The sequence below is a fragment of the Talpa occidentalis genome, unplaced genomic scaffold (assembly GCF_014898055.3).
Source record: "Talpa occidentalis isolate TD23 unplaced genomic scaffold, MPIMG_talOcc4v2.1 talOcc4.13, whole genome shotgun sequence".
Classification (NCBI taxonomy): Eukaryota; Metazoa; Chordata; class Mammalia; order Eulipotyphla; family Talpidae; genus Talpa; species Talpa occidentalis.
In genome coordinates this window covers 58704176-58823201 of record NW_023601322.1, presented here as the reverse complement: position 1 = coordinate 58823201, position 119026 = coordinate 58704176, and the positions used below count along the sequence as shown (strand labels likewise).

General features: G+C 54.0%; 3 protein-coding genes across 4 annotated transcripts; 2 read left to right on the top strand and 1 right to left on the bottom strand.

The window, feature by feature from the left end:
• The first annotated feature begins 8047 nt into the window (after window positions 1-8047).
• CDX1 (caudal type homeobox 1) lies at window positions 8048-21476 on the top strand. The gene is given in 4 exon segments (XM_037508948.2): window positions 8048-8213; window positions 8216-8485; window positions 19924-20069; window positions 20587-21476. Coding segments are annotated over 4 exon segments (792 nt in total). The 3' UTR covers window positions 20797-21476.
• A 5239-nt stretch (window positions 21477-26715) lies between these two features.
• On the top strand, window positions 26716-45013 carry SLC6A7 (solute carrier family 6 member 7). Its single transcript, XM_037508947.2, has 14 exons — window positions 26716-26827; window positions 31224-31407; window positions 33052-33183; window positions 33346-33580; window positions 35046-35184; window positions 36572-36706; window positions 37407-37510; window positions 37832-37956; window positions 38610-38722; window positions 39033-39164; window positions 39576-39675; window positions 39877-39977; window positions 40534-40701; window positions 43294-45013. Exons 1-14 carry the CDS (start codon window positions 26795-26797, stop codon window positions 43501-43503), a joined length of 1911 nt encoding a protein of 636 aa, XP_037364844.1. The 5' UTR covers window positions 26716-26794; the 3' UTR covers window positions 43504-45013.
• A 9790-nt stretch (window positions 45014-54803) lies between these two features.
• Window positions 54804-113536, bottom strand: CAMK2A (calcium/calmodulin dependent protein kinase II alpha). Of its 2 annotated transcripts, XM_054694264.1 has the most exons (18): window positions 113475-113536; window positions 98439-98533; window positions 91557-91616; window positions 84895-84949; window positions 83992-84057; window positions 83810-83882; window positions 80583-80685; window positions 79258-79341; window positions 79044-79138; window positions 77831-77953; window positions 77371-77454; window positions 75876-75918; window positions 73503-73543; window positions 68999-69031; window positions 67982-68030; window positions 61106-61181; window positions 58581-58675; window positions 54804-55036 (listed from the first exon to the last, which is right to left on the bottom strand). In XM_054694264.1, the coding sequence occupies exons 1-18, from the start codon at window positions 113534-113536 to the stop codon at window positions 54804-54806; spliced, it is 1470 nt and encodes a 489-aa protein (XP_054550239.1). The 2 variants fall into 2 exon arrangements, with proteins under 2 accessions (XP_054550239.1, XP_037364843.2); XM_037508946.2 differs by lacking the exon at window positions 68999-69031.
• Window positions 113537-119026: the final 5490 nt, after the last annotated feature.

The window sequence follows — 119026 nt, the reverse complement described above, 5'->3', positions numbered from 1 at the left end:
GCCCAACTTTACAATGCCCCTCCTAGCCTCTGTCCTAGCAGTTCACCTTCAAAGACTTGGCCCAACTGCAGGGACCAGGATGAGTTCAGGCCTGCACAGAGGCAATGCCACCCCTAGCGCCCAGAAATGCCACCCCTAGCTCCCAGGAGACCTAGTGTGGGCTTGAATATGTATCTTGTCTTCTCTGAGCCTCGGTTTCCCCATCTATACATAATGGCCTGTCTCCAAGTTCCTTCGAGCAGGGCTTTAATGGGGGAGTGGAGGTTGGTGGGCCCCAGGGCAAGGGGACAGCTGGGGGCCAGAAAGGCAGCACCAAGGGGAGGGGGCGGCGAGTGGTGGCTCCCTCAGGGAAGCTGGCAGGCGCTGGTTTCCGGCCAGCCCATCTGGAATCACTTAGCCCCTACCACCATTAACCCTTGGCTGGCATCAGGGCTGTTAGGCCTTCTCTCAGCTGAGATGCGGTGGGGACACAGGGAGTGCCAGCCCTCACCCATGGCTGGACAGCGGAGACAGGAAGGTCATGACTGAGTGGAGCAGATTTGGAGCCAGAGGCAGGACAGAGTTCAGTTCCGAGCTTCTGCAGTTCCAAGCTGCATGACCTTGGGCAAGTCACTTAAACTCCTGAGTCTGTTTCCCTCTCTAGAAAATGGAGCCAATCAGAGGAATGAGTCTTCAGACTGTTGGATTTGTGGTGTATTTACAGGGCTTAGAACAGTGTCTAGAAATGTTACTGTTGAAATGGGAATTCCTTCCATTTGCAGCCCCCTTCTCTGAGCCTCAGTTTCCCTTGTGTACTCTGAAGGGATGGACAGAGCAGGGAGTGTGGAAAGTCAGGCTGAATGGGGTGGGGTGCAGAGGAAGAGATGGGGTGCAGTACCTTTGCAGGGAGGTATGTTCAGGGATTAAACCCCTGAGCCAAGACGTGGGCAGTCCCAGCTCAGCTCTGCCACTTCCTGCCAGTGGGACCCACTTTCTGAATTGAGTCTCTGAGTTTTCAGCTATAAAGTGGACATATATGTCCCGCCTCACAGTTGTTGAGAGGCCTAAGTGCACAGAAGGCATTTTGTGCAAGGACTGGAGGAGAGTGAAAAAGCCACAAAAGGTGGCTCCTTCTCAGGTGTGGTGCCTGCTGCTGGCACAGAAGTGACACGGAAGTTCCCACCCCCACCAGGGCCGGAGGGGAGCTCTTCCAGCTGAGCCCCAGTGTGGAAAGCCACTCTCCAAAAGTTTGTCCTGCATAAGGCCTGGCTGGAGCCAGGCTGCTCTCTGGACTCTCAGGCCCAAGCTCTTCCCTGAAGGAGGGAGCCAGGCTGACTGACCAGCCCCCGACCCCCACCCACGCACTCATCAGGCCGGAAGCCACAGCTCTCTGTGGGGCTGGGGGAGGGGAGCCCGGAAAGGGTGACTGAGTGGGAGAAATCCCAGTAGGCCGGCTCAACACTCACTCACAGAGCCAGCGGCCACCACATCTGGCTCTCCCACGCTCCCAGGGCTGCCCCCCTTCCCAGGCCTTCCAAGCCTGGGGCGAGGAAGTAGCACACGTGTCCCAAGCATCCAGCTCAGTCCTCTGGGATGTCAGAACCTGAAGAATTCTAAGAGAGTGTCCAGTGGAAAGGCATGCAAATTAAGGCTCAGAGAGCAAGGGGGACTTCCCACAATTGGCAGATAGAGAAAGGAGACCCCCCAGCTCATGTCCTTCTTCCTTGTACACTTTCAGCAGGTAGATTCTTGGACCAGACACTGGGGAACTAGAAGAAGAGCATGGTGGGACATATCCCAGCCTGCCCCCACCACCCCGCCCCACCCGGAAACAGCCGAGTGGGTGGGCAGAGAGGCCAGCAGGACTGGAGCAAGGACTGGAGCAAAGTGAAAAAGCCACAAAAGGTGGTTCCTTCTCAGGTGTGGCCACATTCCCACCCTAAGTCCCTAGGACTGTGCTTACTGTGTCAGCCACCAAGACCTGACAGGGTCCCCTGGAGATTAGGGCTTCAAGGCCCTGCCCACCTTGGCCTCTCCCGGCCCAGAGCTGGACTAGTCTCAGTGCCTCAGGGTCACAGGGGACAAGGATGTGTGATCCACACAGATGGATTAAAGGTCATCAGAACAGCAGGACCCTGAGAGGTCTCACTGGATACGCTGGGTCCCAAGGCCCAGAGAGGACCAGGACCTGTTTGAAAGCACACAGCAGGTCCAGAATGGGGCTGCTCACTCTGACTCCCAGACTGTCTTGTCCGTACTGCCATTTATCCATGCAGCAGATGCTAATTGAGCACTTACTGTGTGTCCTGCCCTCATAGAACTAACATGGAAACCATGAATTCATGATATCATGCTATGATAAGGTTAATGGAGATAGAGAGCATATTGGGCTGGGCGGGTAGAACTACTTGTTTAGGGAGATTGAGCTTTCTTGGGGGAAGAAACATTTCAACTGAGACCTGAAGTTAAGAGGCCACACACAGTGCAGGGGCAGGAACAGTGTTCTAGACAGAAGGAACAGCATGTACAAAGGCAGGGAAAGAGCCCAAAAGAGCTTGGTGTATTTGAACAGGAAGAAAAGAATGGTTAAGGCACAGAGAGAGTATGGTGGGGTGTAGGCTGGAGAGGGTGTAAGGGCTTTGCGGGTCCTAGGGGGATCTTGCTTCTATCCTGAGAGTCAGGAGGGACAACTGCAGGATTTTAAGCAGGAAGCTGCTGCAGTTTGGTCACTGCAGTGCGTTCTGGAGGAATGGACTAACAGGGACAAGAGGTGGGGCAACGGTTCATGTGAAGGTTGTTGTGATCCCCAAAGGCTGCCTGCCCTGCCCTGACTCTGTCCATCCGAGAGGCCGAAGGAATGCACCCAAGAGGGAGGTGGGGCTTCTCGGCCAGTCCACGCTTGACATCTGACTCACGGTGCCACCATGTTTGCTTCCCTTGGCCTCTGGATCTCCTGTGCTCAAAGGGTCAGGCACAGTGCTCTTTCGCAGGAGGACATTCTGTCCCTGGGGCCTCTGTTTCCCCACAGGGAATGGGGTTCATGGTGTGGGGCAGACTAGGAAGTCAGGGAGACTTGCAGTAGTACCCCATAGGGCCAGCAGGTGGCGCCCCTAGCTTCTGGAGGAAGCAGGAGGCGACAAGGGGCTCAGAGGGGGAGGGAATTGGAAGCAAAGACGCCCACAGGGGCACCAGCACCCACTCAGGGGGCTCCCATCTACCCCTTGGAGGTGGGCAGGATAGGAATTACCATCCCTGTTTCAAAGGTGGAAGCCGGGCCTCTGAAGACAAGACAAGCTTCCCTTCCAAGGTCACGGAAGGAGATTGAGGCTTAGGGTGCATCTAGGGAGAGGCATGAGGCTAGAGGGGGATCCTGTGGACCCAGTTTCTCCTCTCAAAGTCAACCGAGTCCCACAGAAAGCTGTTCCCTGAAACTGTTCCCATCCAGCACCATAAACCTGACTTAAAAACTAAGTTATCACCACGATCTTTATGAGGCCATTGCTTTTGCACCCCACCCATGGAGGCCCTGGTGAGGTGTGTGAGAGCAGCCCAAAGGGAGGGCTTCCAGAGGCAAGAGTGACCCGCCCAGGGAGCCAGAGGGAAGGAGAGGTCCAATAAACAGCCGCTCCCAGAGATAAGGGCTGTCAGAGGAAGACTACTGCCAAGTGGCTGGGGCCTTCTCCCCCTTTCACATGCCCGTCACTGTCTGAGACAACCAATTCCCAGTGGGCACTTGAGGACACTGAGGCCCAGAGAGGCAAGGGGTCAAGGTCACATGGGAGTAAAGACCATGTGGGGATGGTCTTTATGATTTCAGCCAGCCTGGGACTTTTAACCAAGGCTCCAGTATCTTCAGGAGTGGACAACTGGGGTGTCACATCAGGGTGGTTAGGTCTCTGTTTAGGGGTCCACATAAGGGTGAGGGCCAGGGGAGAGAATGGTCTCTTTTGCATGGAGAGGCCAAAGGAGAAAGAGGAACCAGGTGTTTGTTTAAACAAAACCCCCAGATAGGGGAAGGGGTGGGGGAAGAGATACCCAGGTCATCCTGCAGGAGAGGAAAGAACTTCCAGTGAACTTGGTGCCGTGGCCTCAGGCAAGTGACTTCAATTCTCTGAGTTCCACCTGCTTCATCTGCGAAATGGGCTCATCCTCACTGTGGCTGAAGTGGAGTAATACATGCAAACAACCTGGCATGCGGCCTGCACTTAGCAAATAAATGGCATGACTGCTGTTGTTATTACCCCAATGCAAGTGTAGGGTCAACCCTGCAATCTCAGAGAGAGGCACCTTCAGGGCACTGGCTACAAGTCGGAAGACCTAGGTCTAAGGCCAGTACAGCACCAAGTGGCTGAGGGAACTTTCCATAGATTTCTGGGCCTCTCTTTCCCTATCTGTAAAACAGGTGAGTTGGTGCTTCATAGGTATTTGTGGTCAGCTATGATGTCCCTGCTCGCCTACCCTGGTGGACCTGGGGACATTTGGAGGATCAGCAGGGCTGGACTGAGGACCTCTTGAGCATTCTGGCTGCTCAGTGAGAAGAGCCAGTGGAAACCCAGCTTCTGTGCCCAGCCCGGTGCCCGTGTGACCTTGGTAAGGCACCTGGCCCTTCCTATGCTCCCTTTCCTCATCCAGCAAATGAGGTCAGCTGCCCCCACCCTTTCCAATAACCAGGATTCAGAAAGTGGGTCCAGAGGGGTGTGGAGTCCACATAAATGGGAGAATTAGCCTGTCCAACCCTCTACCCTGGCAAGGACAATATCGAGGGGACCAAGTGAAGAGCTGAAATGGCTTCCCAGGCCTCTGCTCTCTCCCTAATGAGGGAAATGGTCTCTGCTCGCCTGGAAAGTCCTCCATCTCTCAGCCACCACCCAAGTCCTGGACACTGTTTCCTCACTCCTAGGCCCTGGCCAAGCTCTCTACTTCTCTCAGCCGAGCCGTCCCTCTGGCTCATCCACACACCTGTTAGGACATCCCCTCACACCCTCCCCACTGTTCCAAACCCCTGATAACATTTACTCCCACACTTTATGGGCCTGCCCCATCCACACTGCTCCCCCACCGCGGGGGTTTCCCAGTCCCAGAGGACCACAGGGCTCCAGCCTATGCACTGACCCCCTCTGCCCACTGCGCCTTCCCTGCTCCCCAGGGGTCCTTTGTCACTTCCTCTGGCAACGCTTCCATGTCTCCTCCCTCTGGTTCAAATCTCCTGATTCCCAGGTCTCACACAGATGTCCTTTTTACCTTCTTGTGTGTGATTATTTGATTTGTAACTGCTCCCCCTACCTCCCCCCACACCCCCTAGGTTGTTAGAACTCCAAGGGCAGGGTCCCACCAGTAGCTCACAGGATCAGCCCAAAGGAGGAAACTTAAGACACATTTGTCAAGTGATTGAGCAGAGGAGCAAACAGATGCCTAGACAGTCCAACCTGAAGGCCTCCATTGGGTCTGACTTCGCATATTCTAGGCATTAGAGAGCGCCAGGCTTCCCACCCCAAAGATAGGTGTCCTCTCCGAGCTCCCCTCACGGGACCTCTAGCGCCCACTTGCATGCTTCCTGTGGTGGTGAGCTCCTCGCCTCCTTCATGACGGCCCATCTCACGATGGAGGGCCCTTGAGAGAGAGAGAGAGCTGTGTTGCAGGTGGGTTGGCTTCTCTATCTGTGCCTGCAGCTTTCTCTCTCAGGTCCCAGTCCCTGACCCTCTCAAACCAGACCTGCAAGCCCACTCCAGGGCACCTCTCCTTCCTGAGCAGCTCTGGGAGAGAAGAGCCCAGTCCCCCCAGGGGCGTCCTCTCCCCTCTCAGGATACTTCATTTTCCACCCACCCCTTGAAAGACTGGTTCTGAGCCCAAGGCATCAGACAACTTCTGTGCAAAATATCTCCCACAGTCGGCTTCCTGACAGGGGAAGGGGGCCTTCCCTGCCAAGGCAGCCATGTGCATATCCATGTCTGGAGACCACCCAGGCGGCAGCCGTCCCCTCTCCCACCTCCTTCCGCTGCCTAGTCCCAAGCACAGTCCCTTTCCTTTCTGGGCCTCAGTGCTTCCATGTGTAAAATGGAAAGCGCTCCCCTTGGGGGGTGGAGATCTTAAAATGCCTACTGTTAAATCACCCATCAGATTCCAAGTGGGACCAGCTTCACCTGTGCACACACCAGGCCAGTGTTTGGAAGAGCTGCATGCTTGGATGGGTGTTCTGCTGTCACCATCTCAAAATCCTTAATGTTTTTGAACAAGGCATCTCACATTGTCATTTAGCACTGGGTCCTGCACATTATATCTAGATCCCAGCACATCTGTGTAATGCTGAGATACCTTCCTGATGCCAAAGCCCAGGCAAGTGCACCTGCTGAGTTCACACAGCTGCTGGGGTGCCCCATGGCACAGACCACCCGGGTGTGATGGTAGTGCTCTCCTTGAGACACTGAGCTCTGGGAGGGCAGGGATCAAGCCCTTCTGGGGCCTGCAAATCTGACTTGTACCCAGCTCAGGGGTGGTATACAGGAAGCACTAAATCATTAGGCAACAGGTGAATGGATGAAGCAGAGGGGTAGCTGTGGGAAGACCTGCCCCAGATAATGGGTAACTCTAGGGAGGTTTGATAGAAAAGACCCTGATTCAGCCTAGCTTCTGGAGGCCACATGCCCCTGCATGCTTACAGGACTGCCAAGAAATGTCAGAGGATCAAACCCCTATTCTCTGATAGGGGCTTCTTTGCAGCTCCTTGGCACTGAACCAACGCCCTGTGGGATGGGAGCCGAATGGGCTACTGACCCAGAGTCCTGTCCTTCATGAATTCTTCCCAAACCCCTCAACTTTTTTTCCCTCTCCCAGTTCACTGCTAAACCCTCAAACTGTCTGCTCCCTCCCTCTAACTCCTGTGACTTAGATAGCTATAACGTGTCTGCCAGTCTTTGCCGGGGAGGTGCATTAAAAATTCCAAGGGGCTCCAGCTATAATAAAGAGACCGGAGGTTTTGGGTCCTGATTCACCCAAAGGAACTACTAAAAAGACATTTTTTGATCCACTAGAATACTTTGAGTATGAACTGCACGTTAGATAATATCCAGGAATTTGTGTTCATTTTGTTAGATGTGATAATGGTACATTATGTAAGAAAATAGGTGCTTTAGAGATGCATGGTGAGGTAAGTGGCGTAAAATGACACGATGTTTGAAATTTGTTTTAGACTACTTTAGCAAAATAAGGAAATAAGTGCGACAAAATCTTCACAATGGTTGAAATTGGGGGATGGATATAGCAATACATAGCGGTTCACTGGCAATTCTACTTTTAAGTATGTTTGAAATTTCTCTTTAACATAAAGGGAAGCCAAGGGCTGTCAAGAGCATTGTGAAAATTTTTCTAGGATGTCCTGAACATTGTCCCTACTCACCCACCTCTTCAGAGCTAACTCCTGGATTGTCTGTGGACTGCTGTGATTGCATATGTGCATTTTCCAGGAAAAAACACCCACAGCTTCCATCCAAGACTCTGAGGGGTCGTGACCCACACCCGGCCACCCCCCTCTTTCCTGGTAAAAGATTTAGGGCCTGCTACCTTACCGAGGGGAAACCTGTTTGAAGTCGGCGGGTTGCTCCCCTTCCCTCCAGCTGACCACAAGGGCGAGTGTTACAGGCCTGTGCGCCGGCCCTGGCTCACCTTTTCTCTACCTGTGCAATGTGCTGGCGGCGCAGGCAGCCGCGCGAGGACAAGGTGTTTGGGCCGCTGGGCCTCTAGGCCGCGGTCTGTTCGAAGATCGCCGGGACACGCCCCGAGCGCCCCCACCTCCTCCCGGCCCCCGTCCGTCCACCTCCCGCTTGGGGCGGCAATTTGTCTCCTTTTGAACCCCCCGCCCCGGACGGGATTCCCCCTTTGATTCGCAGCCGGGAGGCTCCCCCAGCTTTGAAATGCAAAGCCGCCTGGGCTGGGGCCGCCGGGCCCGTAGCTATAAAAGGCCTGGGTGGGGCGGGCGGCGGCCGGCCAGCGAGTTCAGGTGAGCTGCGGCTCGTCGGGGCGGCCGGCGGAGGCGGCTCCAGGGCCCAGCATGCGCGGGGGCCCCGGGGCCACCATGTACGTGGGCTATGTGCTGGACAAGGATTCACCCGTGTACCCCAGTCCCTCCAGGCCCTCGAGTCTCGGGCTGGGTCCGCAAGCCTACGGTCCCCCGCCCCCCGTGGCCCCGCAGTACCCCGACTTCACCGGCTACTCGCACGTGGAACCGGCCCCCGCGCCCCCGCGGCCTGGAGCGCACCCTTCCCGGCGCCCAAGGACGACTGGGCAGTTTCCTATGGCCCGGGCCCCGCGGCCCCCGCCGCCAGCCCAGCACCGCTGGCGTTCGGGCCACCTCCGGACTTCAGCCCGATGCCCGCGCCCCCAGGGCCTGGCCCGGGCCTCCTAGTACAGCCTCTTGGCAGCCCGGGTGCACCGGCCTCGCCCGGAGCGCAAAGGCGGACGCCTTACGAGTGGATGCGGCGCAGCGTGGCGGCGGGAGGTGGCGGTGGCAGCGGTAAGGACCCCTCCCTCGCCCTGTGCCTCCAACGGTTGCGCCCCTGGGCACCAGCAGGTGCTGGGGAGAGACTGGCAGCCCCCTGTCACGTTTCTGCCCTGGCCTGGTCTGGTTTCCAGGAAGGTGGTCCTCCCACCCTCTCACCTGGGGACTATGCTCAGCCTCTCCATGCTGAACCCCAGCCTTCCATACCCTTAGTAAACCTGTCTTGATACAGACAGGGAAACTGAGGTCTCTAGAAGTGAAGAAATGAGCTTTGGGTTGTGGGTCAGGGCCCGCAGACTTTTATCCCTAGTGATCATCTATTCCTTTCACCCTATCCCAACCCCAAGCAGAAGCTGCAGACTGCCCCCACCCCACCCCAAGGACCCACGAGTGGATTGTGTGAACATGGGCAGGTCACTTTCCTCTCCAGTCTCAGTTTCTAGCTGTGCAGTGGACCGATCAGTCGTGGGTCATAGCCTTTGAACTAAAAAAGAGCCCCCTTTGGTTAAATTGGGAGGGGTCCCCACTAACCATTCCAGGGCCTTCCCTGAACTCTTGACCCCGGGGGAGGGGAAGCAAGAGCAGTTGGGAAGGTGGCTACTGTTTGGCTCCTGAGCCTGTGAATCTCCTGCCCCAGGCAGGCCTCTCTGATCCACCCTCTTCAAAGGCAGGGGAGGGGGCAGGACAAAGGCCCCGCTTTAATGAGGGGCGGCCTGACCTCCTTCATAGCACCCCCCCCCACCTTTGTCATGTAACATTGGCTGCGCCTTGGCTCTGTAGTGACTCCTGTTGGCCGGGAAGTGAATACCACGACCCATTGTCCTGGCTGTGTCCAGCTTGTCCTGACAAAGGCCACCTGGTCTTGGGGGGCGGGAAGTTGACCTGCCCATCCTTTGATGTCCAGCTCCTCCTCCTCTTCCTCCAGCTGAGAGCAGCCTGGGACTTCCCCCACCTCCTCTCTAGCTGTGCTCACCCAGGGCAGATGCTGGGGAGGGGTGATCAGTAGCTACAGATGTAGCTGAAATGTACCATTTTCTGGGGAGTCCCAGAGACAACCCTTCTGGGTGCCTCAGAGGACCGGGCTTACGCTCCAGGTCTGCCACTCATTTCTGAAACCTTGGCTAAAAATATTAACAGCAAACATTTATGGAACTTACTAATAGACCAGGCACTGACCTAAGGCCCTGCCTGTATTAACTCATTTAATTCTGACAACATTGTGGTAGGTACTATTATCACCTCCTGATTTAAGAGGAAGAAACTATGGCTTAGAGGGGTTCAACACTAGTACAAAGCCACAGAAGCACTGACAGGGGACTGGGGGAGGGGGGAGGGTTGTTGATTTGAACCAAGGCTGGTTGGCCTCAAGCCTATGCTAACCTTTTGAACAACTGCTTTTCTTAAACTGATCCTTCCCTGGGCCTTGGTTTTACTGTCTGTGAAACGAGAGAGAAGGGTCTGGTGCCTTTGAGTTACAAAAGGCCCCCTTTAAAAAAACTGGTGGAAAGTACAAGTCTACCTAAAGTGTTACCTAATTGGGCAGACAATTTTGGGGGTTCTCAGGGTCCCCACTTTATCCATAAGTCCTGGTTGAGAAGCCTGCATTAGATTCTAAGAGAGGGGCTGTCTGGGGCCACAGTCCCTGGAGTTCTGTCTGGGAGGTCCTGGGGAGGGAAGCTGCTTTCTTCTCCACTACTTCAATCCTTGCTTCCTGCTGAGCAGGCTACTAGGAGATGGCTGGAGGGTGGGAGGGGGGGTTCCCTGGGGAGGGCCTTGGAGAGAGGCCATCTCCTTGTTGGAGAGAGTGGGCCCATCAGGGTCCAAGGAGTGGCAGGTGGCCCTGGGGAGCCCCCAGGCTATGTGTTTTCAGGTAGGTCACCTCTGTGGGCACCGGAGCTGCCAAACCAGCTCAGCTCTGGGCTTGAAGGGCTTTTGGAGACTGTTGTCCCCAGGCATATAGGGAGGGGGCCTAGGAGTAACTCTTCTCCAAAACAAAAACCTTTCCCCTTTTTCTCCCAGGAAATAGGAGGAAAGGGTAAGGGAGTTTGGGGAGTTCCTCAGGCTCCAGGAATGTGGCTGCCCCAGGACACAGAAGCCTTGGTCTTGGAAGCCCGAACCTTGGCCCTCCCCTACTTGTCCTCAGTTTCTTCTCTGAGCAATGAAGATACAGGGTCTTGGTCCTCCCAGGTGGCACAGGCTGTTGATTGCAGCGCTGTGAAGCTGTCCACAGCCTCTGCAGTGCAGGTTCTATCCCTGCCGGCCATGGAGATACCCACATGGCGTGGCAGACCTCTCCTGTCTCACCTGCTGCTCCCCTCAGCAGTGTATTTCAGTCAATCTGCCTGTTCTGTTTCCCACTCTGTCTCTGGTGAATCCTCTTACCTTCCCGCACATCTGGCCTGTACCCTGGTTCTTCTATGCATGCATGAATGAATAAATCTAAAAAAAAAAAAAAAAAAGATACAGGGTCTTCCGGGGGCATTTCCTGTGCACTGCTGTTTTCTGAGACAGAAGAAGAATGATCAGTACACCCCCAAATGTCACTGGCCATAGGCCCAGCTACCCTTTGTGGCCAGTCCCTTCTTTCCCTCTTCTGATCCTCCAGCAGTCTGGACTATCTACATTGGGTAGTTAGAGAACAGACATTCAGATGGGGATTGAAGTCCAGACCCCATAAGGAATGTTGCAGTTTCATACAAGCAGAGGTGGGCCTGGGATAAATGCTGAATAAGTCAGTTTAAAATTTTCCAGTGGTTTCCTATCACATTTAGGGCAACATCTACTCTCCTTTCTGAGCTGGACAAGACTGCCAATCAGCCCCGGCCAGCCCTCACCTCTCTCTGCTCCTCGCTCCTTCCCTGCCAGTTCCTCAGAACTGCCACCCCTGGTAGGTCTTATGCATATGCTGTTCCTTCTTCCCAGAATACGCCTTCCCTGACTTTTGTAGGCCTCCTTCTCACCTTTTTAATCTTAATTTAATGGTCACCTCTTCAGAGAAGTTCTCCATGATTTCTCAAAGTAGGTTCCCCACATACCCACCAATTTCTGCCATCTTTCTTTCAGAGAGTTATCCTCCATCTCAATCTACTCGCATACTTACTTGTGTGTTGTCTGTTCCCCAACCAGCATACCATTTCTGTGGTATTCAGAACCCTCTTGAGAACGGGTTCCAACCCATGACTGGAACCATCCTCCATCAGTTTGCCTAGATACAGAGATGCTTACTGGGAACAGTTCAGAGCCAGGCTCGGGATTGCATTTCTGTTAGAAGCTACATAGCCTCAGTAGATTAACTTGGATCTTTTCTCTGAGCCTCAATTGCTTCCAGTATAACTTTAGGTTCATAGGATTGCACATTGAAGCAACCGTGCCTAGAAAGCACAGCCCTGAGCCAGGCACACAGTAGGTACTTTGTGCCTATGACCCTCATGCCTCTGACCAACTCTGCCAGTCCCCAGCATGCACTGGGGCACACCTCATACTCCCTGTCTTTCCATCTGGCTCCCTCAACCTGAGCTGTCTCCCCACCCCCTTTATTTTCCTCAGTTTAAATGCATTAAATTACTTTCTTTAAGACCACCTCCTCTAGGAAGGCCTCCTTGATCTCCTCCCTTCCAGACACTATATGAGACCCTTGTTTAAATAATAGTTACCATGGACTGCTATCTGCCATCTGTTATCTGCCCTAAAGGACCAGTGCTAACCAGTGCCATCCTTTCTACCATGACTTGTTCATTGCAGGTGCTCACGCAGAAACTGATAACCATGGCACTGGCCAGGTGCCAGGCACTCAGAACTTTGTATGGGTGATCTCACTAAGCCTCATGATGCTAAGAGGTATGAGGCTCTATTATTTGCCTTCTTTTGCTAATCAAGTTAATGAGGTTTAGAGAGGGTAAGGGATTTACCTAGCCTCACACAGCTGGGACATGACAGCACAGGGTTCATACCCAGACAGCAAGCCTAACAAATAAAGCAATGTGCTTGGACCTGAGCCTGAGTTCCAGCCCAGGTGGAAGAAAACGAGGCCATTGCTGGGAGGTTGGGCGAGGTGGGGGGGGGGCGGGGGGGACGGGAGGTGGGCCCAGCAGGGGCTGAGCTGCTTAATATTGGTTGTCAAGGCAGAAGCTACGTTTGACACCTCCTTTCTCAGATGTAGCTGGGAAGGGGAATGACCCAGTTAGAAGGTGGCGGAAGGCTTTTTTTGGTTGGGTGTTCTCTCCCCCCTGCTTTTGCAGTTATTGCTGCTGAGGGCTTGGGGGATGATTCTGAGGTCCAAAATGGCTTTGTTAGCAGCAGGGTCTGCCTGTCAGTGGGAAGCTGTCTTAATAGGCTGGCCTCTCAAATTTCTGTCCTGAAACTCCTGAGATTTGGCAACAACACTTACTCTGGAGTCAATGCCATCACGGTAAACCCTCCAGCTTGCTGGGGGCACCCCAAATATAGATTCCTCTACATCCACACTGAAGCACTTGTGTTAGCCGAGACTGACATGCCTAGATCACCCCCTCCAGGGATTTCCCATGGCTTGAAATCAAGTCCAAACCCCTCATCCCAAGCTTGGAGCTCTGCTGGCTTCTCTAGTCTTACCTCTCTCTCTATCTCATTCATTCATTCAGACAGGCAGACAGGCAGGCAGACAGGCAGGCAGGCAGCAACACTCTCTGAGTGTCTCTTCTGTGTGAACATTCTTCTAGGTGCTGAGAATTCCAGTCAGAACAAGGCAGATGGGGCCCCTGGCGAGTCGGAGCTGTCTGTCACGACTCTACTCTCTGCCTTGGGACCTTTGCTCATGCTTTTTTTCTCTTTCTAGAATATTTCCCCCCATTTGTGATGTAGAAGCCTCATTTTCAACCTCAGGTCTTGGTGTAACTTTCCCCTCTTCCGGGAGATGGCCCCTAATCTGAAGAAGGATTCCACCTCCCTACCTTAGCCCTGCCCTCAGCTGCACACTTGCCTCCCTTCATATTAACCAGTTTGTAATGATCTCAGTTGTTTGTTCCTTTTCAAACCCCCCCCAACCATGAAAGAGGGAATGAACTAGTCGACAAATAAAGGCTATTAATCAAATATTAATACCAGAGAAATGACAACATGCACTAGCGCTATTGAACGCTCAGCATGTGCTCAGCACTTTTTTCTCAAATATACAAATTTCTGACTCCAAAGCAGCAGTTTTCCACTAGATTAGTGGCTTTGAAGGAGGCTGTGGAAGCAGTGGGGCTGGACAGATGTCCTTGGCGGGCTCACGGACTGGATGTGGGAAGCAAGGGAGACAGGACTGGGCGGTGCCATGTGGACTTCTGGCCCGAGTGGCTGGAAGATGGAGGGCTGCTCACGGGATGCGGAAGATCAAGGGGTAGTAAGCCTGTGTGGGTCAGGCCCTATGTGGCCAGGTGAGCAAGCTGGCATGGTCCCACTGGAAAAGGGATGGAGTACAAACTCCCTCGCTGTAACTTCACCCCAAAGTGAGATGTCAGGACACGTGCTTGTGGATTATTAGGCTGGGACCTCTTGTCCAGACTAGAGGAGCTTTACCAGGGACCCAGAAACTCCACCAGGAAACAGCTTCAAGACCTCAAGTCATGAACCCTGGGAGAAGACTCAAAGGAATGCAGTGGCTGTTTGCAAGTCTTAGAGGGGCTGTTCTGGGTCAAGGGCACCCATTATTTTTGGTGAAAAAAGCTAGGAAGAATATCAACAGGTGGTAGGTGCAGTTAGAGGCACTCTGCAGATAGTGCCAGCACAGTCTGCTCAGGGCTCCTCTGCAGGTATGGGATCTGGCTTCGTTGGGGGTTTTGTCTAGAACTTTCTGTGATGATGGCTTGCTCTGTACCAGTACTGCCTGTGTCTAGCAGTCACTTGAAATATGGCCAGAGTGACTGGTGAACTGAATTTTCATTTTGTTTTTTTAAGAGAACAGGTTTATTAGGAAAAGGAGAAAGAAAAAGAGAGGCACAGGCAGAGTCACAGGCAGGCAGGAGAGCTGCTGAACTGAATTTTTAATTTTATTTAATTTCAATTTAAATAGCCACATGTGGCTAATAGCTGTCCTAGGGGATGGCCCTGGAAAAGCCTTCTCAAGAGTTCCTAGTATGTTCATCCAATCTGGATGGGGGCCCCCTTCTCCTGCCTCTTGTCTCTGCAGTCATCTTACCTTCTTCCTCATCATCATCATCATCACAGCCAGCTTTTACTAATAATGACCTGTGAAATAGATGATCACATTTAATCTCTGCAACTCTGTTTATAAGGGAGGTATTCATGTCCTCATTTTATACATTAAGTGGGGTTCAGAGGGGTTCTGTGACTTGCCTCAGTCCCCACTGAGGGCATGGGGCCAGGAACCCATCTGTCTGTCTGACTAAAGCATCTGTCCTCTATGCTACCTCTCAGAGCCAGGCCAGGTTGGGGAGTGTCAAAAGAAGGAGCAGGCAGGGATGTCGCAGAGGTGGCCTGGGAGGAGGAAGGTACAGTGACGATGGGGGGTCTGTGATCAGAAAGAGGGTGCCAGTGCCGGTGGGGAGAGATCTGCTAAGGTTGCAGGATCCTGCGAGGGGCTGGCCAAGCCATCCTTCTCTAACCCACCCTCATGCCAGCCTTACCTTGGCTGCAGAACCAAAGTGAGGGGCTGTGATAGCAGCCTGTGACAGGCGGTCAGCCACAACAAGGACCCAACTAGGGGCCCAATAGTGAGCTTCTGGCTCAGGAAGGACATCTGTCTGGCGTCCATCGGGCCAGGTCGGACTGCTGAGCCCTAGGCCTGGTGTACAGATGGGGAAACAGGCCCACACTGAGCATCACATGCCCAGCTGATGACCAGGCCTGATTGCCCCACTCCAGGCCAGTGTGTCCTTTACCCTGTGACTCCCCCACCAAGCAACATTCCTCCCTCTCCCAAGGGATCCCTCCAACATCTGCTTCTGCAAATAGCTCATGTCATGTCACTCCACAGTTGCCCTTCACAAGCTGCTGTCACATCCCTGGAGCAAAGAGGTTCAGTCATTTGTCAAGTCCTTCAGTTGCAGATGGTCAAACACAGGTCTGGATCCTTACAGAGGCTTTAACTGCTGTACAGAACTTCAAGTATCTACAGGCCCTGGGAGCTGGCCCCCACCCCTCACAGGAGAGAGTGAGCCCAGAGAGAAGGGGCTTAGTGAAAGCCACATAGATGGCTCAGAGCTGTGCCAGGACCTACTGACTCTGCCTAGTTTAGGATCCCGCAGTGGGCTTGCTGAAGATGGTAGGAAGATTCAGGCAAAGCAGATCTGGGGTAGAGCTTAGGCACAGATATTTTTAACAAACGTGTGTGCTCGTGCATATGTGTGTGTGTGTGTGAGAGAGAGAGAGAGAGAGAGAGAGAGTGTTTGTGTGTGTTGGGGGAATTTTTATGCACAGCCATTGGAGGCTGGACTCCACAAGGAGTTCAGGACTGGATTTCTGTTCCAGGCCCTGAGGACCAGGACTGGCAGTGTCACCCTGCAGGGCCACAAACCCAGCAGGAAGAGGGCAAAGGAAGTGTTGAGCTAGAGGAACAAGATTTTCCTGGAACCACCCACTATGCCCCAGGGCAGAGACTGAACTCTGTCCTGGCCTGGCCCAGGCTGGCCCCTCTCCTCCAGCTGAGCAAGACTGCTACGACTCTCAGACAGGGAAATTGTCCTTACAATTCTTTCAGTAACAATAACAAACACAATCAGAGAATCAACAAACATTGGGAGCCTCATGTTTCCAAATTGGAAGGGAGCTGATAAATAAACAGTCTCCTCCAACACATAGCCCAGATCAGCTTCCCAGCACGCCTGCCGTAAGCTCATCCTGTGACGATCAGAAGTGGATCAACTCCCTCCTTTGCCACCCACTTACTGTGTGCCAGGCACTGTACTAGGCATTCACTGCATCGTAGGCTCCAGGGCTGTTTCTGAGGCTGCCAGCAGGGGCTTACGTCTCAAGGCACCCCCGATTACTGGCTTCTGTTATTGGTGTGTACTGTCAGAAAGAACTCTATGGGTGCACAAATGTATGTACCTCGCCCATTTTTATACAAAAAAAAGGCAATATACCATTTACCACACTCTATATCTTGCTCCCCCACCCTTAGCACTGTGTCCTAGAAATGGCTCCATATTGGAATTTGCAGAGCTGTGGCTTTTCTTTTTAAAAGCTGCATGACATGTCCATGGATGAACCATCCCTTACAGAAGTTCCCTACTTGCAGACACATTCATTGCTGTAGTCTGGTGCTATTCAAAGCAGCTATAGCTTTGGGCATTTATCTGTGGGGTCAATTTCTGGAAGTGGGACTAATGAGTCAAAGGTCATGTGCATGTTGACCAAGGCCAGATGTCACCAAGTCGGGCTCCAAGGAGGATGTTCCAGTTCTCAGGGCCTGATAGCTTATGGGGTTCCCTGGGCCACACAGCGTGACATCAAACATCTGTCCTTTCACAGAGCCATTCTCTTAGCAATAAAATTGCATTTTGAGCAGCTATGCCAGATAGAAGCTCTACCAGCTAGAAGATCAATGGGCTTCTGGACTGGCCAGCCCCTTTCCTGAATTCAAAAGGGGGGTGACCGGTAGCCTTGTTAGACTGAAGATGAGTAATTGTGTAGGTAGAACTAGTTTTCCTGATTAACCACCTCCCTCCATGGCCCCCATTTTGGCCTTCAGCAAGGCCACTTTCTGAACCTCAGCTTCCCCCATCTATGAAATGGGTGTAATGGGTCCCTGCTTGTTCATCAGAAAGGATAGGCGCTGGGTAGCTGAGGAAGGAATGTCTTATAATCACTGCCTATACTCTCAGGTTGCAGTTTGGGTAGCCAGGGAGCCTCGCCCCCTAACCTCAGGCTGTCCTGGGGGTGGTGTAAGCTTTCTGGGCATTTTCAAGGCCTTGGCTTGTCAGCCATCCAGCCCCACCAGGGCTCCAGGGGTCTGTACTCCCCATGGTTTGGCCCCTCCCTTCCCAGAAGTGCAGGTATGGGGTGGGCTGCTGTGGGAGTGTCTGTTACCAGGGGTTCTTAGGAGGACTCCATGGCCAGCTCTGTAGACCCTAAACTTGGTGGCTTGAGTTACAAGCACTTTAGACCAGATGGCGTGGCTTTGGCAAATCCAGGCCCTCCTAGACAGGGAGGTTGGGCTAGGAGGACTCAGGACTTCTCTTACTTGGAGCTCTGGCAGCTGTAGAACCATCCTGAAACCCAGTTTCTTCATCTAGCTCAGTGAACTCAGCAGAGCTATGGATTCAGAGCTCCACTGGGCCCTGGCGGTGCTGGCATTAGGCAGAGCTGTGTTTGAGCCAGTGTTGAATTTTCTAGGCCAAGGAAGGGCCCATCTGGAGCCAAGTCCTCGGCAGCCACTCCCTCATCCCCTGGCTGGGCCAGGCTTGGCTGCAGGTCGAGGCTGTCCCATGCTGCATCGGGCGGTGGGCCGAGGTCAGTGGATGTGGAAGTGTCCACTGTGGTTCCGCTGCTATGGCAGGGAATCTAAGGAAAAGAGCTCAGGAACATCTGCGGTCTCCTGCTCGCCACACAACCGCTTGGTCTAGAGAGACCTGTGGCTGTCCTGCCGAGCAGTGTGGGCTTGATGGAGGGGTGGAGACTAAAATGGGGGGGGGGGGTAGTTAGCACAGGGTGCTGAGGGACAGACAGGGTCAGAGCCATGACCGAGAAGGTGAGAGCCAAGCTGTCGTGGGCACTCGGTGAAGTGGGAGGGGGCCGATGGTGGTACAGAGACCCTCCACGCCAGGCAGGGCACACATGTGTCTGGAAGTGCTTGCCTGTGCCTCCTATTTATAGCCAACGTTCCCAACTTCTTACAAAGGAAACTGATGTTTAGTCAGCCCTGCACCAGCCCAGGCCAAGTCTGACTCTTAATATACTCTCCAGACAGACCTTAATCCCAGCCCCACAGTGAGCTCTGACATTAACCCCAGATGGTCTTCACATCCAGTTCTGGCCCCGGCTGAGCTCCATGGAGGGCAGGCTGCCTCCTCTCTCTCCTGGATTACTGTAGGTCTGCCTGCGCTCCCTCTTTCTCTCCCCATCTTCTCTCCACACAGCAGCCAGAGTAAGAGGAAAATCTTCGTCAGACCCTGGGTCGGCTCAGAACCCCGCAGTGGCTTCCATCCCAGACTGAGTAAAATTGAGTCCTTCCCATAGGCCCTCACACCCCCTACCCCTCCTGCACCCCAGCCTTACAGCTTCCTTACTCTTCAGACAGGTGTGCTTCCACCCCAGGGCCTTTGCACTAGCCCTCCACCCTGGATAGCTGTTAGCTCTTTCCATCATCTCCTGTAGATCTTTGCTTAAATCCCCTCTCACTAAGTCCTTCATGGACCACCACTTTTAAAATCACAAACTCTTGTTCCTAAATCCCCTGACCTCCTTCCCTATCTTCTTTCTCTCTGAAATCATCAATGAAGGTATCAAATATTTTCCATATTTATTTTATTTTTGTCCCTCTCTCTCCACTAGAACCAGAACTTCTGAGGGCAGGGATCTGTAAATGTGCTCACTGTAGTACCCCAGCGCCTGGCTGTGGACGGAGTGGGATGCTCCAGCAGAACAGCCCCTCCCCAGGGGCAGCCCCAGCTCAGGGCTTGGTGTCCAGGTCAAGGGCCTTTGAGGAACATGACATGTCTTCAGTTCTTTCTGTTTGGTTTTTGGGACCAGCAGCTGCTAGGCATTTGGCAGGAATGGAAGTACTTACACCCCAAGATGTTTCCAGAAAACTCTCTGCCTCTGCCTTTGCCTGTGGAGGCTCTTCCCCGCTCTCCTCTCCTGCACAGGAGAAAAGAGCAGTTGACATCCTTGTAGTCTCAGTGCCCGCTGCCTGCCATGTCCCTCCACGTCTCCAGTGTTCAGCCCTGTGGGCTGAGGACCCATGTGTCAGAACCACCTGGGGAGCTTGTTAAAAATGCAGGTTCTTCCTAGACCCCAGATCACATGTAGTATGGTAAACCAAGTCACCTCAATAAAAGTAATACCAAAAAAAGTTTAAAAAAAGTTAAAAATATAAAGGAACGCAGGTTCTTCCCCCAGGCCTGGATGGCTTTCTGCTTCCCTTGGTCAGGGAAGCCCTGCAAGCTGTTTTTCACAAGTTTCCCAGGAGTGCCTGTTGTTGACTGCATGGAGGAGCTGCTGGGCCAAATCAGGGGAGCTGGCCACCTGGACTGAACCCCCAGCTTCACAGCAGCTGGTGGTGCCACTCTGAGCAGTTGCTCTCTCTGCCAGGTGCTGTCCCAAATGAACCTACGAACAGTGCCTCCCAGGTTCGGGTCTCGAAGTCTGAGCCCAGGGAGATGATCCCTGCAGACTGGGATGTTTGTCCCTCCCCACCTCAGGGCCCTCCTTTGGGGCCTGGATTGCTGCTCTTCCTTCCTGGGGCCCAGCCTGGACATTTCGCAGGCTCCCCTTCCCCACACATCTTCCCTCCTGTCCCCTCTGCCTCTCAGGTAAGACCCGGACCAAGGACAAGTACCGTGTTGTCTACACCGACCACCAGCGCCTGGAGCTGGAGAAGGAGTTCCACTACAGCCGCTACATCACCATCCGGCGCAAGTCCGAGTTGGCCGCCAGCCTCGGGCTCACTGAGCGACAGGTGTGCGGGTCCCCAGATTCAGCCACGAGAGTGATACTAGGAGTGTGGCCTCCAGGCTCTAGCGCAGACTATGGAGCTCAGGGAAGAGAACAAAGGCTTTGAGTCTCCTGGCCATATCACACAGCAAAGCAAAAATTGAGCGGTGCCTAAATGCCCCACACCCTCCACAAAACCCAGTATCCCAAACCCCAATAGAGGGAAAGGGGATTAGATCTAGGCTATAGCAGGCTATGATCAGGGCTGATTAAATCCAGGAGGGAGAAGTCACCGGGAGGGCTTCCTGGAGGAGGGGTGTTAAGGCCTGGCCTTGGAAGATGGTAGGGAAGAAATTTACAAAGAACATTGTTTTGAAGGTAGGAGAGTAAATTCTAGAGGGAGAACGTAGGATGGGTGGCTAAAGCCAGAGGGAGGCCACAATGTCATATTGTGAAATCCCAGCTCTGCTCTCCTCTCTCCCTCTTAGCCTGTCATCTGGTTCCCCTACCACTTATTTTCTCTCTATTCTCTTATCCCACAGGTGAAGATTTGGTTCCAAAATCGGCGGGCAAAAGAGCGTAAAGTGAACAAGAAGAAGCAGCAGCAGCAGCAACCCCCACAGCCTCTGCCCGCAGGTCATGAAGTCACGCCGGCTCCAGCTGGACCACCCCTGGGGGGCCTGTGCTCCAGTTCCACCAGCCTCCTGGGTGCCTCCTCCCCACTGCCAGTCAAGGAAGAATACCTGCCGTAGCCCCACGGGGCCTGCTGGCTGGGCCTGGGCACTCAGGTGCAGGGATCCTGCCGGATGAGAACTTTCCCCTGCTCTTGTGTGCTAGACCTCAGGTAGATAAGGCCCATGGCGAGAGGTTGCCACCCCTCCCAGGTGAGGGAGCCAAGATAAGGCCCGGGGCCCCCTCTTCATTTTGGAGAAGACAGCAAGCTTGGAGAGGACATGGTCAGCTGGCACCTGTCTCCTCAGCCCCACTCCTTCTCGGCCTCTCTTCATGTCCTGCCGGATCCAGAGCACAAAGCCCACGGGACTGACTGGAGGGCGGCTCTGAGAACTGTCCCCCTTCACCAGAATCCTCAGTTGGGAGGTGAGCAGGCTCCACATGCTACCAGCCCCACCAGACTGACCATTGGCGCCCAGGCCCCAGGAAACCCCCTGAGGACTTTCTCTGGACCAAGCAGAGCTCACGATGAACAAACATTTTCCGTAGAGTGGACTCTCTTGGATGCAGCTTCAAGAATAAATGTTTTTCTCTTTTTAAAAATGTACGAAGATCACTATACAGGACATTGAAGGAACATTTTAAAGACATTATCATCCCCAACCTTCCCTAACAATGACATCATCCTTCCCAGTCTCTGTAGGTCCCAAACCAGTCATCTTTAAAATGCCTTTACAAGATCAAAACAGAACCTTGTTGGAGTAAGTCTATGAGACCATGTAAACTTTTTTTTTTTTTAAGATTTATTTATTTATGCATACAAGAGCTGGGGTGTAGGCCAGAGGTCCAGGAGGGTGAGAGGATTCACCAGAGACAGAGTGGGGAGCAGAACTGGTGGATTCACTGAAATACACTGCTGAGGGGAGAGCGGGTGAGACAGGAGAGGTCTGCTGCGCCATGTGGGTCAGCTCCCTGGCTGGGGACCGAAGTTGTGCTGCAGAGGCTGCGGATTGCTTCATAGTATGGTGTTTAACCCCTTGCGCCACCAGGGAGGTCCAAGACTATATAAACTTTTAAGCCCATTTTGTCAGTGAATAATCAGTCTTTTGAATTTTTCAAGAATTTCTAGGCTAGGTTTTTCTTTCAATAGATGACATTCATTGAACACCCCTATGTGCCGGGCATGAGTGGGCCCAGGAAACTCCTATTCCTCCATCTGCCCTGGTCATCAGGGAAACAAAGCATCCAAGGATCTTGGGAAGTCAGGAAGGCTTCCTGGAGAAGGTGGCATTTGAACTGAGCCCTAAGGGGCAAGTGGATGCTTGTTAGGCCAAGAAGCAAGAAGGGTAAGAAAGAATATAAGCGAAATGAACTTAAAGTACAGTACAATTTTAAAATATTTTTTCAAACTTTTCCCTTCTGGAGGTGGGCAGCTGTCTGCCACCTGGGAGCGCCTCTCCCTTGAGGGCTCTGGTGCCAGCTGCCCGCCTCTTTATTTACTGTTCTAGGAAGTGGCCTCACCGTAAAATATGTGCGCAGCCTCCTGTCTGCCCTTTGCTCCTGGGCCACATGACAACTATGTGAGGTGGGTCCAGCTGACACGGCCCCAGAGAGCAGCAAAGGACATTTCTCTTTTCCTGCTAGGGGTCTGGGCTGGGGACTTCACCACTGATGGGTGAAGGTACTGGGCCAGGGGGTAGCAAGGGAGGATTAGGCATTGAGAAGCAGGGGAACAGGAAGTAGTGGAAGCGAGGCTGGCAACAAATGAACATGGTTTTCTGATCTTCAGAAACATTTCCTGTGTGACCCTGGGGTAAAGCTTTCCCTTTCTGGACCTTTGCTTGCACATCTGTAAAATTGGGGACCTTGTTTACCAAGCAGAAATGGCTCTGGGAGGACCACAGTGGAGCATAAGCACACCCTCGAATTGTCTTTAATTCAGCCTTTCCTGTGATTCACAACCCAGCAACCCCCACCCCCCAGCACCCCACTAAACTCCACATCCTGGAATACGGGGATACGGGCTGCCATGGGACCGATGCCCACATTTTCCATTGAGACTTTGTTCAATAGCAGGTTTGGTTGTCGGGTGCCTGGGTGCCGACTGTACTCCTTCCAAGCTGCGAGCTTTCAGGCAAGTTATTTAGCTTCCCTGAGCCTTAGTCTCCTGGTTCCTCAAATGGAAATAAAATACTATAGCCTCAGAACTGTGGTTAGCCCAGACCTAGCACACAGTAGATGCCACGTGTTAGCCACCTGTTCCTAGGACTGTTGTCCTAGTATGAGGGGCCCGTGGGCTGCCTCCTATTTAAACCCACACGCCCAGTGCCAAGGACAGATTGTGGGCAGATTGTGAAGATCTGAGGTGGGCCAGGCTTGTCTCAGCCACAGGGCAACTCTGCAGCAGTCAGAGGCCAGGTCCGGCAGGCCAGGTGAGCAGTAGCTGCTGCCCACATGGGAAGTCAGGTGTCGGGGGGTGTTGGGTGGGCCCCACAGGTAAGGTTGGCAAACACGTACCAATTGGTGTTTGAACTCTATGAGAAAAAAGGCTTCTCTCTGACAGTTTCCAAGCACTGCTATTAGCTACCTTCGAAGTAGTGATTTCCCCATCATCCAGCAAGTTCTACCAGAGGCTGGGTGTTATAATGGCTCAGAAAAGGGATCCTACGTGTCCCATCACACCCTGCAGCCACCCCATGACTAAGAGATAGCCCTGCTTCCTATCTGGAATAGCTGTGCTGTTTCTGCTTCACGTTTAATGCTGTTGTACCCCTCCCTGCAGAGCCATCAGCCCAGCTCTGGCACCAGAGACCAGGAATTCAGACAAAACTCAGATCCGGCCTGACCCTTGAAGCCCATGGCCTGGGCGTGGCCTTTAGCAAATCAGAAACATGCACACTGGCAACTTTAGAGGGTCTAGAGACCCCTAGCCCCACACTGAGCACCCCAGGCTGGTGGAGGAGCCAGTTCCATGATTGATTGCTAAGAGACTGGCGTGGGCCAAGCAGAGAGGCCAGGCTCCACTTCAGGGAGGAACTCATGATCTGGGGTGGGTGTGCTCACAGAGGAGGCCTCCAGCGTCCCAGGAGCGGGGTGTGTGTGTGTGTGTGTGTGTGTGTGTGCGCGCGCGTGTGTGTGTGTGTGTGTATGACAGATTATGATGGGGACACAGGAGGACTGTGGGTGGCTAAGGAAACCAGCCTCGCTCTCGGTGGCTGAGAGGCCCAGCCCGTGAGATACAGAACCCAGGAGCACAGTAGGCCTGGGGCAAGGCAGCTCTGCACAGCAATCCTGCTCCAGCCTGGCTGCTCTGGAACCACTTTCTCTGAATCACACCAGATGGACTAGCAGTCTGGATCCCCGTTTTCCACAGCCACTCCCTGGATAACAAAACACATGTTCTACGGCTATACAGTCTGAATGCTTAAGCAAATTAAAAATGTTTATTTATATGCATTTAAAAATATCTCTCTATATAATAAAAGGCAGCACACTTTGATCAAATACTTTCCTTAAAATCAGCACACACCACTGATTCATTTCTGGCTTGATGTGAGACCAGGAGAAACAGAGGAAAGGACAGACAGGTGGGAAGAAGGAAAGGGAAACAGGGTGAGTGCTCTGGTTGGGATTCCTGAGAAGGCACTTCCTGGATAGTACTCAACCCTCCCCTGGAATGGGGGACAGAGGGCACTGGTAGAAGCAATTCAAACACACTTGGTAGCCGAATTCACTGCCACTTTTACGATCTTAAAACTGGGACATCAGTGGGCAGATTGATTTCTATGGACAGCACCTAGAAAACCTTGCAGACTTTAACAAAACGGACAATGGTGGGAGGAAAAGATGGCAGAACAATACGAATTGGAGGCACAACCTGGGCGAGGCCAGGGCATAGGTTCTAGGCCTGACCCTGCCTCTATGTCGCTGAAATTTGATGATTTTGCAAATCCTGCCTCTTCTGGGCCTCGGTTTCCCCCTCTGAAAGGCCTGCCCTTGACTCCTGGGTACCCATAGCCCTGGGACTCAATGGATGCTCAGCAGTCACCCTGTGATACCTCTGCTCAAGGAAGGCCAAAGCCCCAGCCCTGTTGCCTTCTCTTCCCCAGGACTGGCTCCCCTTCTCCCACCACGACTGCATTAGGAGGAAGCAGATGCTGCTGGGAAGAGTCCACCACGAGGCCAGCCTTGCCTGGCTCCCTGCTCCTGGGATTCTGGTGTCTTCCACAGGGTCTAGTGAAACTCATGCACCAAATGGTAGTGTGCTTCAGCTAAGCTGCACCTTCTTTTATAAGAAATGTGGTGAGAAGCTATGGGGGTGGGGAGAGTGTGGCCTCTGTGTGTCCTTGGGCACCTGACCCCTCTGAAGTAGTCCCCTCTGGTACAAGGTGGGGATTCACCAGGCTGTTGGCAAGAATTAGAAACTAGACACTGGGTCAATGAAAGCTTTGCTTCACATTCACAGTCAAGGAGCTCCTTCCTCCTGGGTCTGGAGAAGCCCTGGCCTGCCCTGTGAGGAAGGAACAGCTGGGTGGGACCCAGGGAGAGGGGGAACCCTGAGACCTGGCCAGTCTCTTCCTTACACCTGCATTTCCACTTAGACCCTTGTTGTCTTGTTCCCACTCGCTGTCACTCCCCAAAGGCCTCCACATGTTGGCTGATAGTAGGGTAACCCTATAATCTAGTTCTTTACTGGGACACTTTTGTGAGTGAAAGGGACACGGTTTGCAATGTACGGTGTAATGTGTATTCCAGGCCCGCCGGCAGGTACCACTTCAGTCCCACACACCAATGCCCATGATCACTCCAGATAATGATCCCCCCCGCCCCCGCCCGCCCCAGCCACAGGCTCTCCAGACCCTGGCCACACTCTGAATGGTTCAGCCAGGCTCTGCGGGCAGGTGTTTCATTTTACAGATGTGAAATCACAGCACTCCCAAGGTCACACAGTGCTGGTGTCCCAGAGCCCAGGTAACAGTCATGATCTGAGTAACAGTCAGGATGACACGGTGGTACTTGCCTTGACTTCCTGCTGGCCCAGGCTTGCCTGATTTATTTTCATCCCAAGGGAAACAGGAGTATCCAGGACCACCATTTACCTGTCCATGAGGCCCGACTCTGTCACTGGTGTCACTCCCTCGCTCTGTGACCTTGAATGATAACAACCTCTCTGTTTCAGCTTCCTCATCTGTAATAGAAAGATGATGCTACCTGCCTCTCCATGTCACTGTGTTGAAAAAGCAAGACCTATCCAAGTAGTCTGGACTCTTTATATGTTCCATAAAAATTCGTGGATTGGGTGAATATCTGAATTTTGTGGGCAGGAGTGGGCATCCTCAGACCCAGTCAATAAATATTAACTGAGCCCTTCTTCTGTGCCAGGGCTAAATGTTTTCTATGCTCTATCCCCCTGAATTCCTCCCATCCTAAGAGAGATAAGATTCGTACCCCCATTTCGCAGATGAAGAGGAGGCAAGGTCACACAGGGAGGCAGGGGAGCGCTGGGACACTGGGACCCAAGACGCGGCTGTTAGAGTCCCTGGCACGGCCGGTCTCCCTCCTTGCCCAGCTGGGGCTAAGGAGGCCCAGAGAGGGCAGGTTACTTGCCCAAGGTCACGCAGGAGACGGTGGCTTGGGCCTCCAGACCTCCGGAAGGTTTCCGTCGCGTACCCCCTGTTCGCGCGTTCAGCCCCTCCAATCCGCAGCTCTGCGTGCGGGGGCGCACGCACCCCCCCCCCATCAGTCCGGCAGCCCAGTCTGTCTGGGTGTCTCCGCGGGTGTAGCGGTGCACCCCCCCCCCCCCCGCCACCCCCAGCCTCCAGCGCTGCGCAGGGAGAGGCTGGGCATTGGCAGCCTGGGCCGGCGCCCCACGCCCGCACGCGCCCCACGCCCGCAGCCTACGGAAGGCAGCGCCGGCCCCTCACGAGCCCCCACCCCGCACGCAGCCGGAGCGCGGGAGCCGCCCCGGTCAAGGCGCGGAGGCAGGCCGGCGGCACGATCCGACCCGCGGGCTCCCTCTCTTGCTCTCTGCGCGCCAAAGAAGCCCCGCCGGGAAAGCCCAGCAACCCGCCCTCCGAGATGAAGAAGCTCCAGGGAGCTCACCTCCGAAAGGTAGGGCGCGGAAGCCGGGCGATGCGGGCGCACCTCAGGGAGGGGCGCGGAGACCCGCCCGCATCGAGGCCCCCGGGGGGTAGGATCGGGCACTTGGACCGACTCGGGGCTCTGGGGGAGACCAGACTGAGCCGGATTGCACGGAGGGGCGGGGTCACCGCGGGATGCGGGGGAGCTCTAGCCCCCTCACCTCCCAGCTTCCCCGCTCAGGTCTGGAGGTCGCGGTGTATGTGGTGTGGGCGAGCGGGGCCCGGGAACAGGTGTCTGCGGCCCCAGGAAGTACAGATTTGGGGTAACTGGGACCAGGTTCCCACCCCTCCCCAGTCCCCAGGAACATTTCCCCTAGGGACTGCTTGTAGGGTGGGGTGTTGGAATAGCTGAGCACCAGCCTTGAGCTGGACAAATTAGGGGGTTGGGGCGTGGGTGACATCCGCGGGCCCTGGTCTGTGCCCCCTACAGCAGAGAGCCAGCAGGGGGCCCCAGGCTTTCTTGCCCGTGCCTCTGCCCTGCTGGGCCCCTCCACGGGCTTCTTCTCCCACACCCTTCTCTCCTGGCAGCTTTAGCTTCCCTGCTGAGACCACACTGCCTCTCAACAGAGCTAAAGTGGGGCAAAAGAAGGATGGAGAAAATGGGCGACCCAGGGAATGTGGGCATGGGGTGGCAGCTGGCATGGGAGAAGTCGTCCAGCCTGAGTTCATGGGGCCTTGGGCCCTGGCCTCAGCCTCTCCCCCGCATTGTCCTGTGGGGCCAGACTTCCCAGCCAAGTTGTGTGCTAGGGAGGGAGAGGATTCGGGGAAGTTTTCTGGTCAGTCCTAGTCACGGAGTCAGAACTCCTGGGTACTGGTTCTGCAGCCACTTCCCCTGTGACTTTGGGCTGCCATGTCGGGTGTCAGCCACCAACAGGGCCCCAGTATCCTGGGGTGGGGGAGGGGAGAGGTGCTGCACTCACTGGGACCAAGGACAGTTGTTCACAGAAGCCGATTATGTTGAAGACTCAGCTTCCCTTGCCTCTCCACCTCCACAACATACTCATTTAAGTTCCCTGCCCTTGGGCGGCCAAGCATGGCCCCTCTGCAACGATGGGCTTTTATTTTATGTGCTTACCTGAGTGCACTGTTGGGACCACTTGTGCATCTCTAGGTCTTCTGGGGCGCCTTCCTCATGCTTGTCCATTCTCCCACTCTCCCCTTTCCCCTCCCTCCCTGCAAAAGCCTCTGCCCCTCCCCGCCACAGACCTGCATGTATGCACATGCCCTGTTCTGTGAAGTCTCTTGTGGTCCTCCACTCCCAGAGTCCTGTTTTCCCACTTTAAAGACAAGGAAACTGAGGCACAACAGGTGTAGCAACCTAAGACCTGGAGTGAGGCCACCAGACCTCAAGATCCCCTCCCTTGGTCTCATGAAGAAGTGACCAAGGAGTGAAGTGCCAGGTAGCAGCAAAGGAGTGGTGTTGTCCAAGAGGAGCCTGGGTTGAGAGCTGGGTCTGCTCCTAATTTGCAGCTGGATCTTGAACTCCTCCTGTCCTCTCCCTGAAGCTCAGTTTCTTCGTCTGCACAATGATGGAGTTGCACCCCAGATCCCTCTTATCGCTCTCATCCTGAAGAGGGGCTGAGAACCTTGGCTGGGGCCGTCCTACTACTGCCGGTGGTTCCTCAGTCCCTGCTGCTGCTGGCTTCTCCAGGGGGGTACAGATCTGGCAAACTCTGCTGTGTGTTCCTATGTGACTGGCTGGGGAGTGGGAAGATCAGAGGTGGGAGTCTCACACCCAGGCAGAATTGTGCAGCGACTCCTCAAGCTTCCAACCCTATCCCATTGATGTGTTGCTTTCCTCTCCCGATTCTGTACCAGCTCCCTGGGATTCACCTCATGATGGGATTAGGGGCTCCAGGCAGGCATGGGATTGGCTCAGCTTTGGAGGACCCCATCCCCTGCCCCCAGAGTAGGAACAGGCCTCCCTCTGATTGGGGAAGGAGGGGGACGGAAGAGCTGGCAGCATCCTGCTCTTGGAACTCTTGTCACCATGGAAACAGAGAGCGGACAGCTCTGTGAGCAGGGAAAGGGCAGCAGCTTCTCGGGAGGGATCAGAGGAACCTCATTACTGGACCCTCCTGCCAGCTGGCCTGAATGGGGCTGGGGGATCACAAGGTGACAGGCCATTCACATTGCGCAGTACCAAGGGCCAGTATCAACTGGCTGCTACCCCAATCCTCTGGGGCTCACTTGGGAGTGGCTCTGGGGGCTGATGCTTACCGAACTGGAAAGGAAGCCATGGAGAAAGGAGCATCAGACAGAAGGGGTCTGGGAGCTGCTGCACCCCCATTCCGGCATGTTTGAAGTCGCAGCTGAGGGACTTCCTGGCATATTCTTTTTTCAACCCTTGGAGCCTGGTCACTGTAACAGCAGCTTTTTATCACGGTCGTTGTCACCCATGGTGATGCCAGCCTGTCCCCAGCACCACCACCTTCTGGCCGTTGCCAGCCTCAGGCAGGATCCCCACCAGATCCTCACTGTCACTGAGAGTTAAGCCAACACTGTCACCCTAGTTCTGCCACCAAGCTGACTGCCCCTGCAGCTGCACCTCGCCTGTCATATTCACCCTCTCCGTGCCCACAATGCTGCTTAGACAACCCTTGCTGAACCTCCTCTGTTACCATCTGACTTGAGTGTAGACATCTACTTGGGTTGGGGCCAGAAAGGGCAATTTAAGAGGAAGAAGCAAATCTGGTCAGTGGCTATTTACTGAGTCCCTGCCCTGGGATCTGCTCTGGTGCCCAACCACTGTCAGGGTCCCCAGTGAAGTCTTTTTGTTGAGTCTTACCCAAAAGACTATTAGAGAGGAATTTTCTAGACATATATTCCTCCCAACCTCCCACAAGGAATCCCAGCATACGAGCTCCTTGAAACCCTTTTCAGAAATAGAACTGGAAAATAACATCTATTTTAGTCCCTGTTTAGAGTTGTGATGCCTAGTCCATTAAAGGATCTGACAAGTCCTGCAGCAAAGAAAACTTCTACTTTGTGTTCATTCAGTTTTATTCAAACTTCTTTGACTCAAGACTTTTTTCCAGTGACACTCATGAACAGTCCAGTTTTTGGAAACACTCATCTCTCCAAACCCCTCAATGCCCAAGTGGGGAAACTGAGGCTTGAAGACGCTTTGTGAAGTCACATGATGAGTTGGCCTACACTAGACACTAGATACCCCAGTCTCTTGATCCCCAGTCCAGTGGGATTCCTATTTCCCACAACCACTCCTCACTGGAAACAGGGGGTCCTCTCTCCTTCTGAAACCCATGGCCATCATTTGATAAAAGGCTTTCCTTCTCTGCCCCTGGGTCACACGAGACCACTTGGGTTTGATTTTCAGAGGCAAGCAGGAAAGGTCTGTATGCCCCTTTCTCCCTACCCACCCTGGTGTCACTTGCTGGGCACAGCTCTCTGAATTTCAGACACTCGTCCTGGTGCCTCTGGGCTTCCTGGCAGGCTGGCGCCCTGGCAGCTCATGGACACACTCGCTTGCATCCAGTAGCCAGAGGAGCACGCCATCTCTAGCCCAGCCCAATCAGAGGGTGCCCAGTGGACCCACACCCTCCTCTAGTCACGGCAAAGGGGGCTTTAAATACAGCTGGACTGTGTGCCATAGCACACGTGCGTCTCTGCTGCCTTTGGGCCTCCTCAGTGACGGGAGAATTAGGACTTTCTGAGATAGGTCACTGCTTAAGAAGCTTCTTGTTGTTCATGAACTAATAGTCACAGTCCTGAGGCCTCCCTGAGCGTCCATCTAAGCCCTCCCTTCGGGGAGCCCGTGGCTCCTTCCAGTCCTCTCTTCTCTGTGCCAATCTGCGTCCTCTTGTCCTCCTGTAACCTCTTTTCCTCAACATCCTCCTGTCTGGCCACCTGCCCTTTGAATATGCTCCAACTGTCTGTGGAGCTCTTAAAATGGGGTGCTCAGGACAGAGGAGCCAAGTTCCAGCTGTTGCGGTTGATGACACAGATTCAGAAGAAGGGCCCTCAGTTCAAGACAAAGGCTCCCCACTAACTGGTGGTGTAAAGCCTTGCGTACATCAGGATACCTCTTGGAGCCTCAGTTTCCCCCATTGAAGTGAAGCTTGGAAGAGCACTTAGTTGACAGGGTTATTTTGAAAGCGAAATTGGGTAATGTGAGCACACAGTACTGCTCAATACCCAGTCATCGTCATTCAAGTTCATAGTCACCTAAAGCCCCCGAGCTCTGGCAGCGGACCATAGCAGGCCAGGTGAGAGCAGCGAGTGTGACCTGAACCACAGTGCATCTTCGCATGCGCCCTGTTCAATTCCATGTTCTTGTTTGGGGGAGTCATGGTTTCAACCTAGCTTCAACTTCCCTCCCTCACCCCTTTGCTCTCTTTTACTGGTAGCCTGTCACCCCAGACCTGCTGATGACCCCGAGTGACCAGGGTGATGTAGACCTGGACGTGGACTTTGCTGCAGACCGGGGGAATTGGACGGGCAAGCTGGACTTCCTGCTCTCCTGCATTGGTTACTGTGTGGGCCTGGGGAATGTCTGGCGTTTCCCCTACAGAGCCTACACCAACGGAGGAGGTATGGGCCTGCCGTCCTGCCGGAGGGGTGTCCAGGGCCACAGGCCCATGCTTGGAATGGAGTGAAGATTTTAGTGGCCTTGGCCTGTCTCCTCTGTAACCTTGAGCCAGTTGAGAGCAGTTTCTAGTGGCCTGGGGCCGGAGGCAGGGTGCTCACCCAGCCGTGTGACTTTCATCAGTCTCCTGGGATTCACCCCATGGAGAGGAGGGGCAGCTAGGCCCCTTGCTTTCATCCCCAGCCTAAATACCCACATGGCGCTCTCTCTAAGGCTGGTACTTCCCGAGCCTTGAGCGAGGGGCAGTGGGGCAGCCTCAGTTTCATGAACATATGCTCTTAATACTTCCCCCTTTTGCCACACACACACACCCCCCTCCTCCAGAACCCTCCTTCATCAATCATTCCCACTCTATCCCCACCTCCTGCTTCCTTCCACTCAGACTGCAAACACCAATTCTCTTCCATCTTAAACAAATCCGCCGATGTCCCTGCTTCTCCGTCAAGGTGCTATTCCAAGTCTCGTCAACAATGGCTAGGGTTGAGTGCTTCCCATGGCCAGGGTACTCAACCCTGCTTCCCTTGCCCTCTTATTTACCCCTGATGAAGCCCTCCTGGTGGGCACCTTTGTCTTGAAAAGGGGAAGGGCATAGAGAGGCCAGGTTCTTTGCTCAAGGTCAAAAGGTCACAGATCCAGCATTCCACTGGGGACCACCTTCTCCACACCCGTGTCTGTCAGCACTGGACATTCTCATCGCTCCCCAACTCATTAAGGAAATATATATGGCAGCGTGACAGAACCCCAACTAGAGCTGGAGGGAGTGAGGGAAAGATAGACCGGTGTGTCTGCAGAGTGAGGTTAGGCTGGCGTCTGAGCAGCAGGGAGCTCCATCACGTCCACAGTTCCCTGTGCTGCCCTGTCCGCCCTCTCCCGCGCTCCTGACTCTTCCCCCTTCCCGTGCGATGACCTCATTTTTTCCTGAGCCTGGCTTCCTCTTTGCACTGGGGGTGGTGGGCGGCTACAGATAATGCCGGAATGACTTCCTCCTCAGCGCCACTCTCTCTAGATGATTTTGGAGAATTGCAGGGCAGGTTTCGAACTGGCCTGGCTGGGGACATGTGCCTCGGAGAGGTGGGCAGGGAGCTGGCTGGTGTGACGGCGGCCCTTCCAGAGCCATATGGTGGTGGGCAGTTCTCTAAGGGAGCTGGTGGCTGAGATGAAAAAAAAAAAAAGAAGGGACACTGAGCACATGAGACCACAGGTGACAGCCACAGCATCAGAGGTGGCAGGAGAGGTGGGGGAGGAATGGGAGTAGATTGGAGCCAGATTCTGCCGGTGTTGACGTCTGGATGGAGGAGCTTGTACTTTCTTTAGCAGGAATTCGCTCTTTCATTCATTCGCTCAGTTATTCATTCACAATACCTGCTCTGAACCCAGTTCCTCTCCTGATCTGGGCCCTGGGGTTGTAGAGTGGCCCAATCCCCACCTGCCCCCTTGATCCTCTGGCCTCCCCTGGCCTGAAAGAAGATAGTACCAATCCAGAAATGCTCCCTTATGTCACAGGTGCTGTCTGCCATGTTGGGGGGTGGCTGGGCCTGAGTAGGGGAGCAGCACACCCGAGAACCTCCCCCCACACCCTCCCCCTGCAGGTGCCTTCCTGGTCCCCTACTTCCTCATGCTGGCCATCTGCGGCATTCCCCTGTTCTTCCTGGAGCTCTCTCTGGGCCAGTTCTCCAGCCTGGGGCCTCTGGCTGTCTGGAAGATCAGCCCGCTCTTCAAAGGTGAGGTCTCAGTGGCCCCCAAGATGGCCTGGGTCTCGAAAGACAGGGAGGTTGTCCCCCACCCCCTCAGCCTCCAGGCAGAGAGGGCCGTGAAGCCCAGGAAGGGGAGGGCTCCCCAGTGGCCATGCAGCCCGGCCAGCAAGAAGCCCCTCTGTCCGCCAGGTGCCGGCGCAGCCATGCTGCTCATCGTGGGCCTGGTGGCCATCTACTACAACATGATCATCGCCTATGTCCTCTTCTACCTCTGCGCCTCCCTCACCAGCAACCTGCCCTGGGAGCACTGCGGCAACTGGTGGAACACCGACCTCTGCCGGGAGCACAGGGGCTCCAAGGATGGCAACGGGGCCCTGGCCCTCAACCTCAGCAGCACCGTCAGCCCCAGCGAGGAGTACTGGAGGTCAGGCCCGCTGGCCGCGGCACTCTGGGGGCCCGGGGGCAAGGGCAGGAGTGTACTCTGTCCCCCAGGGGTTCTCCAGCTGGGAGGCCAAGTTCAGGTGCCCGTGTCAGGTGGAGTCTGGGTTTTAAGCCCAGCTCCTCACTTGACCTTGAACACTGTACTTAGCTTCTAAAGCTCCATCTATGAAGTGGGTAGGACGGTAGTGTCTCTCACGCCGGCGGTGAGGAGGAAAGAAGGCATGTAAGCCGTGCTGTCCACTAGCTGATACGGAGCACTCAGGACACTCTGCTGCCGTGCGATAGCCCTCCTGTGGCCTCTGAGAGCCTCCCCTTCCTCCTCTGCCCAAGAGGGTGATGATTGTTCCTGCTTCATAGGATGTTATCCATTTTTTCATTCTTTTAATAAATATTTATTGAGCATGACCTATCAGGAGGCAAAACACTTAGCATAGGCCAGGCCCAAACCTAGTAAAGTAGTAAAGCCCGTCTCTGGTCAGTCTAAGAAGAGAGCTAGGATTCTAGCAGCGTAAAAGATCACTGTGGGAATTACGCAGATAGTGCAGGTAAAATCCTCCCTGCGCAGCTACATTGTCCCATGAATGGGGCTGTCAGAGAATAGGTCTCAAAGCCCCACATCATAGCTGGGAGAACAGGACTGAGAAGCTTGTCAGTAGGTGGTGGCAGATGCATTCCTGGAACCAAGACTCCTACATTCCTGATCCTCTTCTGGAACATTCCAGAATAGCCTGGCCCCTGGGTTGGGACTTGACTAACCAGACGACACAGACCAGGTATCTCAAGCCCTTTACCTGCACTGCCACTTTCAGGGGTCTTTCAGGCCACTTTCAGGGGTCTCCATGGAAACACCATGGTCCACTGTGTCCCTTGGGGTGAAGGCAGGAAGCAATTTAGGAAATTCACTATGGGAGTCTATGCAGGGACTTTACAGAGGTGAGGGAATCCAGGGGAAGGAGAGGCACCAAGGATCAGCAAGAGGGACAGATGTGCCATCCCCCTAAGCCAAGTGAAGGAGGGCCTGGAACCAGGGGAGATGTTTGGAACCTCAGAGGAAGGACTGCCCAGCAAGAATTGTCATGGCCAGATGCTGATGGGGTATTTGTGTGTGTTTGGCGGGGTGGGGGTGGGGTGGGGAGGAGTGGCTTGGGGAGGGTGTGTATGTGTGTGTGCAAATATCCTGACCCTCCACTCTTCCACCCTCCAGTCTCCTACTGTTGGGTCCCCTTAACCAAAACCAAGTGAAAGGCGAGCAGACAGTCAGTCTGGATGATGGGGTCTGTAGAGACACCAACTGGGTGCAAGCTGACCAGTGGAGGACTGAAGGCGATGGGGGGGGGGTATTAAATGGAGAAAAATCAGGAGATCCTCGCAGGCTGGCATGGCTTTGGTCTATGTCCATGGAGTATGACAGGGCGACCAGGGGACGCTCAGACGTTTGTCTCCCACAGCCGCTACGTCCTCCACATCCAAGGCAGCCGGGGCATCGGCAGTCCGGGGGAGATTCGCTGGAACCTCTGCCTCTGCCTGCTGCTGGCCTGGGTCATCGTGTTCCTCTGTATCCTCAAGGGGGTGAAGTCATCGGGCAAGGTGAAGCTGGGAGGCCCTGGAGGCCTGAGGTGGGGGGACGGGAGAGGACTTCCTGGAGGAGGTAATGTGTGGACCGAGTCTGAGAGGATGGGTAGACTTCATTTGGAAAGAAGGGAGCGAGAGGGCATGGAGGTTGGTGGGGAGCACTGAATGAAGAGGGAAGTGGAGGTAAGGATGGCGTGGCTAGGCTGTCTCACAGGGCTAGAGGTGGCCAAGGCAGGACCTATTATTCAAAATTAAATTCTTGCCCAGAACCTCTTGCCCAGCCACTCTGAAGGGGCTCAGCGAGTGTTTGTGGAGTGCTTAGGGGGTGGGCATACAAGCCAGGGCTCTTCCAGATGCAAAGGACCAGTGCTCAGTTGTTACACTCAATTGGAAAAATCTGAAGGTTGAACTTCAGACACGGCTGGGCCTAGGGGCTCAAATGATATCAGCATGTAGTTCTGTCAGTTTCTCAGCAATGCTTTCCTCCAGAGTGGCTCCTTCTCAGGCTTCACTTTTCATGAGGTTGCCCCTAGCAGTTGCTGCTGACATCGTACCTGCTAGTGAAGGGCTCTCCCTTTCCCTGGTTTGCAAAAAGCCTGGAATTGAGCCTCTCTGGGTGGGCTGGGTAGTGTACCATTCCTGAACGCAGAGGCCAGGAGGATGGCATGAGCTGCCTGGCTGGGTGTGGGTCCCAACTCTGGAGCTGGGAATGGAGTCCATCCTAGCTAGGCAAAGCTGGGGTGCTGTTATCTGAAGAAAGCCAGTGAGATGCTGGAAAGGCAAAATCACACAAGTCCATTGAAGGTTGTAAAGGGCAGGAAGGGCCATAAAGCTGTTTTGGAAGGGCTCAGAAACTTCTCGAATGGTATGTGCAATCATTTATAAATTAGAATTTGTCCTGCTACAAAGTACTGAGAAGTGTCTGCAGAACCATTCAGAGAAAGACTAGAAAGACAGTGTGGAAAGCAGCTAGAAAGTAAGGAGATCAGGTCTGGTGAGAAGGAAGGCAGAGGGCCACTGAGATCTGAGGGGCCTGGGGGCCCTTAGGAAATGCTGGAGGCTTGGGAACATGGGGACTGGGCTGAAGGAATTTGGGAGTCAAATGTCTGATGACCATCAGGGGTGGGGGTGAGGTGCAGAGGTCGGGGCTTGGGAGGGAGTGGACACACAGGAGAGGGCCCCAGTCGAGGCAAGGGCCTGGCAGCCCAGACTGGAGCCATGGTGGAGCTGGAGAGGGGTTGCGGTTGGGATGGCCTCAGAAGCAGTGATGGTGAGGGGGTGAGGTTATGGATAAAAGCTGTTCCTGTCCTGGACTCCCCAAAAGTTGGGGGGAGCTAGTAAGATGGGGATTTCAGGAGGAGGAGCAGGGTGGAGAGGAGTCTTTGCCCCTCTTGCCATCCAGGTAGTGTACTTCACGGCCACGTTCCCCTACCTCATCCTGCTCATGCTGCTGGTCCGAGGAGTCACCCTCCCAGGGGCCTGGAAGGGCATCCAGTTCTATCTCACACCCCAGTTCCACCACCTGTTGTCTTCCAAGGTGAGGCCTTGGGCTGGGGTGCAGAGGGAGGGATCTGGCCTGAGGGAATCCTCCACTGAGACTCCCCAGTTCCAGACACTGTGCTTGGTACAGTGGTTTTCACCTGTTATTCTCGACAATCCTATGAGGTAGATGTTATTCTTCCACTTTATAGATAAAGAAACTGAGGCCTGAAAGAATCAGTGAGTGGCCTCAGGGAGTGGCCAGCCTATATCCATCTGGCTCCTGCACCCTGGAGGGAGTTGGTAGTGAGATGGCAGCAGCAGTGGTTTCTGTGTTGGTGATGGCCATGCCCACCCCTGCCTAGCATGTTGCATGCATATAGTTAGGTAGCTCTATGCATATCCCCTCATTACAGATGAGGGACCTTGTGCCCAGAATGGCAAGGAAGTAGTGGGGCTGGAATCCAAATGTGGCCCCTGCCAGTCCAGGTAGGAAGGAAAGGTGCTCCACAGACTTACTGTCAATATGAATCTATGGAAAACTCACATGAGGCACCACTTCCTTCAGAACTGGACCAAGCTTAGAGATCACCTGGATCCTGGCTGGGGAAACTGAGGCTCAAAGAAAGGAGACACTTGCCCAAGTTCTGAAGGGTCAGTGTGGGAGCAGGCTGGCACTTGTGAGCCAGGCTCTTCACCACACCATCCCTGGACCTGACACACCGGAGCATCTCCATCTCTGTCTTTCCCTGTCACAGGTGTGGATCGAAGCTGCTCTGCAGATCTTTTACTCCCTGGGTGTGGGCTTCGGGGGTCTCCTTACCTTTGCCTCCTACAACACATTTCATCAGAACATCTACAGGTGAGTGCAACCTCTCAGACCCTGGGAGGGGAGTGGCTGGGGAGAGGAGTGACTGGGGGGATTGGAAGTGGTTGAGGGAGGGGGGAGGAGAGGGGCTGGGGGTGAAGCAAGGGGGGAAAGGAAGGGGCTTTCAGGGGGGAGGGGAGTGGCTTGGGGTGGGGATTGGCTGGGGGAGGGCATTGGCTGGGGGGAGGGGGGTGAGTGGGGGAGGAAGGGGCTGGGAGGAAGGGAGGGGCTGGGGTGGAGGATAGTGGCTGGTGGGGAGGGTCTCATGCGATGAGGACCTGCTCACCATGGCCTGTGCCTAACCTTCTCCCACAGAGACACCTTCATCGTCACTCTGGGCAATGCCATCACCAGCATCCTGGCTGGCTTCGCCATCTTCTCTGTCCTGGGTTACATGTCTCAGGAGCTGGGTGTGCCTGTGGATCAAGTTGCCAAAGCAGGTGTGCAGGGCGCCCAGTCCTGGCGGGCGAGGATGTGTGCCTGGCACACTGGGCTGGCGAGGGCGCATGGGTGTGGACCAGCAGTGTTGTAGATGGGTACATCAGGTGTGTGCAAGGGAGTCCAAGTGCCAAGGGATGGGTGTGCAAATGAACGTGTGCCACCCTGGGTCTGGAGACAAGCAAATTCTGTCTGTGACGTTTATGTTTCATCACATCTTAGTAATTTGCCTCTCTTGACCAGTGAGTCACGTCCAGTGTCAGGAAGCCTGTGTGCACTTGCATCCAAGGTGCAAATGATCTTGTGAATCTGTAGCTTGTGCCAATGATGTTTCTAAGTATGTGTGTTAATGGGATTGTTTGTGCAGTGATTGTGAACATATGTGTATTCAAATGAGGTTTTCTATCTGGGTCTGGTGTTTATTCATATATTCATTATTTATTCATTTATTTTATCAACTTATGTCCATTGAGGACCCACAACGTGCTTGCCTGTGTCACAGGAATTAAGAACGCGTCTGCAGCACGTACTTTGTGTATATCTCTGGGTTTGGCTAAGCGAGTGTGCCCCAGCTGGAGTAAGCAGCCGTGTGCACTGGAGTAGGTGTGTGGGGGCCTGCTGCACCCCCAAGGCTGACCAAGTGCCGGTGGCCCAGGCCCTGGCCTGGCCTTTGTTGTCTACCCGCAGGCCATGACCATGCTGCCTCTGGCGCCCTTCTGGTCCTTCCTCTTCTTCTTCATGCTGCTGACCCTCGGCCTGGACAGCCAGGTGGGCCTTGTTCTGCCAGCGGACCCCTTGTGCAGTGTGTGTCTGTGTGTGAGAAGTGTGACTGTGTCTGTTTCTGTGTGTTGTGTGTCTGTGTGATAAGTGTATGGTGTGTGTGATGTGTGTCTGTACGTCTTTGTGCGTGGCTGTATGTGTGAGAGGTGTGCCTGTATCTGTGTGTGTGGTGTGTGTGCAAAGTGCAAATATGCGATGTGCTCTGTGTATTTGTATGTCTGTGTGTGATATGTCTGTGTGTCTGTGTGTGTGTTGGGGGGGTAGGGACAGAACACAGACGCCCCCCCATCCCCCTCAGTTTGCCTTTCTGGAGACCATTGTGACAGCTGTGACAGACGAGTTCCCATACTACCTGAGGCCCAAGAAGGCCGTGTTCTCGGGGTTCATCTGCGTGGCCATGTACCTGATGGGGCTGGTCCTCACCACAGATGTGAGTGGCGCTGCGGGGCAGGTGGGCGGGGCTGGGAAGCCCGGTGTCCATGACCAGGCAGAGCACCCCCAAAGTCACCTGCTTCTTTCTCTGTGGGAAGAAACTGGTCACCCAGACCCTCTCCCCAAAGGAATAGCCTTGTCTGTAACCCAGAGGCCCCGCTTGGCAGTCAGAGTGCGTCCTTGCCAGGACAGAGACCTCAACTCCTTGAGCCTATTTTCCTGCCATCGGTAGGGAGCCTGCCCCTAGGGTTCCCTGAGATGGAAGCAGACATTCAAAGGAAAGATGTCCTCATCTTGCCCCCCGCCCCCCAGCCTGGCTGCTTCCTGCTCACTTCCTACCTGGAGAAGGAGCAGTGGCAGGGAGTGAGGCTTGGGCAAGTGGACCCCAGAGTTGTGACTTGTGTTCCAGGGGGGCATGTATTGGCTGGTCCTTTTGGATGACTACAGCGCCAGCTTCGGGCTCATGGTGGTGGTGATCACCACATGCCTCGCCGTCACCCGGGTGTATGGTGAGCAGGGCTGTGGGGGGCAGAGTTGAGGCTCCACACAGCGGAGAGTGGGAGTGGAGAGTGAGAGTGGAGAGTGGGGCCCCTGCACTGCGTCCCTGATCCCAAGGGCTGGGGTTTCCAGTGGGGGCAAACGGGTGGGCTGGGGGCTGCTGGCACTTGTGGGGCCCGCTGGTGGATCAGCCTCGTCCCCTTCCCGCGCAGGCATCCAGAGGTTCTGCAGAGATATCCACATGATGCTGGGATTCAAGCCAGGCCTCTACTTCAGGGCTTGCTGGCTGTTCCTGTCCCCGGCCACGCTGCTGGTCAGTGGCGGGGGGAGGGCTGCTGCTGAGGGCAGGGCTCCTCTGGGCATTCGGTCTGGCAGCCCTAGCCCAGAGGGACCGCTGTCGGGGGTGGAAGCGGGGGTGGGCACCAGGATGCTGTTCTCCCCTCTGCTGATGCCCCCAGATGTTGTGGTTGTGCTGGACCTAGCCCAGTATTTGGTTGGCAAAATGAATGGGGCTTTACTCAGGTCTCTGGGCCTCAGGGCTGGGGCTTTGAGGCTGTGCTTTCCCAACCTTGGGGGGACCCCTCTCAAGGATAGACCATTTCAGGAATTAGGGTGCTTCCAAGCTAGGCTATAGGGTCAGCATCGGGTCAACTCAGAGCAGGACTAGCTCGAGCAAGGCCAAGTTGCAAAGGTGACCCTTTCAGGTTCGGTGTAAGTTAGAATTGGGCCATCCAGAATTGGGCAGCGGTCTTTCTCAGCTCTGGGGATGGCATTGGGCTGGTCTATCCCAGTCTGACAGTCGCTCAGACCTGGGGTCTCCCAAGCCCGGCCAGTCGAGGCCCTCTGTGACCTGGGAGCCCCACCCGCAGGCCCTGCTGGTGTATAGCATCGTCAAGTACCAGCCCTCTGAGTATGGCAGCTACCGCTTCCCAGCCTGGGCAGAGCTGCTGGGCATCCTCATGGGCCTGCTGTCCTGCCTCATGATTCCGGCCGGCATGCTGGTGGCTGTGCTTCGAGAGGAGGGCTCGCTGTGGGAGGTGAGTCTGCCCCAGCCCATCTACCCCAAGCTTCCTGACCATGGCCCCACCCTGAGTCCCCTGGCTGGGGCCCATCTGCACCAAGGCCTCATCTGGGACCCTGCAGGCATCTTTTACCCCATTCTGCAGTTTTTCTAACCAGCACCTGAGCTATGATCCAGCTCAGACCCGCTTGACAAGATCGGGCTAGAGTCCTGCCCCGTGCCCCCAAGCCCCTATGGCCCGTGGAGGGAAGGTGGCACAGTCAAAAGACCACTCATGGGGGCCAGTGCCCACATGTCTTGGGGAAACCTGAGAGGACAAGGGTCTTGCCCATGGTGAGTCAGGTGAGTGTTGGGGCTTGAAATGGGTCCCTAGCTTCCTTAGAGTGGGCTGTCACCCTCTTTCTGAGCCCAGAAGCCTTGGTGCAGCCCACCAAAGTGACTTGGGCATGGGGTGAAGGTGTGAGCCTTTCCAGCGGCACAAAGGGTACACGCTGTGTGGTGCAGGCACGCACCTCAGGCCTTAGAAGAGGGAAGTACTGACTGCAGGACCTTGGATGAGCAGTGATGCTGTGTGACCTTGAGCGGGGCCCTCCCCTGATGAGATGGAGCTGAGTGAGCCTGCTAGGGTCAGGAGAGAGACTGAGGCTGAGTTACCCACCCCCACCCACCCCCACCACTCACCCCCATGTGCATAGGAAGTGTGCAGAGCCAGCAAGGCTTTTTCACAAGAGCTTATTGTTAAATATTCAACAACCTTGTGGCCAGCTTGAAATTGACACCATTGGGGATATTCACATCCCTGAAGCTGGGTACAAATCAGACCTTGGCACAGGCACCCCTCATCTAGCATGCTGTAGCCGCCCCTCCCCTTGGTTACCCTTCATCTCATGTCCATGTCTCCACTTGGAGAGAGGCTAGAGCCCTTCCCTGGCAGAAGTGGGTTGTGACCACACAGCCCAGATCGCATGGGAGTCCTGGAATCCCGTCCTTCAACTGCAGCGTGACCTGGGGCAAGCCCTTCCCTTCTCTGCCCTTCAGGAGCCCCATTTGTCTCTGTGCTGGAGAGCAGGGTGTCTGCCCAAGGCAGAAGGAGGGGCGCTGCTAGCTTCCCAGAATCTCCTGGTTCTCCAGCCTTGCCCTGCCTCCCTCCTGCCTGCCACTGCACCCACAGCAGGGAGAGGGGCATGTTGTTGGAGGTGTTGGGCACTGCAGAGGACCATCCCCAGCTCAGGGATGCTCCCTCACAGACCAGGGCTTCCACCGCTGACGCTGGTGTTGGAACCTCAGGTCGGCCATCTGGCAGCTGCATGACCTCAGCAAGTTAATGTGCCCCTCTGAGCCTGGGTGCTGTCATTAGCATGAGGGCAGGGACATAACACAGGGGGAGAAGAAAGCAGCTTCTCAATGTCGTCAGTCCAGAAAGTCAGAGGTTGCAAAAGTTGAGATAGGGTCAGACGGCCCAGGTTCAAGCCCCAGCGCCGCCACTTTCCACCTGTGTGACCCTGGCCAGCTCAGTGAGCCTCTCTGAACATCGCTTTCAGATACTGTCTTGTAGGGAGACTAACGACTAGAGAAGCCCACACTGGTACAGCCTGAGACACCGTGAGCACTTTTGGTCCCCAGCTAGGGCTTCTCCCTGGTGATTTTATCCCAGGGCACATTCTTCAGTGTCTGGAGATAATTCTGATGGTCACAAGAGGATACAGGTGTGGGGGAGTACAATGGTGGGCAAACCTCCCCACGTACCCAGGGGTGAGCCCCACTCGGAGAATCCCCCAGATAAAGCTGTCAACAATGCTCATGCTAGAAACCTCGGTCTCTGCATTGACATTCAGCTGGAAGTCCTTGCTCTTGGGAGCTTGTGTTTTAACGAGGGCAACAATGAACAGAGAGACAGTGTAGGTGGTGGTTAGTACTATACTTAAAGCAAAACAAAGGAATAGAGAGACATGGAAGGTAAGTGTCTGGCCAGGGTGGTAAGGGGGAGACCTCTCTGGGGAGGTGACAGAGACCTGACCAAATTGATGAGGTGACCTGAGTTGCATCCAAGCAGAAGGGCATCTGTGCAAAGGCCCTGAGGCAAGGGAGGCTGCCATGTTAGGGAACAGCAAGGAAGTCGACACAAGAGGGGCTGGCAGGAGAGTGGCAGAGCCACCATCACTGAGAGGAGCAGGGCTGGGACACAGAGACTGTGGTGGGTGTGGTGGGGATCCCCTCCGCGAGAGCACTGCCAATGGCAGGTGGACAGCATGCTCCAGGTACGTTTCCATAGTGCACCATGTTTGAATGTGGAGCCTGACCAAGCCCTGGGCCTTGCACATCAGACCTCAAACTACCCTTTGGGGGGGAGGCCATGATTCCCACGTGACAGAGAAGGAAGCAGAACTTATGTTCTTTGCCCAAAGGTCACCCCACTTGTAAGGGGCATAGCAGGGTTTTCCCCTGGGTATGGCGTGACTCCCTGGGGAAATACTAGAATGATATTGACTCTCCCTAGTGTGTTCCAGGACTAATCAGGTGGTGTGATGGGGTCTTTGCCGGGTGCCTGACCCTGGGGAGCAGTCCCTGAGAGCTGGCCCTTTTTACCACTATCCTTGCTCTGCTGCAGCGACTCCAGCAGGCCAGCCGGCCGGCCATGGACTGGGGCCCATCGCTGGAGGAGAACCGGACAGGCATGTATGTGGCCACCCTGGCTGGAAGCCAGTCACCCAAACCGCTGATGGTGCACATGCGCAAATATGGGGGCATCACCAGCTTTGAGAACACTGCCATCGAGGTGGACCGAGAGATTGCCGAGGAGGAAGAATCTATGATGTGAGGCAGGAGGCAGGTGGGCAGGAGGCCCTGGCCACAGAGGGCAGCTGTGCCCCTGGGTTCTGAGAGGTCCGAGGCTGTGGGAGGTTGCCAAGCTGATGCTGGTCCCCCAGTGCAAATCCCTCCTCGTGGCCTCTGCCTCTCCTGAAACTTGTCTGTCCCTACACACACACACACACACACACACACACACACACACATGCACACCCACATACATGCACACATGCACCCACACACACTCCCATTCAAAGCTGAGGATGGTCCAGCTCAGCCTCCACTTTTGCAGATGGACAAACTGAGGCCAGGGAGGAGGGACTTGGCCAAGGTCACATGGCCAGGCCTCCTGACCAGCTAGCTTCCTTTCTCATGTGGCCACAGGTACCACCCTGCATCTTTGATTAGGGCCTAGCCCCTTCTCTGGGGAGCCTGCTCCACTCACTTCAACATAACCAGAGATAGCGGGGAGACTGGGCATCACAAAGCCCTGCCATCGAGCTTTTAGCAAGTCGAGTGGAAGAAGGATCCCTGTGGGTCACATGCCAGGGTGACCTCCAGGCTTCCTGAAGGAGGTGGGACTGAGGGCCCTAGAAGTTCAGAGAGAGAGGAAGGGGGGAGACGGCCTTGGTGAGGAGCTGACCCAGCCCAGAGGTGGAGGTCAGACTGCTGGCCCCTGCTCTTCCCCTGGAGCACAGACTAAGGCGCAGGGGCAGGGAGTGTGGTGCTAGACATGGGTGTGACCAGTTGACAATGGGGTCACATGGGGATGAAAACTGGCCAGGACAGGCGTCCAGGGATGGTGGGGTGGGCAGAGGGTTTGCATGATCTGGTTAGGCTGTAGGTAGAATATATTCTGGGTCAGTGCCGGGTGCAGGGTGGAGGTGGGAGACCTGCAGAAATGGGCAAGAGGAACCCTGAGCTAGGGTTGGGGTAGGGAAAGATAGGAGGACTCCCCACTTCTGAGAAAGGCCCACAGTTTCCCTCACTGAACCCCGTACTCCCTAGTGCAGGGAGCCCGGGGCACAATTCAGACATGAGAGGAAGCCAGACCCACGCCAGCTGCAGAGATAGGAACCAGGGGAAACAGGCCTCAGGGCCCCCTCTCTTCCCTTCTCTCCCATCCTGGTGGCCCTCCCCATGCCCTCTAGCTCCAGCCACTGCTGGGAAATTGGCAGTGGGTGACCAGGACACTGAGTGACTGGGAGGTGGCCCATCCGCGTGACTGTCTGGTCCTGATGCTGCCACTCTGCTCCTGGATGTGGGCCCTTGGAGGTGGGCATGGGACAGAGGCAGAGTGCAGGGTCAGCTGATACCCCGGCCTGTGGCCAGAGCCCTGGGCCTTCTGTTCTTGGGCATGGACACCAGAGGGCCCGCCCTGGGGCCCTGCTTTCCTGAGAGCAGGGGTTGTGAACAGCTGCACGATTTCTTGCACATGCGTCCCCAGGTCTCTGTCTCTCTCCTGGTGTCTCCCCAACCCATCTGTGTCCTGTTAGTTTACTGTTAATAAACACCAGTGTGATCACCCTCCTTGCCTGTCTCCTGCCGCCGAGTGCCCTAAGGTGGGTAGCACAGGGCGTGCTGGCTCTCGTTGGGCACATGTGGGAATGGAGCCTCCTTTCTGGTCTCTGACTCTTTTTGCCCTGACATTCCTCCATGGCACTGGGCCGCTTCGTCCCCTCTTGTTCATCTGGACCAACTGAGGTCCACCACGGGAAGAGACCTGCTCTGGGTGACCCGGCCGAGGCAGGTGGAGCCAGTGACAAACCAGGCACAGGGACGCCCTCCCTTCCTTCCCCACCGACCTGCTGCGAGAAGCTGGAGCTGGAAGATCAGGGCTGGGAGTTCTCAGGCTGGAAAGATTTCTGGTTCCCCCACCCCCTCCTGGCAGGACCTTGCCTTATCAAAGAGGGCAGGGCCTTTCAAATTCCAGGCCGGGTATTTGCAAAGTCTTTGATTCAGGGTAGAAGGCAGGACCTCTGCATATTTTGGATATTAATAAAGTTCCCCTAAGGGCCAGGCCCTCTCTTGTCCTTTGTTTGGCCTTGAGCTCAGGGAAGAGAGATGGGTTTGCTAACATGTGGAGGATGAAAGGATGATCTTGGCAATTTAAGGTGCTTCCCCATATCCTGGGGCATGCTCCAGCCGGCTAACAGAGCCTTCTCAGGGACCCCAGCCCACGTGCCTCTGCTCTGGAAGAGGTGCTCTCTGCACTCTACCTGCTGGCTCTAGGACAGACCCTAGCAGCCACTAGCTTGTGTGCATTCCTCACCCAGCCTCTGCTGCTGCCTGGCCTCTTGGGAGCCAGGATTGAAGTATCCTAGGATTGGCAACCCATCAGCCTCCCCTCCCCCTGCTCAACTCCCTACCACGGGTCCTGCAGTTCCAGGACAGGCCACACTGACCCAGCCTTCCAGTCTGCCCGCTTCCCTCATTTCCCCTGCTCCCAGACAGCCTTTCCTGCCACACCACCCTTCTCCCTCTGCTGCCTGTGCCATCTCCCAAGTGCCCTCTCCCTCTCCATCTCCCTCCTCAGAAGAAATGCCAGCCAGGCCCCCACTGCCATGGAGCTGATTGGGTACCAGGGAGCCCTAACTGCAGGAACCAGAACTACACAGTAAGCACCTCAAAAGAAACATTAGCCCTGTCTGCAATCCTGGAATGTCCTAAGAGGGCAAACCCAAGTGCCTACCTGGGAGAGCAAATCTTTGAATAGAGACAGAGAATAAGTGGCAACTGACCTTGAAAGAGAGTTGGAGAGGCAAGAGGGAGTGGTGGGGATTGTGGTGAGCCATAGAAGAGAACTCCCTCTGTTAAGGGGGAGATGACCCCTTAGAAGTGTGAACCAGGTTAACAGATATCCCTACTTTTAAAGAGGAGTTGAAAGTCTGGATTTTTATGGGAAAGTTTCCATTTTTAAATGTGAACAGCTGACTCATAAGATGTAAAATAGCATGGTTCAGTTAGGGCCTTCCTCTTGTCCATTGCTTTGCACATTTAGGGGATTAGCAACAAGAGGGGCAGGTCCCTTGTGAGAATGCACCGAAACTGAGGCCAGCCCCTGCTGCCCGGCCCCATCCCTACCCCTATACTCTGCTTCCTTTCTCAGGCATAGACCCCTGACCTTGGGAGGTTAGTGGGAGACCCAAGAAGGTGACAGACGTGCCTGGCGGGAGTGTGATGCATGGTGCCCAGGACCCACCTGACTATTCTGGGACTTGGCAGAGAATTGCTGAGGTGGGGAGCATAGTCACTTGCAGCCTAGGGTCAGGGAGAGCAGATGAGGGCTGGGCCGCCGCACCACACCATTAGGGCCAGCCATTCCCAAGGTCAAGGGAAGGTCAACAACACCAGAGGTCATACTGGCTACCTTGGTATTGATCTTCAGAAGGCCCTGCCTCCCTGACCCCCTCCTCCACCGCAGACAAGTTTATCTTGTCCATGGGATCGGGTGCAGTCTCTCTGGTCCAGAGTGTTCCTCATGTCCCCACTGAAGTCCTGTCCATCTTTTTAGGTCTCCCCTCCATATGTCTTCTCTTCCCCTACAATGTGTGGGCCCCTAGTCTAGGGGGCTGGCTTTGCCTTGCACCCCCTGAGCCCTGACAGCCCAGTCCAGTCAGCACAGGCAATTCTGGCCTCTTGAGATAACACATTTCATGTCTGAGCAGTTAGGGCTCTTATGTGGCAACCCCAAGGAAGGCAGCAGGATGCAGTAGTTTGTGGATGCTACAGGGTGCCTTGGGATGCTTGCCAGCCAGACCCAGGCTCCTTCCCACCTCTCCCCAACCTCCCCTCAGCCTCATGGTCCCCATGCCAGCCATAGCCTTGCCCAGCAGGGCACCGAACTGGATGCACTTGGCTCTGAGTCCAGTCAGCAAAGAGTTAATGCTTGGCCTCTGTTTGCGGTGGACTTTCCTCCAGACTCATTTTTTGCTGGTGGCTCATGGCAAGCTTGGCTCTGTGGACTGTTCCCTGGGGGGCCTGAGGCCTCACTGATGCTGTCTTGCCCTGGAAGGGCGCCTGTCCTCAGCAGATCCTTGACCGGCACCGCCTGCTCCGTCCAGCTGACTTCCTGCTGCCTGACCTTCTCCCCCAGGACAGATGGACCAGCCCCCCGCCCCACCCCCAGCCACACAGTCTTCCTCCCAGAACCCCCATCCAAGATCACTTTTTATTTGGGTGAAAGAAAGCCTCTTCCTGTTAAAGCCCACAGGTCTGCAAGCTGCATCCCTTTGGGAATGGCAGTGGAGGGGAGCCCGGGGCTTGGCCATCTGCTGGTCGGACCCCAATCTTAGCCCCGTTGCTGTGGGCCCTGCAACCCAGCCAAATCTGCTGCTGCACTTCTCTGAACCCCAGGGTCCTCAGATGAGAAATGGGGAGAATCATTTTCCTCTCTCAGGAGATTAAATGAGAGAGGCCCCCCCACCCTAGGTGGGGTGGTTCTCATTGGCGCTGTCCCTTGCACAGGCTGAGAAATTAAGACCCAGCTTCTGCTTCCAGCCAGCCCAGAGAGAAGGGTGATGGGCAGAGGGTTGCGGGGAGCCGGGCTCCTCAGGGGACAGAGGGGAGTTCTGCCCTCCTCACTCAATTCAGCCACTGAGAGGGTCCCTGCCATGGAAAGCTGCAGAGGGGAGTCGCCTCTGCTTCTTTGGAGCCAGGTTCAGGGGTTGACTGCGCTTGGTGGAAAGGGAAGTTTCCTCTTGCAAGACAGAATGAGTGACCCACAACTTTGATGGCTTCTCCAGGAAGCCAGGGTGCGCTGCCAAACCAGAATGCAAGGTGAGGGTGGGGCACAGGAAAACCCTCTAGGCCCCAAGCTTGCTTTGACCTTGACTCTGCTGACCTGGGGTCAGGGCCCCAGAGAATTGCAAGGCAGGGGATGGTGGGTATTGGGGGCCTGGGAGAGGCTATGGTCAATATTGATCTAGCTGAGTCAGGGAAGCCGATGGAGAAGCAGCAGGGAAGCTGGGTGGGGCTGGCCCATAATGGGACCTTCCAGCTCCCGGTGAGGCTGTGGGAACTGGGGAAGGGGTGCTGGTACTTCCTAAAACTACAGCTGCTTGGAGCCCTGCCCAGCCCTAACGTGTCCTGTTCTCTGAGGGTGGGGCCTGAAACATCTGGACTTTTAGCAAACTCCCTGGTGATTCTGCTGCAGCTCAGCCCGTTCCCATACTTGGGGACCATAGGTTCAATCTTGTCATTATAATAATGAGGAAACTGAGGCTCAGAGAGGGGAAGTGACTCACCCAAGGTCACCTAGGGGACAATGAGGCTAGTCCCCCTTTTTCTTGGGGGAAGAAAGATGCTAGTCCCCCCGCCTCTGGCAGGATCCAGGGCCCAGGAAGGCATGGCTGGACCAGGCTGCCAAGGGGAAGTGACCTCTGAGGCCCTGGGGGCTTCCCCAGGACTAGGAAAAGGGTTGGTTCCCAGGGGACTGAACTGGCCCTGTCCTGCCCTGGGCAAACACTCCAGCACCTGCTGGGGATGTTTCCTAAAAGTTTTACTAGAGCCACTGGGGAAGGCTACTTCCATGGCTGTGGACCCCTGTCCCCAGAAAGTCACACCAACTGCATAGATGACTCAGAGCACGCTTGGCCCTCTGCTGCTCCTTGCTGCCTTTCCAGCCTCTTCTCCCAGCCCTATCTGACCCACCTCCCCACCCCTGCTCCCCATGCATTTCCCTCCTCATCTCAGCCCTCCAGGTTCCTGTACAAAGGCTCCCCAGAACCCTGAGCCCCTCCTCATGTTCTCCTCCTCTTTTTGACCCCCTCACACTTTGCACCTCCAGGTCCAGCCTGTCCTGAGTTGGGGTCTCTGTAGGTCTATCACTCCCTGGGGTGGCATCAGAGATCCCTGGGGACAAAAGATAGGGCACACTCATCTCTGGGCCTCCTGGGAGCACAGCCTGGCTGCAGGCAGTCCCAGCAGCCCTTTGGGGCATCTGAATTCTGCCTCCCTCCTGCCGTCTGGGCCACCTGGGGTGGTCCCTCAACCTCGCACCAATCTCCTTGTTCTTAGAATGAAAAAGACAGTGGTGCCCAATGTACGGGTGAATGAGGACCGTGAGAACACATATGACTCGGTTGCTGTGCCTGGTCCCTGGGTTAAGGGGGTGTCGCCAGTGCAGTAGTAGGTGCCCTGCTTGAGCTCTGCATTCTAGCAGCACACACATATAGGGTCTGTTCCATGCAGAGTGACAAAATATACACCCCCAAGTATGGACAGGGTGCTACCTGCCTCCAAGGAAAACAGCTTCATAGACACTCACCTGGGCAACTTCACATAGGCAGGTAGAGGGTGTGGATGACAGTAGAGGGGACTTGTAAGTTGGGAGTCTGGAAGACTTTCTGGAGAAGATACCAGAAAGGTGAGGAGGGGCTGCCATATGCTGAGCAAAAGAATGAGGGGGATTCTGCTCCCTGTGGCTGGGTCTGGAGTAAATGGGCAATAAGGTGATGGAGACTGATGTCTGCAACTAGAAGGTGTCAGCAGCTAGAAGGCAAAAAGGACCGAAGAGATGCTTTCGTCAGAATGCCAGCCACTCTTCTCAGGCCATCCAGAGATAGGGAGACTCAGGAAGGCCCAAACAGGAAGCTCTGTGCGCTGGTCAGAAGGCGGTGAGTCCCGGATGCTGGCACCAAGCCTCTACCTCTGAGTCTCATCATCCACATTGTGGGAATGAGTTGTTGAGCTGGCACATGAGGTGTGAAGGCACTTTGTAAACTATAAAGAGCCACACTCCTGTGAGGAGATAATAATAATGTGTTGAGTGTAGCTGGCACTTTCTAACTGCTAAAGGCCCCTGGAGGTGCCCTGGAAGGCCCAGGCAGGCGGGACCCTGACCTTCTGTAACCTGGGCTCGTGCTGCCACCTGCTGGTCTTCATCTGAAATGGCACCCAAGCCCTCAAGCCCTTGGGACTCCCATGTCGGGCATACAAAGCTGGAGGGGCAACTGGGAACAGACCTGGTGCTGAGGCTGACATTGGTAGGTTCCAGAGCTAGAACGAAACTGGGAGCACCCAGGTCCCTCTGAGACCTGCCCCTCGCCCTTCGCAGCCCTGACCTCTGCTCTCGATGTGAGGGTCCTCGTGTGCACAAAGGGCACATGCCCCAAAGACACAGTCCTTGACCCCCTAGCAGCAAGGATAGACCCTGAAAGTGGCTGGTGCAGGTATTCTGGAGTCTGAATACCAGAGCATGGTCTAGAGGGGACTGTGAACTTCTGGAGTCATATCCCCTTGACTCCATGGAATCCCAGTCTCCTGGGTAGCCACTTCTGCTTTGCCTGGGACTGTCCCGGGTTTAGCACTAAAAGTCACCAAACTAGGTATGTCATGGCCTGAGCAAGGCCAAAGTTTCTACTTCACCACCACTTCAGGGAACCCAACTGGCTCTAAACTGTAGTGGCTTCTGTTTGGCCAGTGGAACCTCTCCTGCCATTCCTCTCTCCAGCCCCAAGGGCCCTGCCCCAGGCACTTAGTCCAGGCTGATTTGTGGGTAGAGACCCTTTCTTCCATTTCACCCTTTTCTAAAACCATCCTCCAGGACTCTGAGGCCTGTGGTTGTCAGGTGAGGTTGGGCTGAGGGAAGAAAAGGGGTGGCAGGGGTTTCTGGAACATCCTCCCCATTATACAAGGGGAAACTGAGGCCTGGCAACAAGCCTTGCCCTATGCCCCTGAGGAGTCTCTGCTGTTAACACCACTCTGTGCTCCTTTTAAGGGCACGCCATGGACCAGACAGGAACCAGCTTCTTCCCTGACTCTATGAGTGGGACTGGGGTGATGGGGTGCAGGCATAATCCTACATTGATTGGCTTAGCCCTGAACATGAGACCCTTGTTGGTCCATTCAAAATGATTGGGGCTTATATTTTGTAAGCTCTAGAACGGGAACAATAACCTCCCAGCACCTCTGCTCAACCAAGACAAGGAGACAGGCAGTGCACAGAAGTTTGTAGCTATTTATTGCACTGAAAACACCAAGAATAAAACAGACGTCCCTTCCCTCCCTCCCCCCATAGCAGAAAGTTTGAGCAGTGGTCATTCAGGTTCACAGCCACATATTAAAAAAAGAAAAGAAAAGAAAAAACTGAAACAAAACCCCAAACAAATAGTGACAAAGAAACCAGCACGGGGAGTCTGGCAAACACATCCCCCAAAGGGTCTCCCCTTGAAGGAGACAGGAGGCTGTGGGTCAGGATCAGCGCTGGGCCGGGTACAAACCCCGGGAAATACTTTGCTGTAAATGTATTTGCCTTCTGGAGCCTAGGTTTTATGTTAGGTCTGGATTTTTTCTTTTCTTTTTTTTTTTTTTTGCATCTACAGGATGTTTTGGAGGAGGGCAGTTTGACGTGGAGGCGGTGGGCTTTGGATCACCCTTCCTGCATCAACCCTGCCTGCTGCCTCGGAATGGCACCGGTGCCCTGTAGCTCACACTGGCTAACTGCCCACCCACAGGCGCGGCCTTCACAAGGAGGCCATGTCAGCCTGGGGTGGAGACCCGCCACCACTTCTCTGGCACTTGGAGAGGGACACAGTGGGCGGGAGTTGTGCCAGCCAATGAAAGGCAGGACATTGGGGTCCCTCAGCTCAGTTTCCTCCAGGGGGAAACTGAGGGCCAGAGAGGGGAAGGGACTTCCCTGGGGTCACACAGCTAGTCTGGTTGGAGCTGGGAATGGGATCCTGCTGACCCCCAAGCCCTGGCTCTTTCCCCATGGTCACTGCTGATAAGCAGCTGACAGGCACCAAAGAGGGAAATGATGGGCAGGTGGGGAGAAGGACAGGAGTCCAGCCAGTGACAAACCTGTTCATCCTCACAGGTGAATCGGGCTTCCCCTCACCATCCTGCTGGATGCCCTAGCCATCTGGCAGCATAGGCCAGACAGGAACATTGGGGCAGGAGGTGGGCCCCAGGGGAGAAACTGAGGCTGGAGAGAGGACCAGACCTGTAGTTGCCCTATCCCTGATGAAGGCCAGACCCTCACCTTTGGGCCCCAGATGGCTGTAGGGAGCTGGCATCTCATGGGGAGGCAGGTAGTTTTGTTGCTGGGACACAGGGTACCCAGGCCTTATTGGGAGCCTGCTGGGCCTCAGGCAGGCCAAATGCCTGCCTCTGGGCTTGGAAGCTGAGGCTCTGCCAAGGCTGAAGGCCAGTGATAACCAGTTTAGAAACCAGGAAACTGGCATCTCTCTCCTGGCTGGCAGCTCCCGCCCTGCCTATTCCGGTCCCCGGGCAGAAGCAGCTGAAAAGAGGCCTTGCTGACAGCTGTGATGGGGGATCTCAGAAAGTTCCCGCTCAGATATCCCCACCAGTCCTGCTCCAACCAACACCCAGGACCCCCCAGAGGTTGGGGGATCCAGCGCCTCCTCCAAATCTCTGGGGATGTGGCTCTTGCTCCCCTAAAATCCTCCAGAGGGGACAGTATCTCATGCTGGCAAAACACGGCCACACAGAGGCCAAAAGCACAGAGAGGCAGCAACATAATTCCGAGTCGGACACTGAGAATACAACCTCTATTTTTTTGTCCAAAACATGTAGATTGGTTTTGTTGAGTGTTTTTTCTTTTCTTTTTTTTCAACATACTTACTGCATATAAAGTCATGCAAAGAAAACAGTGCAGATAGTAGATCCTAGTGGGCGTGCCCAGGCATTCCACATCAGAGTCAGTCCCAGGCGGGAGAGGAAAGAGAGAGATGTGGACCCTCGGCTGCAGGACGAGTGAAGAGAGCTCCCCGGGCCCCGCCTGGGCCAGCAGACGCCCAGGGGAGCAGCAATGAAGACACGTGCTCGTGAACCCCCAAAGACAGGTGGGGACATGGGGGGACACACAGAGGTGATGGGAAGAAATCCTGGGAAGCGTGGTAGTTTGGGAGGCGAGCAAAGTCCAGATGTCCCCCACCCGAATGCCTCCCTCACTCTCTCTGCCCCGATTTGCTCTCAGCCCTGACACCTGATGCTTCTGCAGTTCCAAATGGAAGCTCAGGACCAAAAGGTCAGCGAGGCCCTTCCCTGGGAGCTGAGTCCGGAGCCTCGGCCCCGGAGAACCACAGGTGACAACGTCCATCTCAGAGATGACATTTTAAAAAAAGGACCTAGATAGAACAGAAAAAAAACTACCCCTCACCCCTCTCCCCACCTCCCCTTCCAACCCAGCCCCCCCTCCTCACAATAATTCGAGAGGTTTAGTTATTACAGAAATATCCATTAACGCAAAATCCATTTACGAAATACACAGAAGTTTGGCTATAAAAAGGCATGCGGTCCAAGTAGAAGTGATACCTAAATGTTGCTTTCTTTTGCCCCCCAAAACAATCCAATTCTCTCCCTCAGACGTGATGAAGCTGGAATTCTCCAGGCCTGACAGCAGGTGGAATGAGCAGTTAGTGTGGAGGTGAACATCAGCAGAAGGAGGAAGGAGAGAAGTGGGGGCACCCTGAGAGGATCGCGCCCCCCCACACTGAGGGAGAAGGGTCAAGGGGAGACCCGAAGGAGGGCAGGACCAGACGGAGAAGAGAAGAATTAGGGAGGCAATTTGAGGCAGGAGACTGCTGGGTCTGTTCCCCTCATGCCTTCTCCTATAGGGGAAAGGCTCGGGGGTTGGGGCTTCATCTGGGGGGACCATGGAAGAGGGGGAGTTAGGGAGAGGGATGGGCAGATGCCACATCCCTCTCCACAATCCTGCTCCTCCTCCCTGGCCCTGGACCACACAGTGGGGCATTCTAGCCTCCCCCAAGGCGGAACCAGAATGACAGTTGGGTGGGGACCCCAGGGGCCAGCGCCCAGGACTCTCATATCTAAGGGAGTCCCTTCCTGGGGGGAGGCAGAGATAGAGAGTGAGCAGTGAGGGGCAGGGAGACCTGACCCTTTGCTGTGAAGTGGTGATGGCTTTTGCCAACAGGCAGGTCTTCTTGACGCAAGTATGGAGATGACAGTGGTGGTGATGAGGTGACGGATGGGGGATTCCAGCACAATCCAAAGGGGAGAACCAGCCGCCACATTCTTCAGACAAAAAGCACATCTCTGTGGTGCAGCGCCCCCGGCCTGGTCCTTCAACTGCAAGACACAATGGAGATGGTACTTCGAGGGTGTCTTTCCCACCCCCCACCTCCTGAAGTGACGTCCAGCTACCTCTCATGGGTCTTCCTAGCTCTTCCCTGGACCCACAGGCCTGGTCTCCTTCCTGTGGGTCTGCTGCCTGTGCCCCAAGGCATTTCAGCAGCCAGGTTCCCCAACACATCCCCCCAACACAGGCCCACACCACCCCATTCCTTTAGGTGATCCTAAATGACAGGAGGGAGAAAGGAGGAGTTCTTACTGGGGCAGAACAGAGGGCGCCCCAGATCTGTGAAAGTGGACGATCTGCCATTTGCCGTCCCGGCGATGCCAGACACGGGTCTCCTCCGATTGGGCCGTGCGGGGGATGCCGCCTGCGTCCAGGTACTGTGTGATGCGGATGTAGGCAATACAGGCCGACTCGTCACCCATCAGATGGATGTGGGGATTCAGGATGGTGGTATGTACCGGTTTGCTGTTCCGGGACCACACTGGAGGTGGGGATGGGAGGGGCAGAGGAGATGAAACAGAGGGCCTTTGGGCCTCACTTCCTTCTCTTCCCCAACTCCCAGCGATTCTCAGTGGAGGCACCTCTGCCTGCCTCATGGCCAGGGGAGAGGGTCTCTGTGACAGGACTTAGCTACCCAGGATTTAGGGCAGAACTTCTAGGTGACTAGATCATATCCTAGCTTAGATACAATGGACTTCAGACTCACCAAATACTTCAAGGGCAAGGGAATGGGATTTTTATAATCATATTATCTCAGGCACATAGAAGTATAGATAGAAGCCATTTGTAGAATTAGATGAGCCTAGACTACATCACTCCATAAACAAGAGGGCTAAGCTGAGAACAAGATGCCAACTGACAACTGGCCCTTTGTCTCTGGATCAGAGATGCAATAGGGAGTGGTGGAGATTATGGTTAAGAATACGCCATGATCCATCTACTGAGAGCACCCTGTAACACAACTTCCCTCGTGGTTGCTATGTGAGTCACACTCCTATGGCCGCACCTTCTGATTTTTCAAGAGAATCTGGAAATCTAGACTTTCAGGTGAAAACTCCATTTTTAATAATTGGTAGCTAGTTGAAAAGTTAAACTTTAAGCATGCCACACAAAACCTATCTAGAGTCCAGATATGGCCCATGGGCCCCTCATTTGCCACTTTCATCATAGATACACAGAATCAGGGAAATGTGGGGAATATTAAAATCATAGGATCTTAGAACCTTGACAGGATGTGATGGTATTGGTGGCCTTGGGGAGAAGCCATAGAGCTTTCCACAGTTAGAGGGAAACACATAGCTCTTGTAGTCATGACAAAGCTGACAAAAGTACCTGAAACCAGCGCCCGCTGTGTGAAACGTGTCACTCTTCTTCTTATTAATTATTATTACTTGGTTCTGGGAACTCTCCCTTTTTTTCAGCAAGATAGAAAACAAAAGCACAGAGAGACAATGACCCAGGGAGGGGCTGGTCAGGGATCACCAAGACCTTGAGCAACAGGGGGAGCTTCTATCTTCCCTTAGGGTAGCCCAAGTAGGTTCAAATCCCACGGAGAGCCCCACCCTTAGAGATGCCTCTTCAAGAACCTGTAATATTAGGGGGGAAAAAACCAAAACATCCTTATCCCCACCCCCTGATGCCCAGCTAGGTTTGTGAGTCACTGACTCCCTGAAAAAAAACGTGAACTGTCTTTTTTTTTCTTGTTCAGGATAGCAGAAAGCAAATAATAGTACTGTTTCCTGATATTATAATTGCACTACACTCAGGCTTTGTACAAATGACTCAAAATTCCCAAGTGTCTCATATGTAGACAAACAGACTTTTACGTTCAAAGCTCATGAACAGAGAGCATGTCAGGTGTTTGCATCCTAGGCTTGGGACTGACCTCAGACGTCAGAGGTCACCCAGCAATTGTCCTACAGAGTGCCAGGACGCCTCTGGAAGAACATCTAGTTTAATGTACCCATTTGACAGATCTGGAAACTGAGGTCCAGAGAAGCAATCTGACTTGAACCAACCTGGGCCTGTTCCTGAAAGAAATGCAGTGGAAGCTAGCAGGGGTCAGTCTCCAGGAAGGACTCTGGGAGGACAATCTAGAAGGACAAACAGCACCTAGCACTGTTGAGGGCACTGGGCCTTGCTGTTGTGTGTGTGTGGGCGGGGGGGGGGGGGCGTCCTAAGGGAAATTTGTAAGTGTCCCTTACAAATGTGGTGTCTCTTAATAGATCTCAGTTGTCTAACCCCCATCCTCATGATTAGGTCAAGAACTAGGATGGAAAAAGGCAGGTCCTCCTCAGGGTCAAGGGATAGGAGGATGGGACTTGGCCCAGAATAGCAGTTACTCGGAGTCTTGCTCTTGTGGATCCTTTGATGTAACCAGATGTTTAAGGCCAGAGTCCAGGGGACCCTGTGGTCAGGTCAAGGTTAGCTGCCTTCTTTCCCTATTGATGCCCCTTTGGCCATCCCTGTGCCTTTCGAGCCAGCTCTTAGCCTGGTCTCTGCTCTGCCCTGTGAGGGTTGGGAGTTCACTCTGAGGAACCAGCATCCCCTGGGCACAGAACAGCACACAGGTGAACTTGGCCATCATTAAGGTGACTCTGGGGATTGGGAAAGTCCCCCACTTCTCTCTATATGAGAATTCAATCTACATTGATAACCCTGGAGAGCTAGAGTGTGAATTATTAAGGGGTAGATGCAACTTCCTTCTTCACAGCTTTTGGTGTGTGTGGGGAGGGTGGTGCTCTTGAGCCTCTGTGCTCTGTAAGATTCAGTCTGGTGGGGTCCAAGACAAGAAGGGTAACCCGCTCTGGCTGCTTACATGCAGACAAGGGGTTCGTGGGGCAGGGAAGGAACACTGGGGTGAATCAGGACTGGGTCCTGCCGCCAACTGTCTGGGTCCCTTGGACAGATCACTTCCCCTCTCTGGGTCTCAGTTTCCCCTTCTGTACCATGTGAGTTCAACTGGATCACACTTAGTCACTTAAGTACCATCTTTATATTTTACCTCCTACAAATGCCACCTGTACTTACTTCATGAAAATATTTCCTTGAATCGATGTATAATCTTTAATAAACAAACAATATCACAGAATATAAGTTTCATAGTAAGTTCCGGGAAAATGGAATAAAGTTCTACAGTCCTAGTTCCGTGTTCCTGCCAAATGTGAGCTGAATCTGAGCCAAATCTGAGACTTGCTGTCTCTTTGATAAAGAGGCAAGTTATTAAGTGTTGCCCCTCTGCTAACACCCAACCTAGTTTTTCTCTCACGGGGAACCAACATACCAGCAGCCCCCTCGGCGGCACATGCTCTTCCCTTTGGGGAACCCTGGTGGGCCACCTCTTGGGGCCTCCCTAAATGCTCATCACACCTCTAACCTCCACGTGCTTTGGCTCATGTCTGCCTGAGCCTCAACCCAGGTGAGTCACAGAAACAGGCAGAAAGCACCCCAGTTAGGCCCGGCCCCAGCCCCAACAGCTCCTGGTGACAAAGCTGAGGGTGACGCCTGCAGAGAGGCCCAGAAGGACAGACAGAGACAGAGACCTAGACACACAGGCAGGGCACAGCAGTGTGACCTGGACTTCCCCTTGCCATAACACCCACCCACAGAGGACACTGCACAGCCACCCATGTACCAGCTTACAACCAGCAGGGCCTCCAGGGGGCCCAGTGGTCAGCATGAATCCAGCTTAGGTGTGTGAGCGAGTGGGAAAGCCCCCCTATGTGTTAAACAGGAACTGAGGCTTCCCAGGCCCCTCCCAGAGTGGTAGGCAGGGAGAACCCTAGGCCTTGTCAGGCTTCCCCTGTTTCCAGGACCACCCCACGCCCCCCGGCCCCATCCTCAGCCACACGCGGACCAGGGTTAGGAGAAGGACCAAGATGATACCAACCCCTGTCCACTTGGGTTCTTCCTCTTCGCCGGCTCCTGAGCCGCCCCAGGGGCCCTGCCCGTCACCCTGCTGTGCCATCTGGCAGGTCACAGAACGAGAGCAGACAACAGGCACCCAGAGAGAAGGGATTGCTCACGGTTTTCAAAATAGAATCGATGGAAGTCCAGGCCCTCCACCAAGTTCCCCAGGGCCTCGGGCTCGAAGGCTGTCATTCCAGGGTCACACATCTTCCTGAGGGGACAAAGTCAGAGGAGAGAGGGACTGAGAGAGGCCACCCTCTAGTTCCAGGGGCCGGGATCCCAGGAGTGTGAGCCTGCCAGTGGGAGTGACTGTGCTCACGTGTGAGCGGGTGGGAAAGGGTTGGCAAGCTGTTAACTAGCAGAAGTGGGGGATCGCAGACTGGCTGGTGCCATCCAGAACCCGGAGGTGTGGGTCTGGTGTCGGCTCTGCTTCTTACTGGCTATGAGACACCCCCCCCCCGACATAGCGTGTGGCCTGGGGATGGGCACTGAGCGCTGGCAGGACCGGTTCATTCTGTGACTACTCTCCAAAATGCACCCAGGACAGTGGGTCCAGAGGTGGCCTTTCCTTTTGGTGGCGAAGAGCCCCTTTTCCTTCACATCAAAGGGACTTCTGCCCAGCAAGCAAGTCTGAGAAGGGCTTCATTTAAACAAAGGTGCCGTATTGTAAGTAGTGAGCCTCAGTTTCCCCCTTTGAAATCAGCATTCTCTGAAGTAATTCCCAGAGGGAAGGAGCATAGGGTGTGCCAAGGAGCACCTCAGCTCTGTATTTTTGCTTCAGGACTCCCTTCAAGGTCTGTCTTCTGAGAGATCCTCATAGCCAGGTGGGGGAGGGAAGAACATGGTTGCCTCCACACCCAGGGTCTCTGAGATCTTCTGTGGTACAACCTGGACCCCTGTGATAATGACCATGAAGCCATGGACAGGAAGTGTCCCAGGACAAATGAAAGGAACCCAGATAGGAACTGGAGACACAGGGCAGATGTCAAGCCGGCATGTCTGAGCGGGGCACCATGGCCAGTATGGGAACTCTGTCCCCCTCTGCCCTGCTGCCCTGTTCATGTGACTGCAGACGACTCACTTATCTACTCAGGACCTCAAGCTCTCCAGAAGGATCTTCCAGGGCCTGGGGGAGCTGTGCTCAGATCATATGGGATGCTCAAATCTCTGCTGGCTCCAGAATCCTCGAAGGCAGAGGCAGGGGACTTACTCTGAGATCTGGGAGACTGAGCACCCCCACTGGGGGAGACCCTCTCCCAGAGGCATCTGGGGATCCCTGCCTCCTAGAGTGAAAGGGCTTGGATACCAACTCCATTGCACCCGGGGGGAAATGAGGCTCAGTGAGATGAAGGGCTGGTCCAGGACTCACAGGGCTAGACTCATTACCGTGGACCTCAGAGTTCATAGCAAGGGGTGAGACTCTAGAGTTGGCTGCAGATGCCAGAGGACGTGACATCATAGAGGTGGGAGAGTCCTCAGAGGCCCCAGAATGGCATTGGGCACCTTGGGGTCCACAGAGACTACCTCTTTTTCCCTCTCCCTGGCTGTGTTCCTCCAGAGCCATTCTTGGGTTCTTCCTGGGCTGATTTAACTCTTTCTGGGACTGGTTGCAAGACCCATTTAACAGTGTGTCCATGTGCCTTTGTACAACACTCAGGTGCACATGTACACACATACCTGTGCACAATCACACATGTGCACATGCCTGGACAAGTGCATGCACACGTGTACATGCAGCCTCAGGCTCACACACGCCCCTTCCAAGATCCTGTTCTTCCAGAGATAATCAGTAAATTTCGGAACTTTGCCACCCGCTGCTGAGACCTGCCCACCAGCTTTTGGGTGCAGTGGAATCCAGGAATAGGCTGCCCAAGGAGCAAACCACAGTCAGGTTATTCCCACCTCGCTTAACGCAACAGGCAAGGGTTAGTTGCCTTCGTTGGCAAGCTCTGTCCACCAAAATGTGTAGGTGGTGTCCCCAGGCCCAGGCCTGGTCAGCCCTGGTGGAAACCAGGATGTCCTCAGCCCTGAATCCTTGTGCTCCCCAGGGCAGCCAAGGGCCAGGCCGAGAGGGCTGTGGGAAAACACCAGGGGGCGCTCCAGCCCAGCCTTTGCCCACAGCTGCCTCTCCAAGGGCTGGCCCAGGAGGGTGGGAGGGCTCATAACACCTGCTTCATTTTAAGTTAATTTTGTGTTCTGAAGGACTGAAGGATCCATTCTGGGAATAAGGAGCCTTTCTGCTCACCAGGGGCACACACGCACCCCGTGGGCTCCTGAGGAACGTGAGGAGGTCGCGGGTGAGGGCAGGACCCGCCTCCCTCCCCTCTTTCCCCAGCTCATCTCCCAAGGAGGTGAAGGCTGTATGGAGACCCCTCCTCTCTCCTTGGGGGAGCAAAAGAGTTCAGTTGGTATTCCTTCAAAAGGGTGTGAGGTGGAGGCGGGAGAGGTATAGAGAAGTGCCGTAAACAGAAAGCTTCATGAAAGCGTTAAGTCCAAATGCAAAATGGAAACGTGACTGCGGTCTGGCTCACAGCACATGCAGAAGGGAAGCGCGGGCAGAGTCAATGACCCCCAAGCTGGCCACTCAGCACCCCGAGCGGCCCTCCGGGTGGGACATGCAGAACGGGCCCAGCCGACTCACGTGTAAGACTCAAAATCTCCATTGCTTATGGCTTCAATCAGCTGCTCTGTCACTTTTATAATTTCCTGTTTCCGCACTGCAAGGCAGGAGGGGACACAGAGAGGTCACGGTAGTAGTGAAGGCGGCCAGGAAGACGGCGACTGTCCTGAGATCTGACGGCACCGGCCTGCGCTGGGCCCAAGGCCTCACCTGGAGTGTCTCATGTACCCTCACATCTCCCCTGAGAGGGTGTCATTACCCTCACTTCACAGAAAGGTGAAAATCCCCTCAACTGCAAGGGCCAGAGCCAGTGTCTCCATCGGCTGCCTTTGCCTCCAAGAAGCAGGTCTGATGGACATCCTTACTCAAGGCCTGCTTGGGTGAGCACAAGCCTTGATTCCAAAACATGCTTCTCCTTCCCTTGCGTTGCCACCTGAACCAAAACAAGGTCAACCACGGTAGTTGTCACCCCGGGTTCATGAACCAGGGACTCCCCAGTGATCAAAACCAGGGCCACTGAGGAAGGTGAGGGTTTACTCATCCCTTAGGACTGGGGGAGATTTCTCCTGTATTCAGGCACCTGTGAGAATGAGACACTGAGCTGTCCAGAACTTTCTAAGCATAATGAAAGCCAGTTGCTGAGCCTGGCTTCCCCGTCCGCCAGGGAAACACCACAGCAGCTGGTGTCTCTGGTAGTGGGTTAGGCATCAGTTTTCATATTAGACATGTGCTGGTCCAGCGTTGCCATCTGTGGAGTGGGCCTGGCACCAACACTTAGGCATTCAGAGCTGAACATGTCATGGATAGAGCCCAACTTTGGATCCAGAAAGACTTTATCTAGACTCCAGCCCAGGCCCTCACAGCTGGGCCACCATGAGCCCCAGGTTGGTCCCTGGCCTGTCAGATGGAGAGGATGTGCCCTCCTCCAGGGTTATGAACATGGGTGAGACAATGGCACCAAGCACTTAGCCCAATACCTAGCAGGTGCACTTTGTGCCAGCTCTCCCACCTTCCCACACGCTGCCGCACATACTCCTCACAGAGGCCCTGGGAGATGAGTGGCAAGGCTGACCCGCACTGCTCATGTAAGGAGCCAGCCTCCATGATGAAGAGACTTGAAGCCGGTGTCCTGCCCCAGCAGCACAGTCCTAACAGAAGCCTCACTGGGTTTCTTGGGGGCAGGGCCGAGTCCCCTCTTTCCCCAGCTCCGGCTTAACTTCAACCTGGCAGCTCATTGGCTTACTGGAAACAACTCAGGAAATGCAGATGAACACGTTGCCCACTTCCCAGTGAGGGGGAGCAGGGGAGTGTCCCATGCCTGGCTGCAGCCCTGTACCTGTCCCTTCCTCACCACTACCCATGCCCACCTACCCATCCACTCACAGAGCATTCAGGCTGGAAGAAGCTTGGAGCCCAGAGACTCAACCTCATGATCCAACTGTTGGGGAAAATGAGGCCTGGTGACAGGTGGTGACTTACCCAATGACACAGAATGTATCAGGTACAGAATCTGGCTCCCAGCGTGGGCCCTTCTCCATAAGACCCTGGTGACAATGCACGCCCTACCATGTTTGGGCCCATATGTGGCCAGTATATTTATCTAGTCCAAAGTAAAATATAAGTCCATGAGGCCAAGCTGTGGTTGGAGCCCTGGAACCTGGAACAGGCCGGGCCCCGCAGGCGCTCACTCCCGATGAGCGAGCACCTTGCGTTGTGCTGAGTGTGGAAGATGGAAGCCTCACAGCTCACCTTCATGCGGCCACCACGTCAGAAGAGCAGACGTAAGGGTCTGGGGGAAAGGGCCTGCTCCAGCTGGCACCTGCCCAACCTGAGTTTGTGCTCAAGCTCAGCACACTCTCCCCCCAACCACGTGCCTCTCCAGGCGGGGCCCACACCCCACAGATGTAGCTGTTAGCCTCTGCAGTGTTAGTCACTGCCTCAAGTGACAAGCTCTTTCTCCCCAGCTTCATTAAGAATCCCCACACCTGAGTTTTGCTGGTTACTTGGTGTTACTCTTTTCTCCTAGGGGACCTGTCTGGGGTGGGGCAGAAGCAGCATGACGAATGAAGGGGTGGATAAAAAAAAGAAAAGAAAAAAAAATCTTTTAGTTTTGAAAAGAAACAGAAAAATAAAAAGAAGGGAAAAGAAAGAAAGCAAAACTTAAAAGAGAAAGGGAAAAACAAAACAAAAAAAAAATCAATAATACAATAAAGAGAAAAGAAGGAAGCTGGGCCAGCCCAGGGCCTGGGGCTGCTTCTTGGCATGGTCCCGGTCTCCTAGATGCCTGTCACCAGGAGTCCAAAAGCCCCCCACCAGGTCAATTCCACCCTCCTCCCTAGAACCTGACACCTGGGTGGGAAGAAACCCAGTTAGGCAGGAGACAATTCATCCAGTCGCTCTTACATGGAATCGAGGTGGCAACCCAGAGTGAGTCCACATGTTCCTCGTGGGTTCTGAGGTCCGCACCACCTCCTCTGCATGGATTTTCAGAATCCTTCCAGCTTGCCATGCCACAAGCCCCTCTTTCAAACCCCAGCTCCCCTGGGCTGCTTTTCCCTGCCATCTCAGAGAGGCTAGCAAAGCAGTCACGGGCATGGATTCTTGGAGCCAGATTCCCTGAGCTTGTATCCTGGTTCTGCTACTAATAACTGTGTGACCTTGAGCAAGGTACTTCCCTGTGCCTCAGTTTACCCATATATGTTGGAGCTACAAATAGTACTTACCTCATTTAGTAGTTTTGAGATTTGAGTTAAGAATCTATCAATAGGAATAACTAACACATATGTGGTCCTCACTATGAGCCAGCTGCTATTCCAAGGCTGTTATATCAACTCATTTATATAAATAATGATGCATTATGTAAAGTATTTAGAGCAGTGCTTGGCACTCCACAAATGAGAGCTGTGATTCTTGGCATCTGGAGGTCTCTGAATTGGAAGTTCCTCCTAATGACAGCCTCTAGCCCGAGCTAGTATGGGGACAATTCCTAGCAGACTGACAGGCTACAGTTAGCTCTTAGTTGGACCGTTGGGCCTTCTTAGTTGAGCAGTTCTCACTCTGCACCTACCTCTTGCTTTCAAGTAGAAACCTGTGCCCCTGAAAGTGTCGAGTTATAGTTCTAGTCCCCTCTCTGCCTTCTGGGGCCCTGCAGTGAGAGCCTGCTCCCCCAGGCTCACTGTACACCCCTCCTTAGTCTTCTCTTCACAGGGCTGAAGGTGTCCAGGATGTGGTTTGCAAGATCTGATGAAAGCCCACAATGTATTTAATCTGTCTGGATGTCTCTCTGAATGTGAGCATGTAATCCCTGGTGTGGCTTGATATTGCAAAATATCAGGTCTAGGCTAGCACTCTATCCCCTCCCTAATTCTGGATATTGTACTTCTATTAATGCAGTCTGGGATGGTATCTAATTTGGCTCTTCCTCCACATACTCCAGACACTGAGTTTGCCAACAGTGGAAGAGTAATGTTCAGGAATCTCCCTAGGTTCATTGTCTAGGATGGAAGAACCTGGGGGTCTGTTTCACTTTAGATCTAGAGAAATTTCTCTGGTTCTAGGCTCTTCCCGTGCCCTCAGAAGTTCCATTGCTATGTCAGGGGTTTATCCCTCACACAGGTATTAGACACAACCTCTGGCATTTTTCATTTGCCGGTTGTTCACCCAGACAACCCAGGAGTGCTCCTGTACAAAACTGGGACAAAGCTGAGGGTCCAGAGAGGTTAAGGATTTCTCTCAATATCACACAGCATGCAGAGGCTGAAATGGAATCAGCCTTCTTGATGGATATTTCCCATCATGTCTCTACCCAGATCTGAAGCAGCTCTTTGGGCTGAAGAGGAAATTAATTTTTCATGGAACTGACCAGGAGGAGGTAGAGGAGCAGAAAGGAAGCTGGCAGAGTCACGTGTGGCTCAGAGAGCAAGAGGCCTGGGCACTAAGCCTGAGGGGCTCTGAAATATTAATGTCCCTTTCCTTGCTCAGGGGCACATGTTCCCTGGAGGATGACATTTCTAATTAACTTTAATGTCAGGTCAGAATCCACCCCACCAGCAGCTATTCTCACTTAGTAAGAAGACTTAACAAATTAACACCAGGAAATGGTTCTCTGGAAACTTTCTCTGAGACCTAGAGAAGCAGGGGGAGACACAGGCTCCTCTCTCCTGCCAGCCACAGGAGAAGCTTATGGTGGAGCCAGTCTGCCATGAGACATGACCTTTTCCGTGTGGAGACACTGAGGCAGAGAACAGGGTTCCCGGTCTGTCATTAATCACCAAAAGATGCCCTTTCTCCAGTGTGGGCCTCTGGTCTCCTCTGTAGAAGGGGCATAGGTAAACTTAAAGTCGAGATTTCACAGATGTTTCCTTCCTGATCTTTCTAAAGCACAGGAAAAAGACTGCAGACGTCAGGACTCCGGGACGCACCAGACCCATCTCCCCAGGTGGAAAATGTCTTTGACAGCTCACAGTTTACATTAATAGTGCATACAAATTTTTCATTGCCTGTCCAAATATTTCTCTGTCTGTTTAACGTATAAATATTTGTCTTAAAACGATCTTTGCATAAAATTGATGCTCCAAGAAAATGTCATGCAGCTTCTTTGCCATTTAACCACGAACTCCATTTTGGAAAAAAGAAATTGTGAATTGTTAAACAATTACCAAGCGCCAAATACTGTGGAAGCACTTGAGACACTGCACAGCAATCCTCTGAGGTTGGCTCTATCATAATCGCCTCTTTACTCTTAAGAAAAGTGAGGCTCAGAGAGGCTGAGTGAGTTGTCTAAGGGCGTTCAGCAAATGAACTTTAGCGAGGAAAACAGAGCCAGCTCACTTCCACAGTACCTGTTGGCTCTGAGACCAGGGTCACAAGAGCACAATGAGTCTCCAACAAACTCCCAACCTAACTCTTACCATTGGGGCAGTGAGCCTTAACTCTGAAGAATGTCTTAGAAATGCACCTCTCAGACCTATGGAATCAGAATCTGTAGCAGCAAGGCTGGGCATGTGGATATAAAATCATACTTAAGAACTTACAATGCTGACTTAACATTCTTAACAGAGAATTTATCAAGATGATATATTTTTAAAGATTGTCCCGAGTGCTTCACGGAAGACTGATTTGCGCTAGTGCCAGGTTATGGGCTTAGAGTAACACCCCACCCAGCTGGGAATGAGCGCCGGAGAGGGACACACACAGGCTGGGGCCCGTCTTCCAGGGCTTCCTGGCAGAGCCAGGGTTAGTCATAGCATCTGGGGCTTCGAAACTGCCCTAAAGCCTGACTTATAACTGTGAAAGAATATTTGTTATTTAGAAAAATGCTCTTTAACTCATTGCTGTATTTTTTTAAGAGCAAAATATCTAAACTCCTGAAAGGTCTAAGCTGGTACAATTGCATGCTCTCCATGTTTTTCTCAATGTCAGCAACTCCTCAGGGGCCTCTGACACATACCCCAGAGTGTAAAGTCCTCTGGGCTCCGAGGTCTGCCTGTCCTGGAGACAAGGTCCACGTGCAAGCAGCGCAGAGACATCACTAACTCATTCCAAGGATCAGGTGTTTCCTGAGCAGAAGTCCGTGCCCACCTAAGTACCAAGTGCACCTTCACACGCTGGGCCTCCAGAGTGGTGGTTACAAGTCACGATCCCTGGGTTCAAGTCTTAACTCCACCGTATGAGCCCAGGGACCTTGAGCTACTTGACTCAACTTTTCACTTTCCTGGATTTTAAAGTGGGGTTCACCACAGTTCCAACCTCAGAGATTTATTGTGAAGTTCAATAAATGGAAAGCATTTGCAACAAGCCTAGCACATAGCCAGGGTCCATAAAGGAAGCCATTGTTCTTATTACTGTTGCTAACTATTCTCTCTCTTAATATCAGGTCACAGTTAATATGGTCTGCAAGATCTGACTCAAGTCAGTTCTCGACCAGTCTGGATGCCTCTCTGAGCATCAGCACATAACCCCATGTATGACTCGATGTTGCAGAATGGCAGGTCTAGGCTAGGACTCTCTATCCCCTCCCCAACTCTGGACTCTCCATCTCTATTAATGCAACCTGGGATAGTGCCTAACTTGGCTGTGCCTACATCTACTCAGGACACCAAGTTTGATAACAGTGGAAGATCTCGGGGTCTGGTGATTCTTAGATTTGGAGAAATTCCCATCGGTTCAAGACCCCTCCCAGGCTCTCAGCAATCCCACTGCTATGTGAGGGCTTTATCCAGCAGGTGTTTAGTAGCAATCGTTGGCATTTCTGATCTGTCAGTTATTCACCCAGACAACCTAGGAATGAGCCCTTACAAAGCTGAGGCAAATTGAGACTCCAGAGAGGTTAAGATACTCTCTCAAAGGCACACAGCATGCCAAGGCTGAGGTGGGATCAGCTACTAGGGTCACAGTTCTCTGGGGTTTTGCTCCTTCATTCATCCATCTGAGGGCTTTCAAGGACCATAATATACAAGTTACAGTGGCCCTGCATTTGGGGTTGGTCTGAGATAGGCTTTCTCATACTCTAGTCAACTGAACTTTCTGAATTTTGCTTTCCCTTCCTTTACTTTGCATGTTTTAAAAATCAACTCACTTTTTAAAAATTCAAAAACACTTCAAAAAGAAAATTTCTATCACTACTATACATTTGTGACTTGGGTTGGTTAAATTAATTTTTTCTAATGCATAACCTCTAGGATAAGAGAAGTTCATCTATGTACCCCTTGGGCACTGAGTGCCCCGCCCAAGGAAAGAGCACCCCACAGAATGCCCAGTCTGAAGAGTCAAAGCAGGGCTTGTGAAAGATGAACCAGACACAGGTTAGCGCTGCGCCCTCTCAGGGCAGGTGTTGTCTGTGAAGGGGCCTGCTGGGAGGCCCGGGGGCCCAGACACCGAAGGCAAGGCCCCCCCTACCTTTGGTGTCTTCATCCTCAATGGTGGTATTGGTGCTCTCAGAAGATTCCTGCCAAAGAGAACATGGGGCACGGTGAGACCTGACGGGCAGCAGGATGAAATACAGCCAGTTGGGGGGCTGCCCTGCAGCCCTAATGCAGTAGCCCAGTTTCTGTCAGCCTCACAGGCTCTGCCATCCAGATGCTGCACTGAAAACCTGCCAGACCTCCAAGCCTGAGGGGAATGGGCCCAGCTAAGCAGGTGGCTGGCACTGGGGGCCATGGATGGAGGGAGGGCTTCGAGGAGAACCCTGGCCTTTCTGGAAGGGCTGGAAGGGGGTTCCTGGGATCTGTCTGCTCAAGGAGCAGAGAGCAGGTATGGGGGAGCAGAGAGGCACTGGCGGCCACAGAATGGGAGAGGAATGCACACACTGGCAGGAGAGGAAGAGAGAGAGAGAGGAAGGCCCAGTGTGAGAGCTTTTCAGGGGGAGAAAAACCACGCAACTGAGTGAGACAGCAATGGAATCAGAAGAAGAGGGACGTGGGCCACCATGCCTCCACTGGAACCCCTAGACAGAGGCCGGGGCTGGTGGTCCCTCTGCCACCGGCGGGCCCTGGGTAGCCTTGCAGAAGCTCAAGAGTGGCCTCCGCTGTACCCACTACTCAGGCCAAACCAAGCCCCACCCTCGCTGCAACTGGCACCGACCAAGCCCTGAGATGAGGGCCAGAGCAGAGGGGCGGGAGAAGCGAGAAGCCGAGAGCTGGACATGGGATGGGGCTCAGATCACCCTCCAGACCGGAGGGTGTACTCAAGTCTACCATCAGGCTGCTGGTCTGGGCCATGGAGTTGGAGGTGTCAACAGAAACACGCAAACAACACACACGCAACACACATGTTGTTGCACAAGGCACACATACCAAGCACGCCCTGTGTGCCCGCTCCCCGCCCCGGGTTCCCAGTGCAGCCTGCAGGAGGGAGGCAGGAGCGAGGGTTCGAGGCCCAGCATTTACCGGCGTTTGGGAGACGGCAGACACTCACCATTAACTGAACGCTGGAACTGGACTTTCTTTTCTGGAAAAACAAGGAGAAGAGATGGGACAGGAAAAGACACAGCGTGAAAACGGCAGGGAGCAGAGGAACAAATGACAGGGGAGATTTGGGAGGAGGATGGGCCTCAGGGTCATCCTCTGTGGCCCCTTGCCAGGATGGCATTAGTGAAAAGAGTCAAGGTCATCAGCTGCCACTGACTTGGCAGGGCCAGTCCTCTCTCGGCCTGAAGTCTTGGGGTCTCACACACAGCAGTTCAAGCTCCACGTCAGTCCTCTTGGACAGGGCAGCCTTCTGCGCTGTACTCAGTGGGAGAAGCTGCCTAAGGCCTAAGATCCAAAACTTTTGGACAAAGACCACACCAACCAGGAACTGTGGCCCCAGTCTCCTAGACTCCCTGGACATCCCTGTAGAGGGAATCCCACTCTTGGTTGGGCTGAGTGCTCCAGGGAAACTTGTCAAAAGTACACATAAGCAGGAGTTTTGTAACTAGGTCAGGAGTAGGGTCTAGGCCTCTCTATTTCCAAAGCAGGGTCAGGTGTGGGCACCAGTCCTGTAAGTGACCTTTGAAATCCTGCTCACATTCACACTTGTCAGTGACTGACCTAGAGAAAGAAACTGAGGCAAAGCCAGAAGTAAAGCTGAGCCCAGAACTTGACTCTTTGGGCCTGGCCATTTGGCCTGTTCTAGCTTTGGAGGCACTTATATTGGCTGAGAAACCAGGGAAGGAGAGAAAGTGAGGACCGATATAAATTATTTTCTCCCTCTCTCAGCTCTGAGCCAGGAGTCTTAAAGACTCTCATTCATAGAGGTAGCAGGTCCAGACCAAAACTTGCATTGGACAGATAAGAAACTAGGGCCCCGGGAAGGGCGGAGGCTTGCCCAACTGGTGGCTGCAGGCGGAGGCTAGACCCGCTGCGTGCAGAGTCTCTCTTCTGCCCCAGTCTCTGGGCACCCACCAACTGACCCCGCTTCAAAGGCGTGTCTTTCCTAGATACACTTCTGTCAGAGAGGCCAGGAAGCCTCTCTCTTGCTGCATGTGAGAGGAGCAGAAGGGAGACTGGAGATGCTCTCAGGGGAGGCATGTGCCAGGGGGAGGCACTGAAGTTTCCCTGAGCGTCCTAGAGTCTAATTTTGGGCTTTCTGACTAAGATCCAGGAGCCCTGAGTGTTAGGAACCTAGAAGCCTGTCTGTCCATCCAGGGCCCCCACAGACGTGGCAGGGGGGCTTGCTGGGTACTTCCAGTGTCAACATTCCCAGCCTCACATCTGTCCCAGTGGGCCGGGCAGTGGGACATCCAATCACAGCCATGGCCAGCTGTCCCTCCTCTCCTTCTTATGCGGCCTTGCTCCCAGGTGGAGCCGGGCCAGGCCCACTGTGTATGGGAGGGGACAGGCCGCACAGGCTGTCAGCAGAAACCTGAGGAACGGCACAGGGGCCAGGAAGTTCCAGGCAGGACACGAGGAGGAACACAGAGCAGAGACTGCATCAGATCCGGACGCACAGTGACAGGATGGGACATGGGGGAGGGTCACGACGGCACGGATGGGACACCAACAGGGGCAGTGAGTGGGGTTGAGGGGTGGGAGCAGCTGGCCCCTCCTCACAAACACAGAGGCCTGGGGAGGTTGGGGGCTGGCCTTGCTTCTTGGCGATAGAAAGACTAGTTCCCAGATCACAGATGATGATGGTACCAGCCACAGCCCCGCGGACCAGCACTTAGCTTTCACCAAAACAAGAGTCACATCTCTTAGAACCACAAGGAGAAGCTTGGTTCTAAGGCTACAAGGATGGTGGAAATGGAGAATGGTTGAAGTTAGCCTCGCAGAGCCCCGCAGACCCAGAAGGCACCGTATCACGCCATCGCTCGAAACGCCCGCAGCCATTTTTCCTCCAGCGTTGGAACTGACCTCTGGTTCTTCAGCTAAGGCCCAGATGAAACAATGGTTTGCTGCCAGGGACCAAGTTGTGGGAAGAGTATGTCTTTCCCCCTTTGGCGGAGCCTGCGTTGGCTTAAGGACTCCACCTGGCCACTCTGGTACGAGCCTCCTACCAGCCCCCAACACAGGGGCCAGACCTAGTGGCCCAGGTCCCCGAGTGGGGAACAGTGGGGCAGGGACTCACCCACGGCTTCATGACCTTAGACTCGGTTTCAGTTGTAGTGAGAACATAAGTGGACCCCCCCAGAGTGACACAGTGCAGGCTGGGCTCCCCAAATTCCAGGCAAGGACCCTGATAACTCTCATCTTCCAGCTGGATGTGCCCCCTCTTGCACCTCAAGGAAGGGATGGAGGCTGCGCTACAAAGACACAGTGGGGCAGGATGAGCCTTCAAGCATCTGTCCATCCACACCCAGGCCACCCTGAGAGGTCACTTAGGGCCTGTCCGCTGGAGGGAGCAGTGACACTTTCTTCAGCTGCACCCACTAGAAAGCCTCTGGGGTGACCAGGTGGAACCCCACGTGCCTCCACCTCTGGTCTTGCTGAGAGAGGAGTTTTTCCAAGGACTCACAGAGGGAAACCCTGACCTCATGCTCATGGGCTCTGCATTAGCCATTGCCAGAGCCACACCAAGAGGCCAGCAGTCCTGGGGGGCCGGCCTGCTGTCCCCTCCTCCACTGACCTGGACCACAGCCCACCAGTGCCTGTGGTCTCTGTCCCCAGGTCCACCAAGTACAATTTTCCCCAGAGAGTCCAGCACCCCCAACTCAGAATCTAAAACCCTGGACCAGAGAGCACCCTGACTCCAAACCAGCTGTCCCCACATTGCTCCTTCCTCCATCATCCTTTCAAATTGGGCAGAAGGAGTTTGCCTCCTGGGAAACCCCAACATCAGGCAAACCAGGACTCAGCACAGAACTCCATCCAGAATCTGGGATGGGTGCATGTTAACTCTATAAACTGGATTGACTTAGGATCTGTGGTTACCAAATATTTTCTTAAGCAAGCTTTGTTTTCAGGAGCAATCTTACCCGAAAGTCCAATATATAAAGCAGATAAGATGATAACAGTGCCAGCGTTGCCCAAGCTTGAAGGGCACCCCAGTACCACCTCTGTTTGTCAATGCACATTTTCTCAGTTAATCCCCATAAACACTCCTGGGAGGTGGACCTGTTTGGACCCCTTTGGCTAGAACGAGGTGACACAGGTGCAGAAGACTCAGGTGACCAGCAGAGGGCTCCACTGTCACTGCCCAGGCTCCCTCACCACTGCCATGGCTGCTGTGCGGAGCTGCTTTGGTTGAAGGGACATGAGAAGCCCAGAAACTTCTCTGCTTGACCTCCTCTTTCAAATTCCACCCCACCTATGTGCTGTTAGAGGTATCTCCCTAGAACCTCTGGGCTACAAGAAATTCATTTTGAACCCAACAGCTTCGGTTGATAACAAAATAATTATGTAGTCCTCAGAACCCAAGATGAAAAGGGCCAAGGACTAGATAGGTTTTGTTGCTTTCTCCTTCTTTTTTTTTTTTGCTTGTCATTTTTTCAAACCGCTATCTTGGACGTCATAGTGCGGTTCCCCTTCCACCTGCCCACTGCACAAATAGGGCAACCCTAGCCCACAGAGGGCTAAAGGCCTGGATGCTGGTCTCATCCAGCCAGAGGGAGGTCTGGATCCCCTCCCATGCACCCCCCCCACCCCCAACAGACCAAAGTCAGCTCATGATACTGTACATGTCACCACAAACAAAGCCATGAAGCCCACCTGGGTGGCTATGTTTGGATAGCACCGCATACTTTCCAGTGTCCCAGGCACAGCCCAGCCCTGGGACCCTGGCCAGGCAGGGCTCTGAGCCCAGAAAAAGGCAGGGTCTCAAGAGAGGAGAACCCACAAGGCGAGCCAGTGGCAGGGGAGGAAAGGATCAGAGTTCGGGCCCAGGCCCAGAAAGCAGAGGGAGAAGAGAGAAGAGGGCATGTCAGCAGATGTGGGGGGAAGTAGCTCGGGCATTGGGGAAGGGACAGAGGCAGGCCTGGGTGCAGGAGGGTGCAGGAGGGTGGGATTCTTGGCGCTGGACCCCCAGACTTTCATGGAGAAGAGTGCCTCTAGACCCCAAAGCCAAGAGGGAGAGCTGCCCTGGGCTTTGTGGGTTGGACTCGGGTGTACAGTGGGACTGAGGCCCACACTTGGGAAGAAGGAGGTCATCCCTCATGATCATCTGGGTCCCCTCTTTGCTCTTCAGTCCTCCAGTCTCAGAGAACCACAATAACCTGGACCAATAGCCTAGGACCTGTCCATATCCTGGCACCCACCCTAAAACCCAGGCCACCTGCCTCTCCCACCCTCTCTCAATCCTGGTCCCCATCACCCCCCTCCAATCCTGGTGAGAGGGTGGGCACTGAATCCCAGGCCTCTGGCTCTGGGGACATCTGACAGCAGGAGTCACCCATATTCCCAGAACACCATCAGCAAGGCCTGGGTCTAACCCCAGCCTGAAACCCAGCCTGTTGGCTAAAAGGCTGCCAGAGGCTGGCCCTGCCAGGCTTCCGGGGCCTTACCTTCACACCATCATTCTTCTTGTTTCCCCCACTCTTCCCTCCTGCGGAGGACAGAAAGTAGAGGGTTAGCAGTACCAGGCAGGGCACCAGGGCCCACAGAGCGAGGAAAAGCAGCATCCACAGGCAGCCGAAGGGCCTGAAGCCGGTTTGGCCAGCTGGGGGGAGACCTCCTGGTCCTGCTCCTCCTCCCTTCTCGGTGGCCCTGGGATTGCTGCCGGCCCCGTAGGTGAGCCTGGGCTCCCCAGTTCTCAGCAATCTCAAGTATGACCCGCTGGCCCCATGGGTTGAGGGAGGTGTCCAGGACGGCGGAGTTGCTTTTTCAGCCTGGGGATTCCCTCTGGATCCCAGTCACCACCCGTGTTAATAGTGGCCAACCCAGAGGCCTGGCTGCCCGGCCGGGGTTGGACGCTCCCTGCCCACCCTGGCTGGCTCTAATTTTAGCCCCATGCTGCTGCAGAGGTCATGTGTCAGCCCTGCCTACTCACTCTGGACAGCTGCAAGCCACATTTTGCCGGTGACAAAAAGCAGATGCCCCCCACCGCCCCCACCCCGGGCCCATCCCTGCCAGAACACCCATCCCTTGCAGAGGCCTCCTACCCTCAAACTCGGGGGCCGCCCTGGGCTGCCTGTACCCAGGCTGGCCAAGAAAAGCAGAACAGCTGCTCGCGAGGAGGCTCACCTCTGCGGCTCCCTCCACCCCTCATCACCTCCTGGCCAGAGCCTAGGAGAGGCATCAGCAGTAAATGGCACAAATGCCAGCCCTGCCTGTCTGCTCAGACCTCAAGTAAATGCCGTAAGCTAAGTGAGACCGGGATCCTGAAAGTGTTTGGCATAGCCTGGCCCCGCATGTGGTAGGTGTCAGGGAGCTAGAAGCCACTCAAAATCTTCCTGGGCCCTGGGACGGATGAGCTAGGGCAGGGGACCATACCTAACAGTGACTCCCCAGAAGTTCCTGGTAGGTTCAGCTTCCAGCCATCCTCACATTTCCACCCATGACCCCTTGCAGGCTCTCGTCCAAAGTTTTCCTCTTGCAAAGCAAGATTGGGGGGTGGGTACCTCTGGATCCCAAAGCCGAGAAGAATGCCTGTCCATTCACCACAAGCTTTGTGGGCAGATTGGGGTGCACAGTGGGTTGGGGGGACAGCTCGCCCCTCAGCCTCAAAGGGCAGCCCTTCACAGCTCCTGCCCTGAGGGTCCGGAGAGGCTACTTATTCCGATTTTTCGAGAGAAGACAGAAATTGGGTTTTTTCTAGGAAAGCTTCTGATTTTGAAGTGCTAAAAACTACTTCCAAGAATTTTTTTAAAACACTACTGTTCCCCCCAGAACATGCAGAGATGGGAAATGACCCCCAGGCACCACTTGGTCAGGTCAGCACTAGAGTTCTCTAGGGGCCGTTGGTTGTTAAAAAAAGACTCTGACTGGGTGGCTCATCTTTCAGCTGCAGGAACTTCAGGGTCCTTGCTCTGGGGAGAGGGGGAGGAAGCTCAGCGCAGCGGTTCAGAACCCAACGCTGAAGTTCCAGGGTTCCCCACTCTGGTCTCACTCTCCCAGCTGGCTGCCTGGGCAGGTGGACCCTCTGCCTGGGGCTTCCTGGAGTGACACTGGCTTCAGGGCCAGCCACGCGTCCTCAGCTGCTTCTCCCATTGGCCCAGCCCCAGTCAGAGGGCCTCTCGGGTGAGCTCTGCTATATCTGCTCAGCTGCCCGGTCAGCTGCCGCGGGGTCCCCAGAGAGAAGCCTCTGGCAGGCGCTGGCCCTAGCACATCAACGTGCCAGGGGGAGCTTCTTGCTAAATCCTGACACTAATCCTTCCCTTTCTCTCTTAGGGCCACATGCCACAGGGCACTGGGCACTCCCCACCTCAACTAGCCCTGCTTTAGCCAAGGCCAAGGGCTCATACCCTGGACTCCCTGGTGACCCAGCCTGGTTAGGGGTTGGTCAGTGCGACCTGGTACGAGTTGATGTCACTCCCTAAAACAGCTATGGAATAGCCCCCATTGCTTGGTCACAAAGGCCACCTGAGCAGCATGGTGACTGCTTAGCACATGGTGACTCCAGGAAGGATGGGGAGCTGCAGCCCCACATCAGGGAGGCCGTCCCCTCCGGCTAGCCCAGTCTAAGAAGCCCGGCACTGCCGGGTGGTGGGGGAGGCAAACTGAACCTCTACTGTCCTGGTAGGCCCTGAGCTTGCTGACCTTGACCTCTCCCCACTTCTGAGTACAAGTTTGTGTCAAGTGCACTGTATTCCAGAGCTGGGTCCTCTGCAGCTCCCTCTCTCCCCAGGACCCAAGCCTGAGGACACCCAGATATCCGACATGGCAATGTCCCCACCTCCTGCAAGATGTACTGGGGACTTTGAGATCCCACCACCTACCAGAAAAGTTCCTGGTGGCCAGCATGGTGGTGAGGATGGCCCCCTGCAACAGATAAGAGGAGGGGGCGAGGGAGAGAGGAGGCAGAAAATGGGAGGGGCGTGGGGAGGGAGAGCAGATGCTCCATTCAGAGAAACAGGGCCAAAGTCTGTGCCCCTACCCTGCCATCTGTCCCCCACCCACAGCCAGAGCCCACCACCAGCTCCCTGGAGAAGCTGGGATGGACGGGCTAGGCCTTAACTGGCACAGCTCTGGGGCAGATCCATCCAGGACAAGATATTAATAGGTTCCACCGGCCTGGCCCGAGCTAGTGAATGAGCTAGGGGGACACCTGCTGGTGGGGGCCCCTGAAGGCCAAGGAAACTTCCCGCCTAGGCAAGAATGGGAGGCCCTGAGTCCCTCCGTCCCAACCCCATCCACCTGAGGCACTCAGCAACTCACTCTAGTGTAGGCTCGTCCCTCCAAGGTCCCTGGCCCAGAACCCAGAGAGTTAGGTGGAGAAACTTTCTTCTGTCAATGAGAGAGCTGGGAGGCCGTAGTCCTTTAGTTTCTGGTGCTGTCTAATCGGGACACCTTCTGAGTTCAGGATCTTAAGAATCCCTGGTTCCAGCACTTGGAGACATCCTCCGTGACAACGCCCTCCAGGGGCAGGAGTGGGGCCCAGTTCTCCTGGCCTCATGCTGGCCACTACCCCCGACCCAAGTCTCTGTCCTGAGCCACGATGCCAGGCCAGGGAACTGTCAGCCTGGGAGCAAATTAGCTGAAGTTTTAACACCTGTCACTCAGGGTGCTCATCACTGTTCTGCTCTAACTGACTGGGGATCCCCCAACCCTCATCCTATCTATTCCAGGGGTCCCTGGCAAGGGCTGTGGCAGAATCTGGGTTCTGAGAAGACACAGGACCTGCAGAGAGGGCACCATTCAGGGACAACTTTGGTCCCACTCTGGCTTCCTCAGGGCCACGATCACCCTTGTCCAAGTCTCTGGGTCATTCCTCTCGAGAGCGCCATAACTAGGGCCTCTCAAACCCCACCATAGTCTCCTGCCCAGCCACTTGTCATCCTTGAAACCTCTCCTTAGCAATACTGAAACACTTGAAGTTTCTATCAGGAGTCAAGTTCAAGCTTCCAGACTCTGCACCAACCTTTCTGTCTGTCGGGAATGTCCGCCCACTCTGACATTTCCCTGTGATTCCCGCTTATCCTTCAGGGTATTGGTTTAAATCCTTCCTTGGTCCTGGTAGACCTCGTTCCTGGCCCTGCTGTGTATCCCCCAGCCTCAGGGTATGCCACTGCACAGCACTCACCACTGCCCTGCAATGTCCTGGTCGTCTGTCTGTCCTCTCCACCGCTCATCCCCAGCCCGGACAGTAGGTGCTCAATCAACGCTCGTTGGCTCAACCAGGGAAAGAACTAGCAAGTGAATCTCTTGGTCTCTGTGGAGACCCAGGCCAAGCTACTCCTGAGTCTGGGGCTGTGGAGGGTGAGAACATGTTACCTTCAGTTTCCTCCTGGCATTGAACTTCTTCAGGCAGTCCACGGTCTCCTGTCTGTGCATGCAGGAGGCCACAGTGGATCGGTGCTATGGGAAGAAGGAGGAGGTCTATGAGCAGAAGGAAGGTCTACCCAAGGACCCTTTGAAGGGCATCTTAGGGGGAGTGGCTGGCATCCAGAGGGGACAATTCCTAGTTCTTAAGGATACTGCAAAATGAGCAGAGCTTGGCATCCCTGGCACCAGACACTCAAGGCCAGCAGCACTCCCCAGCCATGACACCAATCTAGAACAATCCCTCATCTTCACTTCCCCATGAGACCCACAGAGGGTCAGCGTTTCTTGGATCAAGGCCCCTCAGCCCCAAGCTAGACCTACAGGCCCGGTGGCAGGGCCAGGACTCTATGAGGGCCTGCACCCTGAGGTCTAGAGATGCCCCTGGGAAGGGCCCTTAGAGGAAGCTCACCGAGATCCAAGGGTGCTTGAGGGCCTCGGCAGCTGTGATGCGTTTGGTCGGGTTGATGGTCAGCATCTTATTGATCAGGTCCTTGGCTTCTGGGGTGACAGTGTCCCATTCTGGCGATGGAAACTGGAAAGGGCAGAGGGGCCAGGTTTGCCCAGCCTAACCCAGGCCACCCCTGCGATCCCCCAGCCCCTGACTGGCAGGGGAGCAGGCAGGGGTCCTACTGCCTGTCCACTCAGGTATCCACAAGCAAGAGGAGCTAAGGCTCCTCACCACAGGAGCTCCTCTGGGATCAGGGGTACCCCTGGCCCCAGGACAAATCAGAACAGCAATCAGAGGGAAAGGAGGCCCCCCTCTGTTATTCTGGGACTGTGCTTATGTGCTGAGCAGCAAGCCAATAGTCATAACCCAGACCTCAAAGCCAGAAGTCGTGGGTTCAAGTCCTGACTCTGCCTCCTGGGCTGTGTGACCTTGAGCATATCATGTGACCCTTCCAGCTGCCTCTAGAATTGCTTCAAGGACTAAATAAATAGAAAACACATGGTATGTGACTGGATGGGTATCAGCCATGCAGAGAAACTTGTTAGAAGCATGGACTCCAGAGCACACTGCTTGGGTTCAAATCCCAGCCACCCATTTCTTAGTTATTTGATCTGGGCAGTTCTGTAAACTCGCTGTGCCTCAGCTTCCCTATCTGTGGAATAGGGAAACAACAGTAGCTATGTCATAGATTGGGATGTATGTGTAATAACACATGCAAAGCATTTAAAAGAATGCTGTTTTAGCTTATATTATTATGTGTATATATAGAAATAATCATATATAAATATATAATATACATACTTCATATATTTTATATGGTATATTTTATTAAATATATTATTTGTGTTTGTGTGTGTGCGTATATGGCTTTTTATATATATAAAGACAGAGAGAGTGAGTGCTCATCTGGTTCCTGGGGTCTATCCCCTTACCCACTTTAGGACCTGTGGGGTCCATGGGATAAACCCCATCTCCTAAATCCCCAGACTAACATAGTGCCTAGCCCCAGTCTCTCTTCAGGCTCCACCTGCCCTTCATCCTTTATCCACAACAGAAACTGGGGGCTGGGGGGCACGGCGGGAGAGAGGCGTCCTCAGGTCTCTGCTCACAGGTCGTGGGCTTTCATGAAAGGGGGCCCAGGGGCGACAGCATTGGAGAAGGGAGCAACACTCACATCATAGGCGCCGGCTTTGATCTGCTGGTACAGGCGGTGCTGGTCCTCATCCCAGAATGGGGGGTACCCAACCAGCAGGATGTACAGGATGACGCCTGGGGAGAGGAGCAGGAGAGCCTCAGCCCCCTGAGAAGAACCATGTGGGGAGCGATGGGAAAGGAAGCAGTGCTGAGGTGCAGGCAGTTGGACAGAAAGGTGCCCCTGGGGGACTCACCACAGGCCCACAGGTCCACGGGCTTGCCATAAGGGTCCTTCCTCAGCACTTCTGGGGAGAGGTATCCGGGTGTCCCTGCGAACCCTGCTCCTCAGACACACACACAGGCAGACACACACACAGAGGTTGGCACATAAGTAACCTGCAAGAACCTGCAAGAGGAGGGATGGGGGTGGCCCTGGAGATGGGTAATCACCAGCTGCTCCCCCTCACCACCATCCCCAGGGCAGCCCCGGGCAGGAGAAAGCCCTGCCGGGTAAGCCAACAAAGCCTGCAGACCGGGCGGACAAGCACATGGCACCTAGTCCCCACCCCCACGGCAGAGCCTGTGGCAGAAGTGACTGATGGATCCCAGAGACTTCGCATGGGACCTTGATAGCTTAAGAAACTTCTCGCATGGCCTCTTCATGGCCACCACAATTCAGTTGCTGGTGGCATATCAGATGACTATCCCTGCCTGACAGTTCCAGGCTGAGCTGAACCCCGATCCACTCCCCACTGTCCCAGTACCCTGAGAGTGGATTCTGGGGAGGCCTGTGGCCTATCCCCAACTCTGCCTCTTGGGTAGATCGTTTTCCCTTCAAGTCTTCAGTTTCCTCATCTGTTAAGTGAGGGATTAGGATTCCTGTCTGAAATACCTCCCGGCATTGTTGGGAGGATGAATGGAAAGAGCTGATTTCACAAGTAATCATAACAGTAGTTGCTATTATTAGAGTGTGTGCTAAGCCTTGAGCTGGGCCCTTTGCACACCTGATCTCAATTTTACACAGCCCTAGGAATGGAATTATTTACCCCATTTTACAGATGACAAAACAGGCTCAGAGAGATGAAGTGAAGCCCAAAGTCATATAGCTTATAAGTAGCAGGGTTGAGATTTGAACCCAGAGCTCCGGCTCTTCATCACTAGTCAATATCGTCCACAGAAGAGAATCTCCAGATAGCTGAAAGAACATGATTCCTCCACATCCACAGTGTGAGGACTGCCTGAGCTCACATCCTGGCTCTTTCTCTCTGAAGTTTCCTTAATCTTTTCCAAGTTTCTTTGCTTCTGCTCATATGTAGAATTGGCATAAAAATCTCTGGCACCCAAGCAGTTAGGGGAACCCCATAGGACCCCCAGACATGTTCTGTTATAATGATAATCATGGCCCCCAGGGAGAGGGGCATCACCCACTGACCCAGAGAGTAGGGGCTGGGACCTCCTCCCTGCACCCTGGCTAGTGGCACAGTCACATCCAATTCACCCAGGCTTAGTCTGAGGGCTCAGAGGCCCAGGTGTCAGAGCAAGGTTGGTCCTGTCACCCTGCCGCCCCACCACCACTCACCAAACCATGCCTGCTGCTCCCCCTCCACCTCTATGGCCAGGCCGAAGTCCGCCAGCTTCACTGCAGCGCCCTTGAGCTTGGAGGCCAGCAACAGATTCTCCGGCTTCCCAGAAGCAGAGCAGAGAGGGAGAAAGGGGGGGGAAGGACCAAGAGGACAGTAAATGGATTCAGAGCCTCACCTTGGGGAGCCTGGGCTAGATAAGAGGAGTAGCCAGACAATCTAGAGGTGTCCTGCCCCCACCTCTGGTCCAACCACAGGATCCCAAGCCTCTGATCCCAGAGACAGAGCTACAGTGAGTGACTAGGTCACAACCTTCGTGTCTGCAGCTGGAACACTCTTGCTCCACAAGTTAGGCCCTCTGCCCCCTCTCTCCGGGGACTGAGGTTGGGCTGAAGATGTACAGAGGGCTGGGAGACAGTTACCACCACAATAAGAAAGAAGTAACATTTATTGTGCCCCAACTGTGTGCTAGACACTGGGCTAAGTGTTTTGGATCTATCATTTCATTTACCATCACAATAGCCCTTTGGGGTAGATCATCTCCATTCTCCACAGGGTCCTTCCTATATCTCCTGAAACAGCCATGCTTGTTCCTACCTCAGGGCCTTTGCACTTCCTGTCCCCACTGATGCATTTGCTTTCCCTGTGAGCTTCATCCACACTCACCTGCACATCACCTCCTCAAGGAAGCCCTCCATGATACTCTATCTGAAGGAGGAATCCCCAGACAGTCTGGCTTTAATTCCTTTTCATTACCTTCACAGATCTCACAATTGTTTTTTCCCCATTTGTCCGAGTGCTTGTTCATTATCTGTCACCCCCGTGGAATGTGTCCTATCCACTGTCAGCACCTAGGACAGTGGGCAGCATGGAGCAGGTGCTTAATAAGTATTTCTCATACATATAAAGATGAGGACATTTAGGCTCAGAGAGGTTCAGTGACTTGAACAAAATCACACAGCTAGTAAATGATTGATCAGGCCGGAGGCTGCGTGACTCTGAAACTCTCCTCTTAACTGCTCGAGGCTGAGAGAAGGGGTCTCTCACGGACCACTGGGTCACTGGGGCATTGAGGCGGATGCCTTCTGCTGGCCTGGGGGACAGGAGAACCTCTCCTGAGGAGAGATAAGTGTGGGCTCTGCAGTTAGACACCCCTGGCTCTGACCCAGTGCTGCCAATTCTATCTGGAACTCGGGCAAATTACTCACTCTCTGAGCTATCCTCTGGAAAAGTGAGAAGCATGCACACAGGTTAATTGTGACAATCCATGTAGAGCACTTGGCAGTGGCCCACAGCAAGTGCAGGGTGACGCTGTGACTTCTGCTTGAGGAGGGGCTCTGAGTCTCTGGAGACAGCTACCTTCCTGTCCTCCTCTGACCCTTTCCCCACCGGGAATTCTGAGAGGGCCTCATATCTGGCCTTTCACTCTCCAAAGCTAGGTGGGACCAAACCAATATAGATCCGTCTGCCCATAGTTAAGGCCCCTTTTGTCCTCTGGGGACTGCGTTCCCAGCGTGTCCCAGGTCTCAGTAGCTGTCCTGTCCTGGTTTGATGAATGCGCCACTAATTAATCTGCCCAGAGTGGCCTAAATTTGTGCTGCGTCTGCTCCGCCCTCCTCCTGTGCAGAGGCTGTAGCTATAACGGGAACAGGCCCCTTGGGAGGGCCGCCTGCTGTCTGGACGGAGACCCTGCCCGCAATACCCTCGCCTCCCTGGGCTCAGGTGAGGAGCCACAGACGGTTGGTGACATCAGCAGTGGGCAGGCTCTGTTCAGACACTGAACCCCAAAAAGGGACCTGGGCCAGCTGGAGCAGGCCTAGCTGTGGAAATTACGCCCCCGGTAGGGACGGGAACAGCCTGCGGAAGAATTCAGGGGCACAGCAAAGCTGCCTGTGTGTTTCTAGGGCTGTTCTCAGCTGAGGCTTGATCTGTGTGGTCCTGAAAGGTAGAACTGGGGGGCCTCTCTGGTCTCAGCACTATGAAGCTATCAGCAGCTACTACAGCTCAATGTCCCACCAGGGAGGTGACCCACATGGCGCAGCAGACCTCTCATGTCTCGACCGCTGCTCCCCTCAGCAGTGTATTTCAGTCAATCCACCTTTTCTGCTCCCCACTCTGTCTCTGGTGAATCCTCTCTTGTATGCATAAACAAATAAATCTTTTAAAAAAAAAAGGTAGAACTGGGGTTCACAAAGGAAACCCCAACACAGGAAGACAAGAAGGAGACTTTTCCAAAGGTCAAGGGGCTAGACCATAAGGAGTGAGTTTGTAGTCACTAAAGGTGAAAAACAGATGTTCCATGGACACTTGGAGGCCACCTAGAAGGGGCAACTGCAGGAACAGGAGTTTGCTTAAGCGGCTGTTTGGCCCCAGACCACTGAAGGCACAGGATCAGGGGCCAGAGGCCACAGCTTCAGCCCCAGCACGGACACAGGCAAACCTGTGTATTCTCAGGCAAATGCCTTGGACTCTAGGTTTTCATCTTCTACTCTGCAAGATGAGGGCATGTTCAGAGCTACCACCTACTGATGGCCCGACAGAGGAGAACCGACAGGCGTGGGCGAATAGGCACGGTCTCGTCAGACCTTTGAGGGCACCAGCCTTGACTCCACACCCCCTGCAGCCGCAACCCCCTTCCTGGATTCCACTTCACCCTCCACCTTCCTCTGGGCCCTTCTCCTGAAAAGGGTCCCAGTCTGGAGTTTGAGCTGCAGGCAGGACACCAACAAACATGGGCTTCTGGAAGTCTGAGGGCGGGGCCCATTGTCATTTTGTAATAGCCTATTTTTTAACTTCAAGCCCTTGATTCCACACCTGCCTAGTCCTGTGCATCTCCCTCTTCAGGTGGAAATGAGAAGACTCTGAGAACTAGAGGCATTTTCTTCTCCCTGGCCTGCCAGAGACTGGGAATAAGCACTGACGGGCCCATGTGCTAGCTCCTTGGACAGCCCCAGCCCCACTGCGAGGCCAGTCCCCGAGGTTGTGTGCAGCAGGACAGTGAATCCGGACACTGCCATGGCCAGTCTGGCAGCGTAACCTCATAGCACTTGGCTGGCACAAAGTGCATGGGCCTTGGCATCGGGACACCTGGGTCCATCCCCAACAGCAGGAGACATTTCTTGCCCAGTCCAACTCAAGGAAGCGAAAGGGACCCTGATCCTGTCACAGCCCCAGCAGGGGTTCAACGGGACAGGTTCCCGGTGAGTCACCTTCAGCCATCGCTCACCTTCAGGTCCCGGTGAACCACCCCCATCTGGTGGCAGTGCAGTACAGCCTCCAGGATCTGCTGGATGCAGTGACTGGGGAGAGAAAGGAAGAGTTGCAGGATGAGGTTGGCCTCCCCTGGGGAGCCAGCGGGTGAGAGGCCCCTATTCCGGGGCTCCACAGCCAGGCAGCACCTGCTCTCACCTGGCATCTGCCTCACTGTAATATTCCCGGGCCACGATGTCCTCAAAGAGCTCCCCGCCGGTGACCCTGAGGAGACAGGCACAGAGTCACCACACCCCCCACCCCCAGGCCCAGGTGCCTCCTCTGCTGGAGGAGTCCCCAGGAAGCGAAGGATGAGGCCCAGGGACCTCAGAAACTCAGCCCCAAAGATGCCACACCCTCCTGCAGCTGCAACCCCCTTCCTGGATTACACCCCACCCTCTACCTCCCTCTGGGCCCTTCTCCAAAAGGTCCCAGTCTGGAGTTTGAGCTGCAGGCGTGAAACCAATGAACATCACCATGGTTCATGATGCTCCTGGCAGCCTGAGGGCAGGGCTTATTGTCATTTTGTAATAGACTTTATTTTTTAACCTCAAAGCAAATTCAACAGCAGGTACAGAGATTTCCCATCTAGTCCCTTTCGCCCCGCCCTCCCCGCCCACACCTCACCTCCCCCATCAATGACATCTCAGGGGCTATTTTTTACAGACGAGGCCAGCGTCGTTGCCAAGGCTGCCTGCCAATCCAGGGACCACTGAGGCCAATCATTTTGTTATTGCTTTTCATTCAGTCAACTGGTTTTACAAACTTTAAATTTATTCCAAAAGGAAATTTTACATCACCACTAGGAATGGAAAACCAGCGTCACTGGCCACAAATAGGAACAAAGCTAAATAGACGAAGATGGAAGTTAAATGTGTTTGCGGGTGTTTCGGGAAAAAACCCTCAGTTGGCAGGACTAACTCACTTGGGAAACTATTTCATGAGAGGGAATAGGCCCTCCCAGGGAGCATTTGGGCCCCTTCAGGCCCAGAGACCAAGCAAATTCACTCCTGCACAAACCCCCTGGCCCCCACTGCACACCCCAGAGGGGGCCAAACTCACAGGTCGAAGATCAGGTAGTGGTGCCCCTCCTCAGAGATGCTGTCATGGAGCCGGACTGTGAGGGGGTGAGGCAACAGTTACATGACGCACACTGCTCCCACCTCCACCCTCCTCACCCCTGTAGCAGCCCATAGGCCCAATTCCCACAGAATCGCTGGGCATGAGCTAGGCACCAGTGCTTTGACAGCACTAGGGCTCACAGACCTCAGGCATCACCTGAAGAGGCCTGGCTCCAGGAGAACACACCCTGTTCTGGACAGTTGGGCCCCTTTCCTCTCCAACTGTCCACCCCCTTGCTGGGCAAGTCGGCATCTTGGAAAGAGCCTTGGCTGAAGTCTTTGCCCCTTGCTTCGGGCAAGAGGCCCCCCCTTGCTAGGGTCACTTTCCTTGGCTGGACTAAATATGAGGCTCCTGGGCTTGCATGCTGCTGGGAGAGGTCCCTGAGGCCCACAGTTGGTGTTTACTCAGCGCTGGCCCTGAGCCGAGACCCCTGCTCAGCCTCTAGCTCTGAGGAGAGGACAGAGGCGGCAGTGGACCCTGAGTCCTGGCATGCTGAGAAGCTGTCATCTCTTCATCCCTCATTTACCAAAAACACAGGCAAAGCTCCCAGGAGCTCCCAGGCCCTTTCCCAAAATTAAAGAAAGGGCCTGAGGCCTGGGGCCAACTCTGAGGCCCAAACCCTGGAAGCCACGGGCAAGTTCTCCCAGCACAGGGTCACATCCTTCCAGCCACAACCTAAAAATGTCCCCAGAGCCGGTGTGGGCTGGGAGAATTGTGCTGCATCGCACAATGGAAAATGACACAGCTGTTCAGATAATGCGGCAGCTACAGATCCGCGGGTTAGGAATCATCTCGAAATTATGTTTGGCAAAAAAAAAAAAAAAAAAAAAAACCACACAAAGTGCAAAACAGTGTTCTAGTGCTGTTTTTAAAGGCCATGTTTAAACTTGTATATGGCAAAGTCTGTCTGGAAGGATACAGAGATGTCGCTTGGGGTGCCCTTGGGAAGGGGGAGTAGAGGTTGTGGAGGAGACTTCCTTCCCTTTTCATTGTAAGCCCTAGTGTCATCTGAATGATGGTCATGGGGAGGTATTTTTGACTCAATATTGAGCTCCCCAAATTGCTTGATGCTCTCACTTCTGCACATGAAGTTTGGAGAAGCAGGCATCAAATACCCCAAAGTGGGTGCCTCTGGGGAGAGGAGATGGGAATCAGAGACAGAGGAAGAAGAGGACACAGATTACATTCATTTTTTTAATTCTCCAGGAATGGTCTATATAAATGAGAAAATGCTACATTAAATCTTAAAGCAAAACTAGTTTCCTAAGAGTACATATAGTATAATCAATCCTACTTTCATTTTTGTCAAATTTTTATAAAAAGGTTGTCATCTTTTTATAAAAAAATTTCACATCGGGGCCTCCCTGGTGGTGCAGGGGTTAAGTCTCAGCACTATCAAGGCCATCCCTAAGCCACTGCAACATGAGTTCAATTCCCTGCCAGGGAGCTGACCCACATGGCGTGGCAGACCTCTCCTGTCTTACCTGCTGCTCCCCTCAGCGGTGTATTTTAGTAGATCTGCCTGTTCTGTTCCCCACTCTGTAACCCTTTTACCCCCACACCTCTGGCCTACACCCAGGTCTTGTACACATAAGTAGATAAAATGAATCTTAAAAAAAATTTCAAACACACTGTCAAGTGAACACCCATGTACCCATTTCCTTCTAACAGTCTTGTTTTTAACTCTTGCTTCACAGCATTTCTAATCTTTCCTCCATCCATTAGTCTGTTTTAATTTTTAATGCATTTCAAAGCAAATGCCAGTTTAATTTTAAACATCTCAGGGGTGTCCTGTATTTTCTGTGTGCAGAATCTGCCCACCCTATATTGCTGCCTTGCCCAGACCCCCTTAGCAAGTTCCTGCAGCCACCCGCAGCTGTGGCTGCTTACAGTGGCTCATAGTGGCCCCTTCTCTGGGGAACTGTCACTGGTGGATCTGCCTTGCCCACAAGGTGACTTGAAGCCGTCAGCCATGCCTGCGTAACATAGGAGGTCAGGGTTGTTGTGAGGGGCAAGTTTCTTTGCCTTAAGGAAGGACAACCCTGAGGCAGGATTTATGCAGTAAAGGCCTCCCCACTGCACCTCCCATTCTGGGATTAGGTCAAAGTTAGACTTGATGTGCAGACACACACAAACACATACACACATACAACCCTGGCTCTTGCTCCTTCTCCACATTGCATCACCCTGTCCCTACTGTCTCTGCTGAGAGCACACCCTCAGTAATCATGAGCAGCACTGAATCCCTACCTCAGGCTCTGCTTCTAGAAATTCTGAGCAAAGACATCATATGTGCAGAAGCTGATATCATACTATGTTAGCTCCAGACACTGTTGCAAGAGATACCTTTAAAATTACTTGCCTTGGGCCCCCCTGGTAGCTCAAGGGGATAAGCGTCAGCACTATGAAGCAATCCGTAGCTACTGCAGCACGAATTTGATCCCCGGCCAGAGAGCTTCCCACATGACCCAGCAGACCTCTCCTGTCTCACCCGCTGCTCCCCTCAGCAATGTATTTCAGTCAGTCTGCCTGTTCTGTTCCCCCCTCTGTTTCTGGTGAATCCCCTCACCCCTTGCACCTCTGTCCTGCACCCCAGCTCTTGTATGCATAAATAAATAAATCTTTAAAAAATTATTTGTCTTCTCCTTTATTTATAATAATCTTGCATTATTAGTGCTCTAAGAACTTTCCTCTCCCTACCTTTCTCCAAGTAGACTCCTGGGGAGAGGATTCCTTTCCATCTGCCCTCTCCAGGCAGGCATGTGAGATTTTCACTTCCCTTTCTCAGGTGTGAGAAGCTCTAAGAAGCCAGGCTATAGTCAGAATCATCTCAGGAAGGGCATTTAGAAGTAGGTCAACAGCATTTTGGGAGGAGTTCCAAAAACATTGAGGTCCAGATTCACCCTCTGACCAGGAGACTCTGCTGCTTTAAAGAGGGACTCAGGTGGGCCTCTCTGGTGGCGCAGGCAATTGAGCACAGCGCTATGAAGCTGTCCGCAGCCTCCTCGGCAGTGCCAGTTTGATCCCCACCAGGCGCAGAGCAACCCACATGGCGCGACAGACCTTTCCCGTCTCACCGCTGCTCCCCTCAGCAGTGTATTGCAGTCAGTCTGCCTGTTCTGCTCCCCACTCTGTCTCTGGTGAATCCTCTCACCGTCCTGCACATCTGGCCTGTACCCGGGTTCTTGTATAAATAAATAAATAAATATTTAAAAAAATAAAAAATAAATAAAGAGGGACTCAAGGTATAGGGAAATGGACAGAATTGGCGTGGGAGTTCTTCAAGTCCAACTCTAGCTCAGATGTTGCTGTGAGCTGCTTACAAGAGGCTGTCCCATTGAGCAGCCTGGCGAGGAGACAGGGGCTGGATTTCAGGACCCGCCTGGAGTCAGTGTCCACCCCCAAAAGATGACTGATCATGAACCAGGAGACAGGACTTCTTTCTGTGCTCTCTACACACTAAGCCGCCCCTCCCTTCAGTGGAGCTGCCCTGAGGAAAAGCTCAGCCTGGAGGCCTGGAGGAAAGGAGGCTTACCAGGCCATGGGCTGTGTGCTGGCCCTGCCTCCTGGTGGAAAGACTGGAGCATCTGTGCCGGTGAGTTACACGGCCACTCTTTGCCTTTTTAATATATTGTCATATAATAAACTAATCTGTAACCTGGTTTTCATTTATGTAACTGGATTCAGTAACTTCTGACAATCCTGTCATATTTCCAACAGTTATTGTTTTTTTCTTGTAAGTTGAAAATTGGTGTTTGTTCCCCTATTCATGTACCCCCGAGACAGCACACGTCTGATGTCCACTTGGAGCAACAGAGACTGACTGAGAACACGGGCTCTGGAGCCCATGCATTATGTGCCTCCTGCCTCCACCGCTTCCCCACTGTGTAACACCAGGTGAATTATGTAACCTCTCTGAGCCTTTGCTGGCAGCAGCCATGCTGGTCCCACTAGATTGCTGTGGGATTCATGTCATTGCTATTCATTAGGCACTTGATGCAGTGCCTGACACCAGGAAGAACTTAACAAATGAAGATATTGTCATCTTTATCATTCACCAATCTCCCTTTTCATGCCTGTCCCAAATCATCCACTAAAGGCTCAGGTTATTATGTGGCCTTGGGGGCCTGCCCCATCAGCAGGTGACAGTGGTGCAGCAGGAGAGTGCTGTCCTCTCCCAGGCAGGATCTAGGAAGGAAGCACTTAGTAAGCACCATTGACCCCACCTGTGCTGAGCCTGGAACGCCCCCCCCCCAACTTAGTCCCCTGGGGTGAGGCGGGCAGTCACAGGTAGGCAGCAAACCACCACCTTGGCTGCATTGGCAGGTGGTGGCCTGAAGAGGTCTCAGTTTAGATCCTCCAGGCACAGACTCACCTCTGCTCATATGCTGTACTTCTCTCTGTGCTGCTGCACTTCTTTGGGCTAATTACAGCCTACGTTGAAGTGAGATGCTTGGGGGATCATGAGGTGCCCCCCCCAAAGGGCCCTTCCAGAGCTGGCACAGCTCCAGCTTCTTCTGAGGGTTTCCCTGATCTGGCTGTGAACTCTGCCCCACCCCCATCCTAATTTTGTACATACACATTGAACACACGGCATGTGGTGGGGCTTCAGTTGCCCCTAACATGAGGTGAATAAATGAAGGAGAAAATGACGCAGTGATGATGGAGATGATGGAGATGATGAAGATGATGATGAACATAATGGAGATGATGATGAAGATGATGAAGATGTTTGAGATTTTATCGTGTGTCAGGTTAGTGCTGTGTGTTTTACTTGCTATATCTCTTTTAGCCCTCCCAACAGTTCATGGGAGCATGATAATTCCCATTTCAGAGAGGTAATCATACTTAAACATCTAGTAAACGGCAGAGCAGGGATTTGAACCCAGAAGATCCTGACTGTAAAGTCCATTTTCTTAACCACGCTATTATATACAGTGCTAAAAACTAATGACCCAAAATCTAGATGGTTCAGAGGAATGTTAATCATCATTTCGAGCAAGAGGATAAATCTTCAGGTAAGATGTTCTGCAGGAAGGTGTAGATTTGGAGTAAAGGGAAAGTTTAATGGCAATAAAGTATTTCTTTTAAGACTGCCACTTTATTTAATCATCACAATCATATGAGGTAGGTATCATTTCCAATTCCCCAATGAGAACATTGCTTTTCAGAGTGGCTAAGCAACATGCCCAGGCTCACACAGCAATAAACAGCAAACCCAGGGTTTGAGCTGTGGCCTATGAGCCCCAGAGCCCATTTTAGCTGGGAATGAGAGGGAGAAGGAGGTGGAAAGGGGAGGAGGCAGAGTTGACCTGAGACAGCTTCAACTGTGCAGCGTGTGCGCACGCGCACACATGCACACACACGCCACACACGCGCACACACAGCCGTGTCTCCTTCCTCCCAGTCAACATCCTCTATAAGACCCATGGGATTTTATAGTCACAAATCACTCACAACCCCCTCTATATGCCATTGTGAAGTTGGAGGCCCAGAAGAGGAAGGAACTGCCCAAGGCCACACAGCGGAGGTCCGACCAGGGTCCCTCAGCCCCACTGCCTGACTACCCTTCTCTGATTCTGGTCCTGGAGCCTCCACTGCTGTTTGTACTGCTCTGCTTCTCTTCCCAGGCACAGGGAAGGGGAGGTGATTTCTGGGTATAAATAGCAGATGAAGAAGCTTCTCTCCAGCAAAAGAGTTAACCCTCCGGGCTCTGGGCACAAAAAGATGCAGCCTTCCCAGGGGAGAAGGCGGGATGACTGTCAGACTTGGAATATTCCTTAGGGAGCACCTAGACCTTGCTCCCTAAGTGTGGTCCGTGAGCCAGCAGCCTGGGTGTGGCCTCAGAACAAGTTAGAAAGGCAAGCAAACTCTCAGCCCCACCCAGAACCACTGAGTTGGCCTCTATGACAAGATGTGCAGGGGATCCAGACAGCCCTCTCCTTGTGAAGATGGGGGAGTGCGGCTCAAGTGCAACTGCCCAAAGTCACACAGCCATTCTCTGACAGAACACTAGAACCTCACTCCCCCCATGACATCAGACTCTGATGGCAGGGACACGGCCCCCAGTTGTGCGGGGGCACGGAGAGGGTCAGGCCCAGAATGCTATTTCAGGGCCTGTCCCAGCCTGCTCTGGCCCCAGCCTTCAAAGGCTGTTTGTGTCTCCTTTGCCCCTGGGGCAGGGCCACCTCAGAGCTTGCTTTGGACGAGCAGGTGGGCCACAGGTCCAGGCAGGTGGGCGGGGCCACAGTGCCAGGCTGACTCAGCATGGGGGTGGGCTTGGGGAGTGGGCTGCGCCAGTCAAGGCCAAGCTTGTCCTATTTTCATCTCTCTCAGAGCTTCGGGACTTTTCCTGAAACAGCTTTTCTGAAGGAGGCTGTTGGCAGCGTGGGCAGGGAGGAAGGGCCCCTTCTTCACCTTCCCCCCAACCAAGCTGGTCTCTGAAGAATGTGGAAACCATTAAAGACACCCCCTTTCCCACTTCTATTGCTGCCATCACCAGAGAAGAGAGCAGCTCCCCCCACCCCCCGCAAACACCCACCATGTTGAGGAGGGGCAGTCTAGCTCCACCCTGCACTCCCAATCATCGCCCCCAGGCTCACCAATATTGGGGTGCTTCAGCAGGCGGCAGATGCGGGCTTCACGTTCCAGCTTCTGGTGATCTGAAACACAGACACCCAGGTGAGTCCCAGATGACAGAGGAACTCCCCCCACCCCATCACTACCCTCCAACCCCCCCAATCTATGCCTCTGCACAGCCTTTCAGGACCACCTCTCGGCAGCTCTTGGGCTCTGGAAAATCTCAACTTGCAGCAGGGGCCTCTGGGTTCCTCGGGAAAGCAGAGGGGAACAGGGAAGTAGGAGAGGCCTAGATTGTGATGACTCAGAAGTTTCTTGCTTTCTCTGAGCATTGATTTTCAGGATTCTCAAATGAGGGGCATCTCTGAGCCCCTTCATGTATAAGGACCATGCTCCAAGCAGCCGGGGTCAGACTCCGGCCACCCGGGTCAGAGTCCGGCCACCCCTTCTCCAGCCCTGACCTTACACTACACTGCAGGCAGACTGAATGCCCATCTCACTTCTCCTGGCATCCCCCGCTCAACCCTTTGCTTAGGGCATATGCCAGTATCTTGGCCGAAATACTCCCTCTCAACTTCACAGCCACTGGTTATCGGGCCCCACCCATCACTCACTCCCACCCATCTTGAGCTGCTGCCCTTCCAGGCTGCTTGGAGAGGCCTCGGGCCTACTCCATCTCCTGGAGATCTCTGTCCTCCAGGATAATGAGGTCTTGATCTCTGCTGCATTGCTGGCACTCTCCAAATGCCTGGCACAGACTAAGTTCTCAAGAAATAACAGCATGAAAGAATGACAATTGGATGAACAAACATTTCTTTGGGAGGTATTCTCTGCAGGAGAAGAGAACGGCATTAATTCACAGAAGCCACCTCCTTGGGGTGGGACACAGCCTCAAAAGGGTAGAACTAACACTTGGCAGCCTCAGGGCTTACCAGGAGTTCTCACACCTCCTTTCCAAAACTTTTTTCCAGTGTCTGGGTCTCCCACTTGGGAGAGAGGTCTCCTTCAGGATCTACTACCTGTCTCGAGCTGCCAGGAACACAGTCACCCCTGACAACATTCGGTCCTCCCAGCAACTCTAGGCTGTAGGTTGCTGCCCCCATTTAATAGATGGGCAAGTTGAGACCTCAAAGGAGGCAGAGTTAGAGTTGACATTGCATGTTCCAATTCCCTTTTTGGTGCTTTTCTCACAATTGGGTAGCTAATGCTTTAATTTTGAAAACCAAATAGTTCAGGGCCTCCCCTGGTGGTGCAGGCGGTTGAGAGCAGCATTGTGAAGCTGTCAGCAGCCTCTGCAGCGCGGGTTCGATCCTGGCCAGCCAGCGAGGGTCCCACGTGGTGCGGCAGACCTCTCCTGCCTTGCCTGCTGCTCCCCTCAGCAGTGCATTTCATCAGTCTGCCTGTTCTGTTCCACACTCTGGTGAATCCTCTCACCCTCCCGCGCATCTGGCCTATACCCCGGTTCTTGCATAAATAAATAAATCTTACCAAAAAAATTTAAAAAAAAACCAATAGTTCAAAAAGAACCATTAACAAATGTCAAAAGTCAACCATGTGCCAGGCACTGAGCAGGGAACTTTCTAAGAATTTCAAATCCTTACAGCAACCCTTTGAAGGAGGTGCTATCACTATTCTGGTTTTATAGGGAAAGAGAGGTTAAGAGAGGGGTTCAGAGAGGTTAAGAACCTTGCCCCAAGTCACCCCTGTGGGGAGCAGCGCAGCCACACTTTGCACCCAGACAGTCAGACTCCAGGGGTGGATTGTGAAGCCTGGACTACACTGCTCCCCACGGCCTGACATCACCTCCACCTGCCACAACTCCTGAACAGGAAGACCAGGACATACAGACAGGCAGTCACATGGACACTCAAGGACCCAGCCAGAACTAGGACCCTGGTCTCCAAATGGCCCTTCCAGAGCAGGCAGGACCAGGGAGGGTGATGACGATGGAGAAAGATTCAGCACCCATCCCAGGCAGCCTGCTCCCCTCCTCCAACCCCCTCCCTTGGAGCAATTGCTGGTCATCCTCCAAGGGCTGCAGAAGCCAATATCAGTGCTGACATGTGGCTTTTCCATCAGCAAAGCAATTAAGTCCAATCCTGTTTCTATAGAGTGTAAGCCCCACTGTCCAACTGAAGAGGGGCTGCAGACTAAGGGAGGGGCAGCAAGTCCAGGGCGGGGGGTCAATCCCCTGGCTTCCCCTCTCTGCCTGTCTTCTTCTACATTCTTCAGGGTGTGGAGGCAAACTCCTGGGTGGAGGAGGAGGAGGAGGATCCCCTTCAAATGGGCTGATGGAGACTGGATCCTCCCCTGGATTTGCACCCTGTCTCCTCCCCAGCAGAACCAGAGAGCAGGCTGATGAAATCTGGGACTATCAGAGGGGACCGGGACCCTCTGGCCCAGACTTCCAGGGGCGGAGGCCCAAATCCAGAATTCTGATGTCTTCTCCATTTACAGCAATCCAGGACAGAGTCACACTGAGAGGACTGAGAGAAGAAAATGTGGGTCTTACAACTTCAAACTTGGACCTGACTCCAGGTTTCACTGCTGGAAATGCCAGGACTTATTATTTTTATACATCTTACAATCACTTTATGCACAGTACAAGATGATTGTGCTGCTGCTAAAAGCATGAATTTGTTGCATGCAAACATACACAATATACAATAATTTTTGTTAAGTCTGAAAAGCTTCATTTTGTAATATGCAGGAAACCTCAAGAAATGGAGGAACATCTGGGGTCGTGCTCTGCTGTGAAGAGGGGGAAACGAAGACCCCCGTGATAAAGGAGCACTTCCTTTATCAGAATCAGAGTTTACAAGAACTCAGAGCCCTGAGGACCCATTCCTGGGCACTCCCCAATAGGTTCTGGCAGCCACAGAAATCTTTCTTTAAAAAATGCAAATTAGATTCTGTTATTTCTGGCTTTAGATGCTCCCACAGCTTCCCAGTGTATACTCAGTCCTCAGGTTCCATAGGGGATTGTTTCAGGACCACCCACGAATACCAAAACCCACAGGTACTCCAGTTCCTTATATAAAATGGGGCAATATTTTCATATAACTGACCTACAACCTCACTTATAGTCTAAACCATCTCTATATTACGACACTTAATACAATATAAATGTTAAATAAATAGTTGTTACACTACATGGTTTAGGGAATAATGGCAATTTTAAAAATCTGTCCATGTTCAGTCAAGCCCAAATGCTGGCAGGGCAGCTATGCAGCACTGTGAATTTTCAATCTGCAGTTGGTTGCACACACAGAAGCAGAGCCATGGATATGGAAGGCCAACTGTATGTGTAATTCCATCCAAACACCTCACCACAGTCAACAAGACCCTGTTATATCCTGACACTCAGCCACATTGGACTCCTTTCTGGCCTCAGGCACACAAGCCCCCTCCCACCTCAGGACCTTTGCATCTGCCATGCCTGTGGCCTGAACATTTCTCCTCCTGGGTTTTCCAGTAGCTGCTGCCTTCTCAGGGAGGTTCAACAAAAAGTCACCACCTCAGAAAGCTTCCCCACCTGACTTTTCTGAGTGTCACTCCTGCTCTATCCCTTCCCCATCACCCTCTTGCTTTCTGAATCTACTCAGTTTATTGGTACTTAAAGTTCTTTTCAGTCTCCTAAACCTTAGACAACAGCTGCAGTGGTGCAAGACCCTGTCTGTCAGTGGCTGCCATGTTCCCAGGCTTGGCAGAGTCACAAAGCAGCTTGTCAAAGGTCCTTTTGCTAAGAAGCAGCAGAGCTAGGATTTCAATCCATGTTCATAATTACCACATTATAACACCTCCAATTCTAATAATTAAATGAGAAATCAATCCATCCAGCCTCCTACCTGGGCCGTGGAAGGGTTGCCCCCAATGTGCATGATGACACCTTTAAGCCTTGTTCTGCCCTCCCTGGGAGCAGGGACACCTCCACCCTCCAGGGCGCTGGGGGTAAGGAGGTCATCCTTGCCCAGAGTTCAGCAGGCAGAGGTGGGTGGAAACTCAGGGGTAAATCTCCTGGAAGCAAACAGTGCTGGGAGTGGGGGGGTAGCGCAGAATGAGGCAAAGTGGAGAAGGGCAGTATGGTGAGCATTGGGGTGGCCTGTGGGGCTCTGCCAGCGGAGGGAAGTGACTGCAACAAGCTGGGGAGAGTGGGTTCTGATTGGAGGCCCAGGAGCCAGGGGACAGGAAATGGCCTCGCCTTCCATAGGGCTCAACAGGGGTTCCCGGGGCTAGGGTGCTGGAGAAAGGACCCAGAGTGACTGGCAGAGATTGAGAGAAAGATGGGGAAGAAGGGGGAAATGAAGTTGACCTGGGACCTTTTCACCAAAGAGAGACCTTTGGTCTCTCATATGGACTTGACACTCAAGGGCAGACTAACTAAGGTCACACCGTCCTTTCCACCTGGTGTCCCCTGAATGCTCTCCAGGGAGCCTTGGAAGTGACCCTCAGCCCTTGAGGTGAGCAGGACAGTCTGCGAGGATGCTTCCTCCATGCCAGTCACTTTGGGCTGCACCCCGCCAATACCCCACGGTGTCCCTGAGTCCTCTCTGTGTGTGTGCCCGAGTCCTGCCTAGGAACTTGGTAGCTGTGTTTTTGAAAGACAACCAAGGAGATTTGGCTGGGATTGGGAGCGGCACAATTTTTACTTCTCAATTCATCTTTCTGGTTTCTTTGAATTGTTTATGTTATGAAGTTTTTATTTTAAAGACAAGTTTAAAAATACAAATTAAAAAATCTCTCCTGCATTTGGGAACCACTCACTAAAGAGGCCAGGTGCGTGGGGCAGGGGAAATGTGGCTCCTGGGAGGGACAGACAGACGCCCCAGGGCTCCTGCCTTGAACTGCTGAAGTCACCCTCGAGTGCCAGGGAAAAGCTTAGAGTGTGTTGCCCAATGTCCATCATCAAACCTCTCCCCTCCCCGGGGCACCCAGGGTGACAAACAAAGAAACCTACTAAAGAAGTGCTGCTCCTCCCTTCCCACTGGGGAGAAAATTTTCGGGAAGTTTCCCCTGAGAGGCTCCCATCCCCACCTTCTAAGCGCACCTGAGCCTGAGCCACCTGCCTCCCAGGAGGCCAAAAGCTCCACAGGTCTCCAGAGAGGGGCTAGGAGGGTCACTCCTTGACTCTATGCTGTCCCAGGAGTGCTGAGTCACCTCCCAGAAAAAAAGGCAATGTCCCTTCTGTGGTGAACTGCTCCATGAACCCCTCCTCAGGTCCTTCAACCTGGGACAACCTCAACCCATCATCCCAAGTTGTGGCTCTAGTCCTGTCCCCACTGAATCTCAGAGATTGGGACCTCACCCCTAGTCCCTGAAGACACAAAGCTCAGAGAGGGCTCCACACGACCACTGGTCCCAGCAGAGTGGCATCTGGAGGAGAGATCCCTCATCCTCCTCCTTCCACACCTGCCCCGGTATCCGTGGCTGCCTGGCCCTGGCTCTGGGCCTTCCACATCAGCTTTTGTTCAGACTGTGTGCCACTCAGAAGCCCTGCTCTCTCCCCTTCTGCCGAGCCTCTACTCCTAGCATGATGCTAGGCTGCATATGGGGGAGTTGGGTAACTAGGAGAAAATGCTAGGCTCCTGGCAACAGAGCCAGAGATGAAAGGCAGCAACATACGTCCAACATGGATCCTGCTGGGAGGCCTGTGGGGCACTGCGTGAACACCGTGTAGCAGTTGTATGAACACCACACCTGCTGGGCCCCAGCCCAGCCTCATCTGAGGCCTGTGCCAAGCAGACACCTGGACAAGAAAGCCCCCACACTGCATCTCCCACCACGCAAGCCAAGGGCTGCATCGCCTACACCTGCTTCACCGCACCCAACAGAAGCACCCCACCAGGTGATCCCCAAGGCAGCAGCGTTCAGAGTGGGGAATAGATGTTTGATGATGGCCCATCCTTGCAGGCTGCCTCAGGTCACCCCCAAGATCACCCTAACCACATGTGAAGGGCAAGAAGCAAGTCTCCTGCAAAGACTTCCTAAGTTTTAATGTCTCTACCAATCACCTGTGTATCTTGTGAAAACACAGATTCTGATTCCTTAAGCCTAGAGTATGGCTCAAGAATTTGCATTTCTAATAATCTGGTGAGCTCTTCTGAGCTCTCTATAGGTCTCGGAACACTTCCAAGACTTGAGAATCCTTTCCAGAACCCAGGTCACAGTCCCAACTAACCACAACCCCTGGGGCAGGAGCCCAGGCACCAAGGGATTTTGAAGCTCTCCACGGAACTCGGTATGGGGACTGGTTTGGGAACCACTGTCTTGGGGAGACATTAGGGGCCAAAGAGTCGCCTGTGACGATGCCATGTGCCAGGAGTCTCCAGGACACAGCTGGCTCCTTGGAGGTTCCGGGCGCTGTCCTAGGTGCTGGGTCACAAATGAGATCTTTCTGCACCCTCTTGAAGCTTACACTTATCAGATGTCAAATAAGGAACCGAACCAGAAAATGGGTTAAGCCCAACTGAGGAAAAGTCACAAAGGAAGCAAACAGTTATGAGAGATGCAAAGTGAGGATGACCTCCTTAGACTTGGGGTGTGGCATTGGCCGGGGAATTGGAGGTGGAGAAAGAGCCAAGCTTGTGAAGATCCAGGCGAGGGCATTCAGAGGCAAAGGGTCATGGCAAAAGAGCAGGGACAGGAAGGGCCACTGGCAATTTTTAGGTTCCAGTTGTGTGGGGAGAAGAGTGACTGCCCATGGGAGTGGCTGTGGCCTCCAGGCTGGATTCATAAAGGAAGGAAAATGGTGGGGTCTGTTTCCACACTACCTGCAGAAGAAGAACCCCCACCTTTCCAGCAGCATCACCCAGGGAGAAAAGCAGGTCCTGGTTCTAACCCAAAGGGTGGTGGGAGGTAAAGGGAAGAAGCCCCCAGGGTACACCAGGCCTGGATCCCCTGCATACCTCTGGCTGAGAGCTTCTTGGTGTTGATGATCTTGGCAGCGTACTCCTGGCCGGCCAGCACCTTCACACACCTGCGTACCACTGAGAAGGCTCCCCTGGGAGGACAGAGAAGGCATGAGGGTGAGAGAGACCCCAAGGTCTGTATGGCCAGGAGAATTCGGAGCCCATGCAGCTGCTGTGTCAGGGAGGGTCCTCTCCATCTGGGCTGCTGGAGTTCATGGGGGTGAAGCATGGAGGTGAACTTCATGCACTGGGCTTCATGAGAGATGGACTTCCAGCATTGTCATAATTAGTAATAATTTAGGTTCACCAGTTACAAAACAATAAAATCATGTTGTGCTAAAATCCCAGAACCCTGAAAGTTTTCAGTTCTTTCTTATTTGGCTAGGTGACACATGGACACATTTCAAAGTTCAAAAGATATAAAAATGTAGGTAGAGAAGACTCCCTCCCACCTCTGTACCCCTGACTCTCTGTCTCTGAGGCCCCCTCTTCAGACACAGTGCTACCAGATCCTAGAGCATCTCCCCTCAAACATGCTCCCACAAAGCCCCACACCTGCATCTCCCTACCCAAAGAATCCCCCCACCAGGTGGTCCCCACTCCTATCCTCCCTTTACAGTCAATATTCTGGAGATCTCCTTCCATGCTACAACATAAGGATCTCCTCATTAGATAATATTTGCATGTCACATATACAAAAATTATTTGCATAATTTACCTAAAAAGTTAGTTTAGTTTCAATCTGTAACTAGTGCTAGCAGGGCTGCGATGATTAACTTACACATGTGCATTAGAATTATGTCTCCCAGGTGTGTAAGTGTCTGTGGATAAGCTTCTAGAACTGGTGTCATTTGGTCAAAGAGTAGGCATTGCTTGGCAATTCTGTTAGACAACAGGAGATTATTCATTTTAGAGGTGGCACCACCTTCCACTTCCACGTGTGAGAGTGGACAACATTCTTCCACTCTTATTTTTTTTAAATGATTTATTTATTTATTTATACAAGCAATGGGTACAGTCAGCAGCATGGGAGGGTGAGAGAATTCACCAGAGCCAGAGCAGGGAACAGAACAGGCAGACTGACGAAGCATACTGCTGAGGGGAGCAGCGGGCGCGGCAGGAGAGGTCTGCCCACCATGTGGGACCCTCGCCGGCGGCCGGGTATCGAACGGGCGCTGCGGAGGCTGTGGGCAGCTTCGCAGCCCAGCACTCAACCACTGCGCCACCAGGAGAGGCCCCCATTCTTCCACTCTTATCAACACAATGTGTTATTAAACTTTCTTATCTTTGCTAGGGGACAGGTGGAACGTGGAGAGGCTGGGTGCAGATTTGATTTACAATTCTCGTTTTAAGAGAGAGGCCGAGCATTTTTTCACACGTTTTAAGAAGCTCCTGGGATTTTAAACTCACAATATGAGTGGTTGGAAAAGAACTTGGAGCAAGGGTGGTGAGCTTCACTGCTTGCAGGAGATACTGACAGGTGCCACATGGAAGGTGGTCCATTTCCAGATTGTGCAATTTTTTAAGAAAAGCCAGAAATCTGGATATTTACATGAAATTTTCCAATTTTTAAATACTGGCAACTTATTAAAAAAATTTAAATACAGTGTCAAGTCAAACAAAACTAGTTGGAGGCTGGATCTGGCTTGTCCACACCATGTTGTGCCCCTGACGCAAAGGCTGTGTGGGCCAAGGGCTTCAAATCACAGAGGATACCCCCAGGGAGCCAGCACACCACTGCCCCAACCACAGGCTGAGGCAAGAAGGGAAGCAAGCCTCCTGGGCAGGCTTCCCCAAGCTCAATGTGCATGCTCATCCCTTGGGGGGGTGGGGGGCGGGCTTGTGAAAATGCAGGTTCTGGTTGTTAGGTCTAGAGCTGGGCCAAAGATTTTGATTGCTCAGGCCGCACAGCTAATGGGTTCTTCGTTCTCCCCACCATGTAAGCCTGCCGCTTCCTGGCCTGCCAAAGTGTGTCCACGTTCCTGATGAGGCCACAACCACCTCTCCTCCAAACTTTGATCCCCATCCCAAGCATGCAGGGGGAGAGGCCAGAATTCGTGGGCAATCGAAATTTGTTGCTCAGCAACAGACCCTGGGGGTGGGGAGGAGGAAATCTCCCACCTCTACATCCCCTGCAGGAAGGCAGCAAGGCTGGGTCACCTTAGGGCCTCCTCCGGTGGTTGAGCACAGTGCTGCAAATCTGCCCGCAGGCTCTGCAGCACCAGTTCGATTCCCCGCTGGCCAGGGAGAAACCCACACGGCACAGCAGACCTCTCCTGCTTCACCCGCTGCTCCCCTCAGCAGTGTCTTCAGTCCGTCTGCCTGTTCTGCTCCCCACTCTGTCTCTGGTGAATTCTCTCACTCTCTCATGCTTCTGACCTGTACCCCAGTCTCGTATAAATAAATAAATAAATCTTAAAAAAAAAAAAAAAGACTGGGTCACCTTCCCAAGCAGATCTGTGTTTTAGAGCCCTCATGTGTGCTCCCAGAGCACCCAGCTCCTCCCCATCCAGCCCAGGTCTATGCCTGCTCACCCAGGGTTGGCTTCTTCCACTGGAGCAAATTGTTGAGGGCCCAGATTTAACTTTTTCTCTAAGCCCCCAGTGCTACCAATGGAGCCTCAATATATGTTCATTACAGGAACAGGAAGTGGTTAAATGACCGTGGAAAGGACTGAAATGAGACAGGGGAAAGGATTTGCAGTTAGGGCTCTTAGGACAGGAACAGGTATCTGAGGAAGGTGTCTCTCCAAGGTGCCCATTCGCCTGCCCAGGCAGGATTGTGCAACTGGAGGCAATGAATCCCAAAAGCCCAGGGCAAAAAACATTTTAAGTGGCAACTTCTAGGGAAGGATCTGGGAACTCCAGGGAGGAGGTGCAGGGAAGAAGGGGGGTTATCAGCTCCGAGAGCAGGTCTTGCTTGCCAGCATCTAGCCCACTCTTGGTCCAGAGCTGAGTTCCGTTCATATGGGGTGGATGGAGGGACTAGAGAATGGGTGAAGGGAAGGAGGTGAGGAGATGGGGGTGAAGAATCAAGGGAGGGGGCCTCCCCAGTGGTGCAGTGGTGCAGCGGTTGAGCGCTGAGTTGCGAAGCTGTCCGCAGCCTCTGCAGTGCTGGTTCGATCCCCGGCCTCCGGGAGAGGGTCCCACATGGTGCGCAGACCTCTCCTGCTGCCACTGCTCCCCTCAGCAGTGTACTTCAGTCCTTCTGCCTGCTCTGCTCCCTGCTCTGGCTCTGGGGAATTCTCTCATCCTCCCGTGCTTCTGATTGTACCCAGTGCTTGTATAAATAAATAAATAAATCTTTAAAAAAAAAAAAAAAAAAGAATCAAGGGAGGAAGTGAAGGTTGGAGGGAGGGATGTAATTTCTTCACTAGAGAACAAAACTCCATTCTAGATAAGGACTTATATCAATGGTTACATACTGGCTGCTTCAGAATCCCCTGGAGATCTTTTTAAAATACACATTCTAAGGTCCTGGCCAGAACTACCAAATCAGAACCACAGGTTGGGGAATCAATTTTCATTTACCTGCTCTCCAGGGCACTGTTTCCTAGGCATCTGGGCTAGATGTTCCCCCCTCCCCCGCCACCCAGATATCACACTGATAAGACGGTCACACGGGCCTGCACACATGGGGTTCCACAGGCCGCATGAACCTGCTCTGCCCCTCAGGGCCGACGACTATGAGGCACATATGCAGAATGAGAAGGCACCTGGCTGAACTTCTTCCTTGGAACATATGCATGCTTTTGTGGAAATCCAGGTTCCTAACCAGGGGCCTGGATGGGGTGATTGCAAGGCTGTCTTCGAAGGACCGCCTGTGCCTGTGAATGTGGGTCTGTGCATTCTTTTCTGTGGCTAGGATGAGTAACTTTCCGCAGGTGCTCAGAGGGAGGAATTTATCAAAACCAGTTCAGAGCTACTGATCTGGAGGACACCAACCTCCCAACACCCTGAAGTGTCTTCCCTTCAAAATCTGCTCACTACTAAGCTCCTCCTTGACCCTGGCAGCAACCTTGTAACATTTGACTTATGCTCCCCATTGAACAGATCTGGAAACTGAGGCCTCGAGGGCACAGGAGGTTCCTGATGAGGCTGTGACGAGAATCCAGGTCGCCTGCACTTGTTCTCACTGCAGAGGCAGGTGAGTGCCAGGGCCAAGGCAGGGGTCTGTGTTCACAAAGCCCCGTGGTCCAGTTGTGACTCACCCCCAGGTAACTTGTGCTGTTGAACTTGGCACGTCACCTGTTTCCTCCTGTGACATGGGGGCAGCAATAAGAAATAGGAATGGGAAACCCTCGGAAATCCTTTTTCCAACCTATGCAGCCACACATAACAGGGAAGGCTCACAGGGCTGGATCAGGGACAGAGGAGAGTGCAGGAAAACTGAGAGTGAGGACAGTCAGCCTGCGGCACCAACTTCCTCGTTCTGCTCTCTTTTGTTTGAAAAGGCATGTTTCTGCTCTCTTGTCCTACATGAGCAAGCGGCCACAGCCCAGCAGCCTTGGCAAGCAGAGGAGCCAGCCCACTCCTCCCTCGCCCTTGGCAGAGCAGGTGGCCAGCGGGTGGGTGGGCAGGGGCTTGGAAAGAGGACAGGCCAGGATCGGGGAGGAGGCTCCGCTGGGGAGGGCAGGATAGAAGGGTGGCGCGGGGGTCAAGGGGAAAGGGGGAGGCCTGTATGTGAGGGCCCCGTGGGAGTAGGCCACACCCATGGGTAGGTCCTGGGGGTGCCTATGAAAGTGTCCTGGGAGCAAAAGCAAAGAGGGTGTAGTGTCCCCAGATACAATGGGGACAGAAACTAGCCTTCCCAAAGGAGTGTGTTAGCAGCCTGGTCAGTGTCCGTGTGTGTGCGGTGCTGTGAAGATTTGCGTGTGACAAAGCCTGTGTGCATCCCCCAGGGGATGAAGTATGTTGCCATGTTAGCAAGATGGCCACAGAATGTGGGCAGGGAGTGGTGTGCGTGAAAGAGAGAGAGAGAGGGACAGACAGACACAGCAGGGATGGAGTCTCAGACCTCAGCCATGCTGGGCAGTCTTGCTCAGGATGCTCCTTCTTCTGCGGTGTGGGGGTGGGGATGAGGCTAAAGAATACTGAAGCCTTTCCCCTTTAATATCCCACACAGAGCTGGCCAACAATAACTTCCGGGCTGATGGAGATATTCTATGCCAGCCATGGGCCTCCTACGGCTGTAGAACAGTTGAAATGTGGCTAGTGGGAATGAAAACCAGAATTTTTAATTTTATTTCATTGCAGTAGCTGTAGAGTCATGTGTTGCTGAACGATGGGGAGAGATTCTGAGAAATGCATCGTTAGTAATCTCACTGAGAATGTCTAGCACGTGATTGCGTGATGCTGGATGGTCAGCCTGTTACACAGCTAGGCCACCCAGTGCAGCCTCTGGAGACCACCATAGGGGACAGGGTCTGCTCTGAGAAACAATGTGTCTGTGGTGGCTGGTGACTCCGTGTTGGAGAGCGAGTTCTGTGTGGGCAGAGCATACACTCCTGACCAGGCCGACCAAACTCCGACTGATGGCCCAGCTGCTCACTAACAAGTTAACCTCCGTAAACCTATTTCCTAACAAGTTAACCTCTGTAAACCTAAATACTGCCCTGCGAAAGAGGAAGAGGAGCACCAGCCTGTGTAGCACCAGCCTGTGTAGCCACTTCAAGGAATGGATGAGATCATAAGGTATGGCATGGGCTTAGCACGGTCCCCAGAGTAGAGTAAATACTCAAGAAACAATGCCTTTTTTGGGTATCATTATCTGAAAGTGATGGGAACAGCTGGCATCATCAGACACAAAATGGACCTTGTTTGTCAAGCTTGGGAAGGAGCAAACTGGAGAGGCCCCAAACTGTAGAGGGGCTCCGGAGAGGGGGAGCTGCTCCTTAGGGCGTATCAGCCTGCCCCAGGTAGGCCTAGTGTGAGTGGGCTGGGAGGCTGTACCCCAAGCACCCCGAGCACCAGCAGACAGATGGAGAGTGTGCAGCCTAGTGGGTCCGTGGTGGCAGGGAGTGTGGGAACGTGCTAATGGGCCGTGAAAAGCAAGATTCATGCTGGGAAATTGCTTCCCGGCTGCCTGGCAGGCGTGTGTCCTGGGAGTTGTTGGCTGGCAGCCCACAGGGGTGCCCCACCCTCACCTGAAATACCCCAAGGCTGGCATGGGAGCAGGTAGAGCACCAGGAGCATTAGACGGGTTGTTGAAAGACCTGGTTTCTCACCCAGCTTGGGTACCAGCTCACTCATCCTTTGTGCCTCCACATCCCCATTTGAATGATGGCTATAAAGAGCCCCAGCCCCACACACTCCTACGGCTATTTGAGAGGGATCTGTGCTATGGAGGGAGAGGAAGAAGCTCTTGCTACCCCAGACTGGTTACTGCTAATGTTCCCTTAAGAAAACTCCCCCTTCCCCCAGCTACCCGGAGCCCAGAGCCCAGGTGGGCCCTTGGTTCTCAGCAGAAAGAAACTGGTTGGGGGGGCCTCTCTGGGAGCAATATAGTCCCCCAATTCTCCTTCCACACTGAATTCTTGGAGGTCTGCTTGTTGGGGGTCCTGACAGTCTTTAGGATCTTCCCGTCATCCCCACTCCCTCGAGCACGTCCAGCTCTCCCTCATCTTGGAAAAATAAACAATCACCTAAAGAAATTTTTTAATTAAACACCAACAACCTTTCTTTCGACCCAGCAGCTTGGGCCACTTCCTTCCTCCCTTCCTTGCTGCCAAACTTCCAGAACAAGTGTCCGACATCCGCTGCCTCCTCTCCCACCTCCCACGCTCCATGAACCCACCACAATCTGGCTCCCACCCCCGGGCTCCATGGAAGAAACGCTGGTGCCAGGCCCGCCTACGCCGTGCCCCTCCCAGTCCGAAGGCCCTCATCGGGCCCAGTCTGCCTGGCTTGCCCCTTGGGTGGGATGGCCCCACCGAGCACCCAGCTCTAAGGTGCACCACCCTTTTGTTCCAGGGCAGCTGCACCCTCCTAGCAGAGCTTCACTTCCCCTTAGCCCCCCTACACCTGCTCCCCCTTCTCGCTCCACTCTTCCTTCACTTACCACTCTCCCTCCATCCCTTCCAGTCAGGGCCATTTGCGGGGCCTCTGGGGAGGTCCTGGGCATTTGTGGACACACTTAAGACTGTAATAAAATTCTTCCTCTCTGCATGGTTCTGGGCAGAAGCTGCATCTTTTTCACTACCTTCACAAAGGGTTCTGGGAGGCCCTCGCCAAAGGTGAGCCCCACCGGCCATCGCTCAAGATTGAAGTCCATGTCTATAGTCCCTCCGCTCTTAACTTCCAATCCCCTATTTTGAGCTACCACCATCTTGCCTAGACACTACTTGACAGGACACTCATACTCAAAGTGCAGTCCCTTCCCCCGGTCTCCCCACTCCCCCTCAAGGTTCCTAAGCATGCCACCTCTCTGAGATGGACCCGGCCATTTCAGAAAGTTCCTAGCCAAATGCAGACAGACCTGCTATCTGTGAGAGGACCCAGGGAGCTGAGTGGGTCCCTAGGCACAGAGCAAGGCAAGAGGCCCGGGACCAGAGCAGGGGACTTAGGGTGTCTGGTCGGAGATGGGAAGAGCTGGGTGGCCGCAGGAGCAGCTCCGCCTGAGGGGCACAGGTGGCGGCACCAGAACCCAGGATACAGTCATATTTCACCCTCAAAGTCCCTCCTCTCCGCATTCCACAGAAGAAGAAACCAAGGCCAAGACCTCAAGCCCGGGACTTCTGATTCACTGTGCATTGCTTTTTCCCATAGTCCTCTGGTGGGGCCCTGGCTTGGGGTCCACAGATAGGACATCTGTGGGATAACACATCACATCCTGTTGAGAGAGTGACTACAGCTCCCGTGAGAGTCTCTGAGGGCTCCCCAAACAGTTAAAAAGCTGGGGTTTGCTTCATTCAGAAACAAAAGGAATATCAAGTTTCCATAATGCCACCTCTGCATTCTTTCAGCAAATCCCTTCACCTTTTGGGCCTCAGTTTATCCATCTGTGAAATCAAGTGTTCATCAGTCATTTTAAGCCTTCTCTCTTCTTCTCTGTTTACTTAATTCGTTTTAAAGCATTGGAGCCCTTTCTTAATAACAAAACAACTCGCAGGTCACCAAATGGAAAGTAGATCAGAGACAGGAACAGGGGCTGGGGCTCAGGATTCCCTTTGCCCATTCCCCCTCTCTTCCCCCAGCTCACCACCGCAGCTCTGCTAGAACCCCACAAACCACAGCATTTTGCAGCCAGAAAATCCTAGGACCTCTTACCAGAGCTGCGCCTTCCCCTTCCCCCGTCCCTGTCCCTGCTGTAGTCGCCCACTTCCCAGCTCCAGAAGATGCTGCAGGGACGCAGTGTCTCCCAGCTGTCCCAAACCCCACCCCCACCCCACCCCCACTGCACAAGCCTGCCCCATGCCAACCCAGCAGAAGCCTCATGGGGGACACAGAAGGCCTGGGAACCGGAAGATTCTGTTTGCCGCAGGGAACATTGAACCAACAGAAGTTCCAACATATTCCTTGTTTGGGCTGTGCATGGGTTTTCTTGAATGGGTTACAAAAAGCAAAAAGGAAAAATATTCACAGTTTGGAGGCAGAACCAGAACAGGCAAAGCAGGAGAGATGCTGAGGGGCACTTTCTCCCCAGCCTCCGAGGGTTCTTGTCCAGCCTCCATGCACACACCCCCCTCCAAAGACCCTAAGCTACCTCAAATCAAAGAGGCTCCAACATTAGGAGAGCCAAGAAATGGACTAGAAAGAGCCTAGACCACAGGATTCTTGGCTCTGTGGCCTCAGGCAAGGTCTGGCCCTCTCTGAGCCTTAATTCCCCACCCTAAGACAAGGGACCTCTCCTCAAGCTGACATTCTGAGTGAACGGAGGATATTCTGATCCCTAAATCATCTCCTACTTCATGCTGGTGCCAAAGCATCTTACTGGAGGAGGCAGGGATGTCGGCAGAAGGAAACGAAGGCACAGGGTGAGACAGACCTATGGAAGTGCAAGTCCTGCCTGAGTGCTGGCATCTCCTGAGGCCAGTGCATCTGGGAGTCGGGGGCAGTTCTGACATTAGAAAGTTCTTCCTTATGTGGAGCTGAAATGCACTTCCCTGTTATTCAGTTCTGCTCCACCCTCAGGGCCATGCGAAGCAATATTTTCTCTGCTCCGGAGCCCCAGGACATCCCTGCAGAGTTGGGGGAGAGGGTGCACCCTGTCTTCCTCCTGCTAAGTGTTCCTGGCTCCCCAACCCTCTCTCACTTGATTTGGCTTCCAGACTTTTACCACCCTGCCTGGTCCCCTCTTCTAGATAATCAATAGGCTTTTAATTATTCCTTCCAGGCCCCAGACCCCAACCGGTGTGGGCAGGTTGAGCAGGAAGAAGTGTGGGGAGCCCAGTCCCCACAAGGCTGAGAGGTCCCATCAAAGACACACTTCACTGAGTCTTTGCCTGCACTGTTCCCACTCTCAGCAACACTCTTCCACCCTCTCTCCTCTGGTCAGCTCTTGTTTAGCCACCAACTCCTCATGCCACCTCCACAGGGGAGCCTTCCTTGATAACTTCCTCATTTCAAAGAGCTAAGGCTTCTTTCTCACAACTCCAAGTTTGTGCTCCTAGCCTTTAACTACTTGCATTCTAGTAGTAATTCCTAAAATCATTTAATTAATGTCAGCTTCCCATTAGGCCTCAGGCCCCAAGAGGGCAAACATACAAGCCTTCCTCGTGTTACATGTCAGGTCCAGCCTCGGGCTGGGAACAGAGTATGCGTTCCAGGAATCCTTGACAAACGGAGGCAGGAATTACAGCCATGTTTCTCCTTTTATTTATCCCAAGATACCAAGATCCTAACCTTCTCCAGCACAGGAAGTCCCACTGGGCTTACAGCCACGACAACGCCTTGACAGAGAGCTATGCCCCGTGCCGATCCAATGCCCAGCTGGGACTCTGCACGTTGGGGCATGGTCTGGAGCTGTGCCAGGAGGGCCTGGGGTTGAAGGCCTCCTATAGCACCCCAGAGAAGGTCAGAAGAAAAGGTACCATGGGTGGCATGCGTAGAAGAGAGGGAGGAGGAAGGAGAGGCACAGAGACAGGCCTGGAAAGACACAGAGCAAGGAGGAAAGGGAAGGGCAGAGAGAGTCAACCCAGCCAGCACCATGCACACCCCTGCACTGGGAGATGGGCGTGTGCTCCCTGCCCAGTCGGAGCCAGTATGCAGTATGCATGTGTGTTCACGTGTGTGCGAGCATGCAGGCACTAGCCAAAGAGGCCAACATTGCTCTGCCCTCTCCCCACAGGGAGAGCCGGGGCCCCTGCCTGCAGGGGTGCTGGCAGCGTGTCACCGTGTGCTGTGCAGGGAGCGGGCGGGCAGGAGGAGGCTCGGCAGTGTCAGTGCGGCTCAGCCTGCGTGGGGGCGGCTGCATGGGGGTGGAGGGCTGTGGCATGCACCAGAACATGTGCGTGCTGCCGCTCTGATGGCTTAGAGGGGGAGGGTAGAAAGGCTGTCCCCTTCCCTATCCCTGCCACCCCCTCCTTCAGGACCTGCCCTCCAACTTCCCATCCCCTGGCCTCTGGCCCCCACACATCGGCTGGTCTCTTAGCCCTGCCTGACTTTGCCATCACCTCTCCCTGTGGGCAAATCACTTCCCTCTAGGTGTGGGTTCCACCGTTTGCACTGAGTAGACAGTGTCCGTGGTCCCATCTTGGCTGTTCTGGGAATCTGCAATGTCCCGAATGAGCCACCACAGGCTGAAAGGGATTGCAACTGGGCCGCTTCAGGCATCTGCAGAGGTATAATGGTCGCCATTTTACAGGTGACAAAGTTGAGTCCCACAGGGATAAAGGATCCACCCAGATGCCCAGAATTAAATTAGAGGCAGAATTACCATTGGGATATAGCCACGGGGCCCGCACTCCTCTTCCTGTGCTAGCGGGCAAGGGAGGGGACTTCCCCAGAGGCAGTACCAGGAGTGGCCCCCACACGCAGGTGGCTGAGGTGCTCATGTGAGTCTAGGTGCCACCAATCCCCCCCACCTCGTGCAGGTCCCTCCGCCTCCTCGAGTCTCAGTTTCCTCATCTGTGAAAGGGATGAGTAAGCCCTCCTCCTCCCTTGGAGACAGAGATGAGCTAATAGATGGAGAAGCTCCTCCAGCCCCAAAGTGCTGAAAATGGGAGAGGTTATTAGAAGCAGATCAAAGCACACTGTCTGGGGGGTGGGGGTGGGGAAGTGCATCAATGCCCAGGTGTTTTCTCTAATATTACACCTTCCCTCTCCTAACAGCTCTGCCTGGAAGGGCAAAAATGATGAACACACTTTGCAGACGTTAGAACTTGAGCCTTAAGAGGAAAAGCAAGCAGTAGGGATCCTGGGAACCCCAGTGCAGGGGCAGCCTCTGGGCCAGTGCCCCCCAATCCAGCCCACGCCCAGTGCATGGTGCAATGCCATGGGGGTAAGAGGGACACAGAGCCAGGAAGCCAAACCTCGGCCCTCTGTCTGCCAACCTTGCCGGCCAGCTGCACCCCTGCCCCCCTTCCCCAGTCCCAGTACTGCCCTGAGTCAATTTCAGATCCCTGTTTCTAGAGATAAAAGAGTGGGTTGCTTGCTCTCCAGGCTCTTTCCCTCCCTCCTTCTGTTCCTCCCTCCTTCTCTCAAGTAAAATCTCCTCTGGAAACTCTGTACAGCCAGTGATTGCACAGGCTGCAGGGCGATTCTCAGCCTCCCCAGCTCTCCTGGGAATGGGATCCAAAGCCCGAAATGCCAAAGGCAGGAGGAGGTGTCCTCCTTCTCCAGCTCCTGGAAACTGCCCCCTTCCCCAGGATCCCACTAGCAGCATTCCCACCTGCCTCAGAGATCCCTGGGTCTGCCAGGGGTTGTGGCTGCTGCCGAGGCCCACCCTGACCCCGAAGCGGACATCGCTGCAGCCTGCCTCCCAACAGGCCTCTGTGCTCCCGGGTCTGGGCTTGCTCACATGGCCTGGGAAGAAGGATTGGGGTCAAGGGAGGATGGAGTGAGCTAGTTAGTGCCTGGGTTCCGAGACAGTGCAGGAGTCCTCAACCCTCTAGGACTGGATGGAGACGCTCCTCCGGCCCCAAGTTCCCAGCTTGTGCAAATTCACAAGCTCCAGTGGGAACTTCATCTGTCCAGTAGCATCAGGATGCCCCAGAAACCCCTGCCCAGAGCCCTGCCTCCAGCCTGTGACCTGCCCCAGCAGCCTGCCCCCCGCCAGATGGAAGAGGGGCAGCTTCTCTCACATACAGGAGCCTACCCTGGCTCCTCAGAGGCCTGCATGCGGATCAGCCCTACTAGGCAAGATGCCAGGGGCCCTCAAGAGGCCAGTACCCTCCTCTCCAGCTGGGCAGCTGGGGTGCTGCAGAGGGGGTCCAAGGCCCTATCCTCCCCCAAGGGCTGATCCAGCTGCCTTTGCAATCACCCTGCCAGGTCTGAAGTGGGCTCCTGGAATGGGAACCTGGCTTCTGGGTGGTGACTGCAGTGCTCAGGTGGCAGGGAGAGTGGGTCACCCACTGAGGCAGGGTCCTGCAGGCATTTTTGGTTTTTCCCCAGCAGAAAAGGAGCTGTTACATTCTGATAGCCCAGGTCTTGGTCAGCGCCCCTGTCCCAAGCTGGACCAACTCCCGGCAAGTGCCACCAAGAGCGGTGTTTAGGTCCCTAACCTGTGCCCTGTGCAGGGCCCTGCCCCCAACAACCCCCAGGGTGCTATATCAGGAAGGACAGGAGACCTGGCCTCTTCCATGGCCTTTCTAACCAGACATCAGAAGTGTGCAACCTCACCCCTCTCCTCAGTGCAGGAGTCCTTAGCTGCAGGCCCACCCCCAGCCTTCCTGATGTCCTGCAAGCTCCTGACATCTCACCCACATCACACAGCTTTGTGCATTTTTTTTCTGGGGAATTGTAGACTTAGACTTTCCTCAGATTCCTGGAGGAATATGTGACCTAAAAAAGGTTAAAAGCACTGATGGTTCTGGAAGGGAGAGGTCTGAAATTGATTACACCAGGCCTCACCACACCTGCCACCCTGATTTTTCCTGCTGTGGCCACACCAGGTCTCCCTGTCCCCCGAAATTCTACCCCTGCCCCTTCCCTGCAAGCACCCTGCGGCAGGCAAGGAGGGGAGTTGAGAACGCACATGAAGACATGCTCTGCCAAGTCGCCCCCATAGCACCCAATCTTCCTGATATCCATCTCCTCTTGGGGCAAAACATCACTTTTATTTTCACTTTGAGTGCCTGAGTCACATCCCAACACCATTTCACTGCACTCTGTGACGCAGTCCCCAGACCGAGCCTTGGTCAGACCCTGGAAGGCAGCTCTAGCTAATCAGTGAATCTTGGGGTTTCAGCAGGCACAGGAACCATCTGGAGAAGAAAGCCTTGCACAAGTCTAGCAGACAGCCTTGGTCCTCCAGAGAAGTCCTAAACATTTGATTGCAGCCACCCTCCCTGCTCCCCAGTACAAAAACATAGAAAGGCAGGAAGTCTGCAGAGGAGAATGAGCACACGTCTGCACATGGGCGAATGTGTGTTCAAGGGAGCTGCGTGTGCCTGTAGGTATCAGGCTACCCCGCTGAGTGAGTGTAAGTGTGAGTGTGTGTGCATGCACAGCCAACCTGCTTGTACACAGTCGCAGACCTACCTCCCACACACATGCAGACACCAGCTTGAGCTCACCATGCACACACAGAAACCCACTCATGTGCATGCCCCCGGGCTTTCCCTAGATGTACTTGTCCAGACCTCACTGTGCCCGACCTCATATGTGCATCTTACACAGACATATTTGCACACACCAGGCCTTTGCCTGACCAGCCATTCGTGTGCGTGGTGACGCATGTTCACACCTTTAGTCCCTTGCCAACCAGCCAACAGCACCCCTGTGCCACCGCATATATCCACCCTTGCAGGACACATTTGCCTTTTTGGATCTTACCCATGAAGCACACCACACCATCTCCTCCTGGTGCACATGCACAAACATTTGCACACCCTTTCAGTGCACAGTGTACTCCAGAGTTGGTCCTTATACAACATGCTTGAAATGCACATGCCTGTGTGCATGGATCCAGATCTCACAGCAACACCTTCCTGCTTCCAGAGTCCCCTCCCCTGTACCCCTGTGCCCCTGCTGCCATAGCAAGAAGCCCCAAGGGCACTGAGCTGCTTTACCCATGGGACAAGAGGCCTGTACTCCTACCCTGGGCTGATCCATGGATTCTCTACAAAGCTGGCTGGGGGCATATGGGGATGTGTCCCTGACACTCCACAGCCACTGGACTATCCCAAGGTCTTCTCCTCTCTCCCAGCACCCCCACCCACCCTTCCTTCAACACACCAGGGGTCAGGGGCAGAAAATGAGATCTGGGGCTGGACAAGTTTGATAGGGAGCAGACCTGGTGTGCTGTTGCCCTCATCAGCCCCTTTAACAGCCTGATTGGCCCTCCCCTCCTCCCAACATTCAGGAAGCCTCCAGCCACTCGGTTATTAACCCCTGCTATACCAATGTCCTCACTCCTGGAGGAGTTAGGAGGGGGTGGTAGAGCGGGGATGCACTCACAGGGAGAAGCTGGCTGCTCTGCACAGCTGCTGCAGGTATCTAAAGTCAGAAAAGACTATCTAGAAGGTGATGAACTCTCCGTTCCCAGAGGTATACAAGTTGAGAGCAGATGGCCACCTCAAGAAACTCCACAGGGGAGACTAGCTTTGGACTCAACTGCCTGGGAAGATCCCATTTCAAGCCTGAGTTTCTAAGAATCTGTGCGCCGGTGTCGTGTGTGTGCGTGTGTGCGTGTGTGTGTGTGCTTGCATGCATGCACCCACTGTCAACCCTTCACCCCTACACACACACTCGCCCTGCTGGCCCTGGCACATCTGCGCACTGCATACACGCCTGTGCTCCGTCCGGGCACTCTGCAACGCAAGTGCCCCCAAACACATGCAGCCTTCCTCCCTGGGTGTGCACAGAGCACCGCAGAAACACACGCCCGTGATGCACATCCCTGCACCCTCCAGGACTCTGAGGTGCAACTCACTTTCCCAGTTCCTCGAAGAGCTGATACTCTTCTGTGAAGCGGGTGCAGGTGATGGTAGCCATCCTGGCACTGGGCGGGCAGACGAGGCTCGGGGTTGGAGGACCAGGACTGGGGTGTTGCTGCTCTGCTCCCAGAATTAGGGGCCACTCGCCTGCCCGAGCTGCCGAGTGCAAACCGAGAACCGGCTTGACTGACGAGCCCCGGGCTTCTGAGCAGGGGCACTGTGGCTGCTCACAGCCTCGCGAGCCTTCGTCAGCATCCAGGTCCCCATGGCAACCACCTCCGAAACGCCCTGTTCCCGTTGCCCCGGTAACTGCCTCCCCAACACCTGCCTGCCTTCCACTGCAAAACCTGCTCCCGGACGCCGTGGTCCTACCACACACAGCACTGCAGGCCTGTGTGGGCCGGGGGCAGGCGGACACCCAGCACCCCCAAGGTGAGGGATCGAGAATGAGGCTTGGAGAGGGGGAAGAGAACAAAACTTAGTCTACAAGTGATCTCTCTTCCCACCTCCCCCACCTCCAAATGTGGGGCCCTTGAAGTCTACAGGATGGGATTAAGTGGGGCAAAAAGGCAGTTGCTATGGCAACGGCCAGTGAGCGCCACATTCCGAGATGGTCCCCAGGAAAGACAGGATGCAGTTACCCTGGCAACTTCATCTCCTCTAGAGAGACAGGTATTGCCCCGTTGTCCTGGAAACAGCCGGTTCTAAGGTTTACTGGGAAGCCATGGCTAATTCATTGGGATCTCTTTGGGGGAAACACTGTAGTCTCTGTGTCGGTTCCCTCTGCATTGTGTGTGTGTGTGTGTGTGTGTGTGCACGCGCGCGCACCTCTTCCTCCTTTCCTCTTACTCTCTGCTCTTTGCCACCCTATCGCGACCACTCAGCTTGGGAGAGAAGTAGCGGGGAGACACCAGGATGCTGAGGGCAGCCCCGGCTGCCTGCTCGCCTGCACCCCTCACAGCTCTGACAGCTGTTCCTCCGGAGGCTTCTTCTATAACCTCTCCCGCAACCTGCGTCCAGGAGGGACCAGGAAGTCTGGTCCCCTGAGGCTCATGTCCTAGTTTCTGTTTATGCTTCAAGTCAAGGTGAAAAAGGAGGAGGTGGCAGTGGGGAGGGGGCACCTCCTGGCCTATGGGGGATGGTCATGGATGGCTCTGAACCCCTCTCCCAAATTCTGGGCACTCCCCCAGCAACTTCACTTCTTCTGGGCCAAAGCCACATCTCTAACCCCAAGGTACCCCACCTCCAAGCCAGTGAGGTTAAGGAGGAAAGGACTAGAGTTTAAGGATCTGCATTGAATTAGAGCTCTGACGTGTGTTCACTGGGTGAACCTGGGAAAGTCACTGCCCTCTTTGAGCCTCCAACTCCTTTTCTACCACACAAAGGACAAAACTGCCACTGCAGAGGTGCCTGAAGATGAAGCAGGTGAAGGGCTGTGAAGGTCTGGGGGACACCGAAGCGTGAGAGTGTCTGGAAGAGAAAAAGGAGGATGCAAGGCAGCACATGGACCCATTCCCATCACTCCATATAAACATAGACCCTCTGACCCTTCACACCACCCCTCCGCTCGAGCTCATTTCACAGCCCACTAGTCTGAGGTGCCCACAGGCATTTGCCCAAAACAAGCACTTGATGGATAAAAGATCTGGATCCAAACCCTCTGCATTTCTAAGCCCACCCCTTCCTTGTTGATCACCTCACTAGTGGGACATGTTGTCTGCTTGTGGGTAATCCCCAAACCTGCTGGGATCCGGACTCACTGTCCACTGAGTGTCCCCCAATTCTTTCCCCTTCCCGGGAGTCAGGGTGGGAGAGAATGATGGGTTGGCTCTCTGATGCAGCCACTTCTTCCCAGGAGAGAAGCAGGAGGGAGGCAGAGGGGAAGGCGGGGAGGCGAGCAGGGAGGAGGGGGTAATGGCTTAGCCACTAATTGCACCATTACCACCTTCAGAAAAAGGAAAAACCACTCAGTTTTGTTTCTGCGCACAATATGCTTCCCGCTTGTGCCGCCAACGTTGCAATTCAGAGGCAGAGAAGAGAGGCCCTCGCTGGGGGGCTGCACAGCCGGTGGGTAGCAGGCAGGGCAGGGGCACCACTGGAGGAGAGGCAGCCAGAGATGTGGACATGCGGGGGCAGGGCCATACTGCCACCTTCCTGCCAGGTCCCCTGCCCACACTCAGGAGGGGTGGTTCCCACATAAGAACTAGTTCTTGGTGACCACTGAGGCCTCCCAGTCATTGCCCAGGGAGAAGACGGGCAACTGCTTTCCGAGCTGAGAGCAACACCGTGACTTACAGACTGTGTGATTTGGAATGAGCAGCTTCATTTCTCTGTACCTCGGTCTCTTTATCTGTAAAATAGTTAACAACGTTCCCTACTTACAGGGCTAGTCTGTGGATTAAATGAGATGGGCACAGTGGCTAACACATTGTAACTGCTGAATAGATGGGAATAGTGTTAATTATTATTATTGAGTGACTCAGAAGTCTCTCCCCCTTTGCAGGGTTCTCTGAATCAGGGAAGCACACACTATCATCTTTGGGGTGCCATTCTCTTAGTCCCCACTAGAGTTGAGCTCCTGGTTTGAACATCACCCTGCTCAGGGCAATTGCTGGTTTGTGGCAATTCCTTTAGAACAAAGAACTGGGGCTCAAGAGACAGCAGGGCACAAAGTCTCCAACTCATCCACTGCCAACATGATGCAATTTTAAAAATTAACAACAAAGAAAAAGTAAATGTGTCCTGAGGACATATTAATGGAAGTCTGATGTTCTGAAGAAAGGAGGTGATAAAGCCTATTTGGCTTGAAGCTGACCTGACGTCCCTGTTTCTCTCCTTCTCCCTCTGATGAAATGGAGTAGATTCAAAAGAGAGCAGAGCACATGAGGAAGCGACTTGGTAACATGTCACTGAAAGAGCCAGGATTACTCAGAGAAGGACATAAAGAATAGAGGCAGCGTAGAAAGCCAGCTCTCTCCCTGCCTCTGAGGGGGACTCTGGAGGTTGCCTATGTGGCTTCAGGGGGGCAGGACCAACCCAGCTACATTCCTCTCCCATCTGCCCATTGTTCTCTCTTCCAACTCTTTCCAGTTCTCCTTTCTTTCTCCTTTCCTTGTTCTCTGCCTTCCCTGCTTGTACCCTTCCTTTTCCATCCCTCCTCTCTTTCCTATTCCTTTTCACCTCCTTTTTTGTCTCTATCTTCCTTCCTTTCTGCTTCTCATTCTCCATCACTCTTCTCCCTCTGAGACTTTGTACACATGATACTGGGAGCTGGGCAGGACCCAAGCTGCAGAGTACTGATGGAGCAATGGCTGGAGAGGAGAGGAAGAGGGCGGGGGTAGAGGAAGTCTCCTTGGCAACTCTCTCTCTCTCTCTCTCTCTCTCACACACACACACACAGACACACACACACACACACACACTTCTCCAAACCTTCCAGACCCAAGTGCAGGGAATGGGCACCCCCCTCTAGAGCATGACTGACCGCTGTTGAGGAAGCACAACCTCTAATGCGCTGCCTCTCCTGTCCCCTCCAGGCTGGCAGCTGTGCCTGGTGGTGGCAGGCTGTGAGGAGCCAGCCCTGCCTCTGTGGCGCTGAGAGAATAGCCGATGATTGCATCAGGGGACTGTTCCTGCCAGACTCTCCACTCCCCAGGGCCATGGCAGGCATGCGAGCTGGCACGTGTGCCCCCATCTCCAACACACGTGTGGTTCAAGAGCAGACTGATGTGCCACCATGGGCTGGCGACCAGGAGTTTGAATCCTGGAGGTCACTGAGTCCGCCTCAGACAGGCCAGGCTAGGGGCCTGAACATGAACACAAGCTGTACCCACTGTGTGTGGGGAGGGACAAACAGGGACCAGGGTCAAGTTCCTTGGCCACCACAGGGGATCGGACCCCCAATGGCCTTGTGACAACTGACTCAAATCCCACCTTCCACAGCCCAAATATAAGCTCACACACATGCTCACGCTCATAGGCCTCAGTGTCTCACATCCCACAGGGCGTGGGCAGGCACCACAGAAAACATGCCATCGGAGGGGTCCCCACGAGGCCTGTCCCCTATGGTCAGAGTGTGGGGGGCAGAAGTGGTAGAAAGTGGGCTAAGAGAAATGACCCAGCCAGGGGTCTAGGTGGCGAGTGATTGGTTAGTTCATGCAGCAAGCAACAACAGACCTGTGCTCAGAAAGGAAGGCAGCAGGGTCGGGGACCGGGCTGTCTTCAGAGGTATCCCACGCAGGAAACACTCCTTGCAGGGGACAGGGAAGGAGGGACTCAGGGGACAGATGATTGTACATGTCCTGCAGTTGGAAGAGCCAAGTTCAAGTCCTACTGTTGTCTGGGAATCCTTATTATGGCAAAGCTTTCTCCCACTGGGGCCTCCACTTCCTCCTGGGGAGATGGGAGCAAGTGTTCCTTTCGTGACTCCAAGACATGAAAAACAGTTATTTCCAATTTAGAGCCAGGCCTTGTGCTAAGGACTTGACACATTACACTATTTGTACTGCTCCTACAAATGTCCATGAGGTAGGTTTCTTCACTGCCAACTGTGCAGATGTGACATGGCTTACCCAAGCCCCAAGCCGGGGTGTGCAGCCAGGCCTCCCATGCAGCTCTGGGTGACTTCAGCACCGCTGCCCCATATTCATTGGCCTCCACTAGGGCCAGAAGGGCCCTGAGGGGGCCCATGCGCTTTACAGATGGGGGACAGAGGCCAAGAGCCTGAGCTATCCTCCTGCAGTGATAAGTCAAGGCCAAGTCTGGGTCACCATCTGGAGTCCTTGATTCCCAGAACAGAGTTCCTTCTCTTAAACTGCTCTGTTTTCCCTCTTTCTGGCATTGTAGGGCTCTTTGTCCGAGTCCCAAGGTGACCCATAGGCACCAAGTGAGAGGAGGAAACAGAGTCCAGGCTCAGGGTGGGGCTCAGAGCCTGCCCTCCAGCCAGGTTTGGCTCTCTCCTGGTGGACTGGCTATCAGAGCCCAGGGTGCCATGGAAGGGCCCAGCTTACTCAGGACTGTCCCAGCTCCAACCTACCTGGCTGGCAGATCTGCTGTTCTCTGGTCCAGCCAAGGGGGATGCCAGGCCTTACCAGGCATCTCTGGGCACCACCCATGCCAGATCTGGCCTGCTTTCCCTCCTACCACCTCCCACCCCACTGGCACAATCTCCAGTCTAGCAGGGCCAATGGCAGAGTGCCCTGCTGGGGGTGGGGGCGGGGGTCACAGACCATGGGAGGGCAGAGGGTCTGGGTGGGAGGCACACTGATGGCCGGGCAGAACAGAAACCACAGTGGGCTGAGCCTCTCACTGCAGTGCCTGGAGTCCTGGCCTCTCCTCTTCTTGAGACTCTTCACCAAGGGTAGGCCCGAGCCAGCTGCCGGCACCCAGGTCAGGCAGCCTGGGGGAATGGCCAGGGCTGTTCGCTGGGTTCTGGGTTAGCCAAGACTGAGCTAGGTGAGCTCTAGTTTAGGCTTGGGAGGAGATCGTGCCTTCTCAAACACCAGAACAGCCGTGGCTGGACCACCAAATTTGGTGTCAGGTTGGCCAC

Coding starts and splice junctions, on each gene's coding strand:
- CAMK2A (XM_054694264.1), bottom strand. CDS start 113,536: ATGGCTACCATCACCTGCACCCGCTTCACAGAAGAGTATCAGCTCTTC. Junction 75,919..77,370: donor ATGCCAGGAGGAAACTGAAG/GTAACATGTTCT, acceptor TATCTGTTGCAG/GGGGCCATCCTCACCACCAT. Junction 55,037..58,580: donor TCGATTCTATTTTGAAAACC/GTGAGCAATCCC, acceptor CCCCACCTCCAG/TGTGGTCCCGGAACAGCAAA.
- SLC6A7 (XM_037508947.2), top strand. CDS start 26,795: ATGAAGAAGCTCCAGGGAGCTCACCTCCGAAAG. Junction 35,185..36,571: donor GGGTGAAGTCATCGGGCAAG/GTGAAGCTGGGA, acceptor CTTGCCATCCAG/GTAGTGTACTTCACGGCCAC. Junction 39,165..39,575: donor GGCTGGTCCTCACCACAGAT/GTGAGTGGCGCT, acceptor CTTGTGTTCCAG/GGGGGCATGTATTGGCTGGT.